Here is a 134,444-nt window from a genome sequence, read left to right as displayed (position 1 = left end):
TATGTATATGTATATATATATATATATATATATATATATATATATATATATATATATGTATATGTATTTTCTACTCAAAATCAATGTCTTTGTCACAGTTGAGCCAAGTTACAGATGTGGTTCCGGTGTTAAATGTCCTGTAGATAGTCTACAGTGGCTCCTTGGTTAGTATTTCTTCCTCTGCTGTCAGATTTATAGCCTACCTTCTGGTTTAAAAGAGTTGCTAAAGTTTTCTATGCTGTATGTGCAGACAGGGATTGTCAGGGTCCTTGTCCATCTGCAAGCTGTTATTAGTGAGATATTAGTAGTGTCAGTAGTAGTATTACTATACAGTACTAATTACAGTAAACAGTAGTAGATACAGTATAATACTATACAATACAACGCAATATCTCTATGCTGTAATGTGCAGATATTATCTCATGCAATCTGTTATTATTGCAGCTGCAGGAAGTTGAGGTCAAGTTCTCTGCAGGTCAGAACTTTCTGTTAAAATCATGGTCACAGTTGACTTTTAGAGATGAAGATCTCAGTTGCCATGGCAATTTTTTGAACTTGTAATTTAATCTATTTCATTACTATATCAATCTTTTTCTCAGGCATCTGTGTCCAAGCAATTCTCAATGTCTTCCGTGTTGTTGATAACCTTGAATATTTATCCCTACAACGTTGACATGTTTTTATTTTTTTCAAATGTTTTTTTTTACTATTGACTTCCAGTTTGCTTTTTAGTAGTGATTTACAATTCCCATAACATTATTCTCTGTGTTTGACAGTCCAAAATGTAGTAATAGCTTCTCTTTAATTGATGTAATTTGGCATCTTTGAATGTCAAATACATTCCAACAAATGCAGTTCAGTAGCTCCCAACAGGTTTTAATAGAAAATGTCCTTCCAGAGAAACTACAGAGCACGGCGAAGACTCTGCAAAGCTATTATTGGCGTTTGGAGAGTCTGAGTGAAGGAGAAGAGGGACACTCTCACCCTTACAGCTTATAGAAATGGTGGGGGCATCCATAGTATATTTAGAGAGGCTTTGTACATGTTTTTCTTCCCGGCAGGTTAATCCGGTCAACCTGCTGCCGTCGTTACACATTACAATATAAGCCTGTAAACAGCAATGAGTGTGTTACGCAACATTTTATTTGACATTTTCTGTTTTTGTCCATTCTTGTTGATTAACATGGAGTGTATGTGTGTTTCAGTCTAAATAAATGTAAATATATTTTCAATTTAACCCTTGTGCTATCTTAGATGACCCCACCCTTACATTGACGTGTTCTCCCTACCATGACAAAGGTGGATAAAGGTGGAAAGATTTCATGTAATCCATAGACACCATTGAAGATCACAAATCATTGAAGAAAAAAGGTTCAGAGCACTGTCTAGTGGGTCTAGATGACCCAACTCCCAACGTTAAAGTGCCTAGGATAGCACAAGGGTTACAATGTTGTTAATGAAAGTTAAAATGAGAGTAAAAGAAAACAGAAATGTAGAAAGGCCGTTTGGTGTTTTTTGGTGGTTCTTTAGTGTGACAATGGTAATGTATGATCATAGATGTGGATATAGTTTTCTCTGAAAGGCTTGTCAATAATTGATGTTGTGTGGTTGACAATTTTTAACACCAGTCCAAGGACTATGGAGGAAAAATCTTGTCTTGTTGTTAGATAGATGCAGTCATCTTGACCTGCTTTTATTTGGTAGCTTTCTTTTAAATTAGCTCTTTTGAAGCAGACACGTCTTGGATCCCTTGTTTGGCTTGGCACCTGGCTACTGACAAGGAGGCGCCCAGGCATTCTTAATTGGAAGCAGAATTTTTTGTTGGTCTCCAGCACAAACTGAAGTTCTAGTGTGCAAGATGAGCTTAACACGTGGCAAAAAAAACAGTAATCGTTTCATTCCTTTCAAAATTGATATTAGCAAAAGTGTTTAGATTTGGAAAACTGTTTGACACCAGAGCTTTCGACTACCTTAAGCCATCAACCCCTAACCCGATCAACACAAATCCCTTTATTCAGTCATGGAGAAAAGCGGCTTTCCAAACACAAACACATTTTATATTAGTAATGTGTGGCATATCGGCGCAAAGGCATTTTTCTCTACAGATCAGTTGATCACATGTGTCAAAGAGCATTGTAGGTTTTTACAGCGACATCGCCGGTGTTAAAGGTTTACGGGAAGAAAACGCAACTTTTAGGGTCACCAGTTCAACCAAAATGGGGGGGGGGGGTGTTAAACTGGACTTCCGGTTCCGGCTAATCATGCCTGGGCGCCATCTTGTATGCAGCCAGGTCCTCTTGCTTTTTAAAGTTGATGGCCTATATAGAAGAAACAACATGTAATCTGTAAAGTTTGACAGTTTGAAAAGCATTTGCACAACAATAAGTGTAAGATACAAACTGTTTGGTCCATCTGAAGTACAGGAATGAAGAAATGCAAAAATTCACAACCAGCCCTCCACAGGGATGCTTTGGAGGTTTAGTATAGAGACAGACGAGATGATGGTGTACCTTATGGTCCTCATGGACTGTTTGTTGTGATTTTTAATGAAACACAATCGCCCTGCACAAAGTCAAACCCATATATGTATATTATGTATTCAAGTCACACTGGTTTATTTTCTGAAAGCAAAACACTGTTAAAAATTGATGCTGATTGAGGCGGACTTACCTATGTTCAACTCACTCATCCTGAAGGTTTGCCTTTTATCACAGTTACATAAGAATGTTGTCACATGACATCAATTACTCATAGTTTGTTTTTGAACAAGCCTCAGTTAATTTAGAGTTGTGTCCTACTTCACATTGGATTCATCATTTCATATGAACATAAACTCCTCCTTGTTTTTCCACAAATTGTTATATTTTGGGTCAATGCAGGGCCCTGGGATTATAAAGCATTCACGACCAGATGATTGTCAAGGTGTGAGGGGATTTCACCAATTAGTAACAACTAATAAAAAAAAATCAAAATATGAGTCAAATTATAAATGTGTGCATCAGCTTTGATCAAGAATTTTGAAACCAGACCCACTTCAATGCAAATCATGTTTTTTTAACATGTTCTTGTGGGATTTTTCCCACGTATTAGAGTATAGAAAAAGAAAATTAGGAATAAAATGAATTTTCAATGTATTCAACTAAATGTGAATCAGGAGCAGACAAAAGTGCCGCTCTGCTCTTTTCCAATGCATCCACTTGCAGACAACTTGATCCATTTTCTTCGCCTGGCATCTGGCTCAAAACTGTATGGCTGGATGGCTCCAATATTGCTCATCATTTTGTTTCACCGCTAATGTTAAATTGGGGATGTGAGCTAGAGGGAGAGAGTGCAAATTTAGGGATTATGGGAAGTGGGGGAAGACTTACTCCGCACCATCCTGCCCATATCTCAGAGATGAATAAAGTAGAGCCGCTCTGAAAAAAAAAAAAATTTGTAGATAAATTTATTTTGGCTAAAAACGGCTTAGTCATAATAAAAGACCACTGGGAACGCTTTTACAAAAAAACAAAAATGATTGGAGTGGGACTTATGGGTTTGTCATAGATTTTTTCATTCATTGATGACAGATAAGATCACATTATTTACTCTGTCTTCCTTCAGCTACTTCTCATATTGTATCACCTTACCTTCTGATGCCTCACAGTCACCCAGGTTGAAATAGCAATTTCTTTCTTTTTTGTACTTTTGCCTTTCTCTGCAAAAAGAGCCAGGAGGTGTTGATGAGCTGTGTCTCCCATTTTGCGCATTTGTCATTGATGGGAAAAGGCATTGAGGAGAAAGGGGGGGGGGGGGGGGGGGGGGGGGGGGGCTAAGGGATACATACTGGAGTTGGTGGCGGGGTTACGAGCTGCTGGGGTGTAAAAAGTCCACTACCATTTGTCACCGTCGATTCAGGGCCTGGCTGTCAGCAGTGCTCGCCTATATGTGGCAGCAAAGGCCTCTGGGAGTGTCTCAATGCACAGATCGGCCAGGCAGGAACGTGAGTGCCTGTTGCTCGCTTTGCATGAGGATGCTGACGTGAGGTGAGCTTGGGGAGAGCAGACAAAAGAGGTTTATCAGTCTGACTCTTTTCACCTTGTAGCAAACAGGCTAATTTAGGAGCTAAAAAACAACACCAACCATACCTTTTCTTTGGGTTTGTTATATGTAAAGAAAAAACTTTTGATGTTTTATTCCTAAAAACAACAGAACTAATCTGATTAGATCATCCTGTGGTCCATAAACAACTTTTAAAAAATATACAATTGAATCGGTTAGTTCAAAAGGGGCCCAAGTCCAAGAGGTTTGTTTTTCCAGGAAATGATTTTAATTGCATAGCTTAAAGGGAGGCTAAACCAAATGATTAATACTTTACCCAGATTTAGCACCAGTTTATAGCTTACAAATGCTATAATATGAAGCACCTCACTTTTATCATTTCAGAAGACGAGCAAACTAAAGTCTCTGGACTTGGGCCCTTTTTGAATTAAACAGGGGCGCTGCCATATTGGATAACTAGTGCTGCCATCTATGGGATAAAGCAAAACCCATGCAAGAGGGGCCCAAGTCCAGGAATTTTGCACTTAATACATTTTAAATGTCAAGCATAGTCAATATATTAAAACAGACTTGGGATTTTTTTGCACATAATCAGATAGCTTTTCCCTTGAAGACCATATACATTCAATATCGATATTTTGAAAATTGTGGACTTGGGCCCCTTTTGAACTAACCGATTCAATTTATAACAGTTCAGGGTTAAGGAGTTGAAATTATTCTTGTATTGAGGTACACCAATAGTTCTTTCAACTTTAATGTTGATTGCAAAATCCATCTTCTGAATAACGTGCTGCAAAATCTTAAATCTTACCAAGCATGTAGTTCTAATTTTGATTTGTTTTTCCCATTGCATTAAAATTTTGCACACCTCAGATGTACTTTCTAAATATTAGTCATTCTATTTCAAAAATTTTTTTGATGGGAAGCCATTTACTCTGGAGCAGTGATGTTTTGGGGCTGTTGCTGGGCAACACAGACTTTCAACTCCCTTCAGAGATTTTTTATGGTGTTGAGATCTGGAGACTACTTACGAAGCCACTCCTACGTTACCCGGGCAGTGTGTTTGGGGTCGTTGTCATGCTGAAAGACCCAGCCATGTTTAATCTGCAACACCCTTGTTGATGGAAGGAGGTTTTCACTAAAAATTTCACCATTCATTGCCCCATTATTCTTTCTTTTACGCGGATCAGTCGTCCTTGCTGAAAAACAGCCCCAAAGCATGATGTTTCCACCCCCATGTTTTACACCAGGTATGGTGACCTTTGGATGCAACTCAGCATTCTTTCTTCTCCAAACCCGACGAGTAGAGTTACCATAAAGTTCTATTTTGGTTTCATCTGACCATAGGACATTCTTCCAATCCTATTTTGGGTCATTCAAATGCTCTCTAGCAAACTAGAGATTGGCCTGCACATGTACTGGCTTTAGCAGGGGGACAGGTCTGGCACTGCAGGATTTTGTCTCTCAGAGTTGTCAATGATGAAAATTACAGGCCTCTCTCAGCTTTTTAAGTGGGGGAACTAGCACAATTGGTGGCTGACTATAGTCCTTTTCCCCCCACCATCTACGAATCTTTTATACTTATGTACTCGGATACACAGATTTATTATCAAAAACGTGAACACGTATTTTCAAGTGAAACAATGATTTTGAATTAAATTGATAAATTTAGATGAATTCCAACATAAGCTGTTTCTCTGTCATTTTTACGTCAATAGTCTGCTGATTTGTGCATCTCTGTTTAAACAAAAAGTGTTTTGTTTTTTGGGTATATCCTTTAGACCAGGGGTCGGGAACCTATGGCTCGCGAGCCATATATGGCTCTTTTGATGGTCACATGTGGCTCGCAGACAAATCTTTAATTATAGTTTTTTTTTTTTCATTAGACCAGTCCTTCTCGGGCGCGATGCGATGCCAGAGGCGCGCAGTAGTAGCAGTGCTTAGAGAGAGAAATCTGCGCCATCACTATCAGTTACTATTATCTATTATTTCACAGAGTTTGTACCAGCTGGAAACCTGTGAATTGACGTGCCTAAAACTGCGCGCTCCCGTCTCTGAGAAAGAGCGCGCAGATGCGGGGACGGGATGTGTGAGGGAGAAAGCAGAGGGTGGGGGTGAGGGGTTGTGGGGACCGGCAGCAGGTGAATCGCGCAGGGATTGTAAAAACGTAAAACCCGCTGCCCGTCACTCACTGCAGCGTGTGAGTGTGTGTTTGGCTCCCCGTCTGCATGTGATCAGTCTGTCTCACATCTACAGAACATTCAGACCTACTATGACGTTTGAAGTCTCAACGCCTGAACGAAGCAGAAACTCACCACGTATCAACCAGACTAGACCATCAGCAAAACTACCACGAGAAATACTCATCATTTATTAGCAACAGCATAACAATGTTATTAAAAAGAATCCACAGACTTATTGTACTTTAAAAATGTTGAAATTAAATCAAATGCACACATTCATTTGTATATTTAGTTTTAAACAAATTGTCGCGGACTGAGTTGGATGGCTGTTGGGCCGCGTTAAAAGTTCTGGAGTTCATTGAACGCGTCAAGCAGAGATCTGATTGGCCCTCAGTTCTGTCACTCAGCCTGTTGTTAGGTAGTTTGGACCAATGGGGTTCAGCTATGGGCCGAATAAGGGAAATGGGAGGGCTGGAGAGGGGAGCAGGGGAATATAAAGTTGGGAGAAGCGCTCTCGTGTCGGCGGGAGAGATTAAGGAGTTGCTGAATTAATTGACGGCGTTTGTTGCGGTCTGCAGTAATCGGAATAAAGAACTTTAAAAGAGGTTAAGTCTCCGTGCCTCAGTGTGGGGAAGGGACACTACATTATTGTATGGCTCTTTCGAAATTACATTTCAAAATATGTGGCATTTATGGCTCTCTTGGCCAAAAAGGTTCCCGACCCCTGCTTTAGACCATTTTTGACCTGAAGGCCTTGTTGAAATCTTGTAGATTAGCATGAGTCAAGAAATTGCAGCAAAAGCTCTGGAGGAAGGTAAAATTCCAATTATAGCATACATATATCTACATAATGTGAATAAAAGCAGAGTCGCCCACACAGCTTGATTATTGTAAATATGACCCTGTTTAGGATAATTTAATCAGAAAGGTGGCCTTGTCTTAGTGAAAGTAATGTTTTCATCAGGTTTCTAACTGTTCGCATACCAATAAAAGAGCTGTGGTTGACATCGTCTTTAAAAAGAAACACCAATGGGGCTACAGAAAACTAGCTCATTGATGCCTTTGGCTGGATCTGTCAGTCACATGACCCTTGCTTTGCCTGTCACGTCGGCCTGTCGAGACACTTTTGTGTCAACACGCTGAAGTGCATGATGTGGCGCTCACGCAGCAGTGAAAATTTGAGGGCAAAACAAGGAACACAGTATGTGTGTTTGAAGAGGATTCGGCTAAACCTAATGTGAAACAGCAGGGAGGAACGGAGACGGGCAGCAGTATCTCCTGTCCACAAACACACAAACACACACTCACTCTGGTCCTCCCCGGGGCCAGTACTTCCTCTCTACACGATTCATCTCTCTTGACACACAGGTCATCAGCTCAACATGGTAATGAATGAATGAATTCCCCAGCATGAAGTAAACGGCAATCACAAGATGGGCTCAGGATGTCTTAGTCAAGCTGTCTCTTGCATTAAGGTTATATAACTGAGGGAAGAAAAAAAAGACTTGGGTGCGTGTGTGTGTGTTGATGAAGGCTCAATTCTCACAATTTTACGATTGTACCCTGCGTTTGCTCCTTTGAAGATTGTCAAAGTGGCAGATGGCTTCAAGAGGGCTGTCTCCAAAGGTCATTAAATACTGTTCTTTCTTCGTGATCTACAAAAACGTCAGTATTTTTCACACGTTAAGTCTGTATCACAGCAGCCTAAAAAATGCAAAATAAAGAAGAAAAAAATCACATATTAGTCCCACTGGAGTACAAGTCCCACTTTTGGGTGACATTTATTGTATTTATCAAAAATTGGATACAAGAGCGGACATCTTGAAAGGCAAATCACAATAATGGAATAGATAACAATAATACACTGAATGTCTGCACACTTCACTACCGTTACACACTGATGCTTATTTCGCTTCATGAAACATGGGGGGGAATCTAATATGTTGGCGCAACATTTGAACAATTATTCAGATAACCTCAGCATAAAGAACATGCTAACAAGTCAAATAAACTATTCATGTCATTTCAAATCATTATTTCTGTTGAATTCTTTAGCCTTTGTGTTGCTTTAGAACAACTATGCCGAGCCCGATGTAAAGCTCCGCTATCACCATCCTCTGCAACTCTCATTGAAGCGACCACTTTTTTATATGCACAATTGGGGCTTCTGTGTTCAAAACTCATGTGTTCAGACATAGCTACACAAGTTTCTATGACTAAGGCTCTACATATCTTTAAAAACAGGCATCCACTCACGTTGAAAGTTAAACCAGGTTGAACTCTGACCAATCAGGTGCTCGAATTTGGTAGTGACGCATGGAGCAAAATTTGAGAGACTTGCTCCACTTCAACATCTCGCACCAATCCTCTTCCAACTGTAGGTGGTGAACATGCGTTAGTAAAGAGCAGAAAAAAAAAAAAAAGAAGAAGACCCTCCCTGCTTGTCCTGTGTGAACGCCATGGGCGCAATGTGGACGTGGTGTTCAAGAATGTGCTAAACGCGAGTTCTTGAACGCCCGTCAAATGTGCGGCACGTTAATAACTTCAGACTGAGCAGTGCTTCTTCTAATGTGTTGTTCTCAGTAGCACGTACCAATACACACACCCATAGTGCGTGGTTGTCAGTGGGAACATTATAAACCCATGAGCCTATTTTAATTTTTAAAGTCACGCATAAGTCGTACCTCCGGCCAAAAATCGTAATATACTCTTAAGAAATATGGTCACATCTGTTCTAAGAGAATAGAAAAGTCTGTCAGATTGAATTAACTGTACCTATATTAAGTTTAAATACAAATGCGCTCAGATTTAGTATTAAAGGCGTTTTTAAGGTAAGCGTTTTGCAAATAGATTGGCTCTTTCGATGACTGTCTAAAAAAATAAGAAACGGCTACCACAAAAAGTTTGTGCGGTTGTGTGAATAGTTAACAAATGCAATTTAGCATCAGTGTCATGCTTTATTTCTTGCTCTTTATCTCGAAAACGAACCTTCATGCGAATGAGTTTGCATGCAGAAGGGGTCTTATTCAAATGCAAGAGTTGCGCGTTTTCTCCCCCCGTTGCTGTACTAGCTGGGGGGTGTTTGAGGCTGCCAACGTCAAGGAAAAACAAGTGTTAGTGAGAGTAATGATGAGGGGGGAAAATACAAGAAGGGTCTGTGTGCATGTGTGGCGAAAGCGAAGGAGAAAACGCCAGTGATTTGGGTCAAGACAGAGTTGTCTTTGAAATCTCAGAGCAAACATTATCACCCTGTCCCCATCATTGCAGTCTGAAACTGTTGCTGGACTTAGAACTTCCAAAACAACAGCTTTGTTAGTTTTGGGATTTGGACACCCAGTTAGGGTTTAAAACATCCACAGGTAGAATTTGCAAAGATGCACTGTGTTTGATGCTTTTTATATGGTATGTATGACACATCAATCATAACAATTAAAGGAATGGTGTCAGTAAAAGGAAAACCTCTACTTTGTACAGGAACCAAATGTGGGTTGACCTGAACGGGTCCTGTGGGTTTTTGGGTTTTCTGGGCCTGTGGGGGTCATAGACAGAAGCACCTGTATCTTAAGAAAGGCGCAAGTGTGTCTTGCAGTTCCCTTGAGGTCTGTGCAGCCACCTTAATAGACATTTTGAAAATGGAACATACCTTTGTTGTGTGTGTAGTAAGTGGATTGTGAAGTCATTAGGAGTAAGTTCCAGTCACAAATGATGTACAGGTGATGATGTTGTATGATACCCTTACGCTGCCCTCTAGTCGTTTGTAAGGTGTGCGTACATGGCCCTATACTGACCCAGTGCAAATGCCGCATGCATGGAGTGTGCAGGTCATGCAAAAGTGCCCATAGGATGGTCACACAAACTACACTCTGATTGCCTAATTTCCTCATTTCCAACCCTCAGGCTGTGAAATAAGTGCATATTTATCACTTGAACATCACTAATGGCTCTTTATGCAGTGTGCAGGATTTGACACGCCTGCATCATACCTATCTTATCCTTACGTGCTGTTTCAGTGTTTGCTATGACCTGTCACTTGCAGCATGCCCGTGGAAAAATGTGTATGAACACTTTCACTTTGCATCGTGCGGTCTACAAACTTCATGCCACCTGCGTGCCCGATACAGATTTGCCAATTTTTTGTACAAAGATAGGCTGTATCCACCCATGAGGGCAGTTGTTACTAAAGCTAACAGAACCATGTGTGAGAGTTGAAAACTCAATGTACACACAACAAAATATTTCTGTCTATTACTTTTTTAGTACTATATGCTCAGCTAGGTACAAAGATAAATAAAAGCTTTAATATATCTATTCAATTGGACAAAATCATCAAAAGTTAAATTTCAATTGATGTCAAATTGATAAAATAATAAAGATTTGTTTAATGTTGTTGACAAAACCGCAGCAGTTAAATCCTAAAGTCTGGAAAAACAAAAACAGAAAGTACCCTAAAACAAATTTTATGCAACCATACACCAGTTTACAGGAGCTCCAATAAAACTAAGTTTGGCTTTTATAAAGAAACCTCCCCTTGCAGATGCGATTTAACAACTTTCTGTTTGTTGCTGGGGAAAAGGAGTCAGTATTTCAGTTTGAATAAACAATAAAACTCTTGAACGTTCCTGTTTCAGAACATCTCAGCAAACAACAGAATGTAAATAATGTTGGCCAGGATTTTGGTCGTACCAAATAACATTTATATGCAGATGATATGGTTCTTTACAGTACTAACAAGTCTCTTGAGGGCAGTGTATCTGTATTTCATAATGCTTTTAACGTTATTCAGACAGATTACTATATCTAGATCTTTCTCTAAATGCAAAAAAAGAACTAATTAATGCTCTATTCAAAAACAAAGAGAAGTACGCAGGTTTGTCACACAGTTGTAACTGTTCAAGGGACAAAAATTGAAACAGTCAAATCTTTTACAAACCATGAAATTTTAATTGATTAAAATATTAACTTCAAGGAACATATTGAGAAATGGGTAAAAAAAAATGAAGATTGAAAATTGGTTTTTATTTCTTCTCCACCTCTGCCGGTTCCAAGCCCGGTTAGAGAAGGTTGCGTCAGGAAGGGCATCCGGCGTAAAACATTGCCAAATTTACCATGCGACTTGTTCGCTGTGGCGACCCCTGATGGGAGAAGCCGAAAGTGGAATTTCAGAAACAGGTTATGCTTCTATTTTAATGCAAAGAACAAACTGGCCACTATCTTTTCTCCTCGATTTTAGATTATGGAGATCTTATCTACATCAATGCCCCAAATCAAATTTTGAAACTTTTTACAGATGTGTGGGCTGGTCAGCACTAAAGTATGGTACACGTTTACTACTCATTACTCATTACTCATTGGTACACGTTTTATTTCTTTCATATCTCTGTCATTGTATTAATCCAAAAGAAACAGGACAGTTTTCTTTAAGATCTCAAGAATCTTTACTACTGACAGTACCAAACGTTCAAACAGAGGCTGGAAAAGTGTCTTTTCGCGATTCTGCATTAACAATGTGGAACAATCTCAAAAGGACTTGAAATTATAGTAACTACAGGCCAGTTTAAAACTATGCTCAAAAAATTGGAAATATTAAGTATGGTTTTCTAATGTCTTAAATAGTTTTATGAATTTTGCTGTTGATTGTCCTTTGATGTGTATGTATATGAATGACTTCCCTGGAGACATAAAGATAAATAAAATTATAAATAAATAATGTGACCAAATTGCCACATAAAGGTTCTACTCGATTCTATTCACCAAATGGATTTTCACAGAACAATAATAGAAAATAATGCAAATTGTGTAAACACCATGTGCTTAACACGGGTTCAAGAATGCACGTTTAGCGCACCCTTGAACCCATGCCCAGTGAGAACGTAGAATTATATTGCAGTATTGTGTCTACTTAAAGTAGCCTGAGAGAGTGGATAAAAAGGTTGCAGACACAAAAATAAGAAATGGGAAACTTATATTTTATAAAAACTTCCAAGACTCTAATTTTTGAACCCGACTAAACCTTGCCTAATTTGATTTGCCCTAAAAAAAGCTCAGCTTCAAAGATGCTCTTTCTCAAACCGTCATTTCTCAGATTGAGGAACTGTGTGATTGCAAATCCTTCTACTGTGTTGAGAGAGGCAATTACTGCTTGTGAGTGCACATTGCACCAAATAATATCAGACAACAGCCTCACATGGAGAAGCCGTGTATGTGCAGCTCCCAAGGGAAGTTAGCAACCGCCTGTTTGTCATACATTTGACATCCATGGACATCTCATTATGATAATTTAGAGGTCTTTAAAGAGAAGTTAGCTGTTTGAATCCTCAGGCTGAGACAGAGTGAGCAGCAATTAAATGTAAAGTTTTCTTCTTATCATAGAGCGTTCTTGATGCAGGCCTATAGGGGTAAAGCTAAATAAATGTTTTTACAGATGTGGAGCCCACCATCTCTCTTGTTTAAGTTCATTTTAAATCTAAAAGATTTGTTGATCTGGAAGTTAAACAAATAATAAAAAAGAAAACTGTCTCATTTTGTTGAAACAAAATGGATGGAATGTGAACATATAGGTAATATCTTTGGTACTTTAATATTCTTTAATTAAAAAAAACAAAACAAAAATAAAAATTCATAAGATGATTATTTATATATCTTGGTGGGGGGAGGGGTTGGTCTGTTTTTAGACAGAACAGTGAGTCAGACATTTTGTTCTGTCCATTCAACATGGCAGTTGCTGCCAGTCATTGCATTAGGGCTACAATTGTCATGTTACATTTCAGGCTTTTTGTCTCACGGATCTGCTGTGCAACCAACCAAAGATGAACAGAATCGCTAATATTAGCGTTTGGCCCAAATCTGAACGTAATTTAAAGTTCCTCGTTTCTGTTGGGATTATGCCCCCAAAAAAACCCCATGATACGTCTAAGGCCATATGTACTTCAAAAGATTTGGAATAGGTAAAACAAAAATAAAAAAACACTTTTCCTGTTTTCTATTCAAATTTGGGCAGTTTTTACCCTAAACTTAATCCCCTTGATGCCCATTGATGCAAACATGCATCAAACCACTTCTGCACTCCCTTAATTTAGCATCGACATGAATACAAAAACACAAGTGATTCCTTTTCATAGCTGGTAAAAAAGTCAGACATCAAGGGATTAAATTGGTGTAACTTCTTCAATGAATAAAGAAAAATGGACAAACCTTTTGAGAACCAAAAATACTTTTTCTCACCGCTCAGTCTTTGATAACACATGAAACATGTGGGTTAATACTAATGTCTTTGGTTTGCCAAAATACTCAACCATTTTTTAATGAAACCACACATAATGTTAAAGAGCCACTCTGATGAAAATGATGTTTTCAACATTTTACTGATGGTTGAGGACATAAATATAGAAAATTAAGATTTATTTATTCAAATCGTTGTGAATCAGCCGGAAATTTCTCAGCCGACAAAATGCTGTAGGGGAAAAAAATTTGGAGAGAGTGTCAACAGATGGAAGATGGAAGTAAGGGTGGGCTTGCTTCGTGCCAGTGGTCCTGCCCGGAGGCAAATTTCTAATAAACTCCTACCGCTTTGGAGAAACTATGTCCTAGAAAACAACACAGGTTTTTGATTTTGACTAAAAATGGTAAATCACAGTTAAGAGCCCAGGAACGCTTTGAAAATGGATTAAAACATAATCGGACTGGAACTTTAACAAAGGAAAAACATACAACTTTCATGGATTTTTATGCCAAGAGGCTAAAACTTACTTTACATTTGTCACATCAGATCTAAAAAACAAAGTCTGTATCTTCTTTCCTCTGTACACTTGTAAGTTAAAAAAGACATTCATGGCTGTTTCTCTTTTAAAGCTATATGGGACGCTTTTTGTAACTCTTGAAAATTCTTCTTTTCCGTTCAGATTATTTTTTGAGAATATTTCATGTTCCTTTTCTTACTTGTACCAAAGTATTGCCATTTTCTATGTGGGCTCTAACTGAAGCCATACATGGTTTCCATCCTGATAAAAGGTTATTGTATGCTAATACAATAATGTCAGAGCTGTAACTAAGGATTTCACACATCAATTTTCCCTTTTCTGAGCTTCACAAAAACAAATCTTACTTTTTGCTTGTTATATGAAAGAAACATTCAAAACATAGTGATCGTCCAAGATTACTATTATTATCTCAATACTGGAAACGTGAACATTTTAACCTTACGATCATAGCACCTTCTTAATTTAATAAAACGAAAAGATCTTAACAGCAGCTAATTGAAGATAATGATTGAAATGCACTTTTAAAACTCTCAAGTCGCAAGACTTTATGACCATTTTCTGGCTCTACCTACAAAACACGCAGCCATTGAACGTGTGTTAAAAACAGGTGGAGGTTTGACCACTCAGGGGCTCAGATTTGATAGTGACATGGATGGCGTCCCCTTTGAATATTGATCATGAAGGAAAAATTAATAATTGCAGTTTGAAACAGTAGAAAAAGAAGAAGAGGAAGTCCTTCCCTACTTTTCCAGTGCGAACACCTTGGGCTAAACACGTGTTCAGGAATGTGTGCTTTGCGCGTTCGTGCATCACATGCCCAGTGTGCCCGCAGCTTCAGAGATTTTTATTTTACAAAACAAACACACAGAAAAATTATTTGTGTGAAAAGATGTCAAGTGGGCTGAAGCTTCACAAGCTTTCCTCCATCTCTTTGTCTCTTCTGGTCTTTTCCCTTCTGTTTGCGGCTCAGCACCTTCCCCGTTAGTCCACGGCCATGTGCCATCATCTTATTTGCCTTGACAAGAAGGGTCTTACCAGACACTTATTTGGAAAAATGTTGGAGCTGCATCAGTGACTCAGTTGAAACGCGTCTGAGAATATGCTGTGTTTCTTGCCCACAATAACTCTGACGTGACGTGGCTGCAGCTCAGATCAGAGCGAAAGCTGCTTTTTCTGCATTCAGACGCGCTCATTAATGTCAATGTGACTTGACAGTGATCACAATTTGCACTGCTGTTTGCTGTGTTCTTTTCCCTCCGTTATGCCGCTCTGTCAAACAAAGATTTTACATTTAAAGTAGTTTTGACAACTGAACTTTTCCAAACAGTAACACATTGCCCATTACGTATGCCCATATGTAATGGGCAACATCTTTTGGACAACTGGTGATAATTTCAAGGTGGATTTAAAAAAAAAAAAAAAAAGATCTAAGCTGTAATCTTTTTTGTTGTAAAATGCAGGAGATACAACCGGACCAGTGTACTCCCACAGCAGCTCTATGAGTCTGAGTGCCAAGCAGTGATGTAACCAGAAGCTGACCTCTAAGTTTCAGTGGCAGAGAGGACAGCCTACTCATAAAGTCAGTGAGCTGCATGGGAGTTGACAGCCTTGTGTGAACATGTAAAAGTTCAGTTAGCTAACAGAAAAGACTTGGTATATGCAGGCACCAGCTCCAACAGCGGAGGGAGGGCTCATCTCTCTGTGACACTCTCTCGTTGCTTTTGCTTGACTTTTAATACACTTTTTAAGCATGCTAAGAAGAGGACTACTTTTCAACCATGTGAACAATTCAGATGAGCATCTTATTTCAAGTCCATCTGTCTTTTATTAAAAACCAATAATACATAAAGAGGTAAATGACTGCAATTTTTGAGTTTTGATCACTTATCCCTACCATGAACTATTTTCGTGATAGTACTGATCCTCAGTTTGAAATATTCATTTTTATTCTTCTTTTATTACTTTGATTTTCTTTCTAACTGTAGTTTAGATGCACTGGTGTCACCACCAAAATAAAAAAATAAATAAAAAAGACATCATAGCGGGCGAAACCGTCAAACAAATGAATGGGACCAAAATCTCCTACAGGGCTTTGGAAAAATGTCAGAATCCACTAACGAAATTAAAACACACGTGTCGGGAATACCCAAAGGAAGTTTTGAAATTATTATGGGATGGCTACTCAACCTACAGCTTGGCGGCCATTTTATTGGAAAGTATTTGGTGATTTTCATGTTTTCCCACAGTATGGGAAAAGGAAAACTTTTGTTCAAGCAATTTTCAAAACATTTCACACACATGTTTAGTTGGGTCAATTTATTTGACCTTTGACTTCGGGAAGAATGTGCCATCTTGAATTTTCAAAAAAAAAAAACACCTTTAGTACCAGCTACAAATGAAAACTTTTTCTAGGGATTTTTATTTATCACCTCTTAACTTCTCGGGCATCATTGGGAAGTTCTCGTGGAAGAAATGTTGGAACTAGAAGTTGTAAAGTTTGAATGGAGTGCATGTGGCGAGCTCGAAAAAGTGGCGTTCTCCTGTTAGCACATTTTTTAACAGAATACTGTGAAAATTTAATGCATGGATCCTTGGCTAGAGCTGACCAAAAGGATACAACATAGGATGTGAACATAGGATGCTGTAGGCGAGTGGCGAGGGCCGGCCATACAACGCCGCTCACAGCTTTCATTTTTTTTTTGTTTTTTAATCCACTATGATGACAAAGCATGCAAATGTAAGAGTTGTTAATGAGAGCAGCTGAATGAGTTTTTCAATCTGCCCGCAGTGAAAGCCTGAATCCCATACAAGTAGCAGAGAAACACAGATGTAGGTAAGATATGGAGGACAAATGCTATGCCTCAGTCACAACTGCCCTTACAAGCGGATGGGGCGGAAAATAGGTAAACCTTTATGGGGCACGCAGGTGGTGGGTACATAATCTCAAGGTTGTAGACCGCTCTGTAAACTCAGCAGTTGGTTTTTGCTGATTTCAGGCTGACGGGTAGATGAGTCAGCATCATTTCATTAGTTTACATTTTGGTACATGGCTTCATTCTCAGCAAGAACATCAGACAAAATTTATAAATCTCCCAAACTTTGCAATTAGTCACTTTGTGCCTGGTCCAAAAATAAATTATTTTTGTCAATAGAACTGACCAGGATCGGGCACTTTCTCAGAGGGTCATTTTCATGTATTAAAACCAAACATATTTGACATTTAAAACTTTTGTTATAATAAAAGCAGAACATCTGAATTAGTTATGCATGATCAAGGTACTATTTGTTGCAAAAACATGATCAAAAACCAAAACCAAAGCTGCTAAAATAATAATAAAAAAAAAAATAAAAAAAAACACATCACACATACACATCACATTTTCTTCAAATATATATTGCCCTTTGGAGCTGTTGTTGCTGAGGTGGAATATCACTGTTCCAAAGTTGAAGTTTAAAAAAAAAAATGTCCCTTAGATAAAGCATTAAACCTTTTATTTCTGTCTAATTTTTTTTCTTTGCACACTTTCACTGAACAGCTTCCAAAGACTTGTTACACTCATTTCCCACTTGTTAGTCATAAGCGAGAAATCTGTTCTAGCCTGCTAATGTATGCAGGATGAGGCTTAAAAATTAATTAAGGTCATTGAGTTTGTATGGAGTACCTGTAGTGTACGAGGTGCGCCGTCACAGGCATCACACAGCCATGCTTTTGTACGGTTGCCACAGAATGACCTTAAGACAGTGAAGGTTTTACCTCAGCAGGTTCACAACAAGCTGTTAGATGTGCTTTGCAATTTTATTGTGAGCCTGTAGTCTTCTTTACTGAGTTGTTTTCTTCAATAACTTTTGTTACAAAGTTTAGATGTTTGCTTTGCATTGACATTGTGTGCATTTGCAAAACGTGACGCTTCTGACCTTAAGGGAGGAGCTATTGTCAAGATGTGTTTTTAGTCTTATTACTACACAGAAGCCTGGTCCAACTGACTGTATATTTAAAATAAATGGACGACACGGATAATGTTGAGAGATTAGCTTTATTTATTGTGAAGAGCTCTGCAAAAGCATCAGAGAACACGTCTTTGTGGCTGAATTTGAATCGCTTCCCTATCCCCACAGCTACATTTATCCTTTCAAGCAGAGAGATACGGTAAAAAATGTTTTTGTTGAAATTCGGACGTTACTACCACTTGATGATGTCATGAATAGTCACCGGTCATCTATGTCGGTCCATAGCTGCCAGCGCTCAGAAAATCCGTAACATCAGTTTTACAACTTTAAAAAGTCGTGCAAAAACAAAAACTAAATACATTTAAATATAAACTTCTGTGCTTCAGAGCACATCCACGTGAAGAAATTTCTCCATGCAAATAAGAAAAATGCCCCTGAATCGTAAATCACGTTAAGTGGGAACGCCACTTTAAATGGCCAGTGACCAGTTACATTTTGTGTGTGTGTGTTTTGTTATGTCCTGGTGCTTCAGTTTCTAAATATATTTGCCTTAAACAACAGTTGTTTTTGTCTTATCACGGAGTATTAAGGCCACCATAAAACTAAATAATTTTACAGGAATAAAGTTGTAAAATTATCAGAAAAAAAGTCAAAGTTTAATGAGAATAAACTCGAAACATTATGACTAAGCGTCAGTATCTTTTCCGACACTAAAGTTATAAGTTGAGAAGTTACAAAATAAAGTAATACATTTATAAGACAAAATGAGTTTACTAAGAAAAATATTAAAAAAAAGAACCAATATTGTATTTTAGTATGATAGACAGAGCTCATTGTGAGCAGTTACTTTCCCATTTGGTTTGACAAATTATGACTTTATTCTCATGAATGTATTTATTTTTTTTACTTTTATGGTGATCCTAATACTCTGTCATAGTATCTTGTACTAGTTCACCACCCTTTGTGTGATGTACATTATGTTCTTTATGACAATTTGTTGCTAAACAGCTTTCTGCTGATGTCTGCTGCCTGTCACTGCAGCACCCCAACCTAACAATCAATTATTGTATTTTACGAGGGTTCCGAAAAACAACGCCATATGCAACATTACCACTGCTTCATCTTGTTTGGCTTATATTGGCCTGCAGCGATCAGGTTAATCTGGATGGGTCTGAAACAATGACTGATGATATAACAATCTGGACACCAGCCACTTGTTTGTTCCCAAAAAATCAATTGGTACTTGGCTTCAACTAAACGGCTATGCGAGGAATCCAATGTGGTGCGAAAGGGCACTGAGGATAACGGGCCAATGAGGAAGCTTCGAATTGGTATTATGAAAGCTGACAAAAAAGCCTTCAGAAGCGTGAAAATGCGTCACACGTGTCACATGAGTGGTTCTCAGAATTCAGAGTCAGAAAAATGTCAGATTCACCAAATCATCTAAAACTACATCATTATTCTGGATGTACTCTTCAAACTATTACCAAACTAAATTACACATTTTTTTCCTACATTTTGGCAGTCCAACAAATGCTGTATCGCTATACAGTTTTCAAACACTACGATCACAGTGCCTGACTGAATCCTGGAGATTTGTTTTTTGTTGATTTTCTGTTCGTGTTTGAATTCCAATACAGAGTGAGTGTAAAAGCCAGTGCTGAGTGTGACCCTGATATGTTATGTAAGAGCAAAGTCATGACGATTAATTACAACACCCATTGACGGACTGCAGTAACGTAAAAAAAAAAAAAGTGACGGGAATCCCGCATAGTCTGCTGTCTGTCATTACATCTTGTTTTTCTTACATAATCAACTGCACCACTGAACCTTTATCTGAGATCTTTTCTCATGAAGTTGTCTTCCACAGCACAGTTTCCCTGTGAATCATTAAAAGGCATTTGCCTTGTCGTCTCTTGCTCTATCAACATTTGAACTTAACACAATTGGTATGGCTTACAACCCTCTTATACACAGGCAGGTGACCTTCTTCAGTGTGGTACAGACTGGCAGATGATCAACATAAACAAATGGCTTTAAAGAAATCTCAAAACTGATTGGAAAGAAAACAGCCCTGCTTTTAGAAGACCTTCTAAGACGCTATGCTGTCAGCCAAAGAGATTTATCCGAACCAATAAAATAGACGCTGCCTACGTTACAGTAGCTCCAAAACAGTTTAATGTGTCACTGTTAAAATTGAAAAGAAATGATTTCCTGAAATTTACCTTTTATGAACACACCTTTCAAACCTTTTTTATAACTTGAGCCATCCTCTTCAACCCTTGACAGAAGTCTAATTTCTTTTAGAAACACGTTAAGGATGAGGTGTGTAAGATTTGCCATCTCTGGTGTGCACTGGCTCCTCCCCAGTCTACAGTGAATGCCGTAGACCAGAATTTCTGGCTTCTGCCTTCGGAACGCCCGTGATGGTGTGTCGCTACGCTGCTTTTTAAGTCCAGTCGCCAGCTCTACGTAAAAATCAGGTGTTCCTTGATCGCATGCTGACAGCTCAGCCGGTCGAATTTTTTTAAGCCGAATTGCAGTTACAAAAAAACAACAACGCGTAGACACTATCAAATTAGTGTATACGATTTTTTTATAGTCAGTTGACAGGCCTATTACCAAATATGATATGAATGGTTTTATGGGGTTAATCATTCTGGAGAGACGATGAGGAGAAATAATTTGAAAGTTTTAAACAAACATGCCTTTTAATTGGATGCTGTGTTTTTTATTTCCGTTACAGTGGGACAAAAAGAGAATCACAGCTTATCGTTTTTACTTGGAATAACTTTGACCTTTAATTCAATGAGAGCCTGAAGGAAGTTTACATGGATTATGATTATTGATTACTTTGCAATGTCTATTTTTGAATTAATAATGATTGACAAGATGCTGTAAAGTCTTCTGTGATGTAAACAGTCAGTTGAAAGACCTGGTTTTTAAGCATACCTGCCCTTCCTTAAATGTTTTCACTCAACATTCAATAATAGGTTGAATATTTTAATCGTGGTCGGTTCTCCAAGCTAGTGATTTAAATGCAGCATCACTAAAATGGTTTACACTTGCTGAGTTATTTGCCTCGGATGTTTTTTGTCATGACGCCCAGTCCAGGACAGTGAGCCAGACAGCATCATGCTGAGCGGAGACGGCAGGTCCATTCATCACTGGTTGGTGTGGTTTGCGGTGCAGATGATTGATTGGTCACTGACAAATGTGGGTCATTTTATCAGCCAGAATGATCGTGGTCATCTGTGTCTGCACAACTTTTATGATCCATCACTAAAAAGCAGAGTTTTAAAGGGTTCTAAACCTCCATCAAAATAAATATATATTACATAACCACTGGATAGAAGATGGTTAGACCTCTTTCACATGTTAGTGCAGGGAAAAGAGAAATATTAGCTCCTGTACTATATTTCTAAAATTGCTTTTTCATAATTCTTTTTATATTCTGTGTTTTACTGTGATGCACTTTTTGATTTTTATCTTGAAATGTGCTATACAAATAAAGTTTATTGTATTTTTATTATTATTAAAAATTTTGATCGGTTGGACACAAATGCCTTATTTCTTTTCCTATATTACAAACACCGATTTAACCCTATATAAACATCCCTACTATATTTGATACAAGCATTTCTGACCCCTGTCTCATTAGCACAGTACAAACTTTCCTTAAAAACTATACATTACCCGGTGGCCCTGTAGTTCATAAGCATTCCACTAGGGGACAGTAAAAGGGCTTTTTTTGCTCATTTCAAAATGGCAGCGTCCGTGAAATCTCAAAAACACTTTTGGCTAAATTTTTTTGGATAGTTAATTAAACTTCCTGGTTCAGAATAACTCATCTACTGTTATTGATTTTTTAAAATACAGTTGCTGTAATGGAGAATAAAAAACTGTGGATCAAAATTGAGGCAGTGGGTCAAGAAGGTGCTTTTTATTCAGGGGAATAAAAACCAAAAAAACTCACTAAATCAACCAAAGTATCATAATTGATACTATGTAGTTCTTATTTAAAGGGCTTCTACCAAGAAAAATCAATTTTTGAGCTTTGAAGTGAATTGTAATGTTCATTCATCACAAAAAGAAACCTCAAAGCGGTATTTTGATCCGCCAACGCATTTCTCTGCATAATAAAAACCTGCACTCTGAGCACCAGCCCCCCCCATCCACAACAATGAGCGGGTTCTCACGTTGTGACGTAGATAAGTGAGCCCCTTCCAAGAACAGCCTGCTCTCCCAGCACCGCCCCCAGACTTACACACACCCACTCTTTATTTCATTATTTTTACTTGTCCTATCATAAAGGCCCAGCGCACAAGGGCAAGGACAGGAACCCACACCCCAGGCTCAGATGTGGTGCGATCCCCCGGCTTGTGGTCTTGCCAGAGAACTCAGGGGTACCTCTTCCTGTGTGGAGAGAGGGCGGCCAGGACCAGAAAGCCAGCACCCAAGGGACACAGCAGAGGGCCTGGTTCCCCCCATCAGGGATGGGGAAGGGGACAGAAAATCAGAGATCCCACCTTCCTTGGGTAATGTATGTGTGTTTGTATGTGTTGGAGTGTATGTGGGTGGTTTGGGTGTGTGTAATAAATGGTGCAGTCAAAATTGGCGTGTAGGGCAATGACAGCACACCTCCTGCTTGCTGGCAGTGATGTCCAAACACCCTCCCACCAGGGGTCCTACATGTCCAAGGTGCAATTAAAACCGACGGGGGGGATCAATGTGGCAACCATGGGAGGGGGACCATGACTAATTAGCTTGCGGGCTGACACCCCACCCCACGATCACCCTAATAAGTGGTTGTGTGAGGAAGGAGGGTAGGTCAGCTGTGAGACTGACCGCCGAAATGTTTCCTTTAATATGCACAATATACATAGGTTTTTTGTTTTTGTGGGCAAAATGCTGACACGCTGCCGAGACCGGCTTTAAGATAATGTCATAAAATGGGCGGCACCAACACAAAAGGCAGGGCCTCAGAGATCAAGTCGTCTTACTTTCGGATTGAAAAAGAGTTTGGGAAAATAACTAATATTTACAAAAAAATGTATTCTTTTGTGTGCCAAAGGTAAATTATTATTATATATATGCATTTTGTTTACCATAAAACGCTTAATAATAGCATGTTATGGGTCCTATAAAAAGTTTTTTTGCTTCATCAAAAGGTTTGGAAAACATCTTAACTCCCAAAAAGTTGATTTTTCTGTCAATTCTTTGATGTACTGGGTTTTAAAGGGTTAAATATCTGGCCCTAATTCTGCAATTTGGCTTAAAAAAAGTCAAATTTTATTTGAGAAATTCCTTTGGGCTGCATTAGTTGACTAAATCTTTGGGGTGGGAAAACTAGGAAGCTGGGAAGTGGCTGCCAGTGCAAACCCAAAGCCTATTAGTGACGTGTTGTCCCCCGCTGACAACTTTAGGCTATTGTCAACTGCAACTAATTCTTGTTGTGTGCAAGCGAAAGTCACGCAAACAGCACGGCATGCACAGTATTAACTGACAGATAATCTCTCATTTCAACAGGATGACAACAGCGGGAATAAAGCAGCAAACGTGCCGTGACTTCCCTGCTGAAAGGCAGGACCAGAAAATGCTGCTTTTCAAGTCCATCGCTATTCCGTTTTAATAACATTAAATGGAAAAAGAAAAAAAAAACACAGGTTGATCTGTCAACATCATTGTCTGTGGAAACCCTTGTAGAACCCTCAAAGATAACATAAGGGTTTTATTCTTAGCACATCCTCACTGTTCTCTGGTATGTGAAATGTCAGTCCACTATTACGCAAGAATTTCAAAGACTGCTTTGTAGCATTAGGGATAACAAATGTTCCAACCCTTTGAAGGGAAGTTTATGCTGACATAGAGACCATATTTGCTATAAAAATTCTAAATGGTAATCTATTTTTTAATGTAAAGACAATGTAGTTTTAGTCTGCGTGAGTTTAAAAAAATAACCTCAAATACTTAATTATGATAAATCAGTAAGCAGTTTTCAATCACACGTCCTGATTGTCCTAAAAAAGGAGCGTAATGCAGCACTTTTCAATGCTCAGGTGTAACCTTGTGGAATTGACAGTCCCTTCAAAATACCTATTCTGGAATGCAGCCTAATGTTATGAGGACCAAAACACATTTGTATTCATGAGACTGAATGTAAAAGACATTCATTATAAAGTCCAGAATGCATTGGAAATTAATTTTGTGCAAAGATGTTGATGATTTTGGCTTTTACCCTCCCACTCTGATCATCTTTTGATCTATTTTCAAAGCATTCCCAGTGGTCTTTTCATTTTGATTGAGTCTGTTTTAGCCAAAATAGAACACTGTGTCGTTTTCTAGAACATAGTTTCTGCAGCGCAGTAGGGGTTATTCAGAACTTCAAAGTGTGGCCAGGACTATCTGTTTGCACACTATCCTGATAGCTTACAGCCCCTCCCACCCCCAACCTACCACCAAATGTGCAGCAAAAATGTTAAATAATATGGAGCTATCCAGCCGCACAGTTTAAGGCCAAATGCCAGCTTGGACGACAAAAACAAAGGTGGGATGGGTGGGATCTCTGATCTTCTGATTCACAACGAATAAAGAAAAACTCAGAAATACAATTGTAAGCTTCATTTTTTTAAATATATGCCCTCAATCATGAGAAAAATGCCACAGAAGCATGTTAAAACACCAAAAACATATTTTTCATTCTGGTTGGTTTTTAAATGGTGCATACATCAGTTTACATCAACATTAAGAATTAAAATGCATAACGTTTTTTTATTTCAACAGTAACTTTTTAATGGTTTCCCCTTTAATGTAGGCAACAAAAGTGAGTTCATTAAAAACATTTTATAGCAAAACTTGTCATCCCTTTAAAGTCTATAATTTTAGGAAATGACTGAAAACTGATCTCTTTAAATAAAATGAAACATTAATTGCATCCCATAAAAATAGTTTCTTTATGCCTCAAAGTGATTCATGTGTAACTCTAGACCTCTACTTCTTCTTATTTTATGGGGATCAATAATTCTGCAAATGTATTGAGCCTTGGCCGTCTGTTTCTTGCCAACAGTGCTAACATATCTGCATCCTGGAAACCGCGGATACTCTCAGGACAGTCTGAGCTGGGAGCATCACCGAGCTGACCCAAAGTAAGAAACTCTGAGCCAAAACGTTTTTTTCAAACTCCGGTTGGGAGTCTGCTGATCCTGGAGCCTTGCCCTGGAAATCACTCATGGCCTCCAGCATCTTTGGAAACAATTAGGAGCTTTCAATTCAATGAGCTGTAAGGAGGTCTGACCACTTCCGAAGAAAAGTCTACGCAAAAGCAAGAAAACGCGCGTTCTTCAAAACTTTCGCACTCACGGTGTCACTACACTAGCTCCTATAACCAATTTTCGGGCTCTATGTACAAAACACAACATGATGGCTGTGTGTACAAAACACACAGCCATTGAACACACGTTGCAAGTTAAATCAACTTTGACCAATTAGGGATTTTGTAGTGACGTATGGATGACATCCCTTTGAATTCACAGAAGTACTTAGACCACATGTGTCAAACTCAAGGCCCGCGGGCGGAATGTGGCCCGCCATGTCATTTTATGTGGCCCGCGAGTAGAGCTGTGAAGATGACCTCATCACCGCATCAACGCACTTTTTTTTTTTTTTTGTTGAAAGTTCAGCATATGGTGCGTGATTGGAACTATAATAAACACACAGCTCTCTACCCGCGAGAGCATAAAAGTTTTTAATTTCTTAAAATAAAAATTGGTGTGTATTTTTTCATATCTAGGGGGAATTGGACTTGAAATATCGGATTGGGTAACTAAACATTAGGACTTAAACACTGTCCATATAACCTAACCTGACAGAATCAAATGTAAAAGGATTTATGCTAGAGTAACAAGACAACATATGTTTCTATGCAACTGTAATTGTCACTTTAAAAAGGTATAATGGGTAAATAATGAGTTATTTAACATTAAGGAGTAGTTACATTTATTTTTCTCTATATTTAATTACATGTATACGTTATACCTGGCCCTTTGAGGACAGCCACTATGCTGATGTGGCCCTCGGTTAAAATAAGTTTGACACCCCTGACTTTGACATTTCACACCAAGCCCCTTCCTAGTGGACATGCGCTTGTAAACAGTAGACAAAAAAAGAAAAAAAAGATGTCCCTCAGTGGTCTTTTAATTACTTATCCAGTGTGAGCACCATGGGCTAAAAGCGGGTTCAAGAACCCACATTTTACCTGGTATGCTAAAGAACTCAGATGATTAAAACAGTACAACAGTCAGAATCTCAGCGATGAAGAGACAGGGTAGAGCTCCACTTGTAACCTGAACAAACTAAATCCTAAATCACCATGGCAGTCGAGGTGCTGTTTCTACTGGCAGAGTGGGACAGTTTATGCACAGCAGCAATAAAATCCTGCACATTAGCAAGGCAGCATGTTCACTGAGTATGAGGCAGAGGAGATAGCCTATAAATGTAATGGGTCGTGTTGTTCTGATGCTTGGCTCCTAAAAAAATTGACTGGCTAAACAAAACTTTTGGCAAAAAAAATGCTGAGTTTAACTTGAGCAGCGCATTTACTGTGTTCCAGTTCTTGGCAATCTTGAGTTGCATATCCAGCTTTGTCAGCTCTGACTTCTGTGCGTCTTTATTACAGCAGCCCAACTGAGTATCCCCATTATCATCCTCCTAGAACCTGCACAGAGCCAAACTATCCTTAGATGACCGGCCGACCTGCACATTTTTCTGTCTAAACTTTGATTTATCATTCTGAAGAATAAGTCACATACACAAAACTTATTGGATGACCTTACAGGTGATCCCTATCTGTCACATTGATATCCAAGAGTCAGCACTGCACGGCCCAGGGTACTCGCTGGGACAAAAATTTTGAGGGAGCTGTATTCCAGCAGCTTCAGGTCTCAAGGGTGTGAGCAAAGGCGATCTGGCAGGGAGTTCTGCCTTCACTTTTGGCTGGAAGTTGTCAATTTGGCAAACGTAAGGAATTTCAGCAACAACAATTATAGTTCCCATGCTTAAAGAAAATGTTTTTCCAGCACTAGACAGAGGCTTGGTGTGAGAAAATCAGTGACCTCGTGGTATCAAAATCAAACTACAAGCTCTAAATATATAAATGTTTTTTTTTTACGTTTTTGGCAAAAAAGAATTGGTCTTTTACTTAGTATTTAGTAAGTCATTCTACTTATAAATGAGGTTAAACTTTTTCTAGTTAAATTAATTTAAACATTTTTAAACCGTTTGCTATTTCCCTGCAGGAGAAAAGTAAATATTCATTCATCTTCTTCTTCTGTTTATTCTCTTTCGGGGTCACGGGGCTGCCGGAGCCTATCCCAGCCAATTGTGGGCGAAGGCAGGGGGCACCCTGGACAAGTCGCCAGTCTGTCGCAGTGAAAAAATAAATACATATATTTAATTAGAATTACAATATAGTTCTATCCAAATGTGCTTGAACTGTCTCATCACTGTTTTAAGGTCCTTAAAGGCCTATAAACTATATAGTTTGAAATACAAACAAGGTTTATGAGTTGCTCATGACTTTTTTAACCAGTAGAACAGCAAGTTATGCTAGCTAACACAGCTATATTATGATTCATGAAAGACTTGGTGTCACAAAATTCCAGCCGGACACAAACTTTAATTATTAGTTTCTCCTCCATGATTAATTTTCAAACGGCTGGCGCTTCTGTCAATTAAAAGGGACATCATCCATACATCACTACCAAACCTGAATCTCTGACTGGTCAAAGTTTGACCTGGTTTAACTTTCAACATGCATTCAGAGGTCAGACGTTTTGCACGTAGCACCTGAAAACGGTCTTAACGTACTTAGCTACGCTTGAATGCAAGAGTTTTGAACGCAAAAGCCCTAAGAGTGCCATTTTCTGCTGTCAACTTCATTATTGACTGTCATGGTGGAGGGTGGCTCGAGAGCCGGTTGGACCCAGACGCAGAGGCGGAGGCATGAGGATCAGAGTCTAGAGGGTTTAATGAACAAACAAAAGGCGCTGCAGAGCAGGATGACAAAACTAAACAAAACTCACTGTGGCGTGGAACAAGAAACAAGGAACATGGCATGACAAGGACAACCAGGACAGGAATAACTAATGGACCAACACAGGAGGAAGGCAGAGACAAGACTTATATACAGACAGGGCAGACAAGACACAGGTGAACACGATCAGGGCAGATGGGGACCAAAGGAAGTAAAACCCAAGAAAACAGACAAGACAGGATACTTTCAAAATAAAACAGGAAACAGAAACAAGACAGAACAAGGACCAAAAACAAGACAACAAGTTCAAATCATGACAATTGACATCTTCTATAGTTGTTAGGGCTTTTTTATCAGATGGTCCTAAAGACTTTTTAATGTGTTTGTGTGAATATAAACGCACACATTTGTCTTTTTATTTGAAATGTTTAGTTAGGGCACCAAGTCTTTAAGGCATAAACAACCAGAAAAAAACAAGAAAAACGTTAATGACCCACTCGGATCACCTTTTGATCTTTTGTAAATGTTTCCCAATTATTTTTTATTATGAATATGCCATTTTTAGCCAAAATGAAAAAAAAACTTAGTTGTTTTCTGGGACATAGTTTCTGCAGAGCAGAAGTAGTTCATTGGAAAAACACCTCTGCATTTTAAGCAAGACCATTGGGGCGGAGCAACCATTTCCGTCACCCATAACTGTTTATCTGTGTACATCTTACATCCTGTCACAGTTTTGAGCTTGATACCAGGTCAGACGAGGAAAACAAAGACGTACATAAATCTAGTTGTGTACAAGTGGATGTATCAGAATGAAGTGGAGCAGGACGCTTGTGGCCTGCCCAACACACAAAATGAAACAAATGACATTTTTTCCAGCTGCATTATTTTCATCTGCTCCTGATTCACAACGATTTGCTAAATAAATATTGATATATTGATTGATACTAAAGAAATACTCAGCAATGCAATTCTAAGCATAATTTTCTTTATATCTTCCATCATCAGAAAAAGGCTACAAAGCTTGTTAACAACATTAAAAAAAAACACCATTATCATCAAAGTGGGTCTTTATTTAGTCCAGAACTCAATACATGGTTTCTGAATCAAGCTGCACAGACATTTATCCTGCAGGAAGGCCAATCTGAGAATCTGGACCAGCACTCCAGCACTTCATCCTGCCAGTATGCCTTCTCTTGATGATCAGTAGCATGAACAGAAGGCAAACTGAAGCTCGCTCCTCCAGAGTTTTGTACCTTGCCAACTTATGTGGTTGACAAACCTCAAATACTGTTTATTCTTATTTTCCTTCACAAACCCATTCTTCATAAAATAACTGGCAGCTGCACATGTGCAAGTCTGGAATATAATGTAGGAGATTTTCAATTTCACACAAAACTTCAAGTTCAACACAAAATGAACACTCTAAGGGGTTGAGGGAATCTGCAGTACAAAGGAGGCTAGTTGATTCTCAAGTAAAGGTCGTGTGACATGGCCGCAACGCACGTTTTGCACATTTTCCATGTCTTTCTGTCTTTCATGATACATGCATGATATGCATAAGTCACAACTGTTTCTTGTGTTCATCATTCATCGATGTCCATCGAGGGTTTCGGCTTGGTACTGTTTTTTGGTCTGTGAGAATTACTTGATACGTATTTAACATAGTTTATACACAATTATTACATAAAACGTATACAATTTTGCGTGATTTTTGCAAGTTGCATTCGCACATTTGTGGCTTTTCCCGACCGTTGCACGTATGTCTAACAGACTTTTGACACATGTACCACAGCTGTATAACTTTTATATCGCGTATGCGGTATACATACTGTATATCACGTTAAGATTACGTAATTGATGCAGGAATTACTAAGGAATTGCATACAAAAAGAGCAATAATTACGCACGGTTCATGCACGATTGGCATATTAGATGACAGGTACAAAGATCGGCCAATCTTCCACTTCTCAGGCAGTCTATACCGGGTGGGAGACCGGACACAGGGTGACCCGATGTCAGGTCCCCCCATCCCAGCGGGGTTCCCCCCCAGCAGGCTGCCTCAGCTGGCGCCGAGCACCTGCTTAGAACTGGTGCAGACCAGGGGCAATCTGACTGTTTAATCAGAACAAAGCATCGCGAGGGCTCGCAGCAGGTGCCGACCCTTGGTGCTGACGGGATGTGATTTCTGCCCAGTGATCTGAATGTCAAAGTGAAGAAATTCATTTCAGCGCAGGGTTTGCACATTCTCTGCGTGGTTTATTGTATAGTTTTCATCAGTACAAAATGCACAAATTTTATGTAGCGGGGGTGCGACCTGGCTTTAAGAAACGCTTCCTTTACTTTAAAGGTTGGAGATCAGAGAAGAGTTCAGATTTGTCCGTCTTCACAAGGGGGATCTATTTTAGTTTATTAAAATGTAAAACAAATCTTTACCTGTGGTTCCCTCATAATCCTAAACTCTATCCCCAAATTAATTAATGGCTTTTAAAAAGATAAAAAGAGCTATTAAACCCAAGATTGTTGTGAAATTATTAAGAATTGAAAAAAACAAAACATGAATGCCTAAATACCTGCAGCCAGTGAATTAAAAAAGGTGATAAATTAAAAGTCTGCAACCTATAGTATTAGAAGACACATTTCCTATATACACACAGAAATATTTATATCTGCGAACAAACTACTATTGAATTCTCTTCAGCCTTTGAGACACACTACAACTCATACAAGTTTATCATAGGACAGGGGGACAAAAATGTTACAGTGCAATGGCTTAAAAAAACCCTGAACTCAGTCCCAATCCCAAAGTCCACTGTTATCATAGTGCAATACATGACACCGCAAAGAATGTACATTTGCACCAAAAAAAAACGGAACTTAGACCCAAAATCACAACAGATTTCACGCTCCTAAAATGTATTTGTGAGTGCAGCAGGGTTCCTCCCAAAGCAGAAAGGAGGTTCCGAATGAAGGCTCAGTCACAGGTACGGTGGCGATAGGATTTATTTTGCTCATCCCCAGAAAAGCTGAAAATGTCCTAAACAGCATTAGGAGGCATTAAGGTATTAGTATTTACAAATATTCAATGACTGCCTCGCATCAGAAACTCAAAAATAAATAGGAACACTAGATTTTTCCGTAACTTTAGCTGTGTTTCTGATAACATAGCTCACGTAACTGGACCGACTTCTGCAGCCTGATCACTTTTTAACCTGTTTAGCCCCTCCCTCCCGGGCCAGTTATGTACCGAAAATACTTGTTATGTCCTGCATTTTGGGGGCGACAGATCCCAAAACTCACAGTTCGAGTCTTTTACCGGTTTTGGATCAATTTTCAGATCAGTAAAAAAGACAACAACCAGGACAAATAACAAATTAAAAGCTTCAGCGCCAGCTTCAAATATGTATTACGTAATACAATACATTATAGTATATAATCCATTTCACAGCTTTATTCACTTATATTTAGTAAAAGTGTTTTTTTTAATTATGATTACGTCATTTATAAATGACATAATCATAATAATAAATGACAGTTTCTGCAGAGTGGCAGTAGTTCATCAGAAATGCACCTCAGAGTTGTGGGTTGAAGCATTGTCGTGGAGCAACCGCCCCCCAACTCCTCACCAATGCTGAGAGCTCTCTGTTTACACGCTCTCTCGCTACCTTTCAGCCCGTCACACACCCTACTACTATTAGTGATGCAACAAAAATGGCAAACAGTATTGGAGCTCTCCAGTCATACAGTTTTGACTCACATGCCATCTCAGACAAGAAAACAAAGACACACATTAATGTAGTCATCCACAAGTGTATGCATCGGAATGGAGTGGAGCAGGAAGATTGTGGCTTGCCAGACGTCACACTTTTTCAAACTATGTTTTTTTGTCTGCTCCTGATGTAAAACGATTTGAATAAAGAAATAATCAGAAATGCAATTTTAATTGTAATTTTCTTTAAATATGTCCTCCATAATGAGAAAAATGCCACGTTATAAACACAAAAAAACACAGTTTTCATTGGAGTAGGTCTTTAATATTAATAAAGGCATTGTCTTTGCCCCTATGTACTTACAGAGGCTACAACTACGGAACAACATGCTCAATTAAAAAGAATTACAAGCCTTTTCGCCAACAGTTCTTGTTGTCCGTGCCGTGCTTATCTCTCCTAATCTTGATCTGCATTTGTCATGGCTGGATGGTCATTTTGCCAGAGGAGAAGTGAAAGAAAGTGTCTGCCGCCCTTTAGTATATTCTCCCTTTAGGTTTTTCTTTATTTTTGTAAAGAAGAGAAGAAGCTGGCAACAGCCAGGAGACAGGTGATTGGATACATTAACATTCAACGGGCTGCTGTGCTGTTTATGCCCCCAGTGGGCTCTCCACCAAGCTCAAACTCCATGGGGTTTCACATCGGCTGTTTGCAAATCAAATTAGTTTTTCTGAGACGATGAATTTATACAGTACAATTAAAATGAAACAGAACTGTCCAGCCTGGATGCATGAGAGTGGCCTCTGCTCAGCCAACACACTTCTTGATGAGGATTTCTTACCATGCCTCAGTGCATCAGAGCATCTCTTGCCTCCAGATGCAGTGAAGAGAAAAGAACACATCCTGCAGAACTGACAGAATTTATTCTTGTTACTATCAGAGCTATTTGTAAAATCATTGGCCCAAATGCATTGGCCTTTTTTTAAACCTTTTTTTCCTATGGATTGTGATTTCTGACAGACATTTCCTCTCAAAGCAGCGACAGTTGAGTACAGGTAATCCCAAAATAGACAGGCGGCTTCTCTGGGGTCTGTGGGTATAGATACTCACCGCGGACAGCTCTTTTGGAAACGTTTCTCTAACATTACCTTCACAGCATGCCATTTGGCAGCTTTGTGGCACCCCATACTGCTCCTCACAAAGCTCTGCTGGCACTGGGGTTACATGTTTGCAGCATTGGTACAAAAATTCATTAACAGAGGAAAGCTGAAATGAAATAAAGGCCTTTTTCTGCCTCATCAGTGAGATTCAGACTGAGCGGGAGTTGCATAAGTGCTGCTAAATTTATCAATGCTCATTTTATGCAAAGCTTGAGCTCCCCAGCACAGACTGTGTGATGTTCAGAATGGGGGAAGGCTTTTGTTTCCCTGCAAGCCATTTGATTTCTTTTTTTGTGTCTGGAAAACAAGGAATTAAAAAGGTCAGGATAAATTTAGCTGGATTTTCTTGAAGGAGAAAGGACACGCAAGTCTTTTCAGTCAAATACACAAAGACAATCAAAGCAGACAGCTGTGGTTTCGCTATTGAGCACAGTAAACCTGAATTAGATGAGCAAATCATTGAAAAGTCTTTTCAACATCATTTCTATTTTTATGATATTCGACAATTTGTTCAACAATTCTTTTGACAATAAAAACAAGGACATTTCCCAATAGATTAAATGCTTGGTAGCTATTTCTGGATAACATTAAAAGCAAATTTTGGATCATTTTACTAGGTATTATCTTCCTAATTATAAGAATTATAATAATAATAGCATTACTTCGTTGGTGTCTCCTGCTGAGCAAGTTTCATAATTTTACCAAAGAATATGTAACCCAAGTTTGGGTCTCCCTGTGCCGGTCCCCAGCCCAGATAAAATACAGGGTTGTGTCAGGATGGGCATTCATTTTGTTTTTTGTACAAAGGTTTGAACTTTGAGACCTTAAACAAGGGAGAAGTGTGTGCAAATGTTCTTGTCTGCTTACAAAAGGTGTGTAGTGAGGGGTTTTACACAACTCTCACATTAAACTAGGGACTACCGTATGGGAAAGTAGGAATTTCTACAGTTTTTGGAGGATCCCCAGTAAGGGATACATAGCATTGGATTTAATGGTTGCTTGTTAATCAAATGACTGGATCCCAATTGGTGCTCAATTTGATTGTCAATCACAGAAAGGTTGTTACAAACTTTTGGTATGCGCACAATACAAGAAGAAAAGTTTAAGAGTAGCATGTATAAAGACATTAAAAACGATAACATTATGCATGCCAATCATATACATTTAAATATTATTGGGACTATTATCATTATTATTATTGTATGAAGATGAACATGGTTGTTGATGAAATCATATCTGTAATTATTATATTATTGTGAGAGTTACAGTATGGCTATCTTTTTTTAGGGCAGGCTTTAATAGCCTGCGTAAATTGGATTTGCGCTAATAGATTTGCCTAATGGAAACACAACAGTTTAGAAAAAAACTCACATTTATCGAAAAAAAATTAGATTTAACATCCACTTGTTACAATATAAAAAAATACATTGGAGATAACTCTTGTTAAATAAACATATCTGTTTTTTTTACTGCACTGGTTGCATGATCGGTAAAGAAATCACTGACAATTAAAGCGGCTGATTATTTCAAGCTAGTTGTGACGCAGTACTAGCTTTGACTTGTTTATTTGTAAACTATTATAGCATTAATTTGATCTGATTTGTTGGTTTATTTCAAGCATTTAAGTAATGTAATAATAAAAAAAATGAAAAACAGAAAAATAAAAAATCATTTTCATGTATTATACATTGATTACAAACTCTAACCCTAACCCATAATCATAAATGGATGTATAAACAGTTATACATACAGTAGTCCATGAAATAATGGTTGATGGTGCTTGTTCTTGTTAAATATTGAAAAGGCTTACCATTCAAGGTGCTATCTTCTTTATTCTGTGCCATTTTCTGCCTGTGTGTGTGTGAATGAGCCTGGGAATAGTCCTGTTGACGGAGGAATCTATGTACTGCGTGTGCAGGAGTCTGCCCGTGTTTGCTTCATTCAAAGAATGCTGAAAATCTGTCAGACCAAAAAGAGGTTTCTCACACATCTGTGTAGACAAACAAGTCAGTGACCCAAGTCTTTGATGCGTTACAAAACACACACCCATATTTACACATATTTCACTTTTACAGTTCCACTGACAACCAGCGTTAATAATATTTTCTCCCTCACAAGATAACCTTTAATCCCTGTCTTCTCTTAACTCCATGCTTAAATCCTCATCTCAGCCCAAATGTAATCCTGATTCTTTTCCACACTTTTCCACTTCTCCTCTACCCCTCTGTGCATTACATCCATGTCTGTTAAGTAAACTGACAATCCAGTATTTCATTGGTATAATTCAGAGTTACAGAAGGTGCAGCTCTGTTGAACATTTTACTGCTATTCTTAAAGGTATATGAAATGTGAACACATTGAAAAAACTGTGTCTTGTGGTGTCTTGTACCCTAACACACATTTTCAAATAATAACCCTGTAACGTTCACAACATCAAATAATTGACTAAAAATTGATTATTTTTTTAAATTAGAATTTTAAAAATCCACAAAAAATGCCATATATTTTTTTATGAAATATAAATAGTATTAATTATGATGAGTTGGGTGATTTGGTAAATTTTTTAACTCACAACAAAACATTAACATAAAAAAGCCCATTATTTCCCCACTATCTGAAATTTGATTTACACAACTGTATTATAAAGAACTTATTATTAGCACATTTATAATTCTTTCAATAAAGCAAGTAGTCAATTGTAAAAAAGATTAACAATAGATGATTTATTGAAAATTAGCTAAACGTTTCCTGCCAAGGGTGTTTTTGGGATTTCATAGGGGCAGCCATTTTTAAAATAAGCAGGAAAAACTTTTCTACTGCCCCTAGTGGAATGATAATGAACTACAGAGCAGAAGTCATGGACTAAGTTTTGTTGAATGGGTTTTTAAGGAAAGTTTGAATATTAATGAGATAGGGGTTTTCAAAATGCAAATATGATACGGGTTAAAATTCTAAAACTAAAAGATTTTAACTTTAAAAGACAGTTTGCAAAAACAGAACAACCCTGTAGGTAAAGTTAAATTACGCTGGATGATGTGCAAAAAATAAAAATAAATAAAACCCACAAAATGCCCATATTACATTATTTTAAATTATACTACTTTTTTTTTTATTCTCTCACCATGATCGTAAGCTCTGAAATGTAAGTATCCCCCCCACCTTTTGACTGTTATTTTCAGATGTATGCTCTGAAATCCCCCTCCATTAGAACGAATATGCCTCCTTCACAGCCCCTAAAAAGAGTCAGTGACTCAGACTCACTCATGGAGCCTTCAGAAACCTCGATAGCAATGTACGGCAGCTGAGTTTTAGATACGAAGCTGCGCCTTTGTCACTTTAGCTCTGCTGATCAGTGTCTCCCAATGATTCAGAGCACTATGGATCACTAAGCATTCTCTAAACCATTTGTTTCCCCACATTCAAAATGGTGGAGAGGAGGTTTTTAGTGAGGAGCTGGATCCTGATCAAGCCTTAATGCTGCTAGGAATATGTTGTTGCAACAGACCACACTGCCTGTTACCATGACAACAGTCATTTCCCTTCATACACTCAACCCGTTTCATCACTGGAGTCTTCCTCCCCTCTTCTGGAGGTAACTTCCCACTTCTCTGGTACAAATCCTCATTTCTTTCCTTTGTTTTGAGAGCAACCCACTCTGTGTGAGACCGAATCCCTGTGTCTGCAGCAGAATGAAATGAGATACTTCTCAGAGATGGGGTGAAGTGATGAAGTGTTCAGCAGTGACCCAGCTGTGCAAGCACTTCAAGCTTTCTGAGAAAACGGGGTAGGAAATCTGTCAGGTCTACACAGGATGGATGTCAATAGGGAGGACAAGGACTCCTGCTTAGAACGTACAGATTTTTCAGATCTGTGGAAGCCGATGAAGACGGGTAATAAGGCTAAAGTCACCAACCGGCAAGATCTTATTAAGTATAAATGCGCTTTTTTGTTTGTTTACTGTGACAGTTGACCTTAACTTCTTTTCCCATTTTGGAAGTGTCAAAAATAAATGAAGATCCATTAGAGGATCTGAATTAGACAATTGCAGGTCTGAGTGTTGACATTTTCAATAGACTTTGTCTTCATAAGCAAAGCCTGAAAGGTTATACAGCAGATCTTTCTAACAAAACAAAGCTAGATATTTAGTTTATTTAGTTATTTAAATTGTAATCTGGGGTGTTTTGATCAGAAAATGAACCTAGTTTGCTTCCCCCCACTCGTTTTCAAGCAATTTATTAAACTCTTTTTGAAAAAAACCTTCACATTTAATGGATTCAATGTGTCATGTACGGTGACGCGTTCTTTCACGATACGGTATTTACAGTTTACTTAAGTAATATTAATATTGTAGTTTTAGTTCACATGGAAGTAGTCTTGTTACCCTCTTTTATCTTATGGTATTTAACATCTGTTATCCAAATGGGTCTATTAAAGATTGAGGGATTATACTGCCATTGTGTCTATGTGTATGTTAATCTATAATTGAAAGTCTAGTCTATCTTCTTTACCAATTTAGGTAAATCATGATTAATCATCCTACGTTTGACACATGTATGTTACTTGTGTTTGTCTTTGTCTTGTGTAAGGCTGTCCTTGACCATTCCTAACTGACAAACTGACATACCACCGATGTAAAATTTTTATATCACGTGTACGGCAAACCTATCACGTTAAAATGACATAATTGATCCGCAAATCACTAATTTGCATATAAACAGTGCAATAATCACGCATGTTTTTTTAAAATTGATTTACTTGTTCATTGCTTGGTTTACTCGTAATACATCTGTGAAAATTTCACGCAAAAACCACAACCTTTCTGACTTTTTCCTATTCACATATGACCAATTTTCTTCTGTGCAATATGCGGAAAATGAAGGTTGTAGCTGTGTGACACGGCCTTTAGAGTATTGACCACTGGGATCAAACTAATACATGGGCATAGAACATGATCTTTGCCTTTTTTAAAGTAAAATCTAAAGCTTAAATATGGAAAAACATTTAAACTTAAGGTTTAATTTAGTTTAATTTGATTTGATTTGATTTTATAAAGAAAACTAACAAGTTCTGTTTGTGTAAAGTACTGAAAGTGTGATGCTCGTTCACATTCCACAGTGCGGGCTGACTTTTGACTTTATATGAGAACAGGACTCAGTGAGTTTGATGTCATCCATAGAAAATGGTTTATTCAAATTAAATGAAGTCAAATCAGTTGCCGTTGTTTTGCTATCTGGATGCCGTCCGTTGGAGCCGGACGACAAGTGTAAGCAGTGATTGGGCTGAGTCGATATTAGTCCATGTTACTATGACAACCACTCTCTCCAATCAGGATTGGGCTGTTTTGAAGGCCACACTATTACCATTTGAAAGTGGGCTCTGGATAACCTGCCAATCAAATGGTTCGTACATTTGCCATGAGACCACATACTTTTATTGAGGCATCTGATCTGGTTGGTTTATAACTTGAAAAACTCACTCTACAAAAAAAACATCATGAAAAGAACATGTTGAAAAAAAAGGTTTTAGAGCAAGAATAGATATTCTGACAAATAGAATGACTGAGTAACTCTTGTGCTATCCTATGGGGTCAAGATGACCATTGAGGTGTTCTCCCTACCATGACAAAGGTGGATAAAGGTGGAGAGGATTTCATGTAATCCATGGAAACCAGTGAAGATCACAAATCCATCCATCTTCCTTCGCTTATCCGTGCAAGTGCAAGTGCAGCAGTCTAAGCAGAGATGCCCAGACTTCCCTCGCCCCAGCCACTTCCTCCAGCTCCTCTGGGGGGACCCCGAGGCGTTCCCAGGCCAGCCAAGAGACGTAGTCTCTCCAGTGTGTCCTGGGTCTTCCCCGGGGCCTCCGCCCAGTGGGACATGCCCGGAACACCTCTCCAGGGAGGCGTCCAGGAGGCATCCAGACTAGATACCTGAGCCGCCTCAACTGGCTCCTTTCGATGTGGAAGAGAAGCGGTTCTACTTCGAGCTCTCCGCGGGTGACCAAGCTTCCCACCCTATCTCTAAGGGAACGCCCAGCCACCCTGCGGAGGAAGTTCATTTCAGCCGCTTGTATTCGGGACTTCGTTCTTTCGGTCATGACCCAGAGCTCGTGACCATAGGTGAGTATTGGAACAAAGATCGACTGGTAAATTGAGAGATTTGCTTTTTGGCTCAGCTCTCTCTTCAACACGACGGACCAATACAGCGACCGCATAACTACGGACGACCGCATAATTACGGACGCCGCTCCGATCCGCCTGTCAATCTCACGCTCCGGTCTTCCCTCACTCGTGAACAAGACCCCAAGGTATTTAAACTCTTCAATCTGGGGCAGGGACACTCCACCCACCGAGAGGTTTTCTTCAATCACAAATCATTGAAGAAAAAAGTTCAGCGCACTGTCTAGTGGGTCTAGATGACCCCACTCCCAATGTTAAAGTGCCTAGGATAGCACAAGGGGTAATAGATGTGCATTTCTCTATAGAAGTCTTTGGGATTTTTGGCTTCTTGGAGCCTTTTTGGTACTCCCTGTTTGGAAGGCAAGGCAGAGTAGTAATTCAGTCCAGTTCTCAGCAGTCCCATCATTTGGGTTGACTTTTACAGCCTCAGGGAAATCTGACATACCGGTAGATATATCCGAAACATTACATATCCAACACCTGCCACCATTGTTTGTTTGTTTTTTTAATTAAAAAGGATTTGCTTCATTTGTCTTTAATTAATTCAAGTTACTTCACCATCAATATTAATATTGGCAATTTCCCAATACCTAACAGCTATTAAAGTGGATATTTAGACGCTTCACTATATGTGTAAATATATGTTCCTTCTGTTTGTAAGACAACTGTGAAGAGTAACACATTTGGATTGAGTTTACATATCGAACAGTCTTATCAGATTAGAAGCAGCGCCTCTGACATCCCAAACAGTGATTCCTTCTCTCTTGGTGTGTGAAAAGATTTAAAAGCTAACGCGCTGCCTAAGCCTCTCTGCTTCAAAGCAGCTGTTGGACTGTAGGATGAGTCTAAAGAATCTGCTGATGCTGGATTTGGAGTTTCACTGCTGGTTTTTGTCTTTTCCTCACCTCTATTTGTCTGTAAGATTTTGCATATATTTTCCTTTTTTATAATAAAGGAAAAAAGAAGAAGATACATGTTTATATGTGTTCACGCATGTTGGTTTGTTTTGTTCTTGTATCTTTTTTCAGCTGAGGCATCTTGTTTCCTTCTTCCTGTTTTATAGGGGGTGTGGTGTGTGGTCGGAGTATTTGGGCGTGTCTGTCTGTCTTTGTCAGGTGTTTCTCGTATGTTAGCGTTATAATTTGTCAAATGTTTAATCTCGTTGTTTTGTTGTTACGAGTGTTGTTAAGTGAGAGTTTGGATTTTTATAAGCATGTGCTTCTTCCATTCCCCTTTCAAATCCTATTTTCAAAGTCGTGTGTAGACTTGTTTTTTTTTGTTCAATAGAAATTTTGATTTGATTTGAAATAAATCTTATACCACTACTACTACTACTGTCTAAGTGTTCCACAGTTTTTTTAGCTGCCGATTCATTTTTGTTTTTATGCAAATTCTTTGGTACAAACATCACAGAGGTTCCCAAAATCGCATCTATGTGTGTCACTGGCTGTCAAATCAAATAAAATGATGTGTAAAGAATATGCCAATGGGGTAAGTCCAAGGTCAGCACCACAGGTTCTGAGTGCAAAAGCTGGTAAATATTCCCTTGAGAGATCACGGCTTGAGGAATGCTGTGTCTGCAACAACGGTTGCCGACGTCTTTTCCATCCGCAGTCCCACGGCAGTGGTGTTGTTTTGGGATTTACATGATTAGGTTTCATGGGCTACCTTTATACAGCAAGAAGGCATTGAGTTTCCTTGCAAAGGCGGTTGGTGAATACCAAATTTGCCAGCATGATTAAATGAGAGCAGCTTTTGACCTGGGCTGGGCTATTGTTCCTTGTTAGGTGTCCAATGACACCCCCTGCAATAATGGACAGACCATGGTAAACCAGATGAAGTAAGATTTGCCTACAAATATTTTTACATTCTGTAAGTAAGTAGAGTCAATAATTTAAATGATAGAGTCTAATTGCTTTATGTAACATTAAAACCCATTTTCACCTTGTTCTTTTGACGTAATTTGCACAAATCTTTTGTGGTCAGACAAATTGACTCACTTTATTTATCTTCAGTAATTTTTCATTTCCTACACTTGGTTACAGGCAAACACGAATAATTTAGAGTCATGACAAAATGTTTTTTTTTTTCTACAAGTTTGTGAGGCTTAAAATAAATGACTGGTGTCGTTTTTCCTGCGAATCCAGTCAAAAGTCAACTGCTAGGAAAATGTAATGCATCCATCAGGCATCGCGACAGACCCGTGTGAAATATTTAAACAGTGTTCAACATGTACGGTCCTTGCATCAAGTTTCAAAAGCAACCTCTGTGGATGAAAACGCGTTGTCACCGGGATGCTCAGACCCCCTCCTGACAGAGCTTTTTTTTCCTGACTCCAGTGATGTACTAAAGCTTGTCACAGTGCCACAGTTAGCTTCAGTTAAAACAGGTTAAGAAAACAGATAGCTGGGAATGATGTGTGGAAGCTTTTACAGGTGAATTTGGTGACGTCACCAGCAGGTGTCACATAAGGGCGGCTGTGGTGCAGTGGTGGGGCGTTCGACCTCCTATTTGAATATTACAGGTTTGATTCTCGCCTTGTTTGCTCATATGTCGAAGTGTCCTTGAGGAATGCATTGAACCCCACCTTGCCTCTGGTGGAAGGTTGGCACCAGTGTTCGACACCTGAGCCACCACCAGTGTGTGAATGGGACTGTGACTGTAAAGCAATTTTGGCCTACGAGGAAAGTAGAAATACGCGATACAAGTATGTGCCATTTACCATTTTAACATTTACATTCTGCAGTGACTGGGGCAATTCCGCTCCAATGGCCATGCGACCACTGAGATGCAGGCGATTACAAATCTCTTTGAAGTATAAACCATCCCTTAGTCGTGTTAGAGTACAAATAATACCTCTTTCCACTAGAATTAACCCTACGTACATTCCATGCAACAAAGTTGATCGTGGCCATAACTATACTAACTGAGTAATGGTAGATATAATAAGATTGTGTATGTACCTGTGACCAGCATGTCTTACCAAGTGTGAAAGAGCTGTGTGAATCCTGTGGTCTTTTGTTTACTGCTATTAGAGTACCGTGTGTGTCTGTATGAGGTGTGAACAGTACGTAAAGTCTTCCTCTGCAAGTGCGTGTGCATGCATACACTTAGTTAGTTTTGAAGCATTTGTACTCACAACACTTGATCCTACCATCCAGGATGAGGGGTAAAAATAGGGATAGAGAAGGGAAAGAAACACAAAGAAAAAAAAAGAGTAAAACAACAAAACACACACACAAAACGAACAGCAACTCATACTTTTCGTTTTGTGTTAACCACTTGGCTAGACCAGCTGTCACAGAAGTATTTTACCTTAAACACACAATGCTTTTATAGTTTCAGTTAACCTAATATATTTATTATTGATATCATGTATTATGAGGTTGATATATTTACTTCACCTGTTTCCAGTCTTTAGTTCAGCCAGGTGGTGACTCCTTCTTCTCCGTAGAGCCCACCGTCCACATAAACCCTGTCCACGCAGATGACTGCCTGGGAGCCAGTTTGATGAACCTCTTCCGGAGGGGAAAGAGGCTCCTCTGCCGCTGTAAAATCTCTACTGGGAACTGATCATTCATGCTGACACTTGTTCCCTTCGGTTCACGTCCAAGGCTCCTGAGAAATTCTTTGTGTTTGTGGTGTTCAAACTTTGCAACAATCGCCCTCTGGCTGTTTGGTTTAATTCCACCCAAACGGTGGACAAGGTGGAAAGTGATCTGGTTTGCCGTTTCTTCTGGGACTTTCAGCTGATCCCTAATAAGGTTTTTCAAGGTTTTCTCCAAATCCCAGCCCGCTCCGGAATCCATAAGATAACCAAGTTGTCCCTCATGCTTCGGGCCTGAAGATCCAGCATCGTTTCTTTGATCTTGTGGTAGTCAGATGAGATCTGCAGCTCGTTCTTTAATCTTCTCCACCTCCTCTCTGAGCGCTCGGTTCTCTGACGTTAATTCCACCACTTGCTGCTGGCTAAATTCCCGCGCCTCCTGCAGAGCCTGGAATTCCTTATGGAAAACCTCCACAAGCGCAAGCCGGCCGTCAAGTGAGAGCAGCTTTTTGTCGATCGACTCCAGGGCTTCTCCGAAGCTGCTGCCAGGAGACGAGGCAGCTCCCGGCGAGTCATCCCGGCGTCCACGCTTGAAAAATGGAGTAGCAGCGGCTTGTGTTTTTTCCATGACGACCCAGTCAAAACACTCGTCGATAAAATCCTTGAAATCTCTGAGTTCTTCCGGAGCCTCAGGTTCAATGTTGGTGAAAGTAGTTTTATAAATTTTATAAAGTTTTATAAAGTTGCAATTTAATAAAGCCAAATAAAACTTTTATTTTACAAAGCCACACCAGTTCTTTAGCACAGCGGTCCACGCATACTTCCGACTTCCTACTCACGTGACATGGTCTGCTTGTGGTTTTGAAAGAGAGGCTTAATTTACCGCCGCTGATATCAACTGAAGAAGGATATGGACCTGAATCTAATGTCTGCAGTCATAACATCGAAGAGAACTATAAACTGTTTAAACCCAGAAGAACGGCTGTTAATCAGCAGAAGAAGAAATGCCAACCCTGGACAATCGACAGATTATGGACTCTTTTTATTTTCCCTTACAGCATTACTTTATTATAAATAAAAAAAGTAAAACAAATGATTAATCACTTATTGAAAATGGTTAAATTGATCGACGTTTAATGAATATTACTTCACTTGCTCCAAAAACTGATAAATTGATTCAAAAATCTTTCCTAATGTAGCATAATTTTGCACGTTTTTAAATTTTGATACTTGATGAAATTTTGTATGAAAATCTCTGAAACAGTGTTGTGTATTTTACTGATAAAGTATTATTTTTTAATTATATGAATGACTTTTATAAGTAACATAATCTGCATATATTTTAGATAAATGATCTGCATTTGCCATGTTAATTTCTGAAATAGTTATTTTTACATAATAATTAAGTAATTCATCTTTGGCATGTGCTTTGTTGATACTTTATGATTCTTAATTCTGTCTGATAAAAGCTAGGAACCGGATATTGATAAATCATGTAATAAAATGGCTATAGTATAACGGGGTGGGATTATATAAGTTCGCTTCCTTCCATTCCCTTACAAGCAATATTTATTAATTATGTCTAATAATCCTAAGTTTGATTAGTTACTGTATGAATGTATAACTGATGATTTTATTGCTGTTGTGTATTATTTCTAATTAATTGCTTGAAATAAACCATTTCAAATCAAAATCAAATCAAATCAAATTTAAGATTTGATGAATATGGGCGTAACAGGTTCATCTCACTTTGAGCAATGGCATAGACCACACGTGTTGTAACTTATTTTTTGTCATTTTTCACTCTTGTCTGAATTCTAATGAAGCCAGGTTTTGTCTTGAACCAGGTTTATACTTTGCACGAGGTCATTGCTTTAAAAATAAAGTTTAATGAAAGACCAGAGGATCTTGTTTATGCAAACTGTTTTTCCCAGGATAATCTGTTCATAACTGTGTATACCTGTAATCTGTAACTTGCTGTATTACAATTTCTTGCCTAAATGTTTTTAAACTCTGGAAATTAAATTTATTTGATTTTTAAAAAAGCATTATAACAGCTGATGATGATGGATGAATTCAGTTACCAAAACACTAAAAGCAGAAACAACGACTTTCATATTTTATTTTTCAGAATTTTTATTTAATATATTATATTTTTCTTTTATCAACATTGCACATATTCCATTTTGAATCACATCTCATATTGCTGTCTACAAAAGATTATGAATGTAGAAAATCCAGAAGTTGTAAGGTTTACCAAAAACAAAACAAAGGACAAAAAAACAACACAAAAAAATAACCAACAACATAGAATTAGGGTGAAAAGTGACAAAGCCCCAAAGATACAGAGAAAGAGAGGAGGAAAGGAAGAGGAGCACCCTTGGCGGAGAAAAGTACAAACATATCTTAGGTTAGGATGCATATTTCTCAAAACAACGCATCATGCAGAATAAAATGCAAGGCTGCCCACATGTATATATCTCAACATCTGTGGTGAAGAAATATATTTTTACATGTCTGATAATATTTACCAGCGTCTTCCTTTTGCTGCTTGGTGATGCGATTTCTATGTTGTTGTGGTCAAACATTGGGTGAACTGAAGTAATACCATTGTAACAAATAGATCAACCACCACTTCCTTTGTCCCAAAATAATACTAATACATGATAATAATAATAAATACCTCCATCAATATCCAACTGAACAGATCTTAGAATCATAGTTTTAGATTTAAACCATCTGAATATTGTAAATAAACCTGTAACAATGCTTTATGCTTTTGTGTTTAGATTAAGATTCTAATTTGTTATACTCATGTGTCACTATTTTTGATATTTGAAAGTTCCAGGGTAAAAAATCCAAATGTCAAATTAGTTTTAGAGTCAAAAATAAAAAACAACAATTTGCCCACTGGATGATAGTCACAATTACATTTCCTTAGTTTCTCAACTAATTTCCCTTATTAAGAGGAGATTTATTTTGCCCCACACCGTCGGTTAATGAAACTCTTACTGGACTGATCTGGATCAAAAATTCATCAATTTATTTCCCTTTTTTTATTTAGATGAACAAGTTTATGTTTATTTTACAAAATAAAATCATTCCACTTATCACTGTTGAAGAGTTGCTTCATTTTCTGAGCACACAGGCAGCATAAGGGACCATGCTGTTACTGAAAAAACAAACAAACACAAGTTTGTGGTTCTCAAACTCACATTTTTGAGCTTTTACTTTTTTAAATGTGTTGCAGCTTGGTGTTTTCTTATGTTTCGGGGCGATGTGCTTTAAGGTCCTCAAAGCCAAAAGTGACAAGACACATTATGTCACCTATCAAGCCCCCCCAGAGCATTCAGAGCCGTGCATGATCCAAAAAGAATTCTGGTGTTTTCTTTTGGGATGGCAACTCCTGCTTGTTTCTGCTAACTTAGTAAATAAATTTATGATGATTTAGCCAGTTAGAAAAATAATGTTATGACCCACAACTAAATAGTGTTTTTAACATGTTCTTATTGCATTTTTCTGATGATGGAGGACATATATAAAGAAAATTTAATCTTAATTTCTGAGTATTTCTTTATTCAAATCGCGTTGACTCAGGAAAAAATGCAGTGACATAGGACCTACATTGGCAAGCCACAAGCTCCCCACTCCACAACATTCCGATGCATCCACCTGCAGACAAATACACCCATGTCTGTTTTAATTTTCCTTGCCTGAGCCTGCATCTGGATCAAAACAATTGCATCGGTAAGCATTTCTTTTTAGTTGTGAGGAGCTGTAAGCTAACGTGTTTCCTGATGGATGATGGGAAGTGGAGGCAGGAGTCCTTCCTAAAACACAGAGGGGATTTTCTAATGAACTACTGTCGCTCTGCAGAAACTATGTTCTAGACATAGGTTTTTTGATTGTGGCTAAAAACAGCATCATCACAATTGGAAAAAAACACAAACAAACATTGGGAATGCTTTTAAAATAGAGCAAAAGATGATCGGAGTGGGACTTTAAATATAGCTTCATCAGATTTAGTTTTCTCTTTGCGTGAAGTTCCTGGTATTTGACACTTTGATAAAGGAGGGTTGACATAACATTTTCAAAGAGGTGGAAAAAGTTGGCAGTCAGCACTTGTTCATCCAGTCTTGTGCAATGGAAGGTGCTGTGAACACAAAATGTTTCTTATGGGTGTGTTGTTCGTTGCTTTAATGTTGTTGTTTTTTTCTTTTACCAACCACTCCCTGCACTTTGCCAACATAGTTCCATACTGCTAGTGGAATCTCATCATTGACCTCTCCCTAAAACACTCCACTCCTCTGTAATTCTCAGAGTAGCCCAAACATATTACGATCTTCCAAATTAATGCATTTTTTTAATTTTGCTATTATTTGAAAGACTTTCAATTATGATTTAAAAATAATGAAATCCATTGTAAGAAAAATGAACAAATAATGTTTTAATAAAAGCAGACGTAGACAGGATTGGTAGGAATGGGGACTGAAATATCACTGACAAAGTAATATTCGCAGTGTTCAGCGTCAGAGTGAATGTGTAGATAAATATTCCTTTACACAAATTCTATGCAGGAAAAATATTTCTGCAAGTGTCATCCCAACTTCTGTACCTTTTAACCGCTATTTTGGTTCACTCCTCATTGGTAAAATGCTCCTACTGTCTTGTGTTAGAAGGGTTTGTTATCCAAGCGGCACAGTTTAGCTCAGGAATGGGAAACTCCAGGCCTTGAGGCCTGCATTCATGCGTGTTTTCCAACACACCCTGCTATGCCCTGATGTGATTGGCTGGACAGACCCGAACCAGGTAATCAGTTATGTGTAGGGCTTGGATTCCTGGAAATCATACAGACACACCGGTACAGGTACTTCGAGGTCCAGAGTTTTCCATCCAGTTTGCCAGCACCGCCCATAAAATAACACGCACACACCCACTTTCACCTACTTCAACTTTACAAACCCTTACATCTTGTTCACTACAACCTGTTGGCTGCAGCATGCCCGTAGAAAGAGATGTGAATGAACATTATTGGTTTATGGGCCCACCAAGCGGTCTAGGATCTTGAAAATTTTGTTCGGACCACCTTCGTATCCTGTACAGGTTTGCCTATTTTTCCCCTACAGACAGCCCGTATCCACTCATAAGGGCATTCGTGACTAAGGCGTCAGTTTAATATGTTTCTGTGGTCAAATTAGTTTTTAACCTTTTCTGATGACCATCAGTTCAAAACCAATATCTGATTTTCAACAATTGATTTGATTACTGGTACATTTGCGCGTTTCTCGTTCCAGTGACTAGTGCAGGTTTTTCTCTCATCAATACAGGGGCGCCAAGATATTTGTCCACGTCTGCTCAAGTTTTGACGTCAAGTATTCAGTTTCATGCACAAAATAATCTTTTATTCAAGTACTAATACTGTTGTGAGGGACACAGATGGTGAAAATCCCCACCAAATCCAGTCAGGCACATAATATCACTCGCAAATAATAAATCAAAAATGCAAACTGCGTCACTGTCCAAGGGTTTTGCAGCTTTTCTCACACTGTACAGCTTTATAACGAGATTAGGACGATCCAAATGTCCCTGCTGTTCTTCAACACTGAGAATTTCACAACAAATACAAGATTTTAGTTTGTAATTACATCAAGTTAAATGCAGTCTGGCAGAAATAATCTAGCATTTCTCTGATTCTTTGGTCACACATTTTATTACTTGAATAGATGCAGTTTGTTACAACTTCAGATTTCTTAAAACTCTTTGTTTATTTTAACACAAATCTGAAAAAATTGAATTTCTGGAAAAGAGAATAACGTATCTTATCTGGATCTTATTTGTACCAATTGGTACAATATATAAGTAAAAGTCTGAAGTATATTTATTATACTACTGTATTTTCTCAAGCTTAGGTTAAGTTCGTTTTGAAATCACTTTTTAAACTTTTCTCTTTTCATCATCATTAAAACACAAATCCAACGATAAAACAAAATAAAAATGAAATGTTTCAGAAAACAAATAGTAATTTCCAAAAAGGAAAAGGAAAAGGTAGGTACTATGTATGTAGGTACGTTGATTGGATGACGGTGTTTGTCCATCATTTCTACCGAAGGTTACTTGGCATGAAGCGTAAATGGATATTCTCTGTACTAATTCCAACATTTTGTTAGTATGCAGACAAAAAACTCAAACATCAAAAATCAAACATCATCATCCAATCAGCAATGTCCCATTGTATCTACCTTTTCCAGTTTCCAGAGTTGTTAATGGGATTGGCACTTCAGGGCTACCATACAACCCAAATGCCTAACTAAAACTGCTGCAGATGGACTCACTTATTGTTTTATACTTGACTGATGCCCAGACAAAACGACTGCTAAGTTGTGAGCTGTAGAAAGGGGCTGATTTCAGCTTTCAATGAATATCTGTAGCACATTTCACAGGTAAAAACCTAAAACTGTTCTGGTGTTTTATTTTGAGTTTGGCTCATGACACTCCTTAGATGCATCTCTGAAGGATTTTATTCCGTGTATTTATTTGACCCAGCTCACAGCGCTGTTTTCTGTCTTGTTCTTTTTCGTTCACCCTCAGCGTGTACAGCCTTGACCTTTTTTTAGCCTCGTTCTTCTTTACATGGCCTTTTAATTGGTTCCTCCTGCTCCAGTGATTACAGCTGTCTCAGTGTCCTCCTCATAAATTATTTTAATGCATAGACTAAAGAAACTGTCTGGAGGTGTCCTGAAGTGTTCTCCTTGACTGGTCACAGTTCCTTCCAGTATCAGTTCTTAGGCGGTTGTAGTATCTGCTAACCCAGTGGCATGTTATCCTTTTCCACTGCATCTTTGAGGCTGACTAATTTGTCCCTCATTAACGTACAGCCGTGGCAGACTTCCAACCACCATTTAATGTCTGTATGATTAGTTCTGCAGCTACATCTCAGGTCTGTAAACACCCTGTGAGCTCATGTTCAGATTAAAGTCCCTGGGTCAAACTCCCCCCTCCGACTCGACAGCCCCCAGACTGATGAGGCCTCTGCTGATGGAGCGCTGCGAGCGTGGCACAGCTTGTGCTTCAGGCACGTAATCTGACAAGATCAGTGTAACAAAATCATTCCAGGGGATGTATTTTTTTCACACTGACTATGTTTTCCTTTAATCCACCACTGGAAAATATTGCTTGACGTGAGTATAATAACTTTCCTTTTTTTTGTATTCAAACTGCTACGTCAGTGGTGTGAATATGCAGTAATACGCTCAATAACAAACCGGTTTTAGCTCAGGAGCTGTAAATGGGGAAGTATTTGGCCTGGCTCTGTCTCAGCCTGCCAGCACATCTAAAACTCATCCATTAAGGGTGTTATATCTTGTTTTTGCAATCTGTGCACATTCAGAGGTGTAACGACAGGAAGTGGTGGGAAAACATTTGAACCTATCCAGCTTTGGATATTTTTATGTCTGGATAAACACCTTAGTTTTTCATATGGCTGCAGCTTAAACCTCATATTTGTTGTTGTATGAGTTTTTAACCAAGTTATCAGTAAAATATATCGGAATAGCATGTATTTGGCATTGACTATCATTTTTTCAACTTCCAACAACCTTCCTCAAGAAGCTCCTGACATCTATCCATCCATCCATCCATCCATCCATCCATCCATCCATCCATCTCCAGATCCCGCTGAATGCCTTTCGGGGTCACGGGTTGCTGGAGCCAACCCAGCTACTGTTGGGGACCCTGAACAAGTCCTCCTGACATCTATGCAAAGCTAAATATTGATCAGTAAACGTTGGACACTAAGGAAAAATTTGGAACACTGAAACATTTTTTTAGAAGAATACCATTTATGAGGTATTAAGGGAAGCAAATCATTAAAGAATGCCAACTTTGGATTTTCTCCAACACACATAGAAAAGAAAACTCTAGATTCAAGCCTTTAGGTGCTATTATAGCAAACAATGTAAATAGTGTTCTGAAAGTAAAATATTTAGGAAAATAAAACACCGTCTTCATAAAAATATAAGAGATCACTTACTACTACTGGCATGTCAGTCGACATTTCAAACATTTCATTGAAAGGAAACATAGCTGTTCTAATATATGTAATGCTACGTTCACACCAAGAATGTGACACGCATTCTAGAAAAGCGGGTTCTTGTTATACTAAACCCGCATTTATCATATGGTGTTTACAATTGACTATCGCTACTAGCGCATGTACCAACATTATTGCGAAATGCTGAAGCGGCGCAGATCTCGTGAATGTTTTTCTTTAACAGCTCTATTCGGATTAATGAAAACCCTGGTGTCGTAGAATTCCGGCAGGACACAAACCGCAGTTATTGATTTCTCCTACTTGATCAATTTTCAAACAGTTGGCACCTTTCGCCAATTAAAAAGGACGGCATCCATACTTCACTATGTACAATTGCAGCGCCTTTTGTACATGGAGCCAAAAACGATCTTAAAAATTTGGTTGCGAACGCGTGAATGCGAAAGCTTTAAACTCAGAAGCTAAAAATGCTCATCTGCGTATTTACACCGGATGTTTATTTAAAGTGGTTGGTTCACCGCGTGTTGCCAAGGTCGGTGTGAATGTAGCATAAGAAAAGTCCACGTTTCTCCAACAAGGCTGCGCAAACAACAGCAGCATTTTAGTTTCTGACAGAGCACAACAAACCAGATGGTAAAATTTTAACGGGGATTTAGAAATATGTAAAAAACAAAAAACAAAAACAACCAAACAAAAACAGGTAAAAGAAAATGACATTTCCAAAAACATGATGATCATGAGGAACGTCGGAGCAGCAGTCATAACAATAAGAACATGATTGTATCTGCGTGGACAAACCAAATACAGATCCTTATGGTTGATGGTTCTAACAGTCAAAGAAAGTAAAAAGTCTCAAATTACTCTATCTGAAACACATCTTCGGACGCACAAGTATAAATGTCTGATATTTACATTTTTTTCTCCCTATTCGATGTGCATCTATGTCACAACATTTTCCAGAAGTCCACAACTTACAATAAACTCAGGGTTTCACCTTTGGTTATGTAATTATCAAGGCTAGGTTTAAAAAAATATAGAACACACGTCCATGTTACTTTTGCATACAGGTAAATTTAGAGTGAAAACATATCAACAAAGCAGCTGGTCGGCTCTAAATTTGCATCTGTGGAAAAAAAACAATAACATTAAAAGTTCTTTCGTCTTTATGTTCCATTTTTGTCTGCCAGTTGTTTATGGTAGAGAGTGAAGGTGGCAGGTCTGTGTGATGGATGTTTATGTTCCTGACATCTTTGCTTAAGTGTAAGTGGATCGTAATGTAGGAGGAAACTATGTTCTTCATCTGAGAGCTGCATTAAACCAGAAAGGGTCCCCCAATCATTCATGCATTGTCTGAATAAGGATTTTTAGGTGCTATGATGGAGAATCAATGTGTTTTTTTTTTGCCAGCATTTGATTAAACAACAGAGGCCAGCCTTGGTGAGGCTGGAAGTATGAAACAAGGTAAAAAGTGCTGCATAAAAGCAGAGCAGCCTCACCGTTTAAGAACCAATGACACAAAGCCGACCCAACTAAAACATGTTGACAATACAACCAAACGTTATCTCTATCTTATTAAAATATTCACATCTGTTCCATACATAACACTTTTTTTCACATATAAAGAAAACATCTTTAAGTTCTTATAAGTCTCTCGATATTGTCGCTTCTTACGTCTGTATTTGTAGCAATTAAGGCAATCATTTTGGGGTCACAACTTACTCTCTGCCACCTCCAGTCTCAACACTTGTAGGTTTGTCCACTGAGACAGAACAGCAGCTTTGATCTCCTCACAAAAGTTTCCAAAGTCCCGTCCAGCTGACGCTTTGCAGAGTCCGCTTGCGCCGAAGTCGACTGGTCGCAATGTTTTGCTTGTTCTCTTCGGTTTCCAGAGACGTTGGGGGATGGGGGGTGGGGGGCGGGGTTCTTGTTCACTTCTTGTTACTGGCAGCACTGGAAAAAAAAGAGAGAAACAGGAAATAAATGATAATCATTAAACAAGCACACAATGATGTCTGTAAATCTTTTGGTGTCGTTTCAACAATGTAAAACTTGAAAAAAAAATGTTGGGTATGGTTGTTTTCTTTTTTGATGAAGGAAATGGTGATGTGTTTCGAAAACAAAAAAGTCAAATTGAAATAGCCCGTTCAGGGTATAAATCTACCTCTCCATTAATTCACCATTAAATCCTTGAGCCTAACGTCTTTCAGCAGATCTTACACAGCAGTGCTTACATTAAAGCAAAAAATTATTACAGAATTTCTAACATTAAGTAGCACTGGATAGTAAGTAATGGATTCAAAATTCAATTCAAAGAGAAAAAACACCTTTAACATCTATTCACAACTTTTTTTGTCATATAACTAATTGTTTTCTGCAACAACAAAAAAACTGCATTTCCGGCACTAGCAGGTAGTCTGGATTATGAGGCGCACCAGCAAATGGTCTAATTTCAAACTGCCATTTGTAAGGTGCACCAAACTATAAGATGCACAATCGAGACTAAAGAGATAAATCAAGGTCCGTCAGTCAGACTTTATTATTTACATTAACTCTAGAACTTGTTTTTAATATGCTACATGTTAACCACCATAGCATTTTCATTATACCTTTAACTCACAAACTTGTTTGCAACACGTAAAAAAAAAACTACTTATACAGCCAAAAATATGTCATTTGTAACACATAAAAAAAAAGAAAGACAGAGTCCGACATTGCTACACAGTAGCTGTGTTGGCTTTTTGTTTCGTCTCTGCACCGATATGCCACATATTACTAAAGTAAAGTGTTGCAAAAAAGCTTTGTACAGATATGCAACAACTATGTTAGTAACAACGCAAAACACCTTTTCTCTGCAACAGAACCAACTGATGGATTGTGTAAAAAACCACTAATGTTCAGTGTTGCATGTCAGCACAAGGCTGCTATTCTGTGCTTCAGAATCTGCAGAAAAGATATTATTGGGTAAATGGTTGAAGAGTTATGGTAGCCAAAAGAATGTTAACACTTAGAGCTAAAGCTTAAAGAGTCAAGCAAGACATATGGACAGTTTACATCTAGCAAAGTCAACAAAGTTTATCCATTTAGCACTTTTCCCCAAAAATAATAAAACAACAACATCATAAAAAAGGCTAAAACAAGAAGTGAAATGCATTAAAGATAAAAACATTAAATTATTGAAAAGACCTCTACACTTAAGCATCTTCTTAGTCTATATTCACACTGCAGGGCTTAATGCTCCATTCCGATTTTTTGAAAAGATCAGATTTTTTTGAAAGGCTGTTCACATTTCCAATTAAATACAAACTTTTGTGATCTCCTGTGTGAACGTGAAATTACCCAGAAGTGACCCGCATGCGCAGAAGAGTACTAAACGGTGAACAACGTCACTCGTTGTTTGCGGTAGTAGCTAACATTAACAATGGATGTCAACAACAGTGTTTCAAAAGCGGAGCTTTTTTTGCATTATTGAATTCATTTTGACAAAGAAGCCAGTACAATTACAATCTTCTCATTATAAGAAGGCATTGGAGCCAGGATCGTCTGTACCCACTGTTGTGGAATGGGGATGTGAATGTGCTGTGGCCGCGCGTGTGTGTGTGTGTGTGTAAGAGAGAGGAGAGAGCGCATGCAGCGCAGGAGGGAGTGAGAGGGACAGAGGAAGTGTGTTGGGGGCGCGCATTCATGTTGTGTGTTACTGAGGAAGGAGAACGATAATAAAAGAAGGCTTCCCCCAGAATAACTGCTATTGACTCTTTATTAACCCACTCTGGAGAATCTGAGGGTCCGAACGGGAAGTGAACCCCGAAGGAGGATCCGCTTTCAGTCTCCCGCGCTTCTGACCACGGTCGGAAAGGAAAAAAAGTCATAGCGGGAAATGTTCAGCACCACGCTCGGCCATTTCGCCTGAAATTTTTTCAAAAATCGCCCAGTTGCAAAAAGAGCCCTTGAGTTTGGCCTGAGTAGAGCTGTCACCCCAAATATTAATCAAATCGGTGACCTCACTTCCCTTCCGCTGACTGGTCTCGGCAGCATCGTCTGCCATGGTTGATGTTTCTGTTCTGTTCCTGCCTACTTCAATGCAGAATTATGAGGTTTGTAGTGTATCGATGACGTACCGGTCGGATACATGTGGCTTGGCCGTTCAGACGGAGGTCGCATTTCAAATGATCGGATAAGTATCGGATTCAGTACCACATACCCAAGTGCCGTGGGTCGCATTTGAAAAGATTGTCTCTGTGTTATTCAGACTGTCATGGAAAGATCAGATACAGGTCAGATACTACCGTATTTTCCGGACTATAAGTCGCACCGGAGTATAAGTCGCACCAGCCCAAAAATGCATTATAAAGTAGAAAAAAACACAGATAAGTCGAACTGGACTATAAGTCGCATTTTAACTTTCACAACCTTATATGACACAATCATAGCAGACTGTTTATCTAATAATTTCACAGTAATTTTTCCTCAAACTTATTTATTTATTCCTTTCATGAAGCATCATTGGCTAACTAATACTCTGTTTTCATCCTGTATTTGTAGAAACAGTTTTCACTTTTATTGCATTTCTGAATCTATGAAATCATTGGAAAATAAAATATTATGTTGTTAGCCTTCAAGATCTTACTGTAAAAAAAGGTTTGCTGATTCTCTGAGTCACTTAACATACTCTTAACACTTAACATACCTCATACATCAAATTGACCCAGAAACATCATCTCTGTTCCTCACAAATGAACATAACAGGAGGGTTAACAATGTATTTATTTCAATTTATTTCTAATATAAGTCGCTGCGGAGTATAAGTCGCACCCCTTGCCAAACTATGAAAAAAAGTGCGACTTATTGTCCGGAAAATACGGTAATTGAAATTGGGTCTTTCTATGAAGGTAAAAAAGTGTCTAAAAGAACGCACTTGTAGATTTGATGTGAGAACTTGTAATATAGAATGTGAAAACTTGTGCATCAAAAATCTGCATCTGTGTCAAAATTCTGTCACATTTGAACATTTATCAGAAGAGTTATTCAAGCAGGAAGTCCGAATCTGTGAATACTTTACCAAGTTCTCCGAGTCCTGCACTCTGATTGGTTGACTCCGCCTCCTCTAACCCCCCCCCTGTTCCATTATCGGACACAGATCAGTTAAGACACAAGTTTCTCGCAAGGAATGTGTCAGAATTCAGAGCGCAGTTGTAGTGCACCTGTGATTTGCGGCAGCAGATTCGAGCACACGCAGAAGCAAATTTGAGCAGTTGTAATCACAGATTGGAAGTTGTAACTCTAAATGAACACATGCAAATGGAAATTTGTCAGTTCACAGCAGAAGATTTTTACACACAGATGCAGATTTTTGATGCACAAGTTTTCACATTCTATTTTACAAGTTCTCACATCAAATCTACAAGTGCGTTCTTTTAGACACATTTTTACCTTCATACGTTTCAGCCTGCAGTGTGAACGTAGCCTTAGAATCATGAAAACTACTGTGACTGCTAAAACAGGGTACACTCATGGAATGGGAGCATGTCTGTGCAGGGCTGAGAGGAAAAGAAAAGATGAACCAGGGAAGTGTAACTACTGCTATATGAGTGCAGGATATACATCAAGCTGCATTTCTGCTGTTAATGAATAAACATAACTTAAATCATGAAGATTTGTGTTGCAGTTTCATGAAAACAGGGAAACAGTTGTGTATGAATGCAAATGCCTGAATCAGAAAACTCTTAACAAAACATGTTTTTGTAGGAAATCAGTCACACTGCTTCCTCTTAATCTCTTCTTTGCAAATGTTCTGTTTTTTGCATCACATTTCTTTCTTTCTTATAAATATTCCTGTCAACGAAAAATATTAAATACCTGGTTATGATTTAAAGGGCTGATGGGGTTTTATAAACAGTTGGATCTCTTTTTTAACGTTCACACTGGGAATGTGTCGCACGTTTAAGAACATACTGAACGCGAGTTCTTGAATGCACCCATGGTTTTACCCATGGTGTTCACGCTGGACTGTTGCTACCCAATACTACAACATGTTACAGTTGGATAATCTTCCTGTATTTGTATTTGTATTTGTGAAAATCTTCCAGGATTTTTCTTTAACAGTTCTACCCGTCATATGAAAGATTTAGTGTGATACAATTATACCTGGGCACAAATCGTAATTACTTATTTCTCTTCCATGATCAATGCTCAAACGGTTGGCACTTGAAAAGGGATGCCATCCTTACGTACTACCATATTGGTTCAAAGTTCAAGTTTAAATGCAAAGGCAGCGCCTTTTGTATGTAGAGCCCAAAAACAAACTTAAAAACTTGGGTGGTGATGGGTGAATGCAAGCGTTTTCAATGCAGAAACCCAAAATGCACGTTTACGTACTTCATTGGAAGTGGCTATTTGAGGATGCGATACAGAGGGCAGTGTGATTGTAGCTTTACACAGATAAGCAATCTGTGTAACCCTTTTTCTCTTGTGAACAAGAAGCAAAGTCAGGTTCGCTTTAGTTTTCATGGATTCAGTCCATCCATCCATTTTCTTATCTTATCCAAATACTATTACTAAAATTGGTAAAATGTAAAATCTAATAGGAAACTCCTGTCTGACTGCATTTAAGCAAATAGAACTGAAAAAGAAGTGTTTGTATTATTTTGGAGACCTGCTTCAGGGCAAAAGATTTAGCAGAATAACTGTTCTGTGTCACAGCTTTTGTGCTTATTAAGATGCACACTATTAGAGACAAGCATCCTATTTAAACAGAGCAGCTGTTGTATAATTCTCTACCTCAATAATTTAAGGATTTCTACATCGTCTCCAAGGAAATAAAGACATTCTATGTCCAATCATTGCTGCAGCAGGAAAAAGGCAATTACGGCAAACGTAGTGTGTGTTTTTATTTAACTCCCTTATTAAGGCTCTGCAGCTGAATTTGCACTTGTTTTGCATTTGTTGACTCTTGAATAAACAGCATCTGAAATGCTAAGTGAACCAATGTAATATCCAATATTCAAGTAATTATCAACAATTTACCGAATACAAAATTTGCTGTGTTGAATAACAGAGGAGTACACATTTTCTCTTCTGACAAGAATATGTCAGTCAGAGAGTGATGCACAAAAGATCCACATTTGTTTAGATTGAAATTTAAATATTTTATGATTTGTACACAATTTGAAGAAGGCACATTGCACCGGAACAAGGTCATATTTAAAACAGAACTTAAAGGGCCTAAATCATGCTATTCCTAAGCCTTACATAATAAACTATCTATGATAATCAATTATTTTTTAATTAAATATTAGTTATTTTTGCTGCTTATTTTCCCACCCAGAAGAAAGATGAATTGATCTCTGAGGCTCCGCCTTTTGCTCTGTGTGGGTGCCTTCCATTCCATAACCTCAACATAGAGCCGGCCTCATTTATACATATATATCTGTATCTATCTCTCTCTCTCTTTCTCTCTCTCTCTCTCTATATATATATATGTGTATATATATATATATATATATATATATATATATATATATATATATATATATATATATATATATATATATATATATATATATATATATACATATATATAGAGAGAGAGACAGAGAGATAAGGATATGTATACATATATATATATATATATATATATATATATATATATATAGCACCCAGAGACTGTATGCTAGGAAGGAGGCCGAGGACTAGTGAGCGTAGAACCCACAATCCAGGATGAAACATCCAAGATCCATGAGTACATCAAGCTCAAGGCCCCAACTGACAGTGTGCTCAGTGAATGTCTCAGGCAATGGAGAACAGAGGATACAGTGCTGGAGGACAGATCCTCATGGGAGGACAAACCCCTGCATGGGATGTACAACCGGACCATAACTGAAGTGGCTGATATCAAGAAGTCCTTACAATGGCTAGAAAGGGCTGGCCTACAGGACAGCACTGAAGCACCAGAGCGGTAGAGGCTCAGATCTACCACACCAGACAAGACCCAAGGTGTGGGCTGTGTAAAGAGGCGCCTGAAACAATCCAGCACATAACTGCAGGGTGTAAGATGTTTGCAGGGAAAGCATACATGGAGCGCCACAATCAAGTGGCTGGGATAATATACAGGAACATGTGTGCAGAATATGAACTAGAAACCCCAAGGTCAAAATGGGAAACACCTCCGAAGGTGGTAGAGAATGAGAGGGCAAAGATCCTGTGGGACTTCCAGATCCAGACTGATAAGATGGTAATGGCGAACCAACCAGACATTGTAGTGATGGATAAAGAACAGAGGAAAGCCGTTGTGGTGGATGTGGCAGTGCCAAGTGATGGGAACATCAGGTAGAAGGAACATTAGAAACTGGAGAAATACCAGGGATTCAGAGAAGAACTAGCGAAAGCATGGAAAGTGAAGGTGACAGTGGTGCCTGTGGTAATTGGAGCACTCGGGGCAGTAACCCCCAAGCTGGAGGAGTGGCCACAACAGATACCTGGAAAGACCCCAGACCTCTCAGTCCAGAAGAGCGCAGTGCTAGCAACAGCTAAGATACTGCGCAGGACCCTCAAGCTCCCAGGCCTCTGGTGGAGAACCCGAGCTTGGAGGAGAAACCACCCGCGGAGGGTGAGAGGGGCGTTTTTTTTTGTTATATATATATATAAAATTTTAATTTAATTTAAATATCATTTTTACGATTAGGCTCAAATACAGGAATTCATAATTAGTCTCCAAAAACGTATTTTTAGTTAGATCATGTTGCAGTAGTAGGAAAAGAAGATGTCAACTCGACTTGGTTGACCTTTTTATTAGTAAAGAATTTCTTCGCCAAGAGGCTTTCTATGGTGGCCCTGAAGAGCCAATCACACCAACAAATCACTCCGAACCAAAACATGTTAAGGATCACAACAACAATTAAAAAAGTCACATTAACAATAAAAAACAGCGTTAAATTTTAGAAATTTACAAAAATTCAATAAACCAAAACACAATTCCTAAAACATGAAACTAAATTACAAAAAGGGTTAATTCAAATATAAACCTAATGTGTCAAAAGATTCATAACCCCTGTTGTAAAAGTAACAGGCTTTCAGCTCTCAACTGTTTGCTCAGCTGCTGGACAGGACAAGTAAAAATTAATAAATAATAAAATATGGAACTAAATAAAAATGAAAAGTTTCAGAAAACAAAGGTATTTTCTAGAAATCCAAATGAAGTGTTATGAACCCTATAAGAAACTGGAAAATGTAGGTACCATGGGACATCAATGATTGGATGATGATGTTTGTCCATCATTTCAAAACAGAAACTGGATATCATCATCCAATCAGCAATGTCCCTTAGTACCCACCTTTTTCCGTTTCTTATTTGGTTTAGCTGTTTAATATTTTATTATGATTTCTGGAAATTTTTTGAAAAATCTTGCAATCTTTATTATGTTTTTCCGTTAATCGATTTATTGATGAGATTTGCTCTACAAGGCCACCGTAGCTTTCATAACTCTTGCTTTTCTTAGTTGACCATCCTTTTTTTTTTTATTACTTTCATGGAATCTACCTGGATGAATGAGAATCTACACAAACATCCTGATGATACTTATTTACATCTGGTAGTACATGTATTGCCTGTGGGAACAAACTCGATGCCTGAAGGAAACAGATTCTGAATGCAGGGCATTTCTGCACATGAGCTGGAAAGAGTGACAAGGGAAGTAGGTGACGGCAGGTTTACACGTGTACTTCACAGTGGGAGATTCTCCACATGAGACGTGTTCTCACTACTGGAAATACTGTGCCATGACACTCTGGAGGAGTGCAAGACATGAAGTCAGATGTTGACAGACTTGAGCTATTTTTGTACAGCAAATATCTATTTGATCATTGGTAGGAATGATTTTGTGTTGCTGTCAACACCTTGTGATTATGAGAAGGGTCAACGGACACGTAAAATTTATGATAGAATTCAACAAAAAAGGCCGTTCCACACGTAACTTCTGACACACAAGATCAACAACCCTCTGCACATGCACCACTTGGTCTGAGAAAGCAGAGAAGTCTGTGGCTTCTTCATTAAAGGTCGTGTCACACAGCCACTGCATACATATTGAGCACATTGCACGGAGGAAAATTGGTCATACATGAATAAACGTGCAAAAAATGGGAAAGGTTGTAGTCTTTAAGTGAAATTTTCCTAGATATATCACGAATGAATCAAGCTAAACCACGGAAGAAGTACGAATAAACCAAGTAAAGAACACGTAGATCAACGTAGAACTAGATTATTGCACTGTTTATATGCAATTCATTGGTGATTTGTGCAACACTTATGTAGTTCTAATGTAATATGGGCGCCTTATACGCGACATAAAAGTTATACATCGGTGGAACGTGCGTGAAAAGTCCATTAGACATACATGGAACAGTCGTGGAAAGCCAGCTAACTATATAGCAATAGAAATAGGAAGTTTTCACAAACTACAAATGTTTGCTATAGCATAAGCCAAAAGCACCACATTAAACCCGTTCAGACCATCAGAACCACAGATCTGCCATAAACTCCCCTGCATTCAGAAACCCAGCAGCTACAGGTCCCACATCATGAGATGAGATTTGTAGAGGTCCGAAGCATGAAGTTAATTGAACGAAGAAACCTGCAGGCGGTTGATGAAATTAATGAACCCAAATTTCTCACCTTCTCTTGAGTTTGGAAAGTCCTGTCAAGTTTTTAAGATAAACAGCTCTCTGATTGTTTTAGCAGAGGATCCAAGAATTTATTTTTAAAAAGTTTAAAACATACATCAGATGTATATACAGTAAAACTCTTCTGGTCTGATTCACATCTCTTATTTCTGCTTTTGGTCAAAAGGTGACAGTTTTACATCAACAGGCCCTTAAAGTTCATGACCGTTTCCATTATTTTACAACCCAAACACACAGTGTAAAGCAGAAACACACAAAAGATATTAAAATGTTCCAGAAAAGCCAAAATGACTCATAGCTGACAGAAAAAACGATCACATGGTTCATATTTAAGAAGCATGCGCACATGAAGTCATGTCAAAGCTACAGCCTTTTCAAATCCTTCAATCCCTTGTGCATAATCCTCTTTCTTAAACAAGAATGTGGTTAACATCAGTTTGAAGTTGGCTCCAAAAAAAAAGCTTCATCTAGTTTTACTTCATATTCATCTGCATATTAAGTGTGAAGTTCAGGTTCTGCAAACTCTGGTATCCAGGGAAGCTGGAGGATTCCAGTGGATCCAAGCTAATGAGCTGCTTGAATGTCAGATACACAAGTAAATGTTGGCTGCTCAGCACCAGTGTTAATGCACTGAAGTCGGCCTGATTTTAACATTAAAAGTGTTACTTACTCATTGTGTTCTGAAGCAATTTCACAATTGAGTGCTTTCCTTCTTGGTTTTCTCTTTTTTTTCAACCATCCTCATCTGAATTCATCCAGTTTGAGTTCAAATTTTGTATTTGTGCATGTTCACAGTGGATGTTGTGTTCAGAAATTGAGGCAGGCAGGTTTTCCACACGGACGGAACGCTAATCTCTGTAGCTCAGACTGGGAAAAACTTTTTAGGAGGGCAACTGGGTGAGGAGGGCATTGGCAGCAAGAGCTATTACAGCTAAATCAAGCAGGGAAATGAGACATAACAGCTTCCTATTACTTGTTACCTTCCTTCCACATCAAGCCTACAGGGTCTTGTTAACCCTAACTAAGAGTTTTTTAAAGAGACAGGTAAAAAATGACTGCTTTTATGCATGAAGTTTTATTTTTGGGCCTTGTGTATTTTGTAAGCAGAGTGTAGAAGGTCCTCGATTGCTTTTAAAGCATTAAAGCTGTCAGCAGCCCCTGGGGCTACTAATGAATTAAATTCAGTACAAATAACAGATGTTTTATTAGTGGCCACTTTGAGAATAATTTATCATGATCATAGCTCCTGTGAAAAATAAAAGCAAAAGCAGTTCACAAAAATTACACTAAAAAAGTGAGGGAAAAACTTTAGGATGTCACCACAGTATGGAGCCCTGGACAACACATTCGAAAATAGCAATTGACTGTTACATCAAAATAATCATTTGTGGCCATGAACAAGTACCCACAAATTAGCATTTTGTGGGCAAAAATGACTACTTTATGCAAAAATGAAAGCTGGTTTGTACAACCTCCCCTTCCTCTTCTTTATCAGACATAACAGCTCCAGCAGCGTTCTGTTTGCAGGCTGTTTCTGTGCCCTTCAGTAAAAAACTTAAAATGCTCATTTGTGTAATGCCAATTTCTAAGCAAAAAATGCAAATTTGTGAGAACAAAATGCAAATTTATGATCATTAAATGTTAATATCTACGACCCAAATGCAAATGTGTGCAAACAAAATGCTAAATTCTGTGTACAAAATGCTAATTTGTGGCCACAAAATACAAATTTGTGCAAACAAAATGTTAAATACTGCACACAAAATGCTAATTTATTGTGCACAAAATGCATATTTGTGACCGCATATTGCTAATTTTTTGACCACACGATACGAGCTTCTGTGCACAAAATGCTCATTTGTGCTAACAAAATGTTAAATACTGCGCACAAATGCAAATTTTTGAGCACAAAATGCAAGTTTGTGACCACAAAATGCTTATTTGTCTAAACAAAATGTTAAATACTACGCAAATAATGCTAATTTTTGAGCACAAAATGCTAATTTGTGACCACATAATACTGATTTGTGTACACAAAATGCTCATTTGTGCAAACAAAATGGTAAATACTGTGCACAAAATACTAATTGTGTAGTAGTACAAAAAATGTTAATTTGTGCAAAACAAATGTTAGAGTTCACGCAAAAAATGTTAATTTGTTTATACAAAATTCTAATTTGTGCCTAAAAAATATTTAATTGTTGCACAGAGAATACTAATTTATGCCCACAAAATAGTCATTTTATTTGAGCATTTTTGTACTCAAATTTGTATTTTTTGGGCATAAATTAGTATTCTGTGTTCAAAATGTTTAACATTTTGTTTGCAGAAATTTGCATTATGTCACAAATTGTTTTTGTTCACACTCCAATATTCTGGCCTGTGTTAAAAGCCAGAATATTGTTAAAGACACACGTCTTTTCAGATTTTTTCAAAGCTACTCTTATGCACAATTGCAACTTTGACTGCATTTTCTGGAGGGTTTAATCTTCTTTTTGTAATCAGGGCGATGTTTGTTTTGCTTCCGGAACAGGAAAATGTCAAATGATGAACAGCTATGACCCACAAAACCTGCTGGAGCTGCTCCCGCATGGATAAAAATAGGACACCAATATTTACAGGTGTGAAAATGAAAATAAAAAAGGGAGTCCAAAACGAGCCTTACTAAATGTATGAAATACATAACAGCCTTAAAAATTGTGGAAGGGTATTTTCAAAACCAGATTAAAGAAGTTGGAATGTCACCATTTGTGACTAAAATAAAGATTCTGTGAATGTAATCATTTAGATCCAGTTTAATAAGAAAACTTTAGTGCAAAATGTCCTTTTGAGAAGAAAGACAAGTACATTCATTGAGGTATGTTTTTGTAATTTACACAAAAATGCCTGCCTCAGTTAAAAACAAAATGATCAATTATTGGTTTTGAGAAAAATGCCTGAACCCATGCAGCCATGTCACTTCAGATTCACTGTGTTATGAAAACAGGCCTGAAGGTCACAAGCATCCGCTTGCTGTTCTGTATTTAATGCCAACGGTTCCCATATTTTCTGTATTTTTATTACAAACACAGAGGATTTGAAACAGTTATTTTAAATGTGTCCAGGTTCACTGCAATTGCTCATTACACCATGTAGAGACATTTTAATAATATCTGAAAACATTGCAGCGATGTGGGAAGGACAAAGTTAGTTCAGGGGTAGCCCAGGAGAGGCTTGAGCGTTATGTCACAAAATGAATGAAACAAACAAACGAAAATCCAGCGGGGTTTGACTTCAGGAGGATGCACACATGTAGCACTGCGCCCGACTTCCTGTTTGCTGACATTAATCCAAAGACAGCGGGGATTTTCTGCTTCTTGCTGCTTCTTGCCTCACACTCCTGCAGGGCTCTAAGATTCACACTAGCTCTCACAGTCGCAGACACACAAACATACACATCTGAACGCACAATAGACTATAAATATTCAGGCCAAGATTGGCACAACGTGTGCCGGCGATACAGTCCACGTGGCGTTCGTCTCAGCGCCACCACCGAGCTCAGCGCCGTTCTGTGGGGAGCAAACATTAGCACACATGCTTATGTGATGCCGTCCATTTAGGCAGACGTGTCTGTGGATGCACCCAGACGCGATTGGTGCCCTTATTGTGCTCATCAGATCTGCTGGCTGGCAAGCCCAGCTTCAGGTGATGTGGGTTTGTTTTCGGTCTCGGTTTGAGGGTGAGGGCTGCTGTTGGGAAAGCACATGTGCAGCACAATGCGTCACATTACACCATGACACTCTGTCACAGCCAGTTAAAGTTAGAGAACGCAAAAGAAGGCCGGGGTTGGGAGGATTCAACCTTTGTTCCGGTAGGTGACCAAAACAGCAGAGTGACACTTTGACTGGACGTCACAAACAACAAAACCTTCACAAAGTTCAAAAAGCCCCAACAGTCCTACGTACATTAAGGTTGCATAACCAACGTACGATTCATGTCTCTTGACACGATTTGGCAGAAGCAGCTTAAAACTAGGTTAGGACCAATTACTTTAATGCCGGCAGCCTAAAAATCTATAAGTTTGGATGTTTCCTTTTTCAGTGACATTGACACAATCTGACAGCAGCTCCTATCTGCGCTTTTACCCTCTGACAACTTGCTGTTAGAATGAAAAGTTTAGAGTCCAAACTGTTTCAATCAAAAACGTGTTTGTTCTACGGTGGCCCTGAAGTGCAAATGTTACGGCTGAGGCCGTTGGGGTATTTAATTTGTTCCTTTTACCTCCATGTTACATCCTTTTACGCGCCCCTACACAGGAGTGAAACAGCTAGATAGATGAAAGATCACAATTAAAAATGCTAAATAAATCATATAAAAAACAACATTAGGTTTTAGAATTCAAAACCCAAATTCAGAAACTAAAATATAATTTAAAAAATGATAAAATAAATACATAAAACATTTGGGAAAACCTAAGAATTCAAGAAATCAAAGAAGAAACTGGAAAAAGATAAGTACTATTGGACATCATTGCCTGGATGATATTTTGAGGAAACAATCGAGTTATTTTATTACATTTTTTTAACATTTCATTTTGATGTCTGGAAATAACTTTTGTTTTTAAAAATTTCATTTTTCATTTGTCTCGTTTTTTCTTTAATTTTTAAAATTAATTGGTGTTGGTTTTTTTTTTTTACTATTTTTTTTTTTTATTGTTGTTGTAATCCTTAAATAAGTTTTTGCATTAAACGATATGTTAGTTGTATTTGCACTTCCGAGCCACTGTAGGGTGCAATCTAAAGAATGTACACAAATAAAAAGTTTAATTCCCCTTATTTTTAACTTTTCACTTTGAAAATTGTTTTACCTATTAATGAAAGATTAACCACATAAACAGATTCAATATTCATATGCAGTTAGTAATGTTCTTTGAGTTCATTTTGAATTATTTCAAAATTCGCAATGTCATTACTTGGTTTAAAAAAAACAAACAACATATGGACCAATAGGACCCTAAATTTTCCTAAATATATTTATATTTTATTTTAACATTGTTTAACGTTAACATTTCAAAACACAAAAGAAAGTTAAAGATTTTTTTTTTATCTCTTCTCCCAAATCTTTGTAGATTTGTTCAATATTATCCAAATTACAGTGTTTTTTTTTAACTATACTTTGCTGCAGAGTCAAAGTTGCAGCAGCCAACATTGCATTTAAAAAATTGTATATAACTCGCACAGGAAGTCTCACTTTTTGGAAATATTAATTTCAGAAAATATGGGAACAAGAACGGGCATTTTATCTTTAAGGTAAATCACAATAACGCGTCTTCCTCTGCGCTGCTGTCAGTAGCAAATACTGATGCACACACCAACAGTGTCCTCTAGTGTTTTTTGTTGTTTATTTAGAAAAAAATCACATAAGTCGCACCCCCCGCCAAAAACAGCAATTTATACTCAAAAAATGTTCCAACAGTGCTGCAGGGTGGAGCAGTGCAGAGCTTTCGCCCACAGCAAGAGGTACCTGGTTCAAATCAAAAACGTAATGCGTTTTAATATTTGTTTTGCTTTTATAACTGTCGTTGTGATCCTTAAAAGGTTTTTATGTCGCGTGATTTGCACTTCAGAGCCACCTTACAATTGTCCCCAGGTGTGCATGACAGCCTGACTCTGCAGCTGACTGGTGACCTGGTCATGGTGCCATCGCCCAAGAGTAGCTGGGTTGGCTCCAAGCAGCCCTTTGACCCCAAAAGACATTAAAATGATCGACTGCCATGATCATTCTTGTCGTTGTGAAATTCCAATAGACTGAGGGTTCAGGGGCTGCTGGGGTCCAACACCACAGCTGAGGAGTGGACCCAGTTGCTGTCCGGTGTGGGTTTGCACTGTGGTGAGGCTGTGATCCTCACAGCAGAGCCGAGGCATACATCTCTTTTAGTCATCTTTTTGTGCCTGGATGCATTGTTTGTGTGGGTCATGGGATGTATCTGTGAATGAAGGGGAGGGGGAGGGCAAAGGGGTGGGTTGGTTTAATTTTTTTTCTCTTTTTTGTATTTATTTGTCTGTTTTTATTTGTGAAGCGCTTTGAGCTGTGATGCATGATAAGCGTTTTGTGGTTTTTTAAAATAAAGCTTGATTGATGATTTTTAGGCATCTAAGGCCTCTGTGGGACCCACACTGTAAATATGTTGAGTTTTTAAAATGTACACATAGTATACAGGGATGAAGTTGATCATCTACTCATGTCTAATCTGGGAGACAAATATGATTAGATTAGAGACCTTTTTCATCTCTGCATTACCAGAAGCCTCTCTGATTCACAGTGGAGCTAATTCCAAATGAAGGTGCTAAGGTTTGTTTTTGTTTTTTAAACTTTACTGCATTACTGTGTCTATGTATGCATTTAGCTGCAAGCGGCGCTACCCTTACATCCAGCCTGTCATAGCTACATTAACAGCAGCAGATGCCTGCTCCTATTAAGAGCCAAACCTCACTCTAAAGCAGAAATACGAAGAGCCCTGTCAAATACATTAAATGATAGCTGAGCGGGATCTTACATAACACTAAATATTATGTAAAAGTGAATTTCACAATAACATTCCCACACATGAGAAGAAGTAATGCATCCAACTGTATGAGCACATTCCAAATTGTTTGACTCTTGCAAAAATTTCAGATCTCCTTTTTAGGCATGTTAGATAAACGGCCATAACTACCTCTGGAGAGGTGGAGGTTTTCTCTGGAAAAGAGAGGAATAGAAATCAGCCGCAACAGGGCAGAGACTGTGTGTGGACATGAGAGGGACTGAAGTGAGGCTACAGGGAGCAGAAGGGAGCAAAAGAGTGATGGAAGGAGGTGAAGAGGCGTGTGCAAGCAGGTTGGAGGGCGTGGATGAGGGTCTCAGATGTGATGTGCGACAAGAGTGTCAGCTAGAGTGAAAGGAAAGGTGAGAGCAGTTATGTTATTGGCTCACAGACAGTGACTCTGAGGAGGAAGAGGTGGAGGTAGCAGAGATGAAGAAGTTGAGGTTCTCTCTAGAAGTGACCAGGATAGAAAAAGGTCAGGAATGAATACACTGACATGACGGAATGTAAATATTCGTTCTATTTTTTTGTGTCAACGCTACAGAGACGCACCACAGATGGACCAGTATAAATCAGGTCGTTCGATGTTTTGGAGCTAAATGCACGGAAGAAGATTAAGACGGTTTAGACATTCTGAAAGGAGGAACAGTGATGTTGGTAAAAGGATTAGGTTGGAGCTACCAGGAAGAGATCTAGATAAAGTTGTGGGATGTAGTGAGAGAAGACTTGATTATTGTTGGTTGGTGGATGTAGAACAGAGCAAAACATGGAGGTGGATGATTTGCTGTAGTGACTTCTAAAAGAAGCAGAAAATAGGAAAAACAACATAACCCACAGTGGATAGCCTTAACCACCATGGATTAAGATTGTTTTACCATTTTATCTTGCATACCTTGAACATTTATACCAGCTCAATGCCTGAAATAAAGATGATAAAAACGTCTGAAGTGAATATCCGTTTTTGCCCAAAATTGTTTGAACGTGAGCAAGAAGAAGGAAGTGGACAGCCAGGTTGTGTTTAAATTCCTTCACTATTCACCACAAAGTGAACTATAAAGATTAAATGTCACTATGTAAGGTGTGTTTTTCATTTTGTTGACCTGTCTCAACCTATAATTCTAAAATCCAATGCCCAAGAAATTTCCCAGAAGTCTCTACGAAAAACCTGTGTTCATCAATGTTCATTAGATTGGCAAATATAGATCACAATGCATTGTCTTTGAACAATATTTGTGAAAAATAATGTATTTAATATATTTTTTTTATTGTTTTAATCTTCAGAACACCATGGATTCAAATGGTATGGAAAATGCTCATTTTTACTTTGTGAAATCGGGGACGTCGTATTTGCCATTTAAAAAAAAAAAAGAAGAAAAAGTAGTGAGCAAGGTGTCCAATTTGCTTTTAAAATCCAGGACACTAGAAGGTCCCGCACTATAGAGCTTTTTAGTAGAGTAAGGGGGGAATTCAGACGCAGCTTGAGAGAGCAAAAGATGACTAAGTCACAAGTTAAGTCACAATTAAGATCAAGACAGTTCCAATACTTCTACAAATGACTAAGCAATACTTGTATTTTAGTATTTTGTATTTTCAGCAAATGCCTGAATCAGAAAACTCGTTACAGTCCCAGTCTTTTGATCTACAGTAAAAGTGTTTCCAGTGGTCTATTAATTATGATTAAGCCGTTTTTAGCCAAAAGAAAAGAAAAAACCCTGTCCTTTTCTGACATAGTCTCTGCAAAGCGGCAGGATTTCTTTAGGAATTCACCTTTGAGTTGTGGGCGGGACTATTGGTGCAGAAGCAAGCCTCCGCTGATATCCCATCATCCCTTTGTTGTTTTTTTGTTGACTCTCAGCATCAAGGGGGCTAACAATTTTGAACCCTGCTTTGTATTTTTGTGAAATTATTAGTTTCTGCAAGCAAAGTAATATTAATGTCGGCATTCACAATAGCTGTGTTAAAAATTCTTTGCTCTGTTTAAGTCCTCCCTTCTCTGCTGCTGATTGCCTGGATCGGGTGTGCTTAGCCAATAAGAAGATGTTGGACATGGGCCCTCAAGGCCTGGATTCTGATACTCCTAAAATAGGGGAATGTAAAATAGGAAAACTTTACAGTTCACTAAACGAAAGCACTTAAAGACCCTATGAAAATGGTGTTTTTGGTGTTTTGAACATGTACTTGTGGTATTTTGTTTATAGTGGAGGACATATGTTAAGAAAATTATGCTCAAATTTGCATTTCTGATTTTTTTTTTAAATCATTGTGAATCATGAAAAGAGGAAAAAATGTCATTTAAATTTTTTTTTTTGGCAAGATAAACACGGCAGCTAAATTCATGATATTTTCAAAAAAACATCTAAAAATGTATAATTTTACATTCATGGGTAACTTATCCTATTAAGAGGGTGAGTCAAACAAAATGACTTTTTCTTTGGATACGTTCCATTTGGATTTCAAAGCTAAACATGCTCATAGTTTTATTTTAAAAAAAAATTTAAAACTCCCTGAATGTCTTTGAAGTACTTCGAAAAAACGATTTTTCCAATCATGAAATATTTTTTTGCAAAACTGTGCAAGTACCACAGCCCAACCCTCCATATTTTTGGGTTTGTGAGTTACTTCTGTGCAACATTAAAAAAAAACACCCCCCTGAAAGAGTTTCGTCATGCAGTCCTGTTCCTGATGTTGGTCTCTTGCTTCAGTCGGCAGGACTGGATTTTTTTCACACTCTCTACCTCATTTCTCTGACGTGTGTTAGAGCGTTTGCTGAATTTAATTACTGCAGTGGGAGTTCATGCCTGGCACCTGCTATCTTTTTTTCTTTTCAAACATGTCCAAGCTGCACCCCCCCTTTCACCCACAGACATCAAAAATCCTACAGCTTTAAAAAAAAAGGCACTCAAGTGTAAACCTATTATTTTTAAGACCTGTGTAAGAAAAAAAACAACTTGTGTCCTGCCCTAAATCTACCTCAGGTATTGATCACAAACAGGAACCTCACAAAATGCCAACATTTCTGTCTTAGCAGTGAATATTGGTGACTCCTGACAGTCGGCTGGCTCCTTTTTATGTGTTTTGCTGTCAACATTTACAGACTAAATCAATGATAAATGCATATTTTTAACCCACCGTATGTTTTAATATATTTTGAGTATCAATACTTGCATTTTTATCAATAGTTTCCTGCTTTGACAAAACTTTGATCTTTGCAAACAAAAGTTTAGAAATGTATTCTTTTTAGGTCTCTAAACAATGTAATAATAATTATTATGTAATAATTATTGTTTGCCCCACTCATATGCAAATAAATTAAGAGGCCTACAAATTACTGTTAGGACTTCTAAAGGGAACAGATGAAAGGCAAAGAAGTACTGTGTAGTATTACTACAGTAAATCACAAGAAACTGCTTTTTTAAAAACTATTTTCATGAGGCTTTACATGGCATGCCCACCCATTTTTAAAGCTAAAAACATAAAAAACTAAAGTTATTTTAGTACGTAGGTGTCTTCAAAAACCGTCCTGAGGCCTTAACAAGTTTATTTAGTAGGACCACTGTAAGTAGTCTTCAAGGAAATCTTGGCAACTGCACTTTTAATTGATTGTGTGGTAACAAGGTTCTGTGGTTTGACCAAAAAAAAAAAAAGGAACAAATAAGTATTTGCTTTAGCTAAAGGAATCAGCTAGTGAGCATTCCCACAAAACCTGCAGCAGCAACAAAAAAAAGCTTTTCTCTTCAGGAGAGAGACAGTGCACACTGAGGAACAAAAATGAAAACTGGCCCCAAAGAGAAAATAATATGTTTGATATGACTGCATATAAATGGAAAAATCATGTGAAACATTCAAAACTCTATGTTCATACATAGCTACATACATTTTTTAAGACCATTTTCAGGCTCTACAAACAAAACGTGCAGCCATTGAGCCCACATTGAAAGTCGAGCAATAATTACATATGGTAGTGAGATATGGATGTCGTCCCTTTTCCTTCACTAAAGTACCAACCGTTGGTGGAGAAATTAATAATTGCTATTTGTGCCCTGCTGGAATTTTATGACAGCAAGTCTTTCATATATCGGAAAAGAGCTGTGAAAAAAAAGCCTGGAGCAAGACTCACAAAATTTGCACGGATTCAACATTTTTTCACCAAATCTCTTCCAACTGTAGATGGCGAACATTGGCTAGTAAATAGTAGATGAAGAAGAAGCCCTCAGATCATTCACTGTAAACACCATATGCTAAACATGCCCGATGTGAACTTAGCAATAGACTTCTCCCTATTTCCTAATGTTTGTGTGTGTGGAAAAAGAGTTTCCTTTGACTTTCATATCTGGGTCAACAGGTTGTTTCTCTCCTGCCTTTCTAATGGTCAAAAAATATAGATATATTGACTTCAGGCTTGAAATTCTAGTGATTCAACTTCCAGTTAATCTGATACTTTGTTTTACCTTTTGGAGACTCCTTTCAGCGGTCGCTACGACAAATCGTATGTCATTTGATCTCAGCTTCACAGCAGATGCCCTTTCTGACCCCGCCCCCTGCATTTATCCAGATTTTGGACTGCTACATGAAAACACTGGAAAGTGAAGTTTCAGTATTTCAAAGTGTCTGATAGTACCTGATAGCTTCTAATCTAAGGACAAACCAAACCCAACCCTGCTTGGGATCTGAGATCAGACAAGATTGGATGTGTTTAGAGTGGTACGGCTGTGATGCTTCTTAATTAGAACCTAACTTCAATAATTAATTCATGAAGACGAGAATCAGATTCGCATTTAATCGTGTCTTGTCCCTGGTTGGTCAATGTCACAGTTTTAAGCAATTAGTCAGAAAACTCCCACTGAACAGCATGAGTTATAGCAGATAATCAGACTGATCTGATCTGATTTGTTGGATTTATGAGTAATCTACGGTGGCCCTGAAGTACAAATCACTTAACGCAAAAACATATTAAAGATCAATTAAAAAAGTAAAATAAATAGCTAAAACAACTTTAAATTGTTTTATTAAAACAAAATACTAATAAACAAAACACTATTACAAAAGATGAAACAAAATAAAAATGTTAAAAAAATGAAACACTGCAAGAAACCAGAAAAGGTAGGAGACATCACTAAAAGGATGATGACGTTTCACATGGTTATTTGATATGATACTTGATGCTCCATACTAATCATAAAGCTTTGCTTAGTAAGTAAACATTGAAGACATGTTTGAAAAAACTCAAAATCTGAAAAATCAAATGTCATCATCCAGTCAGCCATTTCCCATAATACTTGCCTTTTTTCGGTTTCTTGTTGTTTTTCGCTCTTTAACATTTTACTTTGATTTCATGAAATAAAATAAATGTTTTCCTTTTATGTCATTACTATTGATTTCTAAAATGTAATGTTTTTTAATTATTAGTTTTGTAAGGGATAATGCCAGATGAAGTGTCCATTTGGACGATGTAGAAGCCTGAACCGCGGTGGACAGTTCAGGCTTCTACGTCGTCCTGTAATTTCTGACATTGGATACGACATTGGCCATTATCCCTTACTTGATTTTCGTTGTGTTCTTTGATCTGCTTTTGCATTGAGCGATAGGTTGGTGTGATTTCACTTCAGGGCCACTGTAGTAATCGTCAGTGTTCTGGTTCAGTCTTATGCTGACACTCTGTTTTCAATGGGAGTGTGAAGTAGTTGTGGAAGTTGTGATTGGCAAAAAAAATAAAGTCAGAGGCAATCATACTAATTAGAGTGCATTGAGATTACAGGAATTTAGGAAATTGTCGGCTTTTTACTGTAATAAATGTCCACCAAGTCAAGAATAAGTGGACATTTGACTCAAAAGCTTTATCAAAATATGTGTTACTCGTAGCTGAGCTGTTGTAACCGTAATCTTTTTTTGTTCACCTCAGGAGGCCCTAGAATGATTTTCCCTCTGGGTTATGAATGGCAGTCAATACCTGCATAAATGTAACAGATGTAACGCCAACCTTTCATGTACAAATGCCTCCAAACTTGTTTGTTAGAGTGATAAAAAAAAAGTCCTGGCTGATTACAGCAGGCTCCGGACACTAATGTGTAACTAAATATAGTAGTGGGAAAAATGGTTACCCACGTCTGACCTCTTTCCCATGAATTGCATCGCAGCCTCATAAATCTGAATCGAAGCGTGCATGCATACTAACCACATCTCCTCCCACAGTGGTTTTCTGCAGCAATAGCAATGTTTCACCTTTGTGTGTGTAGAACCGTATTTTATGCACTATAGGGTGTACCGGATTATAGGCTGGACCTTCACTGAATGGGCTATATTCAAACTTATGTCACATACAAGGACCACCAAACTATAGCTGCATTAAACAAGACTAAAGAGTCAGAGACAAGTCAGTCAGTCAGACTTTATCAACTGTGTTCACAATAATTCTAGAACTTATTTGTAACATGCTACACGTTAGCGCAATCACAATACCTGTAACTCCCAACCTTATTTGAAACACATACAAAGCAAGACTGATAAAGTAACAGTTAATGTGACTACGCTAACTCCCAACCTAGTCAGTAACATATAATAAAAACACAGCCCGACAGCACTACATGCTAGCCACATTAGCGTCCAAACAATACCTGTAAGTCCGGATCTAGCTTGCAACAAGTAAAAAAGACAACAACACTGATACCGCTAAGGCAACAGTTACTGTGACTATGCTAACTCCCAAACTTGCAAGTAACATAAAAAAACAGTCTGACGACGCACACATTAGCTAAGTTAGCATATTTACAATACCTGTAACTCCTAACTTTGTTTACAACACATAAAAAAACAGACCAATACTGTGACTATGCCAACTTCAAACCTTGTTAGTAACGCGTAAAAAATAAAAACACACACATCGACATCACTGCAGGTTAGTCGCTTGTTTGGAACTAGTACAAAAAACATTAACATTTACAGAGTGCCATATACCGCTTAAAATCGAAGATCATCGAAAACAAATAGGCACAACCAGAAAAAATCCATTTATAAGCCATTAAAAAAGACAAGATTTTTAAGTGCGCTTTTATGGTGCAGAAAATACGGTAGTCTTTCACTGTTCTGTTTACAAACATTTCATACGTTAGTTTTAACCAGTTTATAGTTGGTCAGGAATTTTTATCTGAAATCCTGTTATTTTAAATGTAACATAGACAATAGCATTTGAGTGGATTCTTTTGACTCAGCAAAACTGAGGCTGAGTATAGTTTAAAAAAGAAATAAACGTTGCTGCATTTATAACCCAATGGTGCTTTGTCTAATCACTCAATCTAATCTCAGGTGACCTTGAATCAAGCCTTCCTTTACATTGCTGTAAATATAAATTTATGGGGGTCGTTCTTTGCGCAGACTCTTTGTTCTCATATAGGGCGTAGAGTGGCCTTCTTCCTCATCCATAAATGGATGTAATGTCCTTATTCAACTGCCTTTATTTTGTCACAACAGTTGTATTGTTTTTTTGTTTTTTTATCTTTCTGACCTCAGGAAAGTTGGCAGATACCTCTACAGATTTAGTTTCCTTTGGTTAGAACTATTTAACCCTTGTGCCCAGCATACGTCACAAATACGATATTTTTTAAACTAATTTTTTCATCTGCTCCTGATTCACAACAATTTGAAAAAAGAAATACTCAGAAATGCAATTGTAAGCAAAATGTTCTTCGTTCGTGTCCTCTATCGTCAGACAAATGCTATAAGATCTTGTTAAAACACAATTTTCATTGGAGTGGATCTTTAAGCACTCAGAGGACTTCCACAACCAATTGATACAATTCAAAGCAGATGAAGCTCTGACTGCTTTTTTAGAAAACAAAATAAAGGTTGAGTCTACCTGATTACATATTCTGTCACCTCTCCTAGAGATCTTTTTCAGAAATCTTTATTCACCCTGCTTAAACAAGGAAATTCTTGTAAAATCAACATTTCTACTTTTTTATGAGAAGCAACATGTAGAATTCTGAACAGTTCATCTGAACTTCATGAGAGTTTCAAACAGATCTCTAAGGAGAGCAGAAATTATGTTCGAATGAAGCCACTTTTCAGCATTGGCCAAGTGGGCCCTATATGGTTTAAAGTGGGCAGACAATGTGGGCCCCAGATGGGTTTGTCCGCAGTTTCCATGGTAGCCCCCACCTGTGTTTGCCCACATTGTGGACTAGCCTATCTGGGGCCCACATTTCTACCCACTTTTTAACCATTTGGGGCCAACTTGGCCTTGCTGGCTTTTCCCACACTTCTAACTTTCAACACGCGTGTACATTTATTATAATTCAGAGTCATAAGTGCAGTGACTAACACTGTTAGCCTGTTCAGACTGACTCAGCTCATCAGTTCACTTAGCATAAATAACACAGCAGTGAAGCTCAAGAAGCCACAGTTCAGGGATGGCTAATGTTGCGGGCTAATAAGCACTTAGAGCTTTTTTGATTTTTTCCAAATTAGATTTTTTTTTCTGTAAATGAACATTTCAAGGAGATTTTTTATGTATCAAAGCTTTAAAGAAGAAAAAGGATAATAGTAAAGCAGGCCTTAACCTCAACTATCCAGAAAGAAGCTTGATTTTGCAGGAGACACTTTTGAACGGCTGCCTTAGAAGATACACTGCTGTAAGGGTCTGCAGTATGCCAGAAATACAGTTTCAGTCTGACGCTGTTACTTAAAACTTCCAAATGAAAAATCATTCACAGGTTCAGTCTGCCAAAACTAAAAGCCAAAGCCTCTATGGATTACAGTGGTTTGAACTGTAACGAATCTGCAAATTCCCTGACAGATTTGGATGAACTCCAGTAAATATTGACTTCCAACTAATCAAAACCACTAATCATAGTTTAAATACCAGTAAACAAAAGACCGTAGATTACATAAGATCCATTTTGATTCCAAATACAAATACTGAAGGTCAAAATTTGATTAAATAAACTCAAGCTCACTGTTCAAAGAAAGTAAAAAAGTTGGATTTAGCAGAAAAGGTGTATAATGCCAATATTTTCATTCCAAAACAATAAATTCTTAATGATATTGTCAGAATGATCTTCAGCTACAGTTTTGAAAAAATCAAAAAAATATGAGAAAACTGGTAAAAATTAATATACTATATTTTCCATGGTATAGGGCTCACAGTCAATGAAATGTCTATTTTCAAAATCATGTCATAAATAAGGTGCACCGAACTACACATTAAAAGTGTTACTGGCGTACTCACAATACCTGTAACTCCCAACCTTGTTTGCAACACATAGAAAACAGTTTGATACTGCTAAAACAAATGTTACTATGCTAACTCCCACCCTTGATAGTAATATTAAAAAAACAGTCCAACAATGCTACACATTAGCCGTGTTAGCGTATTTACAAGATACATTTATTTTTCGAAAAAATATACTTTGCATAATACCCTCTGTTTTCTCCTTCTGCATTAAGAGAAAAGAAAAATCCTGTTAATTGATAAAAATGTCTTCACCACGCAATACTGTGCGTTTACACAACAGAATATAGGCTCTACAAACAAAAAGTTGCATTGGTGCTCCTATCCTTTTTTCATGCTTTATTTTTTTTCCCTATGAATTATTACTAATCCTTCATCCTCCTTAGCCAGAAACTATTATTATTTTGGAACAAAGACTCCTGTTCTATCAATCTTGGCATAAATAAAGTCCTCAGCTAGACATCCTGAAGGGTGATGCTACAGTTGCAGTCTAGAGTACAGGAGACAACCCCACCTGTAGCCTGTAGCAGTGTTTTTCAACCTTTTTTGAGCCAGGGCACACTTTATCCTTGACAAAAATCCTGCCGCACACCAGAATCCAACAACTGAAAAAGGGGAAACTTATAGTCTGCATTGATGGACAGTCCCTCTGCAATCTCACGTGCATTTTTGTGATAATTGTGGCAGAAAAAGCTGGAATTGCAGCTGTTTTTTCTAAAAGTTGTTATAAAAGTTAAGTTAATTTTCAGCAATAATTTTCAACTAAATTAATTGACATTTTACCCTGGTAGTTGTTTTTCCCTTCTGTTTATTAACCTGCAATTTTACGTAAACTCACAAAAAAGCAAATGTATTCTTTCTACACAGTGATTTTTTTTTAAATTTATTTCAATGTTGGTGCAAAGGGAACAATTATATGATCACAATATGTTCGATAAAATTTACACAAAAAGACTAACATTATATTTATGTTTTCTGTAGCTTCACAAAAAATTAGCATGTAGAAGTTTTATTATTTTTTTCTCTTGTCCTGATCAAAGTCTTTGAAAACTTTAACAAAAATGTTTAATTTCTTTTTAGATGATTAACTTGTTTCAATTTAGTTTAATAGTGTCTGTTAGCCACTTCACCTTAATCCTGTTTCTTAAATGTTGTTATTACTTCTTCCTAAATTTAACATATAAATTATTCCAGACCTTATTAGAAAAGTGTTTCAGTTAGAAAGGTTACTTAGACCAAACTCTGGGATGTTTGGCTGTTAATAAACACAAACCTTGAAGGAGAACTAAACTGTTGACCTTAATCAAGGAGATTTAAAAACTGTTTGATGCGTGTTCGTTGTGGTTTCAAGACGTTTAACAGTGAGATGCTGTCACTTTAACCCTATGCATCATGGGAGATGTAGTGCTAAAAACTGCTGCAGATGGCAGACAGACTCGCTTCTCTGAGCTTCATTGTTTCGTTCACTTGTTCCACGGTCTGACGCCGTATTCTGCGGAAAACTACACAGCTAAAGACGAGCTTTAGCTGTTATTTTTGTTGGAACTGAGAGACTTTATGAGCAGAATCGGAACAAGGAAGTGAAGACTTTAACCACTTCTGAGTGTCTTTAATAGAATTAAATAAACACAGAAAAAAGTATTTTACAATCTTTCATATTCTTAACTACTCAGTGTTTTATCAGGGTCTATTTGGATGAACAAAGAGTGGAAATCCTGGAGATGGAAAATGTTTTTAGATCAGTAATTTCCCACAGCACACCTGACCATATCTCACTTCAAACTAGATTTAAGTCTGACTGTAATAGTGAAAGGTCCAACAGTCCGCTGGAATGATTTATGACAAACTGAATTCCTTTATTTCCTGATTTTTTTGGCCAGTGAACAAACTTTTGATCACATTTGTCTGTGGGGAAGCTTTTTACCTGTCCCTTTTTCATCATCTAAACCTCAGATTAAGATATACTTGTATTTTTTTTCTAGTGATGGCTTTCCTACTGTGTAGCTCACTCTGCTAAGTCAGCGAGGGTTAGCATGCTTGGCAAAGAAAGGCCTGTTTTCTAGTGCTCACCCAGCGAGGAATCATTGGTCATTAGATTTAATGCATGACTACATGGACGGGAAAGATACCAAAATAAACACTGACAAAATCATCAGGGTATCCAGAAGGTACAAATACTGCCACACAGTACCCAAGTATTTTCTACAATACATCTCTAGTCTTGTTGTATGAGTAAAAAAACATTTTTAAATATTAACCTGAAATCACGTCTAGAAAATCTGCCTTTTTTTTTTACTTCTCTCTTCTTTGTGTGGCAAACATTTAGGTTGCTTCGGAAACGGCGAAGAGACAGGACAAGCGCTGCATTCAAACAGACATGGTGTAACATTCACAGTATGATGCATAATTCAGTCCCGCGCTGTGGCTTAAATCCTGCTCCCCAGCTGTTACACAGAGCCACTTAAAAACACTGTACAGCCCAACAGCCGAAACCCTCTGCTGCCACTGATATCATGAGGCCCCTTTTACACTGTGTAGGCTGCTGAATTCCCAGAATGCACAGCAATTTTAGTTGCACGAGAGAGGCACTCGTATATTTATGTGAAGGCCATGTGATCTGTCTGGAACGACACATTTTTCTGTCTTGTCTTTCTCTATGCACTTAAACAACCCAAACACATGGCACTCAAACACTCAGACAAAAAGCCTCTATAAAAGATTCCAGTCCTTGTTGTTATGACAATAATTACATTAATCCAAGCACAAGCTTTGTAGTTATGACTTATGATGCCCTCCTTTGGGATAACATTTTCAATGTTATGTATGGCAATGCGACAATGGAATATTACGTGGAGCTAATTGATCACATTTGAGGGTGAGTCCCTGGTGCGTGAATGAGGGATGATGGGACAAGAAGTTAGAAAGTGTCTGCTAACGATGTAGCCCAGTCACATACAGATGGACCCAAGCAGATGAAAATGGAGTTTTCTGTGTTTTTAACATGTTTTTGTGGCATTTTAATGATGATGGGGGACATATAAAGAAAATTTAGCTTAAAACTTTATTTCTGAGTATTTCTTTATTCAAATTGTTGTGAATTAGGAGCGGATGAAAAATTATGTTTGAAAAAGAGCCGATTTTTTTCATAGAAAATACACTGGGCGGCCCACAGGCTACCTTCTCAAACAGATCCATGTACATCTTTGTTTTCTTAATATCAGAGTTGCACTGGGTAATCTAAAAGAAAAATGGGAAAGGATTTAAAACCTTTAACATATTTTTGTGCTGCATTTGAAAGAAAAAAAACATCATACAACTAACTCTTTAACTTTTATTTGTTATAATCTAGAATTTAACTGGAATGTTTTATTTTTTTATTCAAGTGATAGAGTTTACTTTTTTACCACTGATTGATTAGACAAAAATTGTACAATGTACAGATAAAAAACAAAATATCCATGTTTTATATTCAGAAACTAACAGAGATAAAGAAAGTGTCTTTATGGTTTAAAAGGTATTTAAATATTTGAAAATGAGAAAAATAAAACCTGTCTAACTGATAACTGAAGGATATTTAAATTTTAGCATCAACTTTTTTGAAAAACAACACAAAATCAAATCACTTTTTACTCCAAAAAAAATCAATTAGAAATAAACAATTAAAATTTCAAAGAAAAGTCCCCCTGAATTCTGCGGTAGCTTGGAGTGGAGACTGTTTTTTTTATTGGAGGACCTGAAGAAAACCAGAGCGTGCACAAACAGTACGAGCTGAAGCTCGGGTCAGTAAGGACAGGTCGTCCTCATTGTATTTGGTCCATTTAAACCACTGACAGATTACAGCAAAGGGTTTTTCGGTGTAATCCCTGAACTGAGCAAGCAACTGAGCAACAGTGGAGAAGAAAACTTCCCATTAATGGAAGAAAAAGAAGAAACCTCCAGCAGAACCTGGTTTGGTAGTGACGACCATTTACAGTGATCGATTGGTGTCAGAGAGGACACTGAGGTAAACACAGAAAGAGTGGAATAACTGTTTCTAGGTAAAGAAAGGTAATGATGCAGAAATAAGAAAAGACGCAGAAACACACACAAAAAATGTGTTATTATGACCAAGAATTTACATTTGAAAGAAGAAAAAGTTGGTTGAAAAAATGAAGGAAACTGTAGAGCCCAAAACCTTAATGGAAAATTTCCAGTTAATCTTCACTTTTGGATTCTGGGGGGAAAGCAGAACACCTGAGGAAAAACCCACACAGGAAAAAACATGCAAACTCTACCATGCAGCCCTTTTTATTTATTTGTTTTTTACATGGTTTTGCCTCGTTCAAATGATTGTTTTTTTATCAACACATTTTTTATTCCTAGTTTTTTTGCCCCAGTCTTTCTTTCTGATCCGTTTTTGAGATAAGGCCCCTACTGGTGATGTCCAGTGTTGGGCAAATTACTTCTAAAAAGTAATTGATTACTTTACTTAGTTGCTGGATCAAAATTAATTAAATGAGTAAAGTAATTAAATCTTTTTACTCATTACCTCTTTGAAAAAGGAATTCACTGTTACTTTATTTTTTTTCTTCTCATGTACAGATTATCAAGGGAAAAACAGTTTGAACAAACTACATCTGTTTTTAGTAATGACTTTGTGCAAAGTATGATCCTAGTTTAAGACATAACCTGGCTTCATTAGAATTTAGACAACAGTTTGAAAAATGACACAAAGATAAGTTACAACACGTGTGGTCTATGCCATTGCTCAAAGTGAGATGAACCTGTAACCCCTACAGTATATTCATATCTATCAAATCTGAAATTAAGCCTCTCTCTTGAAAACACAAATAACTATTTAATGCCTCCATGTTCATTTTCGCTGACTCTAGGCTTTCCATTATAATGAATTGCACCTTTCTCTCTACGTCTGCCTTTTGTCCACAATTCTGCCCTGCTGCAAGTCTACCATACTACCCCCCACCCCCTCTGCGGAGCGCATTGAACGCTAACTCATACTGACCAGAGACACAGTCTGTTACGACCCCTCTGCTTGTTTTGGGTATGTGTGTGTGTGTATATGTGTTTAAGTTTCAGCTCCTGCAGAAGTCTAGCTCCTGCACAGCTGCTGACTCCGCCCCCTCTGCAGAGCTGATTGAGGCTGCTTCCAATCCCCTGGCTTGGAGGGAAGCTTTAAAAGCTCCCAGGATCTTCTGCTACAGTTGCGGCTGCATTGCAGAGTGGGAATTTCTTCTTCAGCCTGCCCCTGCTGTCTGCCTGGCCTTGGCTTGAGAAAGCCTGTGGTTTCCCCCTTTGTTTGATTCTGGTTTTGTCCTTTTGGTAAATTTGCTCTTGTGGTCTATTGTTGCATATTTTTGTGTTTTGCTATAAAGCCTGAGAATTTAAGTTTTACCATTATTTATCCCCCCTTTGAGGGATTATTTTCCTTTAGTTTCCTTTAAGTTTTTATGTGTTACCGAATAAACTGCTGTGTGGCCAACGTTAACCGGTTATTATAATTTTCTTTATGTTGCACATTTCTCCCTCCTCCCTGAAGAGGGACGTAACACAGTCACATGCAGCTAAGAGAGAAACTTAAAGTAAGAAAGGGTGAAATACTTTAGAAAAAATAAAAAAGAGTTGGCTCTTGTCCTCCACACCAAAGAGCCGACTTTAGAGTCATTTCATTTGCAACCGCCACATCACTCACTTGGGGCGGGTCTCTGCTCTGCTCCTCACCTGCTGCTCCTCAGGGAGGAGAGAACTCCTTTTTTGTCTCATCTTTGAGCAAGTTTGGAAAGCAACGTGACTGCAGTCATTTTTAAATCTCGTTCACGATTGGAACATATACCAACCTTAATTTTTTTATTGTTTTTGTAGTGATCAGCTTATTTATTATATTCTGTACAACTTTCTGTTTTTATATCCTCCTTTTGTTTTTGTTTTTTTCCTTTTTCATTTTCCTGGGAATTTTTTGCTGCAGTGTTTGCAGATCTTTCTCCATTTTGTCAGTCTTGGTCATACATTAAATCTCTCCCACATTCAGTTTCCCATCAGTTTCTTCTATGACCAGCTCATTTTTTTCTCCTTGTTTCCCTCTTTTCCTCTGTTAACATAATTTTCTCCACATCCAGACTTTCACTTTTTTCCTCTTTTGTTTTCCTTGTCAGCTGCTGCTAACTCCAATTCTTCATTCATGAACTTCTCTCTCATCTATTTATTCTTTAGTTTCTCCAATGATCTGCTCAGTTTCTTCTCCACCTTCTACTTTCCCTTGTTCTCATTTCTACAACACACCAACAGTTTGATCAATGTCCAGACATTTGTTACTTTCCACTCCGTTTTCCCTGCCTTACTGCTCTCATTCTGGAGATTTGTGTTTTCTGGCCCCTGAACCGTTTTCTCTTGCCCAGCTATGTCAGTCACCACAAAGTTTGATTTCCTGGCAATGTGCTGCTCCTTCAACGAGATCATGTAACCTTTAGTTTCTCTCTGAAGGATTGCGGTATTTCTTTCAGAATTTCTCTCCTCTTTCTCTAGACTCTAGATTTGTGTTCCCCAACCTTTATGTGACTGCGGTCCGGCGGAAGGGGGGGGGGTTGCAATGACAAACAAACAGTATACCGTAATTTCCGGACTACAAGCCGCTACTTTTTTCCTGCGCTCACAGCCCTGCGGCTTATTCTGTGACGCGGCTAATTTATGGATTTGATTGGCGGCCGCCATGTACGTACATTCGGGCTCGGTGAATGGTTTTGTATGCGCCATCCACCACCAAGCACAAGTCATTTTTTTTAACACACCTCTGAGCAGCCAAACAGCATGGACATCACTTCAGGTCTTAGACACTTCAGTCATGGTTCAACAAAAAGAAACACGCATGCCCGGCCGCATCCCAGAATCCTTTGGTGCCATTAGACCCAACGTGCACTTGATCGCCGCTACAATATGATAAAGCTTTCAAGTTAAAAGCAATCGTTAAAAGCAGCGTGAAAAAATCCCCCATCAGTAAATGGAAATGCCGGTCAGCTGCGTGACGGAGAGAACAGCGCATGCTCAGAAGTGTATTTACCTCTGAGTCATAGTGACTCGGCTGGCTGCACGTAAATATGTGTGAATAACATCAGCCTTTATTTTGTCGGGACACGACTGGAAACACAAATCCATTTGGTCGTTTTTACGGTTTCTGACTGAGCGGAATTTTGCATTGAAAAGCTCACAGCCACCATGTGAGCTTTTCGGATAGGAAGGGGGGACAAGGAGCCCGCTTGGCGAGCGCGGAGCGCAGAGGCGTCCGGGGAGCAACAAGTGTTTGTTGTGAAAGGAAGCTTCTGACGAACGCGCCGCGCTGAGGCGCGCGTATCGCGCTGAGGCGCGCGCTATTTTACTGATGTTTTTTAACCAGCCCCGTTAGTACCATAATGCTGCCGCGACACAAGTGGAAGGAGAGCTGTTCCTTTTCACCCCTCCATGCACTGCTGCTCCTTGCTCATTCTTAAACACGAACAACAGTGTGGCGAGCCGGGCGTTGGCCCCGCCTTTAGCCCCTAAGACTCATGGGAAATGGGGGATCGCGGATGTAAATTTCCTCATCATAACTGAGGGATGTAATGTTGATTATATGGTTACTGTTAGTAATTTTATGTATGATACCTAGTTTGTCAATAAGTTAAAAAAAATAAAAATAAAAATCAAATAAAAAAAACCCATAACTGAGGAACTTGTGAACAGAATAGAGGTCCATGCTGTTTCAGATGTGGGTGTAATCAGTTACATGAGCTTGAGACAAGGCCAGTACCTGCCCACAGTGTGGTGATGAGCCATGCACACTCTGGTAGTCAGGACGCGCTTTGTCGAGGCAGCGGCCTGTATACTGATGTGGCTTGTGTATGTACAAAAACATTTGAGCACGTTAAAATAGGTGGGTGCGGCTTGTAATCGGGTGCGCTTTATAACCCGGAATTTACGGTACTTGAATGCAAAAACCAAATGTTTGAATATTATTAATGAAAACAGATAATAACAGCAGTGGAACATAAATCTCAGGTAACATATTCCGCCAATGAATGTTATGAGTACTATGCAAATAGGCTCGTTGTGCAGGAATCACCTGTTGCAATAAAGCCAAATTTAAGTAGGAATCCTGGTAGCCTTTTTGTATTGAAGTCATGGCCTGTTCTTCCATCTGTTCTTCTGTTCCTCCACTTATCCCTTATCTATTTGCAAAGAAACGTTTCACATACGACTTTTCTCATGTTGCACGCCGTCGGATTATGCTGGACTATGTAACCGAGAGAATACTGTCGATTTTCAAATTAAAAGATTTTTCAAAATAATAGATTGTCGTGACTCAACAGAAAGAAAATAGGGGCATAATTGTTTCTTTTGCGAGTCCAGTGCCAATTGATCCGCAGACTGGTGGTTGGGGACCACTGATCTAGATCAGTCACCCGTTTCTCAGGCAGGTCTAGCAGAAATGTTTCTGGGAATTCTTTCACAACTTTGTTTTTTGAGAAAGAATATACTGTGGGCGGGGCTAAAGTTCCCTGCTTTGCTCCATTCCGACGCATTCACTTGCAGTTGACTAGATCCATGTAGATTTTTGTTTTCCACCCGGCACCTGGATCAAAGCTGTACAGCTGGATAACTCCAAAACTGCTTGCCATTTCTGTTGCACCGGTAATGTTAAGTTTGGTTGTGAGGGGCTGTAAGCTATTAGGAGAGAGTGTAAACAGATGAATGATGGGAACGGTCTCAGCCACAACTCAGATGGGAATTTTTATGAACTCCTGCCACTCTGCAGAAATAGACGCAATTTTTATTTTGGCAAGAAAAAGCATAATCATAATTAAAAGACCACTGGGAATGCTTTTAAAATAGATCATAAGACATTTAGAGCCAGACTTCAACTAGTTTGGAGATGATCTCTCTTTTATTTTCTTTCCTAATTTTTTTTTAATCTAACAATATTTTGCTCTAATATTACTAAGTCTAAAAACGAGACTTAAAATATTACTGTGAACAAATAGCACAAATCAACAAGAGTGAGTATTTATGTAAGCAGATAAACAAAGACTTCAATGTAATCCAATCATGGCTACAAATAGCATTATCAGTCTGTAAACTGTACGATCAGATCTGAAGTTACGTTCACGCTTCCAATATATAGTCTATGTAAACTAGTGTTTTGGGCTTCCGTGTTCAAAACTCTCACTTTTACGCGTAGCTATGAAAGCTACTACAACAACCATTTCTGGGCGTTTATTTACAAAAGGTGCAGCCATTGAACGTGTGTTGCAAGTTAAACTATGTTGAACTTTAAGCAATCGAGGCTCATATTTGGTAGTGATGTTTAGATGGCCTCTACCAACACTTTAGTAAACAATAGAAAAAGAAAGGCAAAAGAAGCCCCTCCCTGCTTGTCCAGTGTGAACTCCATGGGTTAAACGTTTAACACACGTCACACACTGCCCTTCGCTTGACAGTGGAAAGAAATGTGAAAATGTTCACTCTGTGCACCTTTTTCAAGAGTTTTTGCATGAATGCCGACTGCACATTTGTTATCAGCCTCGTGTCATCATAGTTTGAGAGATCTCCAGATTACTTTATTGAGTCTATTGACAGGTAATGATCTTTTGGCTGCACCCCTGTCTTTCAAAGGTTGTAGCAGCAAAGTGAATTGTACAGTTATTTGGCAAAGAATTTAAAAAGACCTGCAGGTTATGAACCGGGTACAGAGGCCTTTGCACATCACTTTTCTAAATCTGGAGTACACTGGAAAAAGTCCAAAAAAAAATAAAGACATGATGACAAATCCATTAGGATCCAGCTGTTTCCATCAAACATAGTAAATTCCACAACTGCTTTTTACTATAATGATTAATGATTCATGAAAAATAATAAAATATGTTTGTGTGTCTCAACAACTGTTAAAACAAGGGAAAAAATATTCTAAAGAAAGTATAAGGCCAAAATATGACATCAAGTGTGATGTCTGAGCTATGCTTTCATTTTTTAAGGATTGTTTGTGATCCTTCACCCCATTAAAATCAATCCAAAGAAGAACAATGAAGGAATGGAGGGCATCAGTTCAAAGGAGCAAATCAATCTGGGAGTAGGAATCAAATTTATACCTGCAGAGTATGAATGGGTCTTTCAGTGCTGGAAAAAAACCATTCAGTTCCTCTGAAGGTGCGTAGCTTTTTGTGTTTCTTTCTCACACATCTAAATGAATGCCCAGCGATGCCCCGCTTCACCAATCAAATTTATCCAATTACAACCTGTCAGTGAGAGAGGCCGGCTCTGTGTCTGTGCAGCAGAAACACAGGAGCCTGCAGCCGTTTAGCATCAGCATTCTAACTCCTTTTCTCTTCCTTGGTCTCTCATCACCCAGCTCCTTTCTCAATGACTGAAACCTAATGTATTCATCTTTGTCAGGTCGGTTTGCACTCACTGATAGATTTAGCGTGTTTTTTTTTAGCTTTCTCAAACTCCAAACATTTCTTTGTCTTTGGTTAATAGATGTCAAATATTATTCTAATTTTTTTTCCTAATAATATTTGATTGTTCCTACTTGTAACTGAGACTCCTATAACTGTGTTTTTCTTTCAACTACCACATTTTCAGCCCTATAAGGCGCACAGAAAAGGCTTCATTTCTTTTTCAAAAATATCAGTGCGCCGTATGATCTTGAGCAGCTCATTTATCGATTAATTTTGGTTACTGAAGTCTAATAAATTTTAAGCAGTTTATGATGCTCTGTCTAAATGTCGGTTGGATGTTATTGTAGATCTACTAACGCAGCTAACGTGTATAGCTGTGATGGACAATTAATGTAATTCCAGCGGATTCTGACACAAAGAGAAGCGTAAGACTCAGCTGATTTCTTCATGTCAGAATCAGCTGACTTACCTTGATTGCATAAGAACTTTATTGCAGTAAAGTGTTTCAGAATCTGCTGGCATGACATTAATTGCATGAATGGTTGAAGAGTTACGGTAATTCAAAGAATATCAACACAAGAGCTAAGGCTTCAGTGTAGTTCAGTAAATAATACAAGATTTGTTAAATTTTCTTCACATAAATACAGGAACCAATAAGGTACCAAGAACCATAAAAACTTCAAAGAAAAACTTTTGGTTTATACGTTATTTACTTCATTCTCTTCAAGAAACATCTTTTTGTTGCATTCACGCGCCACTGAGCACGCAGTAGTCAAATGTGAGGTTTGCAGTGTTGCCAAATGACTCTTCAGCAAATTTAGAAACTTCAGGTTTACTTAGCATCATTGTTCAGTAAGTCGCTCCTCGCCATTTTCATTGTCTTCTCCTTTCACACATCAACTTGTTTACCAGGCTGACTGCTGCTTTTCAGTCATGTTTTGTGGTGTTTTACACAACCTTTCTGTTTTGATGTCTTTCTATTTTCACTTTTTGATGCAGCAGCCGCCAAATGAAGGTGCATTTTCTGTGAGACAAAAACTGTCCCCGACAAGGCAGGAAATGCTCTTCCTATTTTTAACTGCAAACATACATTTTTTCAGCCGGGACACATGGGAGGGCTCCAATTAGCTCACAGGAAACCCACAGAGGCAAACACTGAGATAACTAATAATACCCTCCACCCCCTTACTCCATCCACCCCCTCCACCTCCTGCTGAGACACACTGAACCAAGAAAAAAAGAAAAGACAACACGCCTGGAAAGATTTCTGTTTAAGGAAAAATGTTTAGCTCTATCTACAAGATATTTAATGAGTGTTTAGCCAGCCACTGGCCAGGATTTAACAACAGAGATTTCTCAAGGAAAATACATTTATGTGTTTATTTTTGGAAACCCATATAGTATTTTTTGTGTAGTTTTATAAGTATCCTACATCAGAAACTTTAACCCTTGGATGCCAGAGATGTCACCGACAACACCTGAAGCTATGTTCACACTGCCACTGGCACCTGGCTGCTTTCATCTTTGCTGATCAGCTCTCTTTCAATTTATCTAAAATCTCAAAGGATTGTTAACATTCTTCGATCTAATTCATTTTATCTTGTAAGGCTTGATGTGACATCTAGTAGCTCTGTACTTATTGTGCAATCTGAAATATCTTGAAAGATTTTGTAGGAAAATTGAGGCCTAATGGAGGCCCATAATCATATTACACAAAAAATGGTTAAAAACTAGATAGATAGATAGATAGATAGATAGATAGATAGATAGATAGATAGATAGATAGATAGATAGATAGATAGATAGATAGATAGATAGATAGATAGATAGATAGATAGATAGATAGATAGATAGATAGATAGATAGATAGATAGATAGATAGATAGATAGATAGATAGATAGATAGATAGATAGATAGATAGATAGATAGATATCTTGTCTTCAGCAGCAAAAAGAAGACATCCACAAATACAAACAGCAAAAAAAGGTGGTATTTACAGAGGATAAAGTGATAAAGGGAATTTAAACAAATATAAATAAGTAAAAATACACAGTAAAAGCAACCGTTAAAGAACAACAAAACAACTGAGAAACAACAGCTGCAACAGTTTGTAAATAAATAAGTAAATAAATGAATGAATTGAGTGAGTGAATTAAAAACTTAGCAAAGTAAATGGAAGAACTAAGACAATTCCAAAACTTTATGTCAGGAGAAAAAAGGAAAGTGGTGGAGCAGCAGAATGAATGAAGTAAAACCACTGAGAAAGGTGACTGAAGAAGAAAATTAAAGACCTGGAAAACAAAGTGGAACAACTGCAGCAATACACCAGAATGGAGAATGTGGTGATATCTGGACTGGAGAGCAAACATTGTTCCTCCACCAGGGTCACTGGGGAGGACGCTTACAAACAACATTATCATAATTAAAAGACCACTAAGATTTAAAACAGATCAAAAGTGAGTGATACTTATTATACTTATTTTAAAGAGTGATAAACATTAATGCTGAATCTATTGTCCTAAAACTCCTTTAAATCTGTCTGTCAGTGATAATTGCCTCTTTTCAGATTACAGATTTGGGAGGTTTTTTCCCCCCCGGTTTTTATCTGGATTATAAGGCGCACCGTCAATGAATGGTCTACTTTTTATCTGGTGAAAATTGCACATCCAATATTCTCCACATTCCCCATTTTCCACATTTGCAAAAACATCCCTGACGTATGTTTGAAATTTCTGAAGGCCTTTTTACCAGGTACAAGAAAAAACAAAAAACAAAGAGACTTTGTGTCTTAAGGAAAACACAAACAGCCATAAATTATGAGGAAAAATTCATCAAATGGAATTTTCCATGACTGCTGCAGTGACCATTCAACTCTGCCAACTGCTGAATCTAATATCTTAGCACAGAGGCAGAAAAAATGCCTACATTAAACTAGAAGTTGGCTGGAGGCAAACAGGATTCACTGTTAGTGGCTGGAGAAGTAGAAACAAAACTCCTAAAAGAAGAAATTGTGGTCTCCCAGCATGAGCCAACAGACGTCAGTCAGCAAGAGCAATCCAAAATAGCAGCGTGGAGCTGGCCCAAGAAAAACCAAACTGCAAAGTTTCTTCAACATAAAAACATTTTTCAGCCTGAAAAAGTACGAGTGAAGCCAAAACTGGTGAAGTCTGCTGGGATTTGTTTTTTCCACATTATGTTATCATCAACATTTGACAGTATTCGTAAGACACAGAGCTTTTCTTGTGTGTTAACATTTTATAAAACTGTTGATATAAACTATATAGAAACTACTACCCTTTCCAGGGAAAAATGACCAAACAAACAGATTTTTATGTAAAGGTTTCTTTTGATTTTAGAACTAAATATTACCCATTAGCTTACAGGCCTTCATAGCCCCAAAATAACATTAGCGGTGCAACAACAATGGCGAGCTATAGTGGAGCTATCCAGCCATACAGTTTTGAGTCAGATGCCAGCTCGAACAACGAAAAGTTTTACATAGATCTATTTTTCTTCAAGTGAATGCTTCAGAATGGAGCAGAGCAGGGAGCTAGTGGCCTGCTGATTGTAATTTGTACATAACAACTACAAGCTTTTTTAAACAGCATTTTTTCTACTGCTCCTAAGTCACTACTATTTGAATAAATAAATACGAACTTATATATACTTACGTATAATTTTCTTTATATGTCCTCCATCATCAGAAAAATGTCACAAGAACATGTTAAAAGCACCAAAAACACAATTTTCATTTTCATTCAATAATTGTAAAACACAGCAATAAAGTGTCAGTTCAATATTCGCTTTTCTCCGGTGTCCCTGAAGTCAAAATCACACCAACGAATCACTCTACTCAAAAACATATAATGAGCGAAAAAAAAGTACATTTTCGAAATCAAAACTAAATTCCAGGAACCAAAACCCAAATCCAAAAAATTAAAACCAAATAAGAATAAAACGTTTCGGAAAACAAAAATAAATTTCCAAAAATTAAATTGAATGTTGAAATGTTTTTATTTATTTGATTTAACCTGTATTTAACCAGGAAGTCCCTTGAGATAAAATGTTTTTGCCATGCCAAGAGGCATTGGCACACACACGCACACAAATGAAAAGAAAAACATAAAAAATAAAACAAGTTTAAAATCAGTTCAAGAATAACATGTATGCTGTTCGGTTACAGACTCAAAAAGCCTTGTTTTAGACTACAGTCACATGTCCCAAAATGCCACCGCTCGGCTACCTAAATGCTTGTTTTTTAGCAAATCAGCAGGTAGCCCTTTGTAACAGGGAGACTGCAGTCGCATTTTTACAGGCCGCATGGTGGCTGCGAAGGTTTTGAGAAAAAGTTACAATTTTATGACGACAAGACGTTTTTCAACATTCAACACATAATTTAATCTGGAAATTACATTTGTTTTCCAAAATCTTTCATTTTTAATTCATTACTTTTTCTGGAATTGTGTTTTGGTTTCTGAACTGTAATGTTGTTTTTGTTTTGTTTTTTTTGCTTTTTTGATTGTTGTGATCATTACTATGTTTGTACCTTGAGTGATTTGTTGGCGGGATTTGCACTTCAGGGCCACCGTACTTTTCCCCTTCAAAAAGGCCACTGAGAACCCACACACAGAAACTGTTTGCATCATTAAAAGTACAGAGCGGCAAGGCAGGGTAACAAAGTTTCAGCGAAAAAGCTGAAACAGCATAAATAAATAAAAATTTCCTGCAGTAAGAAGAATCAAAAGAAGAAGAGAAACTGTGCGGCAGTGGGAGGATGTGTGTGCCGTGTGTACGAGTGTGTGTGATCAAAGAGGAGCATAGGGAGCGAGGCTGGGAGGCTCTGCAGCTCCACTGAGGAAAACAGTCAAGCAGCTTTTTTTTTAATCACAGTCTAGAGTTTACATTCAACAGATATCTGCAGAGGATGGAAGCAGTAATTATTTAAGCAGACGTGGCAGCTAATGTGAAATTTCCTCCTGCACCAAAGACGGTCACAAACACAAGTACCAGAGTTAGTCACATTACAGAAAACTGTACAATTAAGTACCAAGTCACACGTGAATGATTAAAACAATGACCAAGCGTGTTAAATCAGAGTACAACCAGAAAATGAGCAGTCAGCCAGCACAGTCAGCTCCACTTTGGTCTTCCTGTAGGCTTCTAGAGACCCCTTTACCAGAATAATTACTGTGTGCACTATCCCTGCTCATTTTCATCTCAGTCTGGCTTTTATGGCTTTATCCACAAATAATTCCTTCTGATTCACTCCTGGTTATCATTCCCAAAGTGAACTTTGACACCCTCATTTCTTTTTTCCTTTTTCCCTCTTGAATACTGCAGGTTTTTTGGCAAGGCCAGAGCATGGGCACAAATGCCATGACTGCCCCCGCCAAACGTGATGGCCCACAAAAATGCACAATTGACTGAAGGAATAAAAATGACAAAAAAAACACCCCCCATAAAAACCAAAAATAAATAAATAAAACCCTGTGCAGGTTCTGTGCCCCGGATAAAATACAGACTTGTGTCAGTAAGGACACAAGGGGTTGCCACAGGAAACAGCTCTTCACTGATTCGCAGGTGGATTTTTACACCCGATGTCCTTCTTGACACAACTCTTTATTTTATCTGGGCTGGGGAGACACAGTCTTGGGCCCCTTGTAGCTACATAGTTAGACAGTAGCATGAAAGTTCTTGCCACATTGGATGAAGTTCATCACTTCTCCTGGGAATCAAACCCTGATTTCCCATGTCCCAGTAGTCCACTTGACTGACTGAGCTATCATAGTGGGGATGGCTAAATCTGGGCCTGCTCTACGGGCTGGATTAAAACAAATCTGTGAACAGGGAATGCATTTTTTAAGGGCCACACATGCAAGAGGAGGCAGTCAAAAACACATTCTTCTTACATGATGTTAGGCTCCCCTTCAAACCTTTAAATTTATGTTAGGAAACATCCCACTCATCCATTTTCTGAACCTGCTGAATCCATTTCCGGGTCACAGGGCTACTGAAAGTAGTACACCCTGAGCAAATCGCCAGTCAGGACCACACATTCACACCTCGGGACAATTTAGATACACCAATCAACCACTGAAGCATGTTTTTGGACTGTGAGAGAAAGCCGTAGTTTCCAGAGAAAAACCAGGCGTACAGAAAGCTGTCAGCCAGGATTTGAACCAGAGCCTTCTCGCTCTGAGGCGAGAGCGCCAAGCCACCGTGCAGCCCCCATATTAAAACACATAAACAGATTTTAAAACAAGTATGACGATTTTTGAAGAACACAAAACACAAATTCCCATGGTGCATCTGGCCTTGCAGTTTATATATGAGGAGTAGGGTTGGAGGACTGTTGAGTCCTTGCAAAATGGCGAAATACATTTAATATAGCCACTACATTAAATGTAGTTAATGGCTCTGCATCCTGACTGTATTCCAACCAGGTCTGCTCTCCAGAGTCCTGTTCACAGACACAACGGTCTGTGACCACAACATGTAGGATGTGTCCCGGAACTTTATCAATGGCAACATAATTGTGCAGCAGCAGTCCCCAGAATCCATCTTAAAACGATGTCCAGTGTCTGTGGCCCTTGATACATCCTCCTGCCGAACAACCCAGGTACACATGTGGTAAATATGGTTCTGCCACACTATGTTTCCATACATTTCCTTTCCTTCTTCGTGACACTTTTTCATCACACATCCCATCAGACCCTAATCCCCAACCGTTGCTCATAACTGTATATGAGAACTGGACTGAGTGGCCCCTCCCCTGTCATGTTCCAAACAGGAAGTACCCACTAGCTCCAAGAATCCAAAATCCCACAGACTTTTTTTTTTTTGAGAAATAAGCAGCTATGGCTTAGTCATTATATTTGTCAGAGTAACAATTTTTAACAAGTTCTTGCTAATCCTAATTTTTTTCATGATATTGCTTCTGTATTGCAAGTTATAAACTAGCCAATCAGATGCCTCAGCAAAAGTGTGTGGTTTCATGTCAAACGTTTGAAACACTTGATTGAACACTTGACGAAGCCCATCGAGACGATTGCTGTTGTGAATTTGGGCTATACAAATTGAATTGAATTGACAAATCTTTTTCACTGTCTTCTTTTCTACATCTTACATCTTCCACTTGAGCCCCTCTCATTCATGAAATGAATAATGAAGGCAGATAATTTGGCCACTAAGTTGATGGACGCTGGGTTCGATGATTTTGTTCAGTTCAGAACACCGTTCCTTCCTAATGAGTGCTTTCCTATGACAGTCCTCTTCATTAGCACAGGATAAAAATAAATATTGCTAATGTGAAGTGGCGTGGTTCGTTCAACTTCATGGGCTTCTAAAAGATCTAATAATAGCATATCACTGTAAGGTCCAGGATCATCTTGAACTGACTCTACTGGATCATTGAGATCTGATTTTAAATTCCTCATAGATATCTTGAATTGAAAATCATTAAACTCGTCTAGGACTTGTCAATTGTGGTCTTTTTGCACAAAGATAAAAGATGTATAAGCTAACTTTCATTAAACCTAAACAGAGGAATAAGAGGCATGTTTTACACTTGACATTTTGCAATTTTTCATTCTAGTATTTAAATATTTTTAAAGCTTGAAATAAATAAATAAAAACTATTTGAAAAAATACTTCAAACACCATTATATTTTGAAAGCACAATTATCATTCAGTAGAAAAGTTAGTGCTTTTCAGCATTTATTATTTCAATATTTCTTTTGATCAAAGATTGACTACAGCAAATTTTCCTTTTAACCTTTTTGCTGTTAGATGACCCCACCCTTACATTGAGGTGTTCTCCCTCCCATGACAAAGATGGATAAAGGTGGAAAGATTTTATGAAATCCATGGACACCAGTGAAGATCACAAATCATTGAAGAAAAAAGGTTCAGCGCACTGTCTAGTGGGTCTAGATGACCCAACTCCCAATGTTAAAGTGCCTAGGATAGCACAAGGGGTTAAGTAATACACAAGGCTGCACTGACGAACATGTCCCACAAAACTACAGATATTAAAGTCCCACTCAGGTCGTCTCTTGATCTATTTTGAAATCAATCCCAGTACCAATCCCCTTTTAATCATGATTATGCCATTTTTAGCCATAATTAAAAAACCTGTGCCATTTTCTAGTTTTTGTATTTCATTAGAAAAGTTGCATCTGATTTGTGGATGGGACTGTTGGCGCAAAGTAACCCTGCCCCCACCTCCCGTCATCCATCTGTTCACGTGCTCTCCTGCTAGTTTAAAGCCCCTGGCAACCCCAGCCTAACATTGGTAAATGTTGTATACTTGTATAGGGCTTTCTACTTTCATCAAAGGCCCAAAGCGCTTTACAGTCACAAACCCATTCACCCATTCACACACACATTCACTGGTGGTGGGTCCGCTGCCGAATACTGACGGGCAAGGCGGGAATCAAACCTGCAATCCTCTGATCATAGGTCGACCGCTGCAACACGGCTGCTGTTAGCAGTAACAAAAACGGCGAGAAATATTGAACCTATGAAGCCATACAGTTTTGAGCCAGATGCAAGCTCAGATGAGAAAAATAAATATGCTGCAGCAAATCTACTTTTTGTTGGTGACTGCACAGAATATTTCTTGCATTTTAAGTTGTTGTCATTTGTTGTTGTCAAGTAGTCATTTTAAGTTGTTTTTAAGTTGTTTAAAATTAGTATATACTCTTGATTTGAGAAGAAATACAAGTAGTGATTAGAGAGTTTTTAAGGCCTCTTGTGTGTACTGAGGTTATACAGGAAAATGAAATCAGATTAATATTTTTTATTTTCTCTTATGAGATTTACACATTAGAGTGGAATTAAGATCATGGTAAATATGGGTACTATACCTATGCTATTAAACGGATAAAAAATGTAAATATGTACATTCACATGTACAGTACTATTGTGACTACCCTTCTTGGTTTGTGAATTGCTTCACTCATGATCCCGCTTAAATTTTACATATTAAAGCGATGAGAAAGAGATGACATAATAATATTTTCTGTCCTGTGCTGCCATATTCACACTCATCCAAATTCACCTTCATATCCAAATTCATGGAGTCTGACTGGGGTTTTGTCTTTCGTCTTGACAAGCTTCAGCGCCAGTGTTGACATTTTTTCGAGTATCGTAACTCTTGAACTGTTTACTCAAATAATGTTACTCTTGCAGATTCTGAAGCTGACAAAAGCGGCTTTTCACCGCTTAATGGTGGTCGGACATGGGAGAGGGGGGAAATGCCCCATAAAGGCCATGATTCCCCCCTAAATGTGTCGGCACGCGAATATCAACAATTAACGAAAGAATCAAAAATTACAACAACAAAAATAAGATGTAATGTAAAGATGGACTGACAGTCAGATGAACAAATAGACAGGAAAACATAGTAAGAAAAATAATGATAAAGGCAGCCTCAACAGGGTACAAACTAGTGTCCTGTTTGTGCTGGTTCCAAGCCCGGTAAACGCAGAGGGTAGTGTCAGGAACAGCATTCAAGATAAAACTTACAAGACATCAAATGGATTGTTTTCTAGACATTTTAGGTGCTCGGACGAATATGACACCCAGAATTCTTTGCACACCCAGACCTTTACCCTATAGTGGGGTTGGCTAATCCAGGCCTGAATCAGAATCGGCAGATTTTTGTTGATTGCTTAAATGGTCATAGATCTACGGTATGTCAAAGTTGGTGTGTTATACAGGTGTCGCCAATGGCGTTTCCAGGTTTAAAGGGTTAAGATATCAGAGCATGTGTCACAGCAACAACAGCCAAAATCAGTGTAGTTCACATAACTATATTGTACATTCTTACCGCTGTGTATGAGTTTATCAGAAAATGCTGTGTTCAAACCACTCAGTTGATGAGATTCTGCTGTGGACCAACATCCACATCGGAAGTTTTAGTTCTATCTCCTAAACTTTAAACCTTTGTTTGATTAAAAACTCAAACATGAGTCCCTTTAAGGTAAAAAGACTGATAAAAATATAACTGAAAGTAAACAAAGGAGAAACCACATAAGTAGTGTGCAGACAGGCTGAAAGAGAGGACTAAAGAAAGTTGACTGGAGATGAAGTCTGAAATAAACGTGAATGTGTGAATTTTTAAAATTGATTTGATCGATTTTTTTTTGGCCCAGATGGTGTTTGATATTAACTTTGGTCTAAAACGCTTTCAGCACTCAATTTGTATGTCTTCTTTAACCTAAGCGAAAAATTAATAAAAGGCAAAGCAAAATCTCTAATGCAGCATGGAAATCAGTGTAGAAGAGCCTGACATGCCCAATAATGTAATGTCAGGGGAACAAGGCGTTATCACACAAAGTTTCTAACTCTGAAGACGTCTCCTAGGCAAAACTCGTCTCTTATTTATTATGTATGGTCTGTGGAATAAAAGTGTGCTGTCCCAGCCCACAGCACTAACTCCGAGTAGGGTGACTAGTAGCACGACTGAGTCATCAACCACAGTGCATTTTGGGGCTGAAGGTTTCTATGTTCTATTGCTGTGGTGACACTGCAGCAGAGGTGACAGCATGCATCCAATCAGTCAAAACTGACTGACTAACATTTACAACGTTGTTTTACGCTCTCTGACTCATTGGAATCAAAACTGAAAGCACTTTAAAATAGTTTAGAAATGGCTTCTCTGATGCTGAGAGCCATGAAAGGATATTGAGAAGTAGAGCACATGCTCTAAGACACTTTGGAGATCACGCATGAATTTCCAATCCTAATTTGTCTCAAACTGCCCCCTGATATCAAAGAGGAAATAATTCAATTCATTAAAAAAAACATCCTTGATTTAAATGAAAAAAAGTTTGTTGTATTTTGAAAAATTCCACCCTGTACTGAAGCACATTACAAAAAGAGTAAAAGCCTTGAGCCGCATTGTATGCCCCACCTCCCCGGCCCATGCTACCCTCACTGTCCCTACCACCCTGGTCACAGCTGCATATTAATTTTAAAATATAAAAAACTTTTTTTTCATCATGGAAGCTTTTGTTCTGTTGGTTTTATTCTGTTTATTTTATTTTTTGCTCACATCGGGTCGGCAAACAGGTCTGTGTAATATTTAAAAGAATTGGCAAAAGTAAATGTTAGGATTTCTTTGGCAACTGGGGTTTTTGTTCCCCTGCCCATATTCCTAATTTGTTCATATCATATGTCATATCATGTTGTTTAATTTGAGCCAACGACTCATGTATTAAGTTTTCACAATGTCCCAGTCAAAAAATGTGCAAGCAACATGGAAACGGTACTTTTGCTATCACTACACTAATGCTGTTTTAAAATCTGCAAACTTTGTTTCCAACATTTTTTCACAAGTAGATTTCCAACAATGCTCGAGGAGTTAGGAGGCGAAATCCCCAGGTAGGTTTTTTAAATTTGTTTCTGGTATTTAGGGTGTTTTTTTTTCTGGAAAATTCTAGATGGCAGTTAAAGTTCAACAAAACTTTGTTGGTGATTTTTAACTAAAGCTGGCACCATGGTTGTGAAATTTTGTGAAGATCCCTCAAACGAAGGTTTTTGTTGTCCTGTATTGGGTTAAAATGTCAAAATCGAAGAATTTAACACTTTTTCACAAAATAACCGCCAAACCATAGGTCTGGTGGCCATCCCATAATAATTTCAGAGCTTCATTTGGCTTTCCTCATTTTTTGAACGCCATAAGAGATTTTGCCCTCATTCTTTTTTTTTTTTTTTTTTTTGACGGTTTCGCATGGTGTGATGTCATCATTTCTTTGGAGGGGGAGGGGTTTTTCACCTTACCCAAAACTCAATTTTACCCATACTATGTGTGCAAATTTTGGTGAGCTTTTGAGTGGGTCTATGTGGCAGGGGTGAAATTTTTGCTCAAATGCGCAGTAAGAATATGGTCAGATCGATGCTAATGCAAAAGAAAAAAGATAACATTTATGTATGACATGTAAATATGTTGTGCAGAAGCACTAAAGTTGACTCTTCAGATGGCAAAAAAAATTTGCTGTTTTGTGAATCATTGTAAAAATACGAGGAAATATATTTTTTAAATGTTTACATAAGATTTAGAGGTTTTTTTGGGTGAAGCCAAACTTAATTGTGTTGCATTTTTGGACCTTTCTAATACCTTTAACATTCATAAAGGAAGGAATAATGACAGTGTAAAAATAATAAAAAATGATAAAATAATAATAAAGTAAAATTATACAAAAGAATAACTGCAGTGTTTGCATTTTAAACAGTGACAATTATCAAGTTGTCAAGTCCCTGAATTTGTTCAAACCCAAAAGTGGTATATTAAGATTCCTTAACAAGCTTTGTTAACACATTAACAAGCTTTATAATAGAATTTTTATGGTGTTAGTAAGACATTTATTAGTACAATAAGTCTACTAAGGTTAATTAAATTACTTAGTTAACACATTTACAAGCATTACTATTAGGATCTTTTTAAGATGCTAATGATATGTTTATTGGCATTATAGATGCCTAACAAATTTGTTAGTGTAAATAAGCTTAATAAATTTTATTAAATAACTTAACAAATTAATAGGCTTTATTAATATATAAGATGCTAGTAAGATATTTATTAGCATTATAGATGTCTAGCAAACACCTGAAAGTGTTAATAAGATTCATTAACATCTAAAGTCAGACAATTGTCTTCAAAATCCATATTACTAAACTGCTTATAAACTTAACAAATGTATTAATAATCTACTTTTTAACAGTTTATTAAATGTTTTGCAGCACCATTTATCTAAAGTCTGGGATGTTTCACAACCAACAACCACAAAGCATAAAGCTTGTAGAAAGAACTTTATAACATTAAAACAGACTAAGCATACAAAAATGTGTTAACTAATTAATTTAATTAACCTTATTAGACTTATTGTACTAATACATTTCTTGCTAACACCCTAAAAATTCAATTATAATGTTTGTTAATGCGTTAACAAAGTTTGTGAAGGAATCTTAATATTAAGTTTTACCCAAAAAGTTTTATGTCTCTCTGCTTGGTGCTCTTTCTGCAGACTTTTTTTTACTCTCAATTTGTTTTAAAAATGATCAAACGTGTCGGAAATGATAGATGTTGTGATTACCCAGCATAAATAAACAGACGAAGGTCACAGGGAGACACTATAGCCATCTTGAAATGAAAAACGCCCCTTGAACATAAAGACATATTTTTCTATTTTTCTCCTCTAGGGCAGAAGATAAACCAAAACTGGCAACAGTCAGCTGCTGGGAAAAGCATTTCCCTAGCATGATATGAAAAACATGTCCCAGTGTTTGTGAAATTAAAAACCACACATGTACTTGGCAAAATTCAGACTTTTCAAATAGATTCCTTTTTTTGTGTTAAATACCCACATGAAAATTGTTTTTTGTGCTGTTACTGAATGAAAATTAATGTTTATTAGCTCTTTTAACTTTGTTTTTTTTGTTCCTCTCACATTTTGTTTTCTGTCCTCAATGTACAGTTCCGGAATTTTAGTTTTCATGGCTGATCCTGTGTCCCTATGTGGGGGAGTGGAGCTTTGGATATTCAACGAAAACCGCTGCGCAAAAAGTCAGCAATAAAAACGGAAATTCTGAATTGAAACTGTATATTGGGGACTGAAAGTTTGGAATGATTTTTGTGCCATAATTCCAAGCACATCCACTGTTAAAAATCATGTGTGCTCAAAAAATTATTTTTCATTTAAAACAGAATAATTGACTTGAAACTCAAACATTCATGCAAAACTATTTTACTCTTGAAACTGAAAAATATGCTGAGTCTTACTTTGTTTCAAGCGAAGATAGAATTGCTCTCGAGCTGAAATAGTTTAAATTACATGTATTTTTAAGTTTCAAGAGTTAAATTGTTTGGATTTCACATAATTTTCTGTTTTAAATATTTTTTGAGCACACAACTTTTTTTAAAGTTTACCCTCAAAACAGTGAGTCTTGGGCTTGAAATGTCGACACAAAAATTATTCCATATAAAAGCAAAGCGTGGGTGAAATGGAAAAACAAGTAAAAAACAAAACAAAACTGCAGCTATTACAAATAAACTTTTTATTTCCTCACAGTTTCAGTTTTATATATTTTTTAACTTTAAGAATTAAATTAGCTTTTTTCAATATTTTCTTTAAAAAAAATCTAAATATTTTTATAATTTACAATAATATATTTCCCATGTCAATATTTCTTTCAAGTTTTGGTTTTAAATCTGTTCTAAGAATTTACTTTTTTTTTTACCCAAGTATACAATGTCTATTTTTATATTCACTGTCTGATTTTAATTCAGTTCAAGCTATTCCTGATTTGACCCCATAGAGTCGAGTTGTGAAGTTGACATGATTATTCACTGCTAGATCGCCCAGAGAAGTTAGGACCAAGTTCATAAACTTTCAAAATGCAAACTGAAGAGATTCATTTTTTTTTCAACAAACCTTGAATAATAATAATAGTACTCCTGCATGTCTTCTGATGATTTCTGATATTGGGACTAATGTTTTCACATCCATAAATAATCTGTTTTATCTTTGAGGTGGCTTATCTGGTATTACTATAGCTCTAATTGAATAATCCTGTTTACACAACTGTGTCATATTGGAGATGTGAGTTTATTTGGAATAAGACTGTAATATGAGCCGGCAACTAAACATGATTCAATCTTTGGATTTAGCCAGAAACCTTCATTCACTTGTACATGGCATAACTGATTGATTTATTAGTAATACTGTACTCTGTACACGTTCAGTAACACTTTTATCTAAGCATACTTGTCAGTCTACATGTATTTGTTCAAAGCGCATATTAATCATCACAAAAAGCAGCAGGTAGGTTTTATTTTCTGACACAGGTTAGTCACTTTGAACTTTATTGAGTTTCCCTTCGATGACTGAACCCGTTTTTCATTCAGGCTAATACTCACTGGCCACTTTATTAGGCACACCGGTCCAACCACTCATTAATGCACATTTTCTAATCAGCCAATTGGCAGCAACTCAATGCATTTAGACAGCCAGACATGGTAAGGACGATCTGCTGCAGTTCAAACCGAGCTTTAGAACGAGGAAGAAAGATGATTGAAGTGACTTTGAACGTGGCATGGTTGTTGGTGCCAGACGGGTTGATCTAAGCATTTCGGAAACTGCTTATCTACTGGGATTTTCACCCACAACCATCTCTAGGGTTTACAGAGAATGGTCTGAAAGAGAGAAAACATCCAGTAATAAAAAAAACTACATAAAACCACTTTTTGTTGTATTTTGATCTTTTGCTACAATGTCAAATGAAAACAACACAAAATGAGGCTTTCACAGCAATTATTAGGTTTGATTAAAAACAGGTTATTAGATTATTAAAATAATTAATCGCTTAGAAAAAATAACTGCATGACAGCACTAAAACAAATACAAGTCAAAAAAGTCATTTACTTTTAAAATCAATACAACTTATACATAATAGAATAAAAAAAGGAAAGGTTTGGAACATATCAAATTCAATTTTCATGATGGTTGAGGCACAGATAATAGTAAACACAAAATGATTCATCACCTGGAATAACAAGTGGGAACAGAGTGAATTTGTGGTGCTCTGCATCTAAGAATATGCCAAAGCCCACAGTGAATGTTATAGTTTGTGGCACTCTGAACTCATCAGTCTCACCTCCAACCTCCTCCTCTTCCTTTCTGGAACTCTCATCCCACTGCCCTTACATGCACATGAATTGGTGCAATGGTACGCTCCAGCATTATGGACCCCAGTACTCATCCTGCAAATTTGCAAACCAAACCATTTTTATGGATGGAGATGAAGTGTAAGTGTGTGTGTGGTGTGTGCGGGTGGGGGAGATCTTCGTGGACCATGAAAGTGACTCATCTTCATGTAAGCAAGTCAAGCCCTGGTATGTTGATTGGCTTTGTACGGTATTCACGCACGCACACATAAATGCACAAACTTCCACACATGCACATCCAGTGAGATCTACCCCAGGCCCTTTAGAGCAAGCATTAGTCACTCCACATAAAAGCATCTAGTCACTCCATAGCAGAAGAGCAGAGAACGAGTGGGAGACGAGCTCTGCGGAGGTCCGGCCGAAGCAGCCATTTTCCATCACGCACAAATGATTTTTGGGGAGAATGAGAACTGAGAAGGCCATGATACTGAAGAGCCCGGCTCAAGGTTACGTAACAAAGATCAATGTGAGACACCCCCGATCCAGGCCCAAGCTAGACGGACCACAGGGTGAAACTTGAGGCTGTCTGAACATAATTGATGATGACTGCACATGTGACACTTACATAACTGCATATTACCTATTAGCGTTTCACATTAATGGGTTGTCAGGCGATCCAGAACTAGTGGGGAAGCCATGAGACGAAGAGATGTGCGCTCATCTGTACTTCAATTTGATCTCAATTCATGCCTCAGTTTCTTTGTTCAAAAGCACTACAAAAGCCTAATATGGCATGAACTTGAATGAACCACTCACTGACATTCTTTAATATGGAAATAATTAATCACTTGGAATGTCGTGTAGCATGTCGGGAAATGCACAGACACCCAGAAGGTTTTTGGGGATTAGGATCTTGTCAGTTTTTTTTTTTTTTTTTTTTTTTTCTTTTGAGGACTGTGTTGTATTTTTAGAAAAGATCCATCAGTAAACAGGTCAGTTCAATGAGCTTTTTGTCCACTGATGGCTAGACAATAACCCAATCCTGTACAAGAAATTGGCATTTTTAACTGCTGGATTCAACCAGGCACCAGTTAAAAATGAATCTGAGTGAGGTGACTTTTTTCCAATAATAATAATAATTAATAAGCTGGCAGCTCGATAAGCCTGTCGATGACATTTCACAATGACGTTCCCCTCTTTGTTCTATGAAATGATTATAAATAATTTCATCTAATTAAGCCAAAAGGTACAAAAAAAAAGTTGTTTGTGGTCATTTCTCACAGTAACTGATACATTACCCCAGTTTTCACCTTCCCTCCTGAAAGCTCCCCTCATGTTATAACTCATAAACTTCGATCATGAAATCATCTTCAACCAAAAAATCTGTTTCTGGAGAAAAAAAAACGTACATTATGTGCCGCATAAATGAAAAACCCTGCTGTCCCTCAATATCAGCTGAGTGGGGCACAATAACGAAGTGCAGTTCTACATTACTACCTCTGGGGGTGGAAGTGTGCCAGTAAATTTGCTTCTTTGTTAAAAAGTCAAAGAAAGAAGCGAGAAGCTGTGCAGGTTATAAGTGGATAGTTTGAAAACATCGAAATATAGTCACTTTTCCTAAACTTTTTTCAATGAATTTGTATTGTTTTGTTGTTGATCACAATCAACAAGATCCTCTTTAACTTTATTTGTTAAGTGTTTCAAAGTAAATACAATTGTTCTTTAAATTTGGTTAAAGCACATACTCCACCTTATAGATAACTGTAAAACATCAGGTAAAAACTAAATGATAAGTTAAATTACTTTTTTTCCTAGTCCAATAGAAAAAAAGTCTAGTGTTGTTTTACTAATAAGCATTTTTACTTAAGAAGTACAATAGCTCTTTGTGTTATTTATTCATAATGTGAATTTTGCAAGGAGTACTGTATAACATTAGTACAGTTACAACAGGAGGAGCTAATATTTTATGTAAAAACTTCAATATAGCCGAAATGTTTGTTGTATTCTGTCAAAAGTTAACATTTAAACTTAAATCCATCAAAATGCTTCATCTTTAGTGAATGAGCTAAATGAGTAATGTTTGAATTCTACAGGAAAAATACTCTTACCTGAATCAAATAAACAAAAGATTGACAGTGAGACAGTAAAATCTGATCACAGTGCTCTTTTGTTATTTTTATCCTGTGAGCAGTGCACAAACTGTACCTACAGGCTGAGCCAGAGGAGGGACGAGGGCAAACAAAAAAAGGAATGAAAAGCACAAGCAGAAGACAAAGTCTGCAGTAAAAAAGACTACACATAGCCAGTGGGCTATAACTAATAATTCATGGCTACAACTTTTCTACGAGTCTGTATGGAGTCTGTAGTTTTTTTTCTAACTTGCTAATGCAGCACACACACACACACACACACACACACACACACACACACACACACACACACACCCACACACACACATTATATTAAACACATTGACTTTCTAACTAAATATTAATTCATCTTCTAAACCCATTTTGTTCCTTTCGGGGTCACGGGGCTGGCAGAGCCTATCCTAGCCACTTGAGGGTGAAGGCAGGGAACACCCTGGACAGGTCGCCAGTCTGTCGCAGGGCCACAATCACACACCCATGCACACTCACATTCACACCTAGGGTCAATTTACAGAAAGCAATTAACTTATGAAGCATGTTTTTGGACGGTGGGAGTCCCCGGAGAAAACCCACGCATGCACGGGGAAAAGGTTCCAACTCCACACAAACCCCCGAAAATATACAAAGTTTTTGTTTATTTTGCTAGCTTTGGGTTCCAATAGGCTATATGCACACGGAGGTGATGACGTACTTCCGCTAAAATCTCAGCCTGCTAAGCCATTTCCGCTCGCGCTGAGGCGATTGTTTACAAAGCGATATAACAGCAACTACAATATGACTAGTAAGAAAACGTTCAAATTTCAGCGAACCATCTATAGTACAGCCGAGCATTGCTGTGTGCCTCTGTGTCAAGCTTCGAGCAAGTACAACAGTTTACTTAGTTTTCATACATTTCCATCTGACGCGGAAATCAGGCGAAAATGGCTTGTAGCTATCCGGAGGGACAAATTCACAGTTACTCCCCATACCCGAGTATGTAGCCGACATTTTAACAAGGATGATGTTCGTGAGCCCTTATCAGAGACGGGGAGGCGGCTATTAAACAAGGGAGCTGTCCCAGCACTGTTTGAGTGGAACAATTTCACCCTTCCCACTTCACGACCGGGGGTGTGGGAGAGGAGAGAGCGTCCGCCTCCGATGACGGAGGATGACGGCGACGCAGGCGAGAAAGCTGATATCCCTATGGACCACGACTACGCTTCGGCTTCAGATCCTGCAGTTGTTGATTTAGCCCTTGATGACAACATGTCTCTCAGAGATGAGATTCTCAAGCTGAGGGAACATGTCGAGAAGCTGACAATGAATCAGCGCTTTGGAATTCATCGTTTTGCTGCCTCAGACAAGGACATACGTTTTTTCACAAGGTAAGATATCAGATTGTTCTGTAGTAACGTTACTTTTGCAACAACAGATATAGTTGTTTGTGTGTGTGTGAGAGAGAGAGGGAGAGAGGAAGGCTAACAGAGTTGTATATTTGAAATGCTTCCAAGTAATATCATAGTATACACTGATATAATATTTAAATGATTATATCTGAATTGTATTTATTTAGATTTGCATCCTATGACCTGCTGATGAGATTCTGGGCCTTAATAGAGCCATCACTGCCAAATATGGTCAGTGTGACACAAGCACAGAGAGGCACCTTAACAGAGCCAAGTTCCACTGTAGTAAGTAGTTATTTACATGGCCCATACAATAAAACTTAAAGGGATAGTTCACTTCAAAATTAAAATTCTGTCATCGTATACTCACCCTCAAGTTGTTTCAAACCTGTATGAATTTCTTTCTTCTGCTGAACACAAAGGAAGATATTTTGAAGAAAGAAAGAAATTCACTGAGTATATGATTTTCATTTTGAAGTGAACTATCCCTTTAACAAAGATCAGGGCTAATAGAGGTTGAGAGAAACATAACGCAAATTGTTTTTCTTTTGAACAGACTCGTTTCCTGCAGCCCATTGATGAGATGTTCATGTTTCTCAATTACCTGGCACTGGGTTCAAAACAGCGTGATCTTGCTGACCGGTATGGAGTCCACCAGTCCACAGTCAGTCGGATCATTACAACATGGAGCAACTTTCTGTACACTGTGCTAGGGTCTGTGAGGATCTGGATACCAGAGGAGAAAATAAGGGCACATCTGCCAGCTGAGTTTAAGGACTATGCAGACACTACAGTCATCCTGGACTGCACAGAGCTAAGGTGCCAGTGCCCTTCATCACCTCTTCTCCAAAGTGAAATGTTCTCAGCATACAAGTCCCACTGTACTCTCAAAGGGCTGCTTGGAGTGGCTCCTCATGGGGCGGTCACATTTATTTCTCAACTGTACGCTGGTTCCATCAGTGACAAACAGATCACGCGTGAGTCTGGAATTCTCTCCCTTTTGAGACCTGGAATGGCCATCATGGTCGACCGAGGTTTTCTGGTTGATGACCTTGTACCTTGCAAGATTTATAGGCCAGCATTTCTCTCTGGAAGATCCCAGATGTCTGCCTGTGAGGTCAGGGAGACCCAAGCAATTGCACGCCTCAGGGTGCATGTTGAGCGCCTCATACGGCGTGTTAAGGAACACAAGTTCTTTGACACAGAGATTCCACTTCGGCTTTTTGGCAACATTAATCAGCTGTATACTGTTGCATGTCTTCTGACGAACTATGAAAACGGGCCTCTTGTTAAGGCTTGGGCAAAGAAGCCAGAGTAGCAGCAGTAGAAAAAAATAAAAATGAATAACCTATGACCATTTGTATAACTACTTTCTTTAAATGTACCTTTGTAAATTACTTTGTATAAATTGAATTTTATAATTAATGTTATGTATGCACTGCTGTACATTGCACATACTCTTTGAATAAAGAACTACTGAATTATTTGCATGTTATATGTACTTTACCTCACCAATGCTTTTAAGCCATCTGTAATATAAGAATAATACTTTCATGCACAGTGAATTATTTACTGAATAACATTTATTTAGGGCTCCCAATTTACAAACAACAGTTATAAAATACTATTTTTAGGTAACCAATTATCAAAAAAATTAATCGGAAGAACATGTAACATGTAATTTAATAATAGATTAGTATTAATACAACAAGAAACATAGTAATACAATTAAGAAAAAATATAAAAACTTGAATCAATATATATGTACAAATATTTTGAAATGGATTGAACTAATAAGAGTTACTGCCAGTAAGAGAAATGGAGAAAAGAGAAATTAACAGCACTCTATAAAGAAGTGTGACAGGCAATCAGAATCTAATTATTTAGGGAAGCAAAGAGGTAACAATAAAAATAAAAAAAATCAATTTTTACTTTCATTGTTTTGGTGATTTCATTGTCTCTGGGAATCCTCTGAATAAACATGTCCTCCTGTGTGTAGACAACAAAGTCACACCAGTCTAAACCAGAAATCAACATCTGGCCCTGGATTTGCCAAAAGTAGCTGCACAGGACGGGCATCCCCAAGCACAATCTGAAAATACACAAATCTGTTATAATAGAATAAAAGTGCAGTTTTTTAAAAAGAGAATACATGAGTACAGTGAGAATGTTTAACAAAACAAACAAATTTGAACCATCGACATATAATTATTAACTACTAAAACAATTAATAACTACTAAACAATTTGTATGAGCTAAAATTGTAGCCACAATATTATTTATATTATTATTTATCTCACTTTACTCATCATCCCCAACAGTGGACACAGAACGTGTGTCAATGCAGTGACAAAACGGAACTCAGTTTCTGTGAATCCCAGTGATTAGCGTACATATTTAAATATCGATAAATATTCCAACACACCAGTGTTATTTATGGTATGGTAAATGAAATTTGTCTTTAAAATAACCTTTAGCATTATTAGATGCAATGATTCACAGAAACTTTGATCTGCCAAACGTAACCTGTCTCATGAACCATGAACCAATCTGCGCTGAACCTGCAGTATAACTTTCTCTTACGCTTAAGCTGTGAGGCTTTTGGCTTTTCCTCATAGATCTGTAGCACTCAGCCCTAATCGTTACCTCTCCTGTGCTTGAATCCTTGTTTGAAACTGACATTGACAAAGGCGTTAGGAAAATTGGCTGTGATTGACACATAATAGTAAACATAGCCTACGCTGCACCTGCTGCGCTAGCACTAGATAGCATGCATGCTATGGGCATGTAAACACAGAACACGTCCAGATCTTACCTTCAAAATTGTGGATGTAGCTTGACACATACAATTTGAAGCCCTTCTCTTTCTTGGTTGTCGAAGTGTGACATAACTTTTGTATGATTCGACTCACGTCGTTGACCGTTACCTTTGGGACATCTTGAAGGGACCGAGTGAAAAATGCCATAGTTGTTATTGACGCTATGTGCGCCGTCGACGCCGGATGTAACCTGGCTGGCCGACTTGGAATGCGGAAGTGAGTGTGCATATAGCCTATTAAGCAGTCGGTGCAGCCGGTTTAAGAAAGTAGCGGATGGATATTTGACACATGACTAAGCAACTTGACAGTCATCGAGTTGTATGTGAAAGGGATAATCCAACATTCATTCTTGTTTTTTTCATTCATTCATCTTCTTCCATTTATTCCCTTTCGGGGTCATGGGGCCCCCAGAGCCTATCCCGTGACCCCGAAAGGGAATTAATGGCTTGTGGGCGAAGGCTGGGGGCACCCTGGACAGGTCGCCAGTCTGTCGCAGGGCAGAGTGTCCACAATCACACACTCTTACATTCATACCTAGGGACAATTTAGATCAACCTATTACCCTATGAAGCATGTTTTTGGACGGTGGGAGTCCCGGAGTCCCAGGAGAAAACCCATGCAGCACGGAACATGCAAACTTCACACAGAAAGGTCCCCCAGCCTGGTTTAGGTCCCCCAGCCTGGTTTAGGTCCCCAAACCGGGACTTGAACCGTGGGCCTTCTTGCTGTGAAGCAAGAGCGCTTACCAGGAATCTTAATTCCTTAAGAATCAGATTAAAAAGGAAAAATTTTATGCAGACAGTATTTCATGACAGTTTAAAATAAAACTGAATGGGAGGTTGGTTGGACAAATTAAAAATCTTTACTATCTGCTTTTCAATGCAATCTTCCACCTGTAGCAAACACTCTAAGAGTCACATATGCTCTTGTCCCTGACCTTTAAAAGGCTCTCAGGTTCAATGAATGAATTATGGAATGCATAATAAATCATGGATGTATTATTCTCATGGTCTGGTAAGGGTCCAGACATTGTTCAGAGCCCCTGAAACCTTCTGAATTACACTGTGATTCAAACGCAGAATGTCTCAAAAACACCAATTTTGACTGAAATGTCAGAAAAGTCAACATGAATCTGATGCTACACCAGACATTCGTTTAGCCCATGGTGTTCACAATGGACAGGCTGGCAAGGGCTTTTTTTTCTTTTTCTACAGTTTATGAGTGCGTGTTCACCACCTACAGTTGAAAGAGGCTTGGAGTGAAATGTCAAGGCGGGGCAAATCTCCCCAATCTTCCTCCAGGCTTTTTCTTTCACAACTCTATTATGATATTATGATATACAGTAAGAAAGACTTGGTGTCATAGAATTCTGTCCGGGCTCAAACCACAATTACTGTATAAATTTCTTGTCCGTGATCAATTTTTAAACGGTTGGTACTTCCTGGAACTAAAGGGGATGTCATCCATACTTCACAACCTAATCTGAGTCCGTGATTGATCAAGGTTCAACCTGGTTTAATGTTTAATGTTTTGCATGTTAAGCTTGAAAACGGTTGTGGAAATTTCTGTAGCGACACATTAATGCGAGATTATTGAACGCAGAAGCGTTTGCATTGACTTTTCATCGGATGTTGATCCTTGAACGCACGTTGCTGAGGGCAATGCAAATGTAGCCTAAAGCTTAAAATATCCTGTAGTGGTGTCTCCCGAAGGACAGTTTATTGTGTTTATCCTTTTTCCAACATAATCTGATTATTAGTCTTTTTAGTCATTTGATAACCACCATCTACATGAAATAAAAAGTTTACAAGGCTATTAGAGAGTTCGTCCTCTGCTCACTGGCTCATCTTCGGCGAGGGGCAGGAGGGAAAACTCTTCACAGCTGAGCAGCTGCTCCATTTAATCAAATCTCAAGCCTGCTCATAGAAAGTGGCTGTGCTGTGGGGTTTTAGTTTGCACTCTGGAAAATGAGGGGTAAAAATCCTCAACTTGGTGTGACAAATCTTTGAAATGCTTACCTTCCCCAATGCCACAACAAATCTGTAATCCTCTGTTGCCCCAGATTGTCTGTGCGTGACAGCATACCTAATCGACGTTTTGATCCCTCAGTGAATGCCACAGGTATAAGACTGTTAAAAAAGATCAGTCCTTAATTTTTCTGACCCTTGTTTCAAAACCAACTAAAACCCCATCAGTGTCTCTGTTTCTGAAGCTTTTGTTTCTGAAATAGTCACGACACACAAGTAGATGTTTTGTTTGTGGGTGGACAGATGTAACACTGTGGTGTATTAAACTTTACGTGTAATTAGTGGCACAATCCAGACACTGAAAATAAAGAAAGATGCCAAAGCCTGAGACGCTGCTATATTAATGCAGCCAATTGGAAAGAATCATGTTGCTACCTGTCAACAGAGGTGCGTTATGTAGCTGCTGTTCGGTTTGAATTTACGGCACAGGTGTGCTTTATCACTTGTAATTTAGGGCTGTAGACAGTTAGTTTTTGTGGAAAATTAAGCTTTGAACAGTGGCTAATTGCACTACATTTCATTCATATGTTGACTTATTCTGTTGAAAAAGTTTTATAAATTGTTAAAATACAGCAAATAGTTCAAAAAGCCCTATGTATAGAATTTCTTCAACAAGTTTGCATAGTGTTTTTCATAATCCAGCATGACTGGACTTTTGGGTTTTATCATGTAAAGCTCTTAATTCTGTAACCTCAGTCACAATCACTGGTAAACAAACCTTTGTGAACAAACTAAAAACTGAAAGTGAAAGTTCCTCCATTTTTTTTCTCTGTTATTAGGTTTTATCAGATTTGCTTTTTAAGCTTTTGCGGATTGTTTTTTCCTTGGAAAATTGACACACCAAGTTTGTGACTGTTTTTATTATACCTGCTCTGACAACTTTCCACCGTCTTCACTCCACTGTCATTTCTGTTCAGTCCAGACCATTGACTGTTTATGAGAACTAGACAGACTGACCCCTCCCCCCTCATGTTCCAAACACGCTGGTTCCAGGAAGCCAAAATCCCATAGACTTCTATAGAGAAATTTACAGCTTTTACTCTGTCATTATACAGTGTCATACATTCTTGCTCTGCTTCTTTTTTAACATGTTCTTGCTAATCCTATTTTTTTTAAATATTTTTTCTGTAGTGCAAGTTATTCAAGCTGTAAATGGACCAATCAGATGCCTCAATGAACGTATGCGGTCGTTGAACATTTGAATTGTTTGATTGACAGATTCTCCAGAGCCTGCTTTCAAAAGGTAGGGGTGTGGCCTTCCAACAAACTCACTCCTGATTGGTAAACGTGGTTGCCATATAAATGTTGTCTCAGACCAACTCACACCAATAACTGCTTACTGACAACGTTTGGCTCCAACATGGCAGCATCCGTGTTGGAAAATAGTGACTGAATTGACTTTATTTGGTTGGAGACAGAAAAAGCCATTGTCTATAGGTGATGTCACACTTACTCAGTCCAGTTCTCTTGTACAGTCAATGGTTGACAAAGAAATCTATCCGATTCCAGATTGAAGATCATGTGAAAAACAAAAAGAAGTCAGGAGCAGTTTACCAAATGACCATTAGAAGCATGTGATCCAAATTCATTCTATGCTAAAATTATTCATATATATATATAGAGAGAGAGAGAGAGAGAGAGACACACATACATTTATATTTATATTGGGGGGTGGGTATAAAGAAACTTCCTAAAGTTACATAATAAAACTAAAAGCAAGACAGAAATGTTTGAATGTTTATCTACGTGCTCTAACATACATTGTCATACAAAAAAGTTGCAAAGAAGTTGCAGAATGGTAGGCATTTACCTTGGCCCACATTAAAAAGAAGAAAAAAATCATGTCTACATTGGAAAGCACATCTTTTTTAATAGGTGTCAACGAAACAAATTTAGTCGTCTTACTTTTTCAAAGACAATTACCATAAACACATGATGACATCTGGGACTGTCTGTTGCGTGTGTTGGCAGCAGAGCCATCTTCAAGGCCTGATTTACGCTCTAACAAAACCCGTGAAAGGAAAGGCATTCCTCCCTCATGAAATTTCATCTCATTTCATAGCTGTTATCCTTCCTGCTTTGATTACTTCCAAGCATCCTGATTTTATCAGTGAAGCATAATGGCTCATATGACTGGATTACTCACAATCAGTACTTAAAACAAAACTTTTTCTTTCTTTTTTTTCCAAATACACCAGCAAAAATATGTTTTTCCAAGCTATGGTATTTTGCTTGATTAATGACTTTTCCACTTATTAATTTTTTGGGGAAAAAAAGAGTCTATCTTGGCCCGTGGGTAAACAGTTGGAACAACATTCCTGAACAACTTAGTAACCTATTTGCTGTGCTGTAAGTCATCTTCATGAACTTCACTCTATTTAAATAGTCTGGTTTCTTCTATCAAAACAAACACATTCTAGATACAAAAGATAAAGTTTTAAAAACTGAGCACGAGATGGTCTGAAGCATGCATTGTGCTTTAACCAAGCATTTATCTGCAATGATCTCAAAAAAGTCAGTTTATCGGTACACCGACCTGAAAAGGCTTAGGAGGCCATTCTGGAACAGTTGGGAATTATTCATCCTACAGTAGCAAGATCGTTCGTTTGTACTCTGAACTGTTCCCAATCTTCCACACAGTAATGTCAGTCTAACCAAGCAATGCTCAGCGAAGATTTGAAACCCTCCAGCTCAGCATCTTAACTCTTAAAGATTTGCAATAGAATGAGACCACAAACACAGCCATGAAATCTAATCAGAGAACTTGTCACACGTGTGAACAATGTGCACGTGAATCCCTAATAACAGTGATCCCTAACCTTTTCTAGGTCATAGACCGGTGTAATGTCATACAATCTTTTCATGGACCGGCCTGTATGAGGCCGGTCAGTCTGCATCTGATTTTAGTTTCTAGGTTCCCTTAACGTTTGAGGGTAAAGTTTGTCTTCATCCTCTGGAAAATATCTGTAGCAGCTTTAAAGGGGCTATATCATGCAAAATCAACTTTAAGTGTATTATAGTGTTGTTTCCTCACAAAAACAACCCCAAAGCGGTATTTTTGATCCATTCAAGCATTTCTGAGTATTCCTCTAAAAACCTGCGCCCTGAGCACCAGCCCCTCCCAATCCACAAAAACACAATGTTCTCACAACGTGACGTCACAAAGTGAGAACAGCCCCTTCCAGGAAGGTCATGGGCAAAACACTTTCCTTTTATATGCACAATATGCACATCCATCTTTGCAAAAGTTCGGATGTTGTTCGTGGAAGAAATGCAGATACGCTGTCGAGGCCGACGTCATGTAATGGGCGGCGCCCACAAGGAGAGAAAGGCGGAGCCTCAGAAATCAAGTCATCTTAAATGAGCTGCAAAAAAACTAAAATTTAAATTAAAAAAAACTGTTCTTTAGTGTGCCAAAGGTAATATATATTTTCATATATATGGACATAGCAACGTATGATATAAGTCCTTTAAACCTGAACTCTAGATTTAATGTAGGAACCAGTAAAATGTGATTTAGATTTTTTCTGAACCCATAACTGTCAAAATGGAACTTGAAACATCAGATACCAACTTCAGCCTCATCTGACTTTTACAATGCAACACATAAACACACACACACACAAAAATTGAATGTGGTGGGGAGAATCCAGTAGTTTTCCAAAATAAAACTCCCTTCAAAATCAGGTTATATGGAAAACACCCCAGTACTGGCCCACAGCCTGGGGGTTGGGGACCACTGCCTGATAACAGCAGTTCATGAACAGGTGACCAAAGCCTCGTTTTGTAGTGGAATATAGAGACGAACTTCAGGAGCAAAGACAAATCAGATTCTGACTTGCCCTTTTCTAAAAACACACAGGGGCCAAACGAGTGGCAGATGGAGGGGTGCACCCATCCTGCTAAATGTGTAATCTGCAGGGAGCAAAACATTTTTTACAATTTAATTTCTTTTAAAATGTTCTATTACACCAGTTTTGACCATTTTACCATCTCACCTTCTGTTTATTAAATTATCCTTTGTGTTTTTAAAGTCGTGCTTTGAGCTGTGATTAAAAGAATTCTTCTGGTATTTGTCATGTCTGCCTTACATCTCTCACATTTAGCGCCATTTAACCAAATTCAATACCAAAAAGGACAATTTATTGATATAAAAATTGTTAAATATCATCCAAAAATAAAGTTGTTTAACTTCATTTTAGTCAATATCAGAAGGTTTATTAGGTCACAGAAATTGAAACTGCTGGGATTTTACCATCTGCTTTTCACAGATTTTAAAGAGATAGTTAGGAAACTGAGAAAAGTTAACATTTACACTTTGTGCTCTGTAGTTACAATATAATAACCAATGCAAAGCTTTTAGCTTGCAGTAATGTTTTAAAAAGTTTTTGAAAAATCAGGTTGAACCACAAAGCTGCTAAGATATTGTTATAAGTCCAGAGTGTTTTCCAACAATAAAATATCTAAACTGCTGGAAAAACAGCAGAGATAGTGGCTCCATGTATTTAGTGTTGCACTGCTAAGCATCTGGACATGAGCTTTTTTTAAATCCCTTTAAAACTACATAAAAGCTAAGGTGGCCCACAGTAAGATGTTCCTTTTTCTTACCGCAGTGAGATGTTCATCTTGGTGATGAATGGGCTTACTTAGCTGAGCAACTCATTGAATTGCGGCGAAGATAGAAAAGTCACAAGGCAACACTTTGTCTTCTTCACACGAGTGTGATGTCACGCCTGTTGTCTGATTTTCTGATGAACTACAACAAAAGAGATGAGTAGAACATTATCCATGCAAAATATCGGTAGTTGCCACTATCAACCTGTCATTTATTTTCACACTATGTGTCAAAAAAATCTAAATCATAGTATCTTGACTTTGCAGTCTACATAGAAGTAAAGCTTCACCAACATACATCCCAAAGCATCATTTGCCTCTTCATGCTATAGGTCACTAATTTGTAACATACCATTAAATCCACTTAATTCCACTTAATTTAGCATAATCTTGAAAAAAAATCACTGAAGACTATAGTTTTTACACCATATTTTCAGCATTAAAAGTCGCACCGTCAATGAATTAATGTCATATGTAAGGTGCACATACTATAAGGCACACAACACCATGGTCGGGGGGGGGGGTACAGGATTCTGATTGGCTGCTGGGTGTGCCTAAAGAAGTGATAATCTACAGTGATAATGCACGGCTAAAAAAGGAGTTCCAGTCACATAGCTTAATTGTTCCATATCACTGCTCTGGCTTCTCTGAAACAAACTTTTGCTTCATCAAATGGACAAAAACAAGCAGTGAGAGGTGAACTTTCTCTCTGAACTGATGCTTTGTTTGACCTATCGTGACAATCGGCATATATATCGCTTTCCATTGCTGCTGCAGTTGCGGTCGGAGTCGGCTCAGCCATTTTTACATTAACGTGCCGCACCATGTATCAAATACTCCGGTTTTTGTGAATAAGAAGTAAGAGCTCTTTCTGGTCACCGGCGGGAGCCGTCTCTAGAGTTCTAGCCACACTTCAGCTCCCAGCAACCCCAGCACACACTTCCTGGAAGCCGCACACCTGACTCATTCATTCAATCAACCACAGCATCCGTAAGCTCTGAGTGAAGCTCAGTGTAAGGTGCCGTTTGTGCCACTCTGCCTTCATTACCAAGCGCTCTATTTGGACCTGATCTTCTGTCTCCTGACCCTGTCTCTGTTCGTCTGCTCTGACTCTCGCCTTGATCCTACCTACCCCCTTCTCTTCTCTGATGATCTCATGCCTGTTGTCAACCCCTTCTTCCCTGACTCTGATTTGGCTTTGTGGACTTTTAGCTGAGCTAAGAAACCTGCTGCAATTGGAACCAGACATCTGCCTGTTCTTGTGACAGCGATTTAAACCCAAAATATAAAAGAATAAAGTACTAAAAAATGTTTGAATATTTATATATTTTGTAAGTGACCACAACCACGGTATAAGCGGGATGATGCCCTTCAAAGTGTGCGTTATCAGAAATGAAAGCACTTCGCAGAAGCAACCGTCAAAGTGGAGGATGGTTCAGGCTTTCACGGCGTGCTTCATGTCACATTTATAGCCAGAGTTGAACATGTCAATGTTCTGCCTCAGTATCAGTTGAGAAATTCAAAAAGAAAGCCCATTTTAAGCTGCTGTGTCATCATCACCTCACGCCGAAAATTTGAATTTTATATTTATTATGAGTAAGATTTAGTCTGGGAGTGATTGTTACACTGAGGTGTCCATTAACCTTTAAAGTCACAGGTTAATGATATTGATGACATGTTCTATAATGGAGTGCTGTCTGTGTTGTAATTGCAGAGTGTCTTGATGCACATCTGCACACAACATAAGAAAATGATCCTATCAGTGAGTTGTCGTGCCACTAAAGCAACCTCCTTGTGTTTTTGTAGGATTTACACTGCTGACATGTAACCAGTTTTAGATGCATCTGCTTTAGACTACGGCCAGCTTGTTTTGGTGTCTTCAGGGATGGGACCAGCTTTTGGTGACCCTGCGCACGTACCCACAGATGTAGAAGATGGATGAACGTCTGTGCTTCAGGTGAGACTCATTTTCTGAAAAGCCAAATGGGCCATTTTTCAGCAGGGTCAGCTGTGACTTTGACCTATGGTTGTCAGCACAATTTGCCGTCTGCTATGCAGAGCAGGTTGTTTCAGTCTGAAGGAGTCACCAAACGGAGGACTCTAGACTGCTGGAAGTTTAAGTAGGTGGCGTGCAAACTTTTTTAAGGTATTTGTTCTTGTTAATGACTTTGACATGTTAGTTTGTGCAAGCTGTATGTAGTTTTACCTCTTTAGGCCTTGGGTTCTTTAGGGAATTCCCTCCCTTACAGTAAAGGTTGTGCACTAAAGCTCAAAAATACTAAAATATATTAATATACCTTAATCCAGGACATAAATATAACTAAGTTATTTAGATCCCCAAGGCTGCTACTTAATAACATGTGATAATTAAAACCTTCCCTAACCTCTGCTTGTGTACCTCTCTATGTCAGTGAGTCATACTTATGTGACTGGTGTGCTGTATTTTATGTCAGTCTCCCAATTTAAATCTGAACTTTTAAAAGTAATTCCAAAGCCTTTGGGGTCTTCATATAGAACATATGTGACCTCTAGACTTCAGTCTGTGGTCTCAGTGGAGCAAAAGTAAAATGCTGTAGATCAAAGGTCTGAAAATATGACTTTTATTTTTTTCAAACCAATGACTATTGTTATGAAAATAACCTAGCCAGTGACCTTTAGAGGATTTTTTTTGTTCAATATGTTTGGCTGTTTTTTTCTTTGGTCTGATAATTTATGGCTTTTCGTTAAGAACAATTTCAGATCAAAGCCAAAAAATGTTATTTTTTTAAGATTAATATGGTTTAAAAAAGAAAAGCAAAAACATTTATTATAAACCTGTAACCATTGCGCTGTCTTAGATGACCCCACCCTTACATTGACGTGTTCGCCCTACCATGACAAAGGTGGATAAAGGTGGAAAGATTTCATGTAATCCATGGACACCAGTGAGGTTCACAAATCATTGAAGAAAAAAGGTTCAGCGCACTGTCTAGTGGGTCTAGATGACCCAACTCCCAATGTTAAAGTGCCTAGGATAGCACAAGGGTTAAAAAGACCCACTCCGATGAAAATTGTGTTGATGGCGTTTTTGGTGATTATCTTGTGGCATTTTTCTGACGATCGAGGACATATATAAAGAGAATTAAGCTCGAAATTGCATTTCTGAGTACACAACTGAGAGGCAAACTTCACATGAGCTATACTGCCACTCTGCAGAAACTATGTCCTAGAAAACCTTTGGCTAAAAAGGGCATAAACATATTTAAAGGATCGCTAGGAAGGAACGGTTTTAAAGGACCTTAAAAGATGATCAAAGTGGGACTTTTATAGAGTTGTTAGCGGTGGCTGACAAGGCTTTCCTATTTAACTTTTCTAGCATCTAGTGTGTTTTAGTGTTTTATTTCCTTTATCTTGGGGGGAAAAAACGTGAAATAAAAGGTTAGATAAGATGAAGCTTCAGTCTGTTTTAAAACTATTTTCATTTTTTGATATTGAATATTTTCCTTAGTTTTGTTTTCCTAACAAACTGTAAAGTCAAAGATTCTTCAATGGGCAGCATGGCAACATGATCCCCTACAGTCCAACTTCTTATTCTACATACACACCAGGGATGTGATGCCCTTTTAGCACATGGTGTTCAGACTGGACTGTCGCTACCCAATAGTAGTGCAAGTGTTTCAATTCTCGTAACTCTTCCAGGTGTTTTCTTTCACAGCTCTATTTCCATAAATGATCTTAGAATTCTGACTGGACACAAACCGCAATTATTATTTCTCTCGTAAATTAACATGAACTCCAGTCATACGTCATTACCAAATCTGAGTCCCTGAATGGTCAAAGTTTGGCCTGGTTTAACTTTCAACACACATTAGACACACTTTTTGTACTTACAACCAAAAACTGTCTGAGAAACTTGTGTAGCGACTTGTTAACGTAAACGTTTGGAAAGCAGAAGCCCGAAACGAAGCTTTAAACGTGATTACATAGACTTTTCATTGAAAGTAGTCGGCTGAACATGCATTTCCAAAGGAGGTATGAACATAGTATCTGTATTTTTACTATAGTGCAGGGAAAATTAATCAGATCTAGCTAAATAGTCATTGGGTTTTTCTTTTTGCCTAAAACATAAAGTAAATATATTTTTTATCTTACTTTTTTTAAAGAAGTTTAACTTTTTTATTGCTGCTCAGTGAAACTATTTTCTGTGACACAGAAAAAATAATTGGTGGCAAATTTTTACAATAAGAAAAGCTCAGTCCAGGTTTTTATTTGGCAAAAAAATACACTTGAAAGTATTTTATGGCCTTCATTTTTTACAACAAAATTTATTCTCATATTTGTCCCACCCGGCTTCTTTTTTTCTCCTCCCTTTCTCTGTGTCCTTGAACGGACACTGAATACCTTTGCGTGAAATAACCCTAAATAACTCTCACTTTGTCGCGCGGCTCAGCCATATGTTTTAAATTTACACTGCAAAGACTGAGCCTGCACGTGACAACGGAACGCCATGAGCAGTCAGAATCATCCAGTGCCTGTGGCTGAAGATGATACAGGCTGTGTTCACAGTCCAGTCAGCAGCCACAAGCCTCACAAAGCATCTAACCCGCATACTGATTAAAGAACACTTTCAACTGTATTTCTTCCTATGAGGCACACACACTCTCAGCGCTCACTGTGAGGTTTAAGCGGGAGATCCTGGTTCGTGTGAGGTTCAGGTATGGGCGGGAATGAAAAAATACCTTACACAAACAAAATACACAAACACTCATCGCTATAAATGAGTACATGCTGATGCTTTGACTGACGCAGTGATGGATGCACAGAACCATTTTACTGGAAGGAACGTTCTGGCTGCTGACATTACAGAGCCTTTTGGCATCAAAGAACAGCAAAGTTCTACAGGACCTTTGCTTACCTTTTTCAACTTTTTGACAGTAACAAATGCTTCTCCACTTTTTTGCAACTTGCAGTATAAATCATTGCTGCACTTTTCCAAAATGAGCATCTTGCCTACTTGCATATTTGAAACCAGGTGGTAAATTTCTATTTATTCTTTTGTTTTTGTTGAACTTTTGAGGTAAAGCTCAACACGTCTGGTATTATTTTTGCAGTAGCTTCCCAAAACTAACCTTCCTTCATTTCTTTGAGAGATGCAGTAAAGTTTTAGAGTACGATCGCATGAAATAACCCTCCTTTATCTCATTCAGAATCCATTATGTTGTAAATTTTTCCTTGTTTAAAGCTTCTCTTATTTTACTGTTCAAGGATGAAGAGCGCTAAGAGTTTTGACGTTTTAACTGAGTACAGGATATATATTTGACCACAAAGCCACAAACTTGTCATGCAGCCTTTGCTCATGTGAACTCTTCTTTGGCTGAAGCTCAAAGAGAAACGTTCCTGCTTCAGCAGATGGTTGTAAAAACATCCTACTTGTGCCAAATTCTGCAAACACACACACACATAGTCTCTCCCCTCTTTTCTCACACACAAAGTAAGTTATCTAGTAAAGTTAATAAGAAGCTAAAGCAAGAATTCTGTTGGAAGACAACCCTGATATGATTCTTTTTCCTCTTTTCTCTTTCCTTTTATTTTGGAGGTTTAAAATACTTTCATCAAGCAAAAACAAAATCTCATTAAATTACAGTGTTTGTGTTACTTTAGACAGAAATGCAGCTGGGATTCTGCAAAACCTCTTATCAACAGCCAAGAGTATAAAAACGGTGTCAGTGATTACTCTGAGTGATGTTTTTTTTTTTTTTTTTTTTTTTAAATGAAGATAAAAAATGGGGTTCAGATTGTGTATTAATGAGCTTCAGAATTATGAGGTGTTGCTTTTTTTTTTTACAAAAGTTTAAGTACAATTCCCCTGAAGTTGACCTGATGTCATCATGGATGAAATAATTGCCCCCGTTATTAATGAAAAACGCTGTGATATTGTTGCAAATGAGGTCTGAGGGTAGCTGTAAAGTTGCACAGGAGAAACATTAACTGATGTTGGCAGGAATGTGCGTCATAGTCGTCCAGCGTTCATATCGTGTTTTACACACGGTTACGCACGCGCATCCATGCATCTTTTTCTTCTTTTTCTTTTTTTTTTGGGGGGGGGGGGGGGGTCTAAGAGATTACCAAGGTAGTGGAGATACATCCAAGGGCGAGAAAATAACAAATGCATTGCATGGATTTTCTTCAAGTGGTTCCTGTTTTTAGAGGCTTTGTTTGTGTGTTTTGTGTCAATTAAAAAGGAGTAAAAGTCACATACCTTGGAAGACATCCTTATTCCGCTGGTTTTCTGAGCCATGTACGCTTGTGCATTGACTTGAGAAAAAAAATTGCGCGTAAACTCTCCTTGAAGAATTTTCCACAACAGTCGTTTTTGCTATAATCTTCCATCTTGTAAAGGGATACTGTCACTTTGAGGTGGTTTGAATGAAAGTGGAGGAAAATGTAAAAAAAAAAAAGGTGGGGAGGGGTTTGTCTCAAGGCTCCAAAAATGTCCAGATGACCTGCAACGAGTCATTTCTCCAGCCATAAATGATGATGAATGTGCTTAACTCTTGTCATGGTGATGATTTACTTTAGTTTAGGATAGGAAGGGGATTTTTTTTTTAAACTACGTATCTCAATGTAGCCCTGACTCATTTAAAATAAAGCCTCTTTAGAAAGATATATAACAATTATGGATATATATTCATATTTTAAGTGTTGGAACAGAGATAAAGGTAGTTCTTCTGTCTTATTTTCTTCTTCAATGGAGTACAGTTTGGTAGGGTTTAAACGCTGTTGTTTTCTATGTTACTTTGCTTTTTTAGAAGTTTCTCTAACATTTTTCCGTAAAGTTATTCCTAAAATGTTGCCAGCATGGCCTACAGTTTTCTGTCTCTACAGGAACTTGCCCCAAACCCAGCGCAGATACTAATTTAGTGCAAACAAATGATAACTTTATTGCATAACAGCAAAATGATCGTCCCTACCCCTCGGATGTGACAAAAAAACTCATAAAGTGCGAATGCATAGCCTGTCTCTTCTGTGGAACTGGACTTAGATGTTAGAGTTGGAAGCCCGCAGCTCAGATGATACAATATGGTTCTGAAGTTGGTGTTGAGGAAAAAAGAAAAAGAATGGAGCATTTTCCTGCCACTGTGAAAGGGGTGGATGAGTGCGTAAGAGGGGTTGAATGGAGCGTAAAAGTTGAGGGGTAGTCACCTGATGCTGGGCAAAAAATGTCTTTTCAGAAAAAATCACACGTCTGTCTGAATAGATTTAGAGTTAGTGCTGTTTTTTCTGCTTATGTCTGTGCCGTTTCCTTTACTGGGGCTCTTGTCCAACCCGCATAGCGATTCCGTCAGCCCTTCCTCCATCTCCATGTACTCCGCTTTATCCCCCAGCGAGGAGCCCGAGGGCGAGCCTTTGAATTTCCTTAGAAAGTCGGGGAAATACGGACATCCTGGAGGCATGCTCTCCACCACAGGTGTCTGGTCCTCGTTGTTGTCGGTCTCCCTGTGGTAGAAGTAATTGAAGTTGGACACTATGACAGGCACCGGGAGCGCGATGGTTAACACACCCGCAATCGCGCAGAGGGAGCCCACTATCTTCCCACCTACGGTGATGGGCTTCATGTCTCCGTAGCCCACCGTCGTCATGGTGACCACGGCCCACCAGAACGCGTCGGGGATGCTCGTGAACTGAGAGGTGGGCTCGTCCGCCTCGGCGAAGTACACCGCGCTGGAGAAAAGAATGACACCTATAACTAGGAAGAAGATGAGAAGGGCCAGCTCCCTCATACTGGCGCGCAGGGTGTGACCCAGGATCTGCAGCCCCTTGGAGTGCCTGGACAGTTTGAAGATGCGAAACACCCGGACGAGGCGAATTATTCTCAGAATAGCGAAACTCATCGCCTGCTGGCCGTTGCCCTGGTGCTGCGCCAGATCCGTGCCTAGGGTGATGAAGTAAGGCAAAATGGAGACAATATCTATGGAGTTCATGATGTTTTTAAAGAAAGCGGTCTTGCTGGGACTCGCAAAGAAGCGAACTATAAACTCAAAGGAGAACCAGATGATGCAAACGGTTTCCACGATGAAAAAGGGGTCGTTGAAGGGCGTAAATCCGTGGTCGGGCTCAGAGGAGTTGTCCCGCGGCTGCAGATACTCCTTCTCATCCCTGAACTCTGGCAGCGTCTCCAGGCAGAAAATGACTATGGAGATGACGATGACCAGCACGGACACCACGGCGATCCCCCGGGCAGGGCTGGAGCTCTCCGGGTACTCGAACAGCAGCCAGATCTGACGCTTGAACTCGTCCTCCGGCAGAGGCTTCTCCTCCTCCTTCACGAAGCCCTCATCCTCCCGAAACTTCAGGATCGCCTCCTCTCCGAGTTCGTAGAACTTCACCTCCTCGGAGAAGATGTCAAACGGGACGTTGGCGGGTCTTTTTAGTCTCCCCCCTGACTGGTAATAGTAAAGAATGGCGTCAAAACTCGGCCGGTTCCGGTCGAAGAAGTACTCGTTCCTGAGCGGGTCGAAGTATCGGATGCGCTTGTCGGGATCTCCCAACAGCGTGTCCGGGAACTGAGAGAGAGTCTTAAGCTGAGTTTCAAACTTCAGACCCGACACGTTGATGACGACCCTCTCGCAGCAGCCGCACTCACTGTAGGCGTTCTCGTACCCGGACTGGGGCCGCCTGTCCGTGATCGACACGGTCTCCTCATCCTCGTCCATGTTGCACAGAAAGCTGGACCTCTTGTCTCCCCGGCCCCCCTGCTGCTCCTTTTCCTCCTCCTCTGCTCCCTCAGCCTCCTCCTCCTCCTCCTCCTCCTCCTCTATCATGATGTCCTCCTCCGATCCGAGCAGCGCCAGCTCCGAGTGGCGCAGGTCTCCGCCGAGAGTCCCCCGGTTGCGTCTCCACCGTCCGACGCCGCGCTGCTTTTTCCGCTCTCTGAGAACTCTCTGCTGCTGCTGCTCGGGATCCTGCTGGTGCCAGGAGGAGGAGGAGGGGCGCGAGGCGGCGCCGCTGCTGATGTTGGCGCTCGTTGAGGAGGAGGCGGCGCGAGACTGATGCTGGCGGTTGTTAAGGAGATGAGCGCTCGAGGAGGTGGTGGTGGAGATGGACCCCCCTCCATGGCCGCCTCCTCCTCCTCCCTCCGCAGCAGGGCCCCCGTCGGTCGCCGCCGCAGCAGCCGCCGCTCTGGACTGAGCAGCCTGACGCTCCCTCTCGCGCTCCCTCTCACGCGCCCGTGCTTGGGCATATCCGTACGGCAGGTGACTGTTGCACCCGCCATCCGCGCCCACCATAGCAAACTCCATTTTAAGTCTGTCTGAGCGCTATATAAAACGCCTCAAGGTGATGTGGACGCACAGCAGAGGAGAAAAGTTGGAGCCCGGCGCGCGCAGGGAGGGTGAATAAGGCATGAACCGTTCTGATCAATCAGATGGTCAGGTCAAGAAACATCTGTCTGCTTCAGGTTCAGTGAAGCTACTCACATAATGGGGGTTATGAAGCCCCATCTTCTCATGTTGGTACAAACACTCTAGGATTGCATGACATCATTAGCATCACAAAAAAAAAAATCCAGAGGCCGGTGGAATAGCCTGTTACGCAGACGCTCTGACAAAAGTTGCAGCCCCCCCTCCTCTATATGCACAGCATTATAAATCACCGAGTCAACAAGCTACACCAAAGCAGTCTGTCCGCGGCTTCTCCGGAGCCCATCAGGTGGTTATTTTCCCAGAGATCGGCGCCTAAATGCGTCCTTGGCTCTGCCGTGGTCACCCGATGATGCCATTCTCATGTGCTGGGATCCAAAAATAAGAGGAAAAGCAAAAGAAAAAATGGTACAAAAAATATTGTCTGCCGTATTGTAGACTCCCGGTTAAGCAGAATTACTTTTATTCCTCATGTTTACAGCAGATCCTGCAAGAATAAGGAAGAGGGAGGTGTAAATATTATAGCAAGAAAACTACATACATCATGCAGATTATAAAACTTCATTAATAATATCATTAGACTGCTAATATCGAATAGAAAAACGTCAAAACGAACATTACGCACAGGGTTTCCACATACAAGTGTCCTTTCATCCATACTTACATTTGAAAAGGTGCCAAATCAAACCGCCTCAACACCCAAAACAAATCCGCTGGAGGAGGAGGAGAAGAAATAGGAGGCGAGGATGCACATGTTTCCTCAAATTCCTGTTAGAATTTCTGGACGTTAAAATACCCAAATCCTTCGTCGTGTCCAACCAGCGACCAAAATCCACATCCAGTATATACATCCGTGCTCTGACGCACTCTGGAGATGACACTTTTTTTTTGGCTGCGTCTCGACGTCTTGTCTCAATTCAACAGGATCTATTGGCACTTCGGCCCCCGTTCCTGCAGCATCGCTCACTGTATAGAGGCAACATTCGGCTTTTAGGGGGGGAAATAGGAGGGAGGAGTAGAATAAGGTGTGCGATTAGGGAGTTGGCATTACTGACTGCTCCGCGCAATCCCGGTCAAAAAGAACCAAGGGTGGGGGAAAGTTTAGCAAGGCATTGATGAGGGGGTAAATGTCCCCACGGCTAAGTGTGAGCATCACGCCTCTGTCTGTCTGCCTCTGTATCCCTACCTATGCTCCTGTATCCCTCCCATTGTATGAGTGATGATGGAGAATCTCGGTGAGAAAGTGGTTCCTGCGTCGCAGCGCGCGCAGGCGGTGCTCGGTCCTCCCCCAGTGGATGCAGCGCGTCACTGCGCGCCGTGCTGCAGTCTCAATGCTGAGGCCCCTCTCCCGCTTTACCATCGCTTCTCTCCCCGAAAATAACTATGGCAGCGCTGTCTTTTCATTCACAAAACCACGTGATTAGACCAGAGCGCATGCTTCCTCACGAAATTAGAATTGTACCTTTACTGTTTACCATGTTGGCTCAGAGGAAGCGGCGGGAGGAATCTATTCTTTTTGATGCAGAATTGAAATGAAATGACGGGAACTTTAAAGTAGATGCAAATATCAGGTTTGATATTTTTAAAGCCCGCCAATATCAAGTTTTCCTTCTGAAATTTACACCTTCATTAATCCTTAAGTGTATGTTTATTAGTTTCCTTCATGAGGAAACATCAAAAACCATTAAGGCTCCCTTTGTCTGCTTTCCTCTGAGGTTCAATTAGGGGAAAAAAGAACACCATCTGGTATGGGAGTGAAATTAATTATCATATTATGAGATTGAACATATTGGAGAGTAAATCATGAAATAGACGCAGACAGAGTCAACAGGTAAAACCAATTATGTGAAACAGGAAAATTACTGGCCAAGCATCGTCATTTCTGAAGGTTTGGATTAAGCGATGAATGGACGGAGAGTCTAGTGGAGATTTTATGGACCACCATGGTTCTGGATCCAGAATGACATCTGAGGTTCTCCTACAGTTGGGAGAATGTCTTCTCCAAATAGGCAGCATTACCTGTTTTGTAGAGCTGCAAACATGCAGTTCAGAGGTTAAATGCAGTTGGGCGCATTTCAAAGATTTTTGAAAGAGAAAACAGTAGAAACCAGGGCGACTTTGTGCCACTCCTGATGTTTTTTCAGACTGTGTGATGTACCAAGAGCATTTTAAAGCTTTCCACCGCAAGCATCTGGCCCTCATTGTATGTCTCGCTGAATCTTTGGAAGAAATATGAGTCCATTGCCTTTATGGTGGCCCTGAAGTGGAAATTACACCAACAAATCATTCAATGCAAAAATAAATTAAAGATCCCAACCACAATTTAAAAAGGAAAACAAATAAGAAAAAAAACATTACATTTTAGAAATCCAAAAGAATTTCCACAAACCAAACAAAATAAGAAAAAAAAAGGAAACAAAATAAAAGTGAAATATTTTGGAAAACAAAAGTAATTTCCAAAAATCAAAATTAAATGTTTAAAAAAAAAAACAGAATATGAACCTGGAAAAGGTAGGGACTATGGGACATTGCTGATTGGATGATGACATTCGTTCATCGTTTCGACCAAAAGTTATTTGGCATGAAGCGATACTGGATCTGTTCCGTACTAATCATACAACTTTGATTAGAATGAGGACATTGAAGACGTATTTGAAAAACATAATCACTATCTGGGAATGAAAAAAGTCCTTTTTTGACAGCAATGTAAGTGAAAGGTGCAAGTGTGCAAAGCTGGGCCAAGGTATAATGAAAACTTCATATATGTAAGCAATGCAGTAATCACAGTATTGTGTTTTAACTCTCACATGTGTGTTTTGGAACTCCTCAACTATTTTTCTTACAAAATAAGCCATTAAAAACCCACATTTCACTTTTTCCTAAGCAAGCCTCAATTCAAATTTTGTCACTTTACCTTCTGAAGATTGAACAAAAATAATTTTTGAGTTCTAAATTATGCACTAAGCTTGTTTCTTTTTCATGTCTTAACAGTTTTATGTTATTTTTTCACTCAGAAAATTTAAAACTCTTCAAAATTTCCGTTTCCAGCTCACCAAAGCTACAAACATCCCTGACATTCATTATGCGTTTAGCCTATGGTATCACACTGGGCAAGCAGGGAGGGGCTTCTTCCTCTTTTTTTTTTTTTTTTTTTTTTTTACTGTTTGCTAGCTACTTTTGCATGTTCGCCACCTACAGTTGGAAGAGGCTTGGCGCAAAATGTCAAAGCGGAGCAAATCTTGCGATTTGGGTACTAAACGGTTCGGTTCTTGTTAGCGTCCTTGCATTGGAAGTAGATCCCCCTCTTGTCCGGAGAGTAGTATTGGTTTGTCTTTATTTGAAAAAATAACACATTCGTGGCCAGGCTTGTCGCCATGTCTGGGTTCACCAGATAAACCAACTGGCACCAATGGCCATGAGTTTTGCATGTAAAGCTGGAAAATGGTTGGACAACCTTGTGTAGCAATGCATGAACGCTAGGAATTGGAATATGGATGCCCAAAACGCGCATTTACGCACGTGTACTTTTCCTTGGATGTGGCCGCTTTAATACATGTTGCCGAAAGTGATGTGAACATAGATTCAGAGATACTGCTAAAAATCGTATTCTCGACCAAATATGTCTAATTTTTGTACCACAAAGCCCTGCCGAAATAACACCACTTAAAACGCTTGACTTTTAGGATTATTTTTGTTTTTTAAGATCACTTATTCTTCTTATTTCTCATTTTGGTCACATGTGCTCTTATTTTAGTTATTTTAATGGAAACGGTACAGTAGAAGAAGGTCACTGGGAAAACATGCATCACTGCATTTCTCTCAGCGTAGGCAGCCTTTTTGCACAGATACTAATACGATTTTAAAGGCAGGCAGAGGAGCAACTGATCAGATAACTGTTGAGTCCCCGTTAATGATCATCCACCCAGTTGCCACCTTAGATTTATTTGGATAGAGGAAAACGCCTGCATACATGGTACCTTTCCAACCTCCCAGGTTGAATTTCATTGTGCAAATAATTAGTTTTTCTGCAGATCCCCTGCAGGCCCGGTGGGATCCACAAGAATCAGCAGCCGCAGCCATTTCACTTTAATCTCTTTCATTCAAGTATACATTTGAATCAAAAGCTCTAATTAGGACAGAACAGCCTGTTGTTCTAGATCCAATATCCCTCTAAGGAATGCTAATCATCTTCCAGGGTTTTTCACCAAATCTCTGGCTGTAAATTTCCTCCAGAGGGTTTCTTATGGTTGCTTCTGCCACCCCTTTCTATAATGCATTAAACTTTTCTGTGCCCCCTTTAATCCAAAAAAGGAATTGTGATTCACACGCTTTGTCTGAACCTCAGAAATGATGAGTGCTGCGGCGCAAACAATAATAATGCTTGCTGCCGCCACAGCTGTCCTCCAACCTTTTTTTTTTTAAAACACCAGAGGAGCTCTCCCTGTGAGCATGTGCAGCCGCACATTCATCACCCGCGCATCTCATTGAGCATGCTCCTCAGCCAGCACCAGGGGGAGTTGTGAGGTCAGTAATAATAAAAGGTGATGAAGTTACAATGCTGTGATGGACTAGCAGCCTGTGCGAGGGGTGCAGTCCGCTGACTACCGAACGACAGCTGGGACGCATGCCGGTCCCTCTATGGCCGTGAAACAGGTGAAGCTAATACAGAGAAAGGAAGTGGCAATGTGATGTTTCAGTGTTAGACACTAATGCAACTTGTGGAGTCATGTTAAAACTGATTTTTCAAAGTTGTCATTTGTGTAGATGCTGTTTGTGTCATTAATGAATAATAAAGACAAGATAAAAGTAAGAATACACAAAAAAAGATTTTTTGTCTAAAAAACAAATTCATTTTAGTATTGACTCATGCTCTAAAGTACCATTTTTTAATTTATTTATTTTAAAAACGATTACAACAATACAATTTATTGTCCAGGAAAGTCACGTTATACATTTACAAAATAATTAATTTCAGGAATATTTTTTTATTTTGTTGTCCATTCATTTATTTGTTTATCACAAAACAATATTAAAAATATTAATTTATTGTTGAGGAAAGTAACATTTTAGACTTACAAAAAAAATTCATTTCAGTACTATCTTGGCTGATATTCAATTTTTTATTTTTTGTTGTTCTTTTTACACACAGCGGTTACAAAAACAAAACAATACAACACATAACCCTTCTTTTTGACAATGAAAGGGGAACAGAAAGAAGAAAACTGTTCTGTTTTGAAAAAAATAGACAAATGTTCTGAAAAAATTAGAACAGGTAGTAAACACCAACAAAAGTGGATTCAATTGAGTAAACTTGAAATATAACTAAAATATAGTCAAAACAACCTCAAATTCTTGTTTAAATTTTTGGAAAATTACATTTTTAACATCTGTTGATTTACCTTTTTTGACTTGTGGATGAAGATCATTCTATAAACTGATTTCCTGTATTGATACACATTTTTCTTTACCTGTAGTTCCAAAGTGAGGTGTCTTAAAGATTGCACATACTTTTAAATTGTAACTTTTAAATGGTCTCTGATGTATATTATATATTATGGGATAAACATTGATGACATATTTTATGCATTAATTTTAAAATAAAATATTTGACCAAATCTGTGAATTTTAGTATCATTAATTAAAAAACAAGGGAGAAGATGGGTCCCTGGATTTACTTCCTGTTAGACATATTGCTTTTTTAAACGTTTTATTTTTTGAAAAATTAAAATTGAATATTCTATAGTTTTCCAAACTTCAATAAAATCGATCAGGTATAGATTACAAAGGAGTTATGTAATAAATATTTGACTGTTTTACATCTAAAATGGGTTTATTTATATGGTTGTGGTTCTAAAAGAACCACAGTTTGAACTAACCACCAGTTAGAATCAAACCTGAGTGGCACAGATGCTATGCAGTATATGACTCACTCTTGTCACTGCACTGTGCTGCACTTGAGCAAGGCATTTGTTCACAGTTGCTCCAGTGGAGCAGCTTATTGGCCACAGTTGGGTCGGCTAATCTTAAAAAAAAAAAAACAGGGTTGTAGTTTCACAAAAGACTTGCATTGATTTTTCCATTCCTAAGGTATTCATGTTTTTCTCTGACACTTTGCAGTCAAACCAAATCTTCCTTTTTCCAGAAGTAGTCATGACAAAGATTTCCCTGCAAATTTCTTCCCATAATGCAGCATTGCAGGAGAAGGTCTTTTTTTTTTACCATTGCTGTGGGAAAGAAAAGTTTTGTTTTCAACTCCAGCAGAGAAAATCGATTTTCTTAATACTGTAATATTGGCAAAAATGTATAAGTCTTATGTTGCTTTTCCAGATTTAGGAGAAATCTCAATAAGGTATGCATGTAGCAATAATACCAATGCAGTGCATGCATGCAAGTTTTAGCTCCATAATCATTATATTGATTTCTTTGAGCTCAGTTCAATTGGAACTGCCAGCTGCTATGTCAAAAAATGCCAAACGACTTGTTCTACCCTAAATACAAGACTAACCAGCTAAGACTTAAGTTCATTAGGGACAGAATGCATGCTAACAATGATGTATTTCACCTGACATTTCACACCTCAGAGAAGGAAGCGCCTGCAGCAGATTTCCTGCAGTCTTGATAAACGGGTGTGGCAGTTCAGCAGGATGCAGGAATGGGGGTCCCGAGAGGCTGCGAGGGCAGACAGGGAGGTCATAGATGCTTCATGGCTGCTGCCCAGGTAAAGCTTTTCTATCACTGCAGACTCACTGCACTGCAAATGCAACAGGAGTATTGAAAAAGATTCTTCCACAGCATAAAGGAAAGCTGCTGTATTGATCGGCAAGTGTTGACATTTCTTAGCAATGCCTCATGTTTTTGTTTCCCACGCATGATTGTTTATCTAAATGGCATTTATAAACCTCCTGGATTGATTTTTTTCAACTTTTTTGTTTTTGTTTTTAATCAGATTTAAACAAAATCATTGACCTCTTAAGCTAAGGACACACCAGCCGTGTGACTTGCCTTTGCCACCCCCCCTAAACGTGCTAAACATTCCAAACACGGGTTCTTGAACGTGCTTTCCGCTATATAGTGTTCACAATGGACAATCAGGGAGGGCCTTTTTCTACATTTTTTTCCATTGTTTACCAGCGCATGTCCGCCACCTACAGTTGGCAGAGGCTTGGTGCACATGTTGAAATGGTGCAAATCTTGTGAAGCTTGTTCCAAGCTTTGTCTTTCACAGCTCTATTCCGACATCAAGGATTGGTCAAAGTTCAACCTGGTTTAAATTTCAACGTGGGTTCAAGCACCGAGTGCTTTCTGTGTAGAGCCCGAAAACAGTCCTAGAAACTTGTGTAGCTATGTTGCGTAGCTATTTATGAGAGTTTTGAACATGGAAGCCCAAAATGCACATTTACGCGCATTTACATGACTTTTCATTGAGAGTGGCTGCTTGTACACGGGTTACCCAGAGCAGTTTGAGCATAGCTTCAGGAGTTTTTTTCATTCTACATTTCTGATTAAAGTCCCAAACCAACTATATTTTCATCTATTGTAAAATTGTTCCCAGTGGTCTATTAAGTATAATCATCCAGTGTTTTGCAAAAAAAAAAAAAACTGTGTCGTTTAAGACATATTTTCTGCAGAGCAGCAGAAGCTCATTAGAAATTTGCCTTTGGGTTGTGGGCAAGACTGTTGGGGTGGAAGTAACCCTGCGTTAATATGCCATCATGCTTTTGTTTACAGTCTCTCCTGTTAGCTCACAGTTCCTCACAATCCTAAGCTAACATTAGTGTAGCAAAAAAATGCAGGGCAATATCGGCATTATGCAGTCGTTCCAGTTTTGAGCCAGATGGCAGCTCAGACGATAAAAATGAAGACATTCATGGATCTATTTTTTTTTCAAGTGGACAGATTCTCATCTGCTCCTGACCCATCACGATTTGAAATAAAACATACTGTTTTAGCCCTAAATTATTGACCTCCATCACGAGAAAAATGCTACAAGAACAAGATAAAAATACCAAAACCACAATTTTTATTGAAGTGGGTCTTTAAAGAGAAACGGGTGCTTTTATTTAGTTTCTAATCAACTGAACTTTTTTTTGTGATTATACTTTATAAACTTTTCAACAAAAGAACACAACACAAACCAGCACAGCACAGCAGATATCCAATAGTAAAAGGTGCACACATATAGGTTACAATAACATGTTGGGGTGTTTTCTTGAAACAGTTACTAAATACTTAGAAATAAAAAATGTGAGCCTCCTTTACAAAGTATATCAGACAAATCTCGAGGAAGGTGATCCAGATAAGGCTGCCACATCTTGATGAAAATGTCGGAGTTCCCCTTTAACAGAGCACTGAGGCGTTCCATTGGAAAAACTTTAAAAGTCTCTCTGTACCACTGTGCAACAGATGGAGGTTTTATTTGTATCCATTGTAGAAGTATACATCTCCTAGCCAGGAGTAAAAGTTTTTGGAGCAACCTCATCTGTTCAGGTAACAAAGGCAACCTCCCTGACTGGCCTAAAAGAAACAAAATAGGGTCCAGGGAAATAGATCTATGAAAAATTGAGCTGAGCTCCGTAGCAACGTTTTGCCAAAATTTGGAGATGAACTGACACTGCCAAACACAGTGGTAGTCAGATCCAACAGCTTTTTTACATTTTATACAGAGAGGTGGTTGAATCTTATGTAAAACCTCTGGAGTATATTGAATCCTGTGTAAAATTGAATATTGGTTTTCTCTAAGTTTGTTGCATCTCTGAGGTGTTTGCAGATATCCTTAAACCTAAATATGAAAACCTTTCATATGACCACCTAAAAGGAAAATTTGTAGGAGGGTCCCTTCCCAACCTGTGACTCCCCAGTGTTAAGGTTTCAGATTTGTCAAAATTAATTTTGTACCCAGGAATTT

At 38.5% G+C, this 134,444-nt stretch overlaps 2 protein-coding genes across 3 annotated transcripts; one reads left to right on the top strand and one right to left on the bottom strand.

Annotated features, from left to right (window-relative positions):
* Positions 1 to 44,678: 44,678 nt before the first annotated feature.
* kcna4 (potassium voltage-gated channel subfamily A member 4) lies at positions 44,679 to 127,812 on the bottom strand. 2 transcript variants are annotated; one of them, XR_002292479.2, is made up of 3 exons: positions 126,204 to 127,812; positions 122,380 to 126,026; positions 44,679 to 52,545 (listed from the first exon to the last, which is right to left on the bottom strand). XR_002292479.2 is itself a non-coding variant. In XM_020712002.2 (2 exons), exon 2 carries the CDS (start codon positions 125,417 to 125,419, stop codon positions 123,359 to 123,361), a length of 2,061 nt encoding a protein of 686 aa, XP_020567661.1. In that variant the 5' UTR covers positions 125,420 to 126,026; positions 126,204 to 127,812; the 3' UTR covers positions 121,709 to 123,358. The 2 variants fall into 2 exon arrangements, 1 of the variants encoding a protein (XP_020567661.1); XM_020712002.2 differs by lacking the exon at positions 44,679 to 52,545 and having other exon boundaries at positions 121,709 to 126,026.
* LOC111946968 lies at positions 105,926 to 108,167 on the top strand. Its single transcript, XM_023952669.1, has 3 exons — positions 105,926 to 106,660; positions 106,849 to 106,966; positions 107,238 to 108,167. Exons 1-3 carry the CDS (start codon positions 106,071 to 106,073, stop codon positions 107,997 to 107,999), a joined length of 1,470 nt encoding a protein of 489 aa, XP_023808437.1. The 5' UTR covers positions 105,926 to 106,070; the 3' UTR covers positions 108,000 to 108,167.
* Positions 127,813 to 134,444: the final 6,632 nt, after the last annotated feature.

The sequence above is a fragment of the Oryzias latipes genome, chromosome 3 (assembly GCF_002234675.1).
Source record: "Oryzias latipes chromosome 3, ASM223467v1".
Taxonomy (NCBI): domain Eukaryota; kingdom Metazoa; phylum Chordata; class Actinopteri; order Beloniformes; family Adrianichthyidae; genus Oryzias; species Oryzias latipes.
Note: the sequence above shows the minus strand (reverse complement) of the source record. Positions and strands in the feature narration are given on the sequence as shown.

Bases quoted from the DNA above. Each gene is read 5' to 3' on its own strand.
- LOC111946968 (XM_023952669.1), top strand. From the start codon at position 106,071: ATGACTAGTAAGAAAACGTTCAAATTTCAGCGAACCATCTATAGTACA. The intron at 106,661-106,848 runs GTAAGATATCAG...GTATTTATTTAG, and splicing joins GACATACGTTTTTTCACAAG to ATTTGCATCCTATGACCTGC. The intron at 106,967-107,237 runs GTAAGTAGTTAT...TCTTTTGAACAG, and splicing joins CAGAGCCAAGTTCCACTGTA to ACTCGTTTCCTGCAGCCCAT.
- kcna4 (XM_020712002.2), bottom strand. From the start codon at position 125,419: ATGGAGTTTGCTATGGTGGGCGCGGATGGCGGGTGCAACAGTCACCTG.